The sequence below is a fragment of the Emys orbicularis genome, chromosome 2, assembly GCF_028017835.1.
Source record: "Emys orbicularis isolate rEmyOrb1 chromosome 2, rEmyOrb1.hap1, whole genome shotgun sequence".
Classification (NCBI taxonomy): domain Eukaryota; kingdom Metazoa; phylum Chordata; order Testudines; family Emydidae; genus Emys; species Emys orbicularis.
Genome location: NC_088684.1, coordinates 137,817,853 through 137,962,031, shown reverse-complemented (window position 1 = coordinate 137,962,031; position 144,179 = coordinate 137,817,853). Strand labels below are relative to the sequence as shown.

Genomic DNA, 144,179 nt, shown 5'->3' with positions numbered 1-144,179 from the left:
CAAAAAAATTGGAAACCTTTTTTTGCCAAAAAATGCAGAATGGGTGAAACTGAAACGTTTCATGACTTTGTGTCAGATTTGCCAAATAGTTTCAGCTAAAACAAAACAATTCCAAAGAATCAAAATGTTTGGTTTCAGCATTACTGAAATGAAATGTTTTGATTCAAAAGGGCTTTGTTTTGAAATTTACTTCAGTTTCATCTTTTAAAATGTCAGAGTTTAAAAAAAAAAAGTCAGAAATGAAAATGTTTCATTTGCCCCAAAACTAAATGTTTTCAACACTTTTAGTTATCAAAAAATGTTGGGTTTGCATCAACCCAGAACAATTTTTAATTTTTCAGCTTGTCCAGTGAACTGAAAAATCAAATATTTGCACAGCCCTAACATTGCTTACACTTCACATCACCCCTGTGAAGTAAGATTATCCCCAGTTGGGAGATGAGTAAATTGAAACTCAGAAGATTCTGATCCCTTGTTTTTTGTGATTTTTAATGGAATTACTCCTGATTTACATTGATCTGAGCTCAGAATAAGGCCAAACTGCCACCACTGCTCACATTGAATAGTAATATAGGCTCCAAATTCAGCAAAGCTTATAAGCATGTATGTATATGCATGACTTCAAGCACATGCATATATAGCTTTGCTGAATCAAGGCCAGATACTCTGGATAGTCCCACAGAAATCAGCGAAGCTCTACACTACTGCCAGATCAACATTCCGGTGATCAATGCACCGGGGGTCAATTTAGCGGGTCTAGTGAAGACCTGCTAAATCGACCACAGATCGCTCTTCGGTTGACGCTGGTGCTCTACCCGGAAACGAGAAGAGGTTCCCCTTGCACTTCTCGTTGAGGTGAAGTACCGGAGTCGACACTAGAGCGATCAGCGGTCGATTTATCGTGTCTATACTAGACACAATAAATTGACCCCCACTGGATCGATCGCTGCCCGTCGATCTGGCTGGTCATGTAGACAAGCCCTAAGAGACGTTACAAATGTGGGGGGAGATCCTCAGCTGGTGTGAATTGGCATGTTGAAGTCGATAGAGCTACACTGATTTGCCCTAGCTGAGGATCAGGCCCATACACTATGAAGAAGCAGCAGTCTGATAAAACAGTTACCGCTCAGCACTCCCACACCAGAGCACATAGTTTTGACATTCCAACTTGGTTCTTAAGTTGAAATGTTCTGTTCAAGTTTCTAGACAGCAAAGTGCCTGGCGTGCTTCCTGCTTCCTTGAAGCTTTCCTGGTGTTTTTCTTTTGCTTTTTCCTCCTGACATGTTTTTGGCAGAACACATGCACAAAAATGAAGAGTTGACCCTCTTTCTCTATAACCCAATTAAAAAATATATGTTGAGCAGCATCCCTTACCCCCATCAGCCGTCAATCACACAAGTAATCCCATTAACTCCACTCAGGCTACTCATGTGAGGAAAGGTTGCTACCTCCTCCTTCTCCTTTGGCAGCTTCGTGCTAAAACAGCATAAAGCACCTAAGCTCTAAAGAGGGTTCCCAGCCTCAGAACTGCAAAAAGAGCCGTCTGTGAGAGGGGAGAAGGGTGGGGCTTAGCGCACACTGCATCTTCCATTGGCTAGTGTGATGGCTTTTGTGAATCACAGTCTAAGGGGCCTGTCATAACTATAAAGGGAAGGGTAACAGCTCTCCTGTGTACCGTACTAAAATCCCTCCTGGTCAGAGACTCCAAAATCCTTTTACCTGTAAAGGGTTAAGAAGCTCGGGTAACCTGGCTGACACCTGACCCAAAGGACCAATAAGGGGACAAGATACTTTCAAATCTTGGGGGGGGGGGAGGCTTGTGTGTGTGCTCTTTGTTTGAAGGGGTTGTTCGCTCTTGGGACTGAGAGGGACCAGACATCAATCCAGGTTCTCCCCATCTTTCTAAACAAGTCTCTCTTATTTCAAAATTGTAAGTAAAAGCCAGGCAAGGCGTCCTAGATTTACTTTGTTTTCTCAACTTGTAAATGTACCTTTTACTAGAGTGTTTATCTTTGTTTGCTATACTTTGAACCTAAGACAGAGGGGGGTCCTTTGAGCTCTTTAAGTTTGATTACCCTGTAAAGCTATTTTCCATACTGATTTTACAGAGATGATTTTTACCTTTTTCTTTAATTAAAAGCCTTCTTTTTAAGAACCTGATTGATTTCTCCTTGTTTTAAGATCCAAGGGGGTTTGGATCTGTTTTCACCAGGAGTTGGTGAAAGGAAGGAGGGGGGAAGGGTCAATTTCTCCTTGTTTAAGATCCAAGGAGTTTGGATCTGTATTCACCAGGGAATTGGTGAGAGGTTTTTCTAAAAGCTTCCCAGGGTAGGGAATGGTGGCAGCGGACCAGAACTAAGCTGGTAGTTAAGCTTCGAAGTCCTCATGCAGGCTCCTACATTTGTACCCTAAAGTTCAAAGTGGGGATACAGCTTTGACATGGTGGCACAGCGGTGGGATTCGTTTTAAACCCAAAAGCCAGTAAGATTTCTTTTTTTCCTTCTAGCTGCTTGGAAAGCAGAGCTGAAGGTAGATAGATGCATATCTTATCTCTCCTTGCCTGAAGGCAGAGGTGTTAAGTTTTTTTTAACGAGGGCCTTTGTTAAGAGAAGGGTTCAAAGCGAGCAAACTTTGACTGGTAAAGGCAATTTACAAGCTGAATTGTTTTTTTTTCTTTTTACATCCTCGGGGGTAGCTTGTTAAAAAGTCTCTGTTAACTCAGCCACAGCCAGAGCTAAGTACATCCCAGTTTCAGTCAACTGCAGAGGGGTGTGACCCAGCACAAGAAAACAGAAAAATGACTACCAAAGAAGTAGCTAACAAAATAGAACTGGCCAAACTAGAAGCAGAAGAAAATGAAAGAAAACATCAGAGACTGCTTCAAATTAAAAAACTTGAAACGGAGGCCCATGAAAGAGAAGAAAAAGCCAAAGAGGAGGCCCACAAGAGAGAGATGGAGCTGGAAAAAGCCAAAGAGGAGGCCCATGAAAGAGAAGAAAAAGCCAAAGAGGAGGCCCATGAAAGAGAAGAAAAAGCCAAAGAGGAGGCCCACAAAAGAGAGATGGAGCTGAAAAAAGCCAAAGAGGAGGCAAGAGAAAAAGAAAGGAAGCATGAACTGGAAGCAGCAAGGGCTAAGCAGGATGCATCAGACCATCCTAGCAACTCCTCTCCAGGTACCACTTCCCATCCCAGAAAATTCCCCACCTACAAGGCAGGCGATGATACTAAGGCCTTCTTAGAAAATTTTGAAAAGGCCTGCCTTGGATACAGCATCACTGCAGACCAGTACATGGTAGAGCTGAGGCCGCAGCTCAGTGGACCCTTAGCAGAGGTGGCGGCTGAAATGCCTAAGGAACACATGAACAGTTATGAACTTTTTAAAAACAAGGCCAGACTCAGAATGGGGCTAACACCCGAGCATGCCCGTCGGCGGTTCAGAGCCCTAAGGTGGAAACCAGATGTGTCATTTACCCGGCATGCCTACCACATTGACAAAAATTGTGATGCCTGGGTATCAGGAGCAAATGTTAAATCTCTGGAAGATCTGCTTTCCCTAGTAAAAATGGAGCAGTTTTTAGAGGGTGTTCCTGAGGAAATAGAAAGGTACATCCTAAATAGGAAGCCCAAAACTGTAACCGAGGCGGGGGAGATTGGAGCCAAATGGGTGGAGGTGACAGAAAAGAAAAAAGCTAGTAGCAGTTGGAGCGAATATCAGAAGGGGCAAGCTGAAACAAAACCTTATCACCGGGGACAACCCAAGGCCCCACCCACATCCCAAGGGAAACCCCAGACGCCTTCTCACCCCGCCACACCAGTCTCCACCAACCAACATCGCCCCGGTAATACCTTAGCAGGGCGATGTTTTAAATGTAATGAACTGGGGCATATAAAGGCTCACTGCCCCAAGAACCCCAACCGATTACAGTTCATTACACCCCAATCACACCAAAGATCCCCAGACCCAGATGCCACTCTCATACCCTCGGAGTGAAGGGAAACCTTGAGAGTGAGCGGAAAGAAGGTTATCGCTTGGAGGGACACTGAGGCACAAGTGTCAACTATCCACCAATCCCTAGTGGACCCCAAACTCATCAACCCGGAGGCTACAGTGACAATTCAACCCTTTGTGTCACAGTCTGTAACCTTGCCTACAGCCAAGTTGCATGTCCAGTACAAGGGCTGGTCAGGAATGTGGACTTTTGCAGTCTATGACAATTATCCCATCCCCATGCTGCTGGGGGAAGACTTGGCCAACCATGTGAAGCTAGCCAAGAGGGTCGGAATAGTCACCCGCAGCCAGGCTAAACAAGCTTCCACCCCCATCCCTGTTCTTGAGCCGTCCACCAGGACCCCGTCTGTGTTACCAGAGACCCAAACAAAGGTGGTGGAACCGGATCCCCTGCCAACGACTGCAACAGCCGTAGTGGATCCAATCCCAGAGACCCAGCCAAAGCCAGTCCCAGAACCGGAACTGGCAACGCAACCAGCACCAGAACCATTGCCAGCACTGAGTCCAGCGCTTGCAAGCCCGTCTACAACTCCAATACCAGAGGGCACCAGCGAGTGTGAACTGGTGGAAGCAGCAGATAACCCTACCCAAGAGGCTCAGCCAGAGCCTGAAATACCACATAGTGCACCAGCGGACAGCGGTTCACAGTCAATGGAAACAGCCCCAGCACCTGCATCGCTTCCAGAGGGACCAAGCCCCAGTCCACAGTCCAAGGAGGAACTGATGTCTCCAGCATCAAGGGAACAGTTCCAGGCCGAGCAGGAAGCAGATGACAGCCTTCAAAAAGCTTGGGCGGCGGCACGGAGCACCCCACCGCCTCTCAGCTCTTCTAACCGATCCCGGTTTGTTGTAGAAAAAGGACTTTTATACAAGGAGACTCTTTCTGGTGGGCACCAGGAAGACTGGCATCCTCAAAGACAGTTGGTAGTTCCCACTAAGTATCGGGTAAAGCTCTTGAGCTTAGCCCATGATCATCCCAGTGGCCATTCTGGGGTGAACAGAACCAAAGACCGGTTGGGGAAGTCCTTCCACTGGGAGGGAATGGGCAAGGACGTTGCTAATTATGTCCGGTCTTGTGAGGTGTGCCAACGAGTGGGAAAGCCCCAAGACCAGGTTAAAGCCCCTCTCCAGCCAATACCCATAATTGAGGTCCCATTTCAGCGAGTAGCTGTGGATATTCTGGGTCCTTTCCCAAAGAAGACACCCAGAGGAAAGCAGTACGTACTGACTTTCATGGATTTTGCTACCCGATGGCCGGAAGCTGTACCCTTAAGCAACACCAGGGCTAACAGTGTGTGCCAGGCATTAGCAGACATTTTTGCCAGGGTAGGGTGGCCCTCCGACATACTTACAGATTCGGGAACTAATTTCCTGGCAGGGAACATGAAAAACCTGTGGGAAGCTCATGGGGTGAATCACTTGGTTGCCACCCCTCATCACCATCAAACCAATGGTCTGGTGGAGAGGTTTAATGGAACTTTGGGGGCCATGATACGTGAATTCGTAAATGAACACTCCAATGATTGGGACCTAGTGTTGCAGCAGTTGCTTTTTGCCTACAGGGCTGTACCACATCCCAGTTTAGGGTTTTCACCATTTGAACTTGTGTATGGCCGCGAGGTTAAGGGGCCATTACAGTTGGTGAAGCAACAATGGGAGGGGTTTACGCCTTCTCCAGGAACTAACATTCTAGACTTTGTAAGCAACCTACAAAACACCCTCCGACACTCTTTAGCCCTTGCTAAAGAAAACCTAAAGGATGCTCAGGAAGAGCAAAAGGCCTGGTATGATAAACATTCCAGAGAACGGTCCTTCAAAGTAGGAGACCAAGTCATGGTCTTAAAGGCGCTCCAGGCCCATAAAATGGAAGCGTCGTGGGAAGGACCATTCACGGTCCAGGAGCGCCTAGGAGCTGTTAACTATCTCATAGCCTCCCCCACCTCCAACATAAAGCCTAAGGTATACCATGTTAATTCTCTTAAGCCCTTTTATTCCAGAGAATTAAACGTTTGCCAGTTTACAGCCCAGGAAACAGATGACGCGGAGTGGCCTGCAGGTGTCTACTACGAAGGAAAAAGGAATGGTGGCGTGGAAGAGGTGAACCTCTCCACGACCCTGGGACGTCTGCAGCGACAGCAGATAAAGGAGCTGTGCACAAGCTTTGCACCGATTTTCTCAGCCACTCCAGGACGGACCGAACGGGCATACCACTCTATTGACACAGGTAATGCTCACCCAATTAGAACCCCACCCTACCGGGAGTCACCTCATGCCCAAGCTGCTATACAAAGGGAGATCCAGGACATGCTACAAATGGGTATAATCCGCCCCTCTAGCAGTGCATGGGCATCTCCAGTGGTTCTAGTTCCCAAACCAGATGGGGAAATACGCTTTTGCGTGGACTACCGTAAGCTAAATGCTGTAACTCGTCCTGACAACTATCCAATGCCACGCACAGATGAGCTATTGGAAAAATTGGGACATGCCCAATTCATCTCTACTTTAGACTTAACCAAAGGGTACTGGCAAGTACCACTAAATGAACCCGCTAAGGAAAGGTCAGCCTTCATCACCCAGGCCGGGGTGTATGAATTCAATGTACTTCCTTTCGGGTTGCGAAATGCACCCGCCACCTTCCAAAAACTTGTAGATGGTCTCCTAGCGGGATTGGAAGAATCTGCAGTTGCCTACCTCGATGATGTGGCCATTTTTTCTAATTCATTGACAGAACACCTGGAGCACCTGGAAAAAGTCTTCGAGCGCATCCGGCAGGCAGGACTAACTGTTAAGGCTAAAAAGTGTCAAATAGGCCAAAACAGAGTGACGTACCTGGGGCACCAGGTGGGTCAAGGAACTATAAATCCCCTACAGGCCAAAGTGGATGCTATCCAAAAGTGGCCGGTTCCAAAGTCAAAGAAACAGGTCCAATCCTTCTTAGGCTTGGCCGGATATTATAGGCGATTTGTACCACACTACAGCCAAATCGCCGCCCCGCTGACAGACCTAACCAGAAAGAAACAGCCAAATGCAGTTCAGTGGACTAATGAGTGTCAAAAGGCCTTTAACCAGCTTAAGGCAACACTCATGTCTGACCCTGTGCTAAGGGCCCCAGACTTTGACAAACCATTCCTAGTAACCACAGATGCGTCCGAGCGAGGCGTGGGAGCAGTTTTAATGCAGGAAGGACCGGATCAAGAATTCCATCCTGTCGTGTTTCTCAGCAAGAAACTGTCTGAGAGGGAAAGCCACTGGTCAATCAGCGAAAAGGAATGCTACGCCATTGTGTACGCGCTGGAAAAGCTACGCCCATATGTTTGGGGACGGCGTTTCCAACTACAAACAGACCATGCTGCGCTACAGTGGCTTCATACCGCCAAGGGAAATAACAAAAAACTTCTTCGGTGGAGTTTAGCTCTCCAAGATTTTGATTTTGAAATACAACACATTTCGGGAGCTTCTAACAAAGTGGCTGATGCACTCTCCCGGGAAAGTTTCCCAGAGTTAACTGGTTAACAATTGTTCTTGTAATGAAACATATTGTTAGTTTTTATATAATCAGTAGTATGTCTAAAGGTACATGTGTCTTGTTAACTCTTTTTTCTCCTAGAACTCCAGGAAGAAATCACAGCCAGTGTGGAACCAAACGTCCAACACTATCTGTGATTTGGGGGGCGTGTCATAACTATAAAGGGAAGGGTAACAGCTCTCCTGTGTACCGTACTAAAATCCCTCCTGGTCAGAGACTCCAAAATCCTTTTACCTGTAAAGGGTTAAGAAGCTCGGGTAACCTGGCTGACACCTGACCCAAAGGACCAATAAGGGGACAAGATACTTTCAAATCTTGGGGGGGGAAAGGCTTGTGTGTGTGCTCTTTGTTTGAAGGGGTTGTTCGCTCTTGGGACTGAGAGGGACCAGACATCAATCCAGGTTCTCCCCATCTTTCTAAACAAGTCTCTCTTATTTCAAAATTGTAAGTAAAAGCCAGGCAAGGCGTCCTAGATTTACTTTGTTTTCTCAACTTGTAAATGTACCTTTTACTAGAGTGTTTATCTTTGTTTGCTATACTTTGAACCTAAGACAGAGGGGGGTCCTTTGAGCTCTTTAAGTTTGATTACCCTGTAAAGCTATTTTCCATACTGATTTTACAGAGATAATTTTTACCTTTTTCTTTAATTAAAAGCCTTCTTTTTAAGAACCTGATTAATTTCTCCTTGTTTTAAGATCCAAGGGGGTTTGAATCTGCTTTCATCAGGAGTTGGTGAAAGGAAGGAGGGGGGAAGGGTCAATTTCTCCTTGTTTAAGATCCAAGGAGTTTGGATCTGTATTCACCAGGGAATTGGTGAGAGGTTTTTCTAAAAGCTTCTCAGGGTAGGGAATGGTGGCAGCGGACCAGAACTAAGCTGGTAGTTAAGCTTAGAAGTCCTCATGCAGGCCCCTACATTTGTACCCTAAAGTTCAAAGTGGGGATACAGCCTTAACAGGGCCTCTCTCCCCATTTATTGTGTAGGAGTTTACACACCTAACGCAGGCTTTGAGAATCACAGTGATTTTTCCAGGCACCTAAAAGAGAGGCAGTGTGACGCTGAGCGTCCCAACACTTAATGTCTTTTGAGCATACAACCCCTAAGTGACTTGCCCAAGGTCACACAGAAAGTCTGTGGCAGAGCCAGGAATTAAAGCCAGGTTTTCTGAGTCCCAGTGCAGTGCCTTAGCCACAAGACTTTTGCCAGAACACTGCACCTTCAGGAGTACAGCACCTATCATGCCTTGTGATCGGATTGGGTGCAAATTCAGAGAGAAATATGCCACCGACCGAACCATCAACACAACTTCTAGAGAAGCATCGAGGTGACCTTTGGAGGCCATTCACCCAAATGAAGGCCCAACCTCTGCTTAGCTGATGGGATCGATGCCCAAGGGGACACAACTGCAAATATATAACTGCCCTTAAAAGAAGTGGCACTAGCAGGTTTTTATGCCTCTAGCAAATAGTGTGCAATGCCAATGAACTCTGAACCAACACAGATCTTATTTTCATTTTAATCTTCCTGGAAATAATGATATAGAGAAGAGAAATGCAAATAGAGATATCAGCAAAATAATTTCTAAATAGAATGGATCTTTAATCACACTGGGCCAGATCCTTAGCTCATGCAAATCAGCATAAGTCATAGACTCATGGACTTTAAGGCCAGAAGGAACCATCATGATCATGATCAAGAAGGAATGGTCTCAAGTTGCAGTGGGGGAGGTTTAGGTTGGACATTAGGAAAAACTTTTTCACTAGGCGGGTGGTGAAGCATTGGAATGGGTTACCTAGCGAGGTGGTGGAATCACCTTCCTTAGAGGTTTTTAAGGTCAGACTTAACAAAGCCCTGGCTGGGATGATTTAGTTGGGGGTTAGTCCTGCTTTGAGCAGGGGGTTGGACTAGATGACCTCCTGAGGTCCCTTCCAACCCTGATATTCTATGATCAGCTAGTCTGACCTCCTGCACATCACAGGCCACAGAACCTCATCCACCCACCCACTTCTGCAGTAGGCCCATAACCTCTGCCTGAGTTACTCGAGTCCTCAAATTTTGATTTAAAGACTTCAAGTTACTGCGAATCCACCATTTACTCTAGTTCAACTCCATTTACTACAGTGGAGGCCTGCCCTTTTACACAAGTTAAGGAGGATCTGTCCTAATGTTTTGACAGTGAAGATGATGGTTTATTTGTTTTTAAATCTAACACACTCAATTTCCTTTTACATCATGTGGTTTTGTGTTTACATAAAACAACAGCTGGGACAGTTTTCTTCACCAATTATTTTTTCCCATTATAGTTGATGTATGGCAGCAGTACACAAGTGAATGCCAACCCTGAAGAATAGTTACATTTGATTAGCATTATCTGCCCTCCAAAGTGATGTCCTTATATTCCCATATTGGAGTCTCAGCAAACACATTTGTGATTAAATGTTTGATTATTTATCAGTGACCCAAGTAACAGTATCAATGTTTATTGGCCCTGTGCCTCTTAAACCAAATCTTCCACATGCTGCCAGCTCTCATGATTTATCCTTCAGAGAGCCTCAGTGATCTGAACTCCAGTTCAGGGATTCGAAAACCTTACTCCAGTTTCAGGAATGTTCTGAGTTTCCCTAGAGAATCGTAACGTTTTAAACGGATGGTACTATATCCGGAATTGGGGGGAGGTGGCGAGAAAAATATCTCCAGCAATTCTTATTTTAAACAGGAATTTTAATTTTTTTCCTGAACACACGAAAAGGGTAAGACGATCAAAATACATACCATTCTTTACTGGCAGGATTACCGATCCCAGGCATTGAAACATCATTAGCCAGGCCTCAAAAACTTGCTGGAGGATGTTGTGAAGGCCAAGACCATAACAGGATTCAAAAAAGAACTAGATAAGTTCATGGAGGATAGGTCCATCAATGGCTATTAGCCTGGATGGGCAGGGATGGTGTCCCTAGCCTCTGTTTGCCAGAAGCTGGGAATGAGCAACAGGGGATGGATCACTTGGTGATTACGTGTTCTGTTCATTCCCTCTGGGGTAACTGGCACTGCCGGAAGACAGGATACTGGGCTAGATGGACCTTTGGTCTGACCCAATAGGGCCATTCTTATGTTTCTTATGTAAAAATCATGAGTTTTTTTTTTTTTTTTTTAAATAAACTTTGGATATCTCCAGGTTTTTGAGCCATTAGGTAGCCTGTAGAGCAGAAGGCTGGTCTAGTAGTTTGGGAGGTTTGGAGATCTGGGTTCAAGTCTCTGGTCTGCCACAGACTTTCTATGTGACCTCGGGCATGTCACTTGGTCTCTCTGTGCCTTAGTTCCCCATCTATAAAATGGAATGCTAGTATTTCCCTACCTCATGGGTTTTGGAGGATAAATATAGCGAAGATTGCAAGGGACTCTGTTACTACAGTGACGGAGGCCTGATAAATACCTTAGATATAAATGGTTCAACATTTTCTCTGCAACCATGAGAGCTTAAAACTTATTTTCCACTTTTAAAATGAAAACTGAGATTCTCACAAGATAACATAACACCAGGAACTGGGGCTTTAATGCAAACACTAAATATGGTGAGATGTGTATTAAAAATCACAAGCGATTTCAATACTGTTTAATGGCCTCCCCAGGAGAGGTTAGAATGAAGGAATTTAAACAAGTGCGTTTGCAAATGACAATGGATCTGGTATTGACTTTGGACCTAAATTAGGATTATTCATCAGTCTAGCTCAGAACCAAATATACAGAGTGAGGCCAGAATGTGGTCAAGAGGATGTTAAATATTGGTATATAGACGGTATCACCCGTGCCACTCTTTAATCTACTAGAATAGGTGACGTGCACTCTTTAATCTACTAGAATAGGTGACGTGCACTCTTTAATCTACTAGAATAGGTGACCAAGTCACCGGCACAGCAATGACCCACCTGCCGGAACTCTCAGAGTCTTCTCTGTAGGTCTGAGACCTACCCAAAGGTCAGGGTGTAGGCTTGGTAGGTGGGGAGGGTGAATTATCTCCTTTCCAGTTGCATGGGGATTACCTGGAAAAAGAGGTGTCAGGCTGTATTTTCCCCCCCCGCATGGCGCCTCCCTAGATATAGCTAGAAGCTTGGGAGTGGGCCCCACCCAGGGGCACAAAAGGATTATTAGGGGCTAAATCTGCCCAGCCCCCCAATGGGACAAGGTGGGGATGATTACAGTGTTTCAAGGAGCAACCTGCTTTTTGTTTGCCTTCAAGCATGAGAGTCTCCAAATGAAAACACGGGAGCTAACATGGGATTTGCAGATGCCCACTTTTAGTCACACACTGAGAGATGCAGCAGTTAAGCTGAGCTGTAAGAAACAGGTCAGGGTTACACTGAGTTCTCCTGTTTGCATTGGTTTCTTACATTCTTGAGCTCCTGCTCTTTCACTGATCTAGATCCCTTCTGAAACCTGATCCCCTTTTTCCAGTAATCATTGTTTATAGTCATCTCATAGCATAATCACACCGTCTACCCAGAAGAAGGATTTCCTAAGCCCACTTTTTTTAATGACTAGCTCAGGAACTATTATATGATGGAGTCTAATCGGCTAAATTGTGTGTGGGTTGCAGTTATGTTCCAGACTTTGTGTGTTTCTGTTGTTGTGCCTTTCCACAACATGGATTTAAGAGCAGTTAATTGGAAACTGCAAGAAAATCAAGTTATTTGTGTTACTGCCAATAGCAGGAAATGCAACGAGGGAACAAAATAAAACCTCTGCTTACTAAACCTCCCTTTCCACCATTTATGTTAAGGAAAATCATTCTCTGGACAGTTGCACTAAATTAACTGCTCCCTTTTTGGAGATCCATCTGACTTGTTGGTTTCCATTTTGTCATCTCCACATCATGAATTTTTTTGATCAATGTATCTCACATCCCGCTAGGTTCTGCAGGAAAATTCAGTGAACAGCCAGACTGATAAGAAATTTATTACAAGGGTAACTGAGAAACAGTTCTAGCCAACACAGATTTTATAAATTACTCCAAGGCAGAGTAGCTCAGGGCTGCAACTTTAATAGTTACTTGTGAACGTATTATCTGTATAGGGTGATGTAAAGGTGCAGGACTCACCCCTGCGGCGCCTCCTGCTGGTCGTCTCAGGGAATTAGCTCTCCAGCCCTTGGAGCGCCCTCTGCAGGCTGGTGTCCCTCCCGGACCCGGTGCCCCTTTAGCCGGGAGCTGCCTCTTGGCAATACCCCCACCCGTCTCTATGGGTCTCCCCTTTCTGGGAAACCCCCAACCCTCTAATCCCCACCTTGCCTCAGTCTGGGCTACTGCCAGTCATCACCAAGCCCCTGCTCCCTGGGGCAGACTGCAGCGTAAAAACCACTCATCACAGGCAAGGGGGTTCAGACCTGCTGCCTTTCTCTGCCTCCCAGGACCTCTGTGGGCCTTGGACCAGGCTTTGCAGTTTGGGGAGTTGCCAGCCTGGAGGTCCCCTGCTCTTCTGGCTCTCCTCAGACCTGCTTCACTCCCAATACCCTTTCTGCAGGCAGCCAGGCCCTGCTCTCTCTCAGCCTGGAGAGAGACTTCTCTTGGGCAACTGGCCCACAGCCTTTTTATACAGGCCAGCTGTGGCCTGATTGGGGCGTGGCCCAGCTGTGGCCGCTTCCCCAATCGGCCCAGTTTAGCAGCTCTCAGCCACAACCTTCTCCCAGAGCTGATTTTAACCCTTTTTTCGCTGGAGTGGGGGAGCCGCCCCACTACAGGTGACCAGATAGCAAGTGTGAAAAATCAGGACAGGAGGTGTGGGGGTAATAGGAGCCTATATAAGAAAAAGACCCGAAAATTGGGACTGTCCCTATAAAATCGGAAAATCTGGTCACCCTAGATCTGTATGGCAAGACTATGAAAAGCCAAAACGTGCCAATGGAAAGCAAAAGGAACACGTAATTATTTGTGAACATTACGTGCCGAGCCATAAATTGCCTTCACCTTTGCCAAAAGAAAAGTGGCTTCCACGTGTTTATTATCAGGCTATTTTTAGAGGGTTTTATGCTTTCCACTATTTTGCTACAATCTACAGAGTATTTGGGAGTTCAGTTGTCTAATCCTTAATGCATGACACATACGCCAAAAGAGGCAGTTAAATTAAATTATAAGGCATGCTTTGATTGTTGTTTCATTTATCGCATGCCTGCACTGCCTACTGGCTTGACTGGGGAATGCTTGGCTACAAAGCTCATCACAAGCTGTATTTACATATGGATTTGGGAGTATTATAATGGGTTCCAGGGGACTCGTAACAATCACATTCCCAGTCCTGGTGCTCTTTTCTGATGCTGCAAAGGGATGATGGAAGGGGATGCAGGCATGTTATCAGGGACACACACTTTGTTATGCCTGACACTGCGTATAAAAACACAACTCAGGGTTACCTAGCTAGGTGCAGAGGCAGAGGAAGTGCACAAAAGCATGGAGAAGGAAGGAAAAAGTAACAGGATGAGGGCAGGAGGGTGAAAGAGAGACACAGACCAGACCAGTTCAAGCCCTGGTCAGAGGTGATCTGAACAAAAGTTGAGAAAGAAGAAGCAATTGAGCCTGAGTCTGCTCACACCAGCTTTACACCACTGTGTAGTTCTAGTGACTTCAGTAGAACGACTCGTGATTTGCATAGGCAAATTGTATCCACACACTTTACTGCCAGAATCAAAATCTGCTCCGGGTTAAAGGCAGCCGACTGGCTGAGGCTCTAAAATTGATGGGGAGGGGTGTCTATTTTCCAGTTGCCAGTACCAAGAATCAGTGGAGATAATCGTGACAGTGTCCACTCATTGAGGGGGACCTGCACCCTCTCTAAATGCAAACAGTGCTGTTCTGCTCTACTCTATTTATGAGACACCCCAAGACAATTAAAGGGTATTAGAAACTTTTACCAAGAACTGATCGCATTATCCAATTATAATCTCAGTGCTAACGAATGCCCATGAGTGACGTTTGTTTAGTTTACCACTAGAGGGTTGCTTCTACCACTGAAACCTTCTTCCATTCTTGATGCTCTGAAAGTCCTTCATCTTTGTTTTCTAATTACCTAAGCTTACAAGCCAGCTAGCTACATTCCGGGGCCAGATCCTCAGCTGCTCTAAATCAGCAGATCTCTATTGACTTTAAGCTATACCAATTTATACCAGTCTTTACACTATAATGCAGATGTTACTGAATGGTGATACTGTTTCAGCGTCACTCCCGGTGAGTTTGCTATCCACCCACACAACTGAGCAAATCAGCAGCCAAGATACGTGTGGCCTCCCACACTGCTCTCTCTAAACCTTTGTTCACTCCCATTATTTTTTTTCTTCATCTACAAAACACACAGGCACTTGAATAACTCACAAGATTCTCCCCTCATTGCCTCACTGTTATCCACGGGGGAAGCATCTTTGTTTCTACCTAGATAAAGGCGGGGAGGCAGGTTGCTAAGATAACGGAGCTTCCTTTCATTAGACATAACAATAAGAAGCCCATTCAAGCAAGCAGCATATGCAGCAGTGGGTATTGTATTTAGAGCAAGAAGAATATAAAAACCATCGCCTGCCATGATGATGCTATGACCATCCAGCTGAGCAAGGAGATAGCCAGAAAAGTAGTGCATCTCTGCTCAGAACACCTTCTACTCAGATTCCCAGGCCAGAAGGGACCACTGTGATCATCCAGTCTGACCTCCTGTATAACACAGGCCCTGACGCGTCCCCCAAATACTCCCTAGACTGAGCATAACTTTTCGAAAATATCCAATCTTGATTTTAAAATGGCCAGTGATGGAGAATCTGCCACAAGCCTTGGTAAATTGTTCCAGTGGTTAGTTCTTCTCACTGTTAAAAAAATTATACGTTCTTCCAAAGTTGAATTGGTCTAGCTTCAGCTTCCAGCCCTTGGATCGTGTTATATGTTTGTCTGCTAGACTGACGAGCCCATCATCAAATATTGTTCCCCACGTATGCATCTTGTTTCATGACACTTGTAAGAATATCCAGCCCAATACCCTTTTGTTCCACCACTTCAGCGCCCCGTGGGGCAATAAATTCCATGGAGTTATAGTTGCTCTATACTGATGAGACAAGATGGTCCAGTGAGTAGAGCACTAGACTTGGAGTCAGGAGATCTGGGGTTTATTTCTGACACTGACCTGCTGTAAGACCTTGGGCAAATTGTTTCACCTCTCTGTTTACCCTCCCACCCTGCATCCATCTTGTCTTTTTAGACTGTAAGGTGCTCAGGGCAGGGTGCTGTCTCATACTATGTGTTTGTACAGCACCTAGCATAATAGGGTTCTGATTTCAGTGGAAGGCCTGTAGGTGTTTGCGTAATACAAATAATAATAGCTGATGTAACTGAGAAATGTGTTAAAACTATTAAGAGGGTGGTTTCCTACACAGAGAAGACTGCACAGTACAAATCCCAGTTACCTGTCATGGGTTAATAAAAAGGTTGCATTTTCCTACCTTCTGTGACCTCAAAGGGTGAATCTCAAAATGTAGCTATGTCAGAGAAGGCTGAGGAAATGTCTGAGGCTACGTCTTCACTACAGGGGGGGGGTCGATTTAAGATACGCAAATTCAGCTACGCGAATAGCGTAGCTGAATTCGACGTATCGCAGCCGACTTACCCCGCTGTAAGGACGGTGGCAAAATCGACCTCCGCGGCTTCCCGTCGACGGCTCTTACTCCCACCTTGGCCACTGTCGGTAGACAGATACTGGGCTAGATGGACCTTTGGTCTGACCCAGTACGGCCTTTCTTATGTTCTTATGGAGTAAGAGTGTCGATTCGGGGATCGATTGTCGCGTCCCAACGGGACGCGATAAATCGATCCGAGAGGTCGATTTCTACCCGCCGATTCAGGCGGGTAGTGTAGACCTAGCCTGAGTGGGTCAAGCAGATACCAGTGATAAGGAGCAAGACGAGAGGAGGTTTTGGAGAGTGTCAAGGGACTTCTCAAGTAGAACTGGAATAGCATCAAAGAATACCAGCAAAGCAGCCAAGAGGAGCAAGGGAACGTAGGATACATAGTCACAGTCATAGAGATTCAGGTCAGAGGGAACCACCAGATTATCTGGTCTGACCTCCTGTATCTCACAGGCCACCAACACCACTCAGCACCTGCACACTAAACCCAACTAAAATTAGACTAAAGTCTATGACCAAGCTAAATGTTCATATGAAGATTTCTGACCCCAACAAGACTCTAATGAGGGGGGTCTATATCCTTTATAACATCCATTCCACCTCTGGCTCACTAAATATTCTGAGGCAGATCCTCAGCTGATGCAAACTGTGCAAAAAGCTATGACAGCTTACACCAGCCAAGACTCCGTCTATGCAGCAAGGGATCCCAGAATCCTTGTGAATTGGTCCAGCTCACTTCTGCAAAGGAACCCCTGCCATGCTAGCTTTTAAGGGCTGATCCAAAACCCATCAACATCATTATGACAGACCCTCAGCTGTTGTTAATGCACCTAGAATTGTATTATTTTAATTTATGTGAAGGTAAATTTAAATTGGGGCTACATCTTTATTTAAGGCAGCCACCCTGCTTTCTAAATCAGCTGTTTTATTTCAAACAACGAATGATGGTTATACTTTCCTTTCAAGCTTTGAAAATTAAGAGCTAATTATTCTTAACCTGAGGGATAACACTTAAACAAAAAATAAATAAATAAAAGCTAATAATGTCCTAAACTAAATGTAGCTGAGAGCCCGTCTCCGTAAATGGCAAGACTAGAATTAACGAAACACAAAGGCATTCATTCAAGCTGCAGGGTAAATTAACATAAGAAAATCAAAATCCATTTCACAGCCTAGCCAGATACAAAGGAATCAGGCTTATTCCATTGCCTCTGTATTAGTCTGGCTTGTAAGCAACTGTCTAATATATCGCAGTTGCTCCAGAGCAAATTAGTATATCCAGAATAATACTCTAGTGGAATTTCCATTGTCCATGGAACCTCTGACTTAAGGCTTCACTGAAGACCCACAGAAGAATTATTTTCCTTTTTCATGACAAGATCCAGTGACTGGAAGGAAATGTCATTAAAGTTCAAACTAAAAATAAGATGCATATTTTTAACTGTGAGGGTAATTTGCCATCAGAACAGATGACTGAGGGACATAGTACATTCTCCATCAGCAGGAGCCTTTAATTAAGACTGGACATCTTTCTAAGAGATATTCAACCACAGGTTGTTGGACTTGATGTGGAAATTGCTAGGTGAACTTATATGGGTTGTGTTGGCACAGAGGGTAAAATTTTGAAAAATGGCTAAGCTATTTCAGAGTGGAGCTGTGCTAATAATGGATTTTTCAGTTCACAGGCAATACTTGGGAGAGGGAAAAGGTCAACCTGAAACCAAGATGTTGAAACTGTTTGCATTTGGGGGAGGGGAGGGAATGGGGAAAAGTGTCATTCAATCCAAAATAAAAAGTGAGTATTTTTTAGTGTTTGAACATTTAAAAAAAAATATGAAGGAAATCTTTATATGGAAAAGTCATTTTGAACTGAAAAACTGAAATGTTTTTACTTTTTTGGAATTTTTTCCCTCAACACAAACAATTCACAAGTTCATCTCAGTTTTGCTGAAACATTGCAATGTTTCTGAATCTGCATTCTTTGCCCAGAAAGGGGTTTTCCTGAAAATGTTTGCCTTAGCTCTATTTAGGATCCTAAGTTCCATTGAAAATCATTGAAGGTTGATCGAAAGCCAATGAAACTTAGAAGTCACTAAGGTGCATTTGAAAATTTTATCCCTACATTGTCATAAAGATCCCTTCTAGCTTTAAAATCTATTAATCTCTTTTGCTCTTTCTAACTACACAAAGGCATAAATCTGTTTCCTGGTAGATATCCAGTTCTTAGGGTCTCTCTCCAGATGAGAGAGGCAGGTGCCTTTAATTCTTTTAACCAGTCCTGAAGAGCATACAATCGTGCTATGAACAAAATTATGGCAATAAGACGTTTGTCTGGTAATAGCACCAAAATCCACAGTATATGTATAAGTCTAGAAACATCTTCATAAAACATAAGCTGCCCAAAACCAGTGCCTCCTGGGGAAGTGATCCTTCTGCTTTGAAACTGACATTGCTGTCTTCATTGTTTCCATGAAAGTTTCCCAGGAAAACATCCTTGGTGCACACCATTTGACACCTTAATTCTGATGTCAAAGCAGCAAATGAGACACTTGTCTTTTTCTTGGCTTCAGAGAGGTCTGTCTCAACCTTGGGATGCCAGGCTCTGTGAAACAAGCTACTTCTGCATCCTTCCGTAGCAAGTGGCTGTCACTGGGAGACCTTTCCTGCGACAAAAAAACAGCATGTGAAGAATCTCCAGATCAGAGAAGACAGAGATGTATGCCTGTGACATCTGTAGTTTTCTCAAGGCTATTCTCAAAATAGGAGTTTCCACTCCCTTAACGTCAGCCAGAAACTGCACTTCCAAACTGGGAGACGTGCTAATATTATCTTTTCAGATGTTCTTGAGCTCTCCCCTGAGTTGTTTTGGTTTTTAGATAAACTATTTTTAGTGCTAGCGAGAGGTTCAACAGCCCAGAAACTGAAACCATCTAGCCACAGAACAGCCACTGAAGTAAGCATGCTTCAAATTTCTCCTGGAGAGAACCTAACTTAGAGAAGGAGGGATGGACTTGTGGTTACGACATTGGATTGGGACTCAGGAGACCAGGATTCAGTTCCTGGCTCTAACACAAACTTCTGCATGTGACCTTGGCTGAGTCACAACATCTCTGTGCATCAGCCCCTTGTCTGTAAAATGAGGATAAATGTTATGCAGGAGGGGGTTGGTGGCTGCCTGCAATTATGTCTTAGATCCATGGGCAATCACAGACCTCCCTGAAGATGATGAGTACTAGCTGCCTTTTGTTCAGGCTAAATGAAGGGAGCAATTTAACACCTCTTTTTTTTTTTTTTTTTAAATGATTGCTAAAATAACAGAAGCCACCACCCAAGGTGCTGGGCCAGATGGAAAGGCCTGAGCAAGAACTAACTCATAGAATGAGAGGGGAAATCTGGGGAATTATTACCAATGCAGAGGTTGGGGCATCCATTGGTGGAGCTGGGTGTCTCAAAACCAGAAAGCAAACCGACAATGAGAGTGTGAGAGTGGCCATGGTAAAAAGCCCAGAGAGATCATAGGGCACAGTAGGGGCTGGAAAGTAAGCTGGGATTTCTGAACAAGGAAACTGCCTGCTCCTTCTGTGTAATTCTTTGTAAATGAGCAGCATTACACTTAAGAAACACCTGACTCATATCCTCAATTTTTCCTCCTCCAGAAACAACCTGATCATGCCCCCAAATAATGGCTAACCACTGGGGCTGAGGGGCAACAATAGCACCACTTTGTCTCCCCCACTATTTGTCTGTCTCATCTCTTTAGACAGTAAGGTCTTCAGGGCAAGGACCGTCTCCCTGCGTGGATGTACAGAGCCTAACACAAGGGGATTGTGATCTTTGTTATTGCCTCTAGGTCAGTGAAACTCAGACCTCTGCGGTTCAGGAGCCAAATTAGCAGTTAACATTGCCCAAAAGAGCCACAGTAGTGGGAATTCATTGTTTCATTTACTATAGTACTATATATTAATATTTAAACAGTATGATGGGAAAATATTTAGTGTGTGTGTGTATTATATATATTACTCTCACAGCAAAATGACTGACCAAGTATTATTATTTGATCAACTGCAATAGATTAATAACATAGTAAAAGCCTCCTGACTGGTTAATAACTTAGACTGGTTAATCATTAAATCACATAGTGTTTTAATACCATGGGTCACAAAAAGCCGCAGGAGACACATTAAAAAGCCACTTGCAGTTGCCAGGCTCAGTCTAAGTATCACTGCTACCATAGCACAGGTAATAAATAGAAATAATAAAATTGCCCCCTTGGTGGTCTCACTGCTGAGATTCTCCGCGAGAGAGTCGTTGATGGCGGCAGCTTTAGAGGATATAAACATTTCTCTACTACAAACCAGAGAAAGGATTATCTTGTGTTTCATTTAGTAATTATTAGCGTTCATTGTGTTCATTACAGTATTGCCTAGGATCCATCCAGATCTGTGCTCCATTCTGCTAGGCACCTCAGGGTCTATCAGGGATCGATTTATCGCGTGTAGTGTAGAAGCGATAAATCGATCCCTGATCGCTCTCCCATCAACTGCTGAACTCCAGCTCAGCGAGAGGCGGAAGCAAAGTCGACGGGGGAGCCGCGGCCGTCGATCCCGCACCGCGAGAACGCGAAGTAAGTAATTCTAAGTCGATCTAAGATATGTCGACTTCAGCTACGCTATTCTCGTAGATGAAGTTGCGCATCTTAGTTAGATTGCCCCCCCCCCAGTGTAGACCAGGCGTCGCAGACACAGAATAGTAGACCGTCCTTACCCTTCTCAGTAGGCAGGGCACACGGAGGGTAGGGGAAAGAGGTCTGATGTGAAAGCAGAAAAACGTCTTTTTTTCTTTCTGATTAACAACCTGGGCTGAATTTGAACACGGGTAGCAGGGTGAGGTTACCCATTATCCAAGTCTCTCTGCCATCCCACCCTCATGCTTTATTTGGCTGAGAACATCAGCCACGATCATTCATCAGAAATCCTTACGCACCACATTACAACATTTTGCATAAAATGCTGAGGATTCCTTCTCCACAAGCCATATTTAAAGTCCCCATTATCGTGCTTTAGGTGATCACTTTCACTGTGGAAATCAGCTCTTTGCCTTTAGCCCCCTTCCTCCGGCTTCTAGGATTTTTAAGCCGTATTTGCAAGTTCCAATAGCAGTTCCAGGAATCTGGGTGTGAGGAAATACGTTTAAAATCACATCTAGTCTTTTTCATCTATATGTCAAGTCCAATATTTCCCGCCAGCAGTAATGCTGAAGGAAGCAGTTTCTCTTTTAAACACAGCAAGGCTAAGAAAGAGGGATAATCACATGAGTTTATCTTTCTTCACACATTATATTACCCAAAAGGGCAAGAAATTAGCCTAGAAATAGCGCCGTCGGTGGGAGGGAGAACTTGCAGCAAATACTAATCCTGTGCATTTCTAGAGCATCTTTCATGGGAGGATTTGAAAGGGCTTTATAAACATTAAGGGTGGGGGGTTAAAAACGGCTCAGCATTGACCTAAGACTGCTCCTACTGAAGTCAATATTTAAACTCCCACTGACTTTGATGGGAGCAGCATTAGGCCAACACTGAGTGCTTTTGAAAATAATACCTTAATTAACCCTTATAGCACCTTGGTGATGGTTTTAATTTTCAGAACTCAGTTTCCCCATCTGTACTATGGGCATAAGCGATTTCTCCAAGATCAAGCAGTAGTAGAATCCTGGTGTCCTCACACTTACACCCCGGTTCTCACCACTAAGGCCCTGCCTCTCAGTCCTCTAACTGCCAGCTTTCAGGAACAGAGACCCCACATGGGTGCCGGGGTCCACGTTAGCCCATCGCATTACCCAGGATTTTGGCCTATGGGGTCTAACAATCATACTGAAATCTATGGGACTACTCAAGTGCTTAAAGTTAGGCACCTGCTTATGTACTTCGCTAAAATAGGGCCTAAAAGAACATTTGTCTATTATAGGAAATGGTCTTTAAATGCAAGTACTAATGACCAGTGTTCATCTCATTAAAACAGAATGCAGATGTAACTTTACAAAGAATTCAAACAAGAGCCTTGGGACGTTGGAGTACATCCCGTTTCCATGGTTTATTCATAATATGGGTGTTTTATTTTTAACGAGTTTCTTTTTTACAGGACCATTTAAAATCCATATGACAGGTTACAGCTAAACCTAAGCTGTGTAAATGTCAGGGTTTTGCACAATTTATGTTTCGAAGTTTAAATAATACAGCACGGTGATTTCTTTTTTAAAAGGCCTTTAGGACCCTCTCCATAGTCCTTTGAAGTCAATGATGAGACTCCCATTGACTATTGACTTCAATAGCCTTCTGGATCAGGCCCTTATGGACAGGCTGGAGGGTGATAGAATTTTATCTAGCGCATGCCTTGGTACAGTCACGATCAACTGGAGAATTCTGCCCTCTAGTGGCGTGTTGCACTTATGAAATGTAAACCGTGTCATATGGGAAATGACTTCGTAGCTGGATTAGAGAAAAAAAATCCCAGACGTTGTCAGCAAGTTGGAAGAGGAAGAACCTCCAGTAATAGATAATGAAGGCTTGATTATTAACACAAGAACAGACTAACCCCACACGATCAGCAAGGGCAAAGTTATAATTGTTTTGTATTTCTTTCCTGTGATGATTCCAGCTTTTGATCAGTTCAGCCAGATCTCTTGATTTTGGTCAGGCTTTTTCAAAGCGGTGTAAATGAGCAAGCTATTGGTGTGATGTTCATAGGATCATACAGAGCTGTCCGATAACATGTAGTACCCCCATGCACATACTCTTGGTGCAGACTAATTGCCAGTGAAACACAAAACTAGCTCCCCAAAAGGCCACAGGTCCAGCGCTCTAATTGGGCATCTCTCATTGAAGCCCTGGGATCTGATCTCTGAGGCTTTGCTAGGGCTTCTCCTGGGTTAAAGAAGTGGGAGTTGCCATGTTGAAGGAATATTCATGAAAGAGGTCATGCAAGGCACTGCAGATGAACTCTGGTGGATGTGATCATTGTTGAAATTAACATGGGGATGTTAGAAGCAGAAAATGGGTTTGAACTGCAGACTTCCACCAAATGCTGTAGTATTCTGATTCATGGCATTGATCTAGTGCTTTTCACCAGTAGATCTTCAAGCCCTTTACAAAGGAGATCAGCATCATTAGCCCCATGTCACGCAAGGAGGAAACTGAGGCACAGAAAAGGCAAAGTGTCTTGCCCAAAGTTGCCTAGCAGGCCAGTGACAGAGCTGAAATAGACACTAGTTCTGCTGATTTCCAGTCCAGTGCTCTATCCAGTAGACACTGCCTCCCTCAACTTTTCCTCCACTCCACTTATCTGAATTCATACACACACCCCAAGTTTGGGGGTGTTGGGGTCTAAGGTTTTTATTCAGGTCCACCTTAGACTGGAAGTAACTATTGAGGCACAAAGCCAAGGTTACTTAAGCCCTTCTTACATTTTGTATGATGGCATACATGGTACCTGGGCCTTGTGCTATTCCCTGTTCACAGCGTGAATTTCACCCAAAGCGAAAGAAGTTCTTGTTACAATGGAGATCGGGTGAGCAGGAGTCTTAAACAAGGGGTGCTATTTTGAGGATCTGAAAAGTTAGATAGAAAAGTCTTTTACAAATGATTCTTTTCTTCCATGTAAAACACTGACTCTCTCTTGAGGTCAGCAGAGATGTCCCCACACACATACCAGCCTTGAATTTGGCCCTAGGTATCCTAATGCCATCGTCCTTTCAAGGCAGCTCTACATGCAGTTTGAGCACTGGTCTAACTAAATCAGTTTGCTCGAGTTAAGAAGGAAGGGACTTAAACTCAATTGAAATCTGCAGCAATTTTAACTAAAATGGTTTAGGTCCATTTAAATAAACCAGTTTAATTTGTGTATGGACAAGAGGTCAGACTTTCCAGCCCCTTAGCTTGGAATGAGTTGTGTGACTCTTATTCCCAAATCTCCAGTAACTGATATCATCTGATGGCTGGTTCAATGCATTAAGTTTAGGGACCTGATGATTGTGTTTCTAAATAAAAACAAATAGATGGGAGTTTTGCCTTCAATGGAAGCAGTGAGCAATGCTGAGCACTTTTGAAATACCATTTTCACTAAACAAATAAGGGGGGAGAAATGCATATGCCCCTGAAAGCATGTGCCCTGCATTAAACACATGAGGAGTTTCGCTGACGTCAGTGGGATCAATCAGACCTTATGTTGAAACCCTGCCGTGTGATCAGCCAGCATAGATCCCTGCACCCACTGCCCAAAAGACCTTTAATAACAGCAATATCTAGCTCTGATATAGAACTTTTCATACATAGATCTCAAGTCATTTTACAGGGGAGATCAGTGTCTGTAGCCCCATATTAAAGAAGGGGAAACTGAGGCACAGAGCAGGGCTGTAACTTGCCCAATATCCCCAGCAGGCCAGTGGCAGCATAGAATCAATAGCTGGACCAGGAAATGGGCAGTTAGAGGATTGAGATGGATGGGTCAAGGCCTTACTTGTTAGAGCTGGGGGTCTAAGGGCTTGTCTACACTGTCCCGTAATTCGGATTGCAGGGGTTTGAATAGCAGTGTGCATCAAAGGTCTCCACTACAACTCCCTTGTGTGGACACTAGGTGCAAACTACAAGGTTCCTAGTTCGCATTACTGTAGTCCTGTTTGAAGAGGGTTACATTAATGTGAACTAGGGACCTTTAGTTTATGCCCACAACATCCATATGGGGGAGCTACTGTGCAGCACTGTGGTATTCGCACCCCCTTAGTCCTAAGTGCAGGGCAAGATAGACATAGCCCAAGTGTGAGGAATTCTGGGTTCTATTTTCCAAGCTCCATTTTCCTATCTCCTCTTATTTGGGACAGGAAGATGCAAGGCAAGGTGTAATATAATGGGTGCCAAAAAATTATTCTCTCAGCTCCCACCGGTGGAACATAACATGGTTGTATGGGCACTTTAAATACTTTACAAGTCAGCCCACGCACACAAATGCATTTCAAATAAATGATCCAAAACCAGAATTGTAGTCGTAACACGGGACGAATGAAAACATATCTGCCGTAATAGCTACAAGCGGATACCTCCGTCGCAGAACAGTTTCCCCCTTGACTTCATGCCCAATCTGCCTTGCCAAGGCAGCTCTCTCACAGCATATGCATTTGTGGCCTTATTAATAGCTCCTCCCATTTACAGACCATTGTGAAAGTATGCAGAGCGTGAGGTGCTGTCCTATTTGTTCATGGTCACTTCCTCTTTCACACCTGCAGCGCTTGCATGGTTGTGGGACTAATGGTGGCTCCTTTCCCTGCGTGAATCATTAATGTTGTACAAAGAGGGTAAAGCTCTGGGTGTTAAACCGCAGGACAAATGGATTGTGGAGGTGGTAAGTGATGCTTTTGCTGCTAAAAGCACTGTAATTATTCATGGCTTTGTTGCTCTCAGCTCTAACTGCAAAACAAACAGTTTAGAATTATTTTGAGCTAATTTGTTCTTGTCTAAGCCCCCTCCCCTCTGAAATTTTTAATAAGAGCCGGGGAAAAAAGCCACAAGCCACATTCTATCATCAATCACAGTCACGTACCTCTGAATTTAACTCCATTAAAGCCGATGAACATTTATATCAGTGTAACTGAGATCAGAATGTGGTACGAATCCAGAGTAGCACCTTTAAAGTCAATGAAGCAAGACACGAGAAGTAATTCTCCTGCTCTACTACACACTGATTAAGCCTCAACTGGAGTGTCCAGTTCTGGGCGTCACATTTCAGGAAAGATGTGGACAAATTGGAGAAAGTCCAGAGAAGAGCAACAAAAATTATTAAAGGTCTAGAAAACATGACCTATGAGGGAAGAGTGAAAAAACTGAGTTTGTTTAGTCTGGAAGAGAGAAGACTGAGAGGGGGGACATGATAACTGTTGTCAAGTACATAAAAGGTTGTTACAAGGAGGAGGGAGAAAAATTGTTCTTAATCTCTGGGGATAGGACAAGAAGCAATGGGCTTAAATTGCAGCAAGGGAGGTTTAGGTTGGACATTAGGAAAAACTTCTTAACAGTCAGGGTGGTTAAGCACTGGAATAAATTGCCTAGGGAGGTTGTGGAATCTCCATCATTGGAAATTTTTAAGAGCAGGTTAGACAAACACCTGTCAGGGATGGTCTAGATGATACTTAGTCTTGCCATGAGTGTAGGGGACTGGACTAGATGACCTCTTGAGGTTCCTTCCAGTCCTATGTTTCTATGAAGGTTTACACCATCTTAAATAAGATTGGAATATAATCCTCTGTACTCGTTTTGAGGTTCTAGATGGCTCAGGGAGTAGATAGGATACAGAATCTTTCACATCTGAGTAGTAGGTTCACATCAGCCCAAGTTGCTATCATCTAATTATTGTTAGCGAATATCTTTAATGAACTAAGTGAAATGGATTAGTGGTTTTGGTCAGGTTGACAATGGGTAGGTGTTCACCAAAACTATTACCGCCACCACTGACCCTTTCTGGGACAATCTCAGCAGAGTGGCCAACGACTGAACAAGCCCTGGAAATTCAGCTCCCTTGTCACACGTTGAGGGGAGTGATCCCCATTGGCCGGGCAGTGGGGTCGAGAAGGGCAAGCTTGTCTTATTGCTGTGGAGGGAAGTCTTCCATTTCCAGTGTTTTCACCAGCACTGCATTCGTTTAGCAGAAAAAAAAAAAAAGTTATACAGAAGTTTGGGTCTGAGATCAAAGATACTGTAAAATTTTTACGAGCATTTCAGGGGAAAATGAGGTGGAGTTATGCCAAAAAGGAAATAATCTAGAGCCAAAATTGTACACTCCTGATAGATGAGGCTTAAGTATCTCTTGCAAGTTTCATCTAGCATGCATTGTATTTTACAGGTAGTAAATAGTAACAGATTAGTTATTATCATATACATCCCTGTCCCAAAGATTTTATATAAGCTCCTTCAAGAACTGTGCTCCTTTTTCTGGGGTGCTAACAGTCCAAGGCTCCCGTCCTATGAGGTGCATAATGTCTCCTGGCAGATGGAGAGAGTCCAACACACTCTCCACACTAATTTCAATGCAAGTAAGGGAGAGTCAGCCCATTTGCAGCATCTGTTGCTGCTTTACACTGTAATCCAGATTGAGCCAGTGTGCATCTTTGTCGCCCTCTAATGGCTGGGAAATGTCTTGCACATTTAACTCAAGTTGTACAGAATCTTGCTTTAAGATCCAGATGCCTAGGGTTCAAACACTGATGATGACCCAGACAGTCAACAGAATGACAATTGGACACTGGAGGAAGCAGGATGGGCAAGATTTCAGAAGCAACAACTCTGAACATACTGGATTATTAATAGCTAAAGAATAATAATGAATTGCACAACAATGATGGCTGGAAATAAAAAGCTTTTAAATAGAGGTAATTGACCCTGTGCTGAATCTGAGCAGATAATTCAATATTTACACAGGGTTTCAACAGCTAAAGTACACTGGCAGGCCTTAAAAGCTTTCAGAAGACGAGATCCAAGATGTCCCAGTGGGTCATGGAAAAGCTCCAAGTCCTATTTTTTTGCAATGGATTGCTCAAAGTAGGTGCTGACTCTAATTCTCTGGCCAAGCAAATGCCACCTGGCGCACAATGCCGGCTTCCCATCGGTGCGCTTCAGCGTCAGATCTGTTCTCAGGCCACTGATCTGTAACTTTGACCTTGTATTCAAGGGAGGCCTCAGTACAGGAGATCAAGGAGCCAGTGTTAGGCTGAGCATCTGGCCTTAAATGTTACAGCTGGTCACCCCAAATGAAAGCATTACGGAATTGTGTCAGAACCAATTCAAAAACGTTACAGCTAAAGGATGAACTTGTAGTTAAGGCACAGGATTGGGAATCAGGAGACCTAGGTTCATTACCTAGCTCGGCCATGGAATTTCCTGCATGACTTTTGGCAAGTTACTTCATCTCTCTGGGCCTCTGTTCCCCATCTATAAAATGGGGTGGGGGGAAGCATATGACAGCATCATGCTTCTTTTGTCTTGTTTATTTAGATTGTAAGCTCATCAGGGCAAGGACTGTCTCTCACTAGGTTTGTGTAATGCACAAAAGGCGCCATGATCTTGGCTGGGTGTTACTGAACAACAAATACGTAACAACAACAACCTAGGCTTATACAGAAGCCTAGTTGTGCTTATTTTGTCCTAAGTTGGCTGTCCCTTCCTTTATTCCAGAGTTGAAGCCAACACAGTTTCATAAAATCTGCACCAAAGTGATCTGTGACTAGAACTGGACATGAAAGGATTTTCCCATCCTGGAAAAATTGTTGAGTTATCAAAAAAAAATTCCATCCTAAATTGGGATGGGAAGTTAAAATCTCAAAAATTTTCACAAAGCAAAAATCCCCCTCCAAAACATTCAGTTTGGGTCAACAAACAGTTCATTTCAATAATTTTGCGGGGGGGGGGGGGGGGAGGAAAAGGAAGAAATGCTCTAATTTGCTTCAATTTCAAACCAAAAGTTTGTTTTGAAATTGCTGAACTAAAACAATCCCATATTTTTGGTTCAAAAAACTTTTTTCCTACTTGAGAAGTTTGTCCAAACGGACCCTTCTCCACAAAACGTTTGTTTCAACCAATCAGCAACTTTCAATGAAAAAACGTTGTCAAAAAATTCCCGCCCAGCTCTCTATTTGGCAGACCTCTGAAATCCACACTTAAGCTACTGTTGTTCTTGCAAACATATTCACTGCATTCAAATCTATTGAATGTTCTAAAATAAAGGCACAATGTTCTGAGAGAGGCAGACTGGTGTAGTGGGTAGGATACTGGATGGAGAGGCTGGAAACCTGGGCTTGCCATTGACCTGGTGTGTGACTTTTGCCAAGTCACCTTGCCTCTCTGCGTCTCAGTTTCCCATCCTTTGTCTGTTTAGATTAGAAGAGCAAAGACTCTCTCTTACTACGTGTTTATACAGGGCCTAGCACAATGGGGCCTGATCTGAGTTGAAACTTCTAGATGCTATGGTAATAGTAATTAAAACCCAAAACTTTCCAGTTACAAGCAGCAGCGTCTCCTCTCTACAGGAGGCAGAATATTTATTCAGTCCTCATCTTCTCCAAGCTGCCTATCGATCAGCTGTGTTTGTCCTAGGGTTTTCCGCGCCAAGTGCTTGAATTTTAACAGGAAGCAGCAGATGAGCATAAGGTACCATCTCCATAGCTACCGATGAAGACTTGACAGCAAGAGGTGATGAAGAGGCTCTTACCCAGATGCAGCAGTCATTAGCATTCACCATAACGGCCTAGCTTGAAAGGACAGGCCTACAAAAGAAGCGAAAAGAGATAAATCTCTCTTGCCATGGAGAACCAAATCCTTCTGGGTGATATTGGGTCAGATTTTTAATCTATTGATTAATAATTTGTCTATACAGCACCTTTCAAAATTAAAAAGGCAAGCTAGGATTCTGCAGTCTACCTATGATCACTATATATTTATTATATATAGGCTTCAGTGCCTGAGGCAATATGGTTTAGTACATAGGGCACTGAATTGGAAATCAGGATGTCATTTCTATTCCTGACTCTATTTGCTGTGTGACTTTGGGCAAGTCACTTTTTCTCTCTCTGCCTCTGTTTTCCCCTCCCTTTGTCTTCTCTACTTAGATTGTAAAGAAGAAATGCCGTGATTTCGGAAAAAAACCAAAAAAAAAACCAAAAAAAAACAAAACAAAAAACTTTTCACTGAAACTGAACGAAAATCAAAATTTCCTGAAATCAAAATTCCAAAATGTTTTGGGTTGATGGGAACATTTCATTGATAGAAATCAAAACATTTCTTTCCAATTTTGACCTTTTAACAATATTTACAGAGTTGTAATCTGCAGAACAATGAGTTCCATATAGACAAGTCATTTGCAAATGAAAAAGCAAAAGGTTCCGTTCTGAAAAAATGTCAATGTTCAGCCCAAGCTGGCCCAGATGGTGGTGGAGAATATGGGTGCCACTTTCACTCGGGCTGGAAACCCTACAACTTTGCAACAAGGATGCAGGCTAAACCACCCAAGTGCCTTCCCACAAATCCCTCCGTGTATCCAGAAGAGCAGACAAGTTCGCTCATAATTCACTGGGAAAGAATCATAGAGTGGCTCAGCTCACTGCAGTACAAAGAACCATGGGATATGCCCCCAAAGTCATAGCAACACACATGGGGAAGCATAGCACCAGTGAGGACACAATAACTCAGGTAGGGCTTTGCGGTGTGGCTACTCACACCCAGCCCAGGCCCACACACTGACAACCTCTGGACCTCCTTGCCAGAGGGTGTTGTGAAGGCCAATACTATAATGGGGTTCAAAAGGGAGCTTGATAGATTCATGGAAGATAGGTCCATCAATGGCTATTAGTCAAGATGGGAGGAATGGTGTCCCTAGCCTCTGTTTGCCAGAAGCTGGGATTGGGTGACAGGGCATGGATCACTTGATGATAACGTCTGTTCATTCCCTTTGGGGCACCTGCCATTGGCCACTGTCAGAGGACAGGATACTGAGCTTGATGGACCTTTGGTCTGACCCACTATGGCCATTCTTATGCTACCCTGGTTGCTCAGACCCAGTGCCGATCACCCAAGTTAACTCTGCAGTGTAGACATACTTTCACTGCCCTATCTACCCTCTCTAAAGGCTATTATGTTTTTTTAATATAAACCACCCAGTTCAGGGAGTTCATGATTTTAAATCTTGTGGTCCTTGCCCTTTTCTCCTCTTCAATAATATTTATAGCAGTGCAGGATATGAAAATGATATGGGGCAATCAACTCTCATGCTTCAAGGTCCATGCTGGTCTCCTGGAAGGGTCAGGAACATACTTCTCAACCTGCCAAAGCCCAAATGTATGGACAGTCCCCAAATGAGGAATGTTCCCTCCCAAACATTATTCACAAATGAAATGTTTTGAGATTTCTTCCTGCCATGTAAATGCCTCAGCCTGTTTTATCTGTAAATGCCTAAGGTACCTAATAATCAACAATGGAAGTGAAGGGACACCAACGGGCAGAGTCTCAAAAGAGCCAGCACATTAGGTGTTGACCTATTTGGAACAGCTGGATGTAATGTCACTGAATCCCATTCCTCACTAAGGATCCATCTATGTAGCACCAGGGAGGTGCGATTCCCAGTGCATGTTAACCTACATGCACTAGCTTTAGCAAAGTACCATCCAGCCCCACCCCTTGAGTACATACTCGGGCAGCTAGCCCAAGCCATTCTCTGTGCTGCTGCAGCCACGCTGCTATTTTAAGGCACTAGCTCGTGCAAAGCTAGCCCCAATATGTCTACCCGCACTGGGAACTGCACCTTCCAGCTGCTGTGTAGACATATTCGGAGTCATATTTGCTCAGTAATGGTCAGGAAGGAATGCTACGGGATTTAGAGGGTGAAAATCACCCCCCGAGGAGAGAGCCAGCAGAATGCCTTTTGCACTACTTAGATTTCTCTTCCTGTCTACAAGCTTCCGTACAGACATGCAAAGCTGGAGATAGGATGGGGAAAAGAAAGCAACCCAGCCCTTTGAGTAATTTATGAGGCATGTTTATAGCTGTGTTATTTATAGAGATCCAAGGGGAATTCATATTGTTCTTTAGCACCTGCCATTATATGGCATGTTAGTAGTGCCTGCCAAAAAAAAATAAAAATACAGCATCTTTGATTAATGCTTTCGAAAGCTAAGAGTGTCAGCAAGTCCTCCAAAAGACTGTCCCTGCTCTCCGACAATTTATGTCTTAAAGGCACATGGCCCTGATGAAAAGCTCTCATCACTGTAAATCTAATAGTGCCTCTAGGAAGAAAGGGGCAATTTTTCCACCTTTCCAAATAGCTTGTGCTTTTCTGGCATTCAGTTCTGCACCCACAACAATAAGGAATCAGTGAAGATTATTGCCGTGCCTTGGGGGGGAGTGGGGGTGCTTGGTCTGGCTTTGCAGCAAGGTGGAGAGTTTCCTTTCAGGCCTGTGTGTTCAACTTTTATTTTACAAGATTAATGAATTCAGGTGCAGTCAAAATGGTCTACTGCAAACAAACACCATCCGTCTTAGCACACTGGAAGGATAAAGGAAGTTATGTGTATAAGCACAAGCTAAATGCTATGCACTAACTCAGACCGTTCTGTGCTCATTGTAGCTATTTGGGGTAGTGTTGGTCTAGAACATCATAAGAACAGCCATACTTGTTTGCAGTTGTTGAACCTGCTGGAGAATATTCAGTGGGTTTTACTGACTCAGTGAGGCAAGCGACTCATCTAGGATCTGTCTGCAGGATCAGGGCTGAAGGGAATGCTATGGGTGGGTGATAGAGTGTCTATCCTACAAGAAGCCTGAACAGATCATAAAAAAGGGCCCATTAACTTTATAGGCAGCATCTGGAGGAGACCCCAGCCTGATATAGTCTCATGGCTGATAAAGCCCAGCTGTGGGAGGAGTGGGGCTAAATTTACAAAAGAGGGAAGTTGGTGAAGATGATAAGGCTGTAAGGAGAAGCTCTGTAGTTACTATCTAGAGAGGAGGACGTTGGCCCTGGGAATTTGCTTTGTAATACAGACTCTGATAAGAAGCTAAAGGGGGAGAAGTAGCTTTGGGGAGCAGAGGCTGCTCCAGAGGTGGGGAAAGCCCAGGGAAACAGTAGCAGAGTTTGAGCAGACTGTAGTTGCTGGGCATAGGGTCCCTGGGATAGAACCTAGAGTAGTGAGCAAACCCAGATTCCTCTACTGGCCACTGGGAAAGTGGCACAGACTTGGAGGTAGATCAGAAGACAGCCTGAGACTGCAGATAGACCATTTGTCCAGTGGGAATTTCCTACCCTAGCAAAGGAGGACTATAGTGAGCTAGCCAGAGAACTAGTCATGAAGCAGGAGCACCTTGAATGAGAGAGACACTATGGGGTGAGTAACTGGAGGAGGTGGCATCAGACAGGAGGAGAGCTATTCCCCAGATGTAGCCCCAAGGAGGCACCTAACTGTGAGTGTACCCCCATCACAGGGGGAAATCAATGCTCGTGCTTCTAGGCTTGCACTTCTTGTCTGAAGGGGTTAGGAAAGGATGTTTTCACTATGTACAGCTTTGCATCATGTAGGCATCATGGAATGTTTTCTACTTTTCTCTCTGAACCTGCAGGTAATCTATGGGCTCACCTGGTTTTCAACTATCCCCCTAGAAGACTTTCACAGGCAAAAAGCTTATGAGATACTGCTGGGAGGTATTTATTGTAATGTAATCCTTAAAAAGCAAAGCCATGCAACTGTTCAGGCCAATTGCTAGGCACCTCTATTGCTCAGTGTTGCCTGTTCTGCTGATTGTGTTTCAATTATAGTGATCACTTAGGAAAAAGCCAATTAGCGCTGTGTAGTCTGGCAAGGTTCTGCCTCATGACCAGACCCAGAAGTTAGTTCTTATGCAGACCCCAAGATGCATATGAGAGAGTCACACTTCAGAAAGGCGTTCTATCCTTATAATATCTATTAGCACAGTTAGTCAAATGACAAACCCTCCAACCCAGCAAAGTAGGAAGAGATAATATAGAATGGTCAAGAGGTCTGGCATCAGCAGTTGTATACTTGCACCATCCTTGGTTGAATGGCCCAAAGTATTAGTCCTCACCCTCACCTTTATCACCACCCATGGTTGTCATCCTGGTGTCTCCCAAGGCACACAGGCTGGGATGCAGCTTTTATAGTGTTGTGCTGACTCCCACTATGCCTAATGCATATTCAGTAGGCGTTTCAGCCCTTTTTGCATCTCTGTATTTCCTCACCCTACTAATGGCAGAGTGCTCTTTTCTCATAGGTTACTAGGCCTTTTCTCTCATGCTTATTAGCATATATGTTCATTGGTTACCATAGTATTCTTGTGGTCAAACATCTGCTGATGTTCCTAATTTAAAATGGCTAAAGCTGGTATAGACTGGCATCTTGTGGTTACCTGTCAGCTGTTTAGCAACACTTGCTTATGACATCACTTTCTTGTGATCTAGAGTCGCTTATGGGTTAGTTACATCACGTTTTTATGCCTTGGACTTAGTTTGGCTACGCTGTTGTCTTTACAGGCTTGAGCCCTATAGGCTTTTGCTTTGCTGCCTTAGTCCACACCCATATCTTACCTACCTATAGGCTATTATCAGGCCTCTGCTTTGCTATGGAATCCAAAATAAAATGCAGCACTGGCCTTCATATAGTTGAGTCTATTCTGTATAGGTTCTTGTACTGCACTCCTCACCCTCGCTGCTCTACGCTTGTTAGAGAAGGCCAGGAAAAGCCATGCACCTGGCACTTGAAGTGGGAGATGGGTGAGGCTTGTGATGGTCCTTCATGGGAGTTAGAGCCATAGTCTGGGACTGGCCCACAAGATGATTCTGTGTACAGTGTAGTTGGGAGATCAAAGCTAGCTCAAGTAACTATCACAGTGAAGCCACAGCAGCTGCACACTGAGTGCTTGTGTAGTACCAGGGATCCTGAGCAGGTAGGGATAGCTCAGTGGTTTGAGCATTGGCCTGTTAAACCCAGGGTTGTGAGCTCAGCCCTTGAGGGGGCCATTTAGGGATCTGGGGCAAAAATCTGCCTGGGGATTGGTCCTGCTTTGAGCAGGGGGTTGGACTAGATGACGTCCTGAGGTCCCTTCCAGTCCTGATATTCTATGATATGGTAGAAATAAGTGCCACTGGGCCAGAGGAGCAAAGCTGTCATCCCAGAGCTTTAGCTGATTTTCTTTCTTTTTTTAAACTCTGGGCCCACGCTGCTGAATGCCTTGTTGCCAAACTTGTAAGAATAGGTGCTCCCACTACAGAAAAGTCCGCTGTGAATTAATAGGGATGAAACGGACAGGGTTCTCTAAGAATCACTCTGAACAATAGACTCTAATAGAACTATAGCCCTGCTGTAGAATTCTGTAGATCAGTTTGAGGTCAATTGTCTATTACATTCAACAGGATTTTTCAATAAGAATCACATGATATTTCAGCTGCATTTAAACCAGAACCAAAAATATAAGGATCTGATCCAGGAATAAAGTAGAGGCAGAGGGATTCAGTGCTGAAAAGCCCTCTCTTCAACCACCTGCTTTGGAAAGAGGTTCAGATGTCCATCTCTATGTGCATATATACATGCCAAATCCCACTAAATTGCTCTTGTAAGTCGTTTCACTGAAGTCAGTGGGAGTATGGGGCGGAAGATAGGGAGGCATCCAGGTTAAACAATGTATTTATGGTGCCCTCTTGTGAGGAAACTTCATACTTCAGTTTTGCTTGGCAAAGGCAGGTTTTAAGGTACCATAAGTCCCTGCCCCAATGAGCTATTTGATTTTTTTGTAAAGTGCCTAGCAGAGTACTGGCACTAAGCACTGCCACAATAAACACAGTAATATAAAATATTAGCATGTAGTGTATTATGGGAGGGTCAGGTTGCCTAAGAACATACAGTAGAATCTAAGTATGGTCAAATAAAGCTTCTGTTTGTTTTTGCTGAAGATGGAACAAAAGTGGAATTTATGCCAATCTTCATAGCTGTACTTTGGGTGGCTTCATCTCCTGGCAGGAAGAAAAGCAATTGACATAGTCCCTTTGGAAAGCAGTACATACCCTTGTGACTTTGTGCAGTCTATATGGTTTTATAAAAACATAAGTGAATATAACGTAACTGGAATATGCTTCATGCAAAAGGTCGCTTGTAAGGTATCATTACAAAGCTTATAATCTACTGAGTGTGATCATCCTATTTGTATAAATGTACCACTCTTGTATCTAAAACTAGAAATATAAAATAACTCTGAGGGCCTATTGTAACTATGCAAAGTGTGGGCCATTAATGGTGATTTGGAATCTTGAGGACTCCCATTAACCAGGACCATTGTCTGTAGATGGCTGTGTTTTACCTGAGTGTCTTCCTGTATATGTGTGTGCTGGCAAGTGGGTAATGAAGTCTTGCAGTGACATGTGATCATGTCACCTGAACTGGAATCCATCTTTAACCTGGTGCTTTTCCAGTGAGGGGGGGTGGAAACCCAGAGGGACAAAGGGTTCCCGCCTTATGCAAAATCTATATAAAGGGGTGGAACAGAACAAAGGAGAGGGAGAGGAGCCATCCTGAAGAATCCCCTAGCTACCACCTGAGCTGGAACAAGAGCTGTACCAGGGGAAAGAATTGTGCCCCAGTCTGAGGAAAAAACTTACTGAAGCATCTCTAAGGGTGAGATTATCTGTATTTAGTTTGATTAGACATAGATTTGCACATTTTATTTTTTTGCTTGATGACTTACTTTGTTCTGTTACTACTTGGAACCACTTAAATCCTACTTTCTGTATTTAATAATCTTTTTACTTATTAATTAACTCAGTATGTATTAATACCTGGGGGCGCCAACAACTGTGCATATCTCTCTATCAGTGTTATAGAGGGCAAACAATTTGAGTTTACTCTGTATAAGCTTTATACAGGGTAAAATGGATTTATTTGGGTTTAGACCCCATTGGGAGTTGGGCATCTGAGTGCTATAGACAAGCACACTTCTGTGAGCTGTTTTCAGGTAAACCTGCAGCTGTGGGGCAAGTAATTCAGACCCTGGGTCTGTGTTGGAGCAGATGGGTGTGTCTGGCTCAGCAAGACAGGGTGCTGGAGTCCTGAGCTGGCAGGGAAAACAGGAATAGACATAGTCTTGGTACATTAGGTGGCAGCTCCCAAGAGGGTTTCTGTGATTCAACCCGTCACAACCCTCATCTGGCAATGGTGTCTAATTAACCATACAAATTCAATTTGATCGAATCTATCCTTGCACTTCTATCATTTGACATATTAACTGTGCTATGCAAACAAACAATTACATGTAAATGCCCATTGACTTCAGTGGCTGTCAAACTCAACATGATGCCCATCACAATGGTTTTGTTTAAACTGTACCTTAAACAATCTTCCCATCTTATAAGGATCAGGAAATGTGAGCAATTTAAAGCTCTCATTTAACATTTTAAAAAATTTATATTGCAGTAGCAACCAAGGGCCTCAATCAGGATCAAGGCCCCTCTGCACAAATATGTATGAAATGTGCTACATAATCCAACAATGTGCAAAAATAAACTTCTTTTTATGCACATACATGCACCACACCCTAATTACAGATTAATTACTGCAGGCCAATCAAGGTCTGACCCTGATCCATAGAAGTCCATGGCAAAATTCCCAGTGAGTTCATTGATTCAGGATCAGACCTTACTAAAGGACTTGCTTAGCAGTGATTTGTTGAAGAGAATAGCAGCATTTTGAATTTTGGGATTCACTTGAACCAGATTCCCAGCAGGACTGGTGTGAATGCATCTGTATCAAAACCAGAGTAAATATTCCCATGACCCTCTGGGCCTCAGAACCACTGAGAATCTCTCAGCCCTCATAGCAACACTGAAATCTGAGTACTGAGATCTGCCAGGCCTGCCAAACGGCTGCTTCTGTCTGGGTGCCAGGAGAGACCACTGATAGCATCCAACACCTCCCTCTTTCCTCCTGGGCAGTGGAGACTAGGCAGAGAGAAATCCTTCCCTTTCTGAGCTTTGATTTTTAATCTGCCCCACCCAACGATCCAGGAACTTGCTGGCAGCTCCCTTTGATATATCAACTCAGACACCGATCCCCTAGGACACTTGCTGTGTCCTTCCCACCAATCTCCTAATCTACCCAGGGCTGCCGAAAAGACCCTCATATATTAAACCAGTGTCTCATTACTCCAGGCTAGCATCACTATAATTCAAAGAAATGAACAGTATGGGGTTTGCAAGCAGGAGTTCCAACCTTCATCAAAGTGCATCATGTGATGAAGCTCATAAATATTCAATGCAATTTTGGTTGCAGATCTATTTCTGTCATCACACAGTGTGGTGTTCATCTCTCTCCACAGCAGGTACAGAGTGGAATAAACCCAGAATTCTCCTCTCCTAGCTCAGAAGTTGAACCTACTTGATTCAAACAATGCTAAACTTAACTCCAAATAAAATATCAGGCTCCTTAATCCAGCCAAGAAAGGCATAACACAAACCAATGGCTAGACACTAAAGCCAGGCAAATTCAAATGAGAACTTAATTTTTAAGTGAGGGTGACTTCCTTTGGTTCCTTGTTCTAGTGGTTTGTGGTGGACTCTCAATGTCTCCAGATCAAGACTGCAGGAGTAGTTCAGTGGCTTCCAAACTTTTTCACCTACCATATGTGACGAGGTTCACTCACCACTACGGTGCTGCCTATCCCGGGGATTAGTATAACCACTGTGCCCTTCTGTTGGTGTCTCGCCACCGTCGCTTCTGCTCTAGAGCCCACCTCACTCCCAGGACCAGAGTCCTTTTCATGACACAGCCCTCCGGCCATGTCACACTCTGTTCTCCCCCCTTCTGGGGGAACTGCAGTCCGCTGTCCAGCCACTTGGCTGTGGTGACTGCAGCCAATTGTCTGGCCACTTATTCAGTGGTGAGGTGGGGGGAGTGGGCGGGCACCCACCTGCTACTCCAGGTCTTGGTAGATGGCCACCATCTGCTGCATCCCCTCCAACTCCTTAGATTATTTCCCTGGGCCACTTCCCCATGGCTCCCAGAACCCTCTTTGCCCTTACCTGTGGGCCTCGGCCTACGAATCCCTGTAGCCAACCAGGGGGCATCTTTAGCTCCTCCCCGGTCGCTGCTAGCAGCACTGCTCTGTCCAGGGTGCTAGTTCCCTTCTGCTTGGCCAGGAGCTTGATCTTCCCTCATTGAGTTTGTTAGCTACTGAACTTACTCTGCCCTGCAGCTCTTGTTATATGGGCCTACCCAGCCCTGATTGGCTGCTCCTCACAGCCCCTTTCCTATTGGCTGCTTTTTGCACAGCTCTAACAGGCCAATGCGGGGCAGGTGCCCCATCACACCATCTTAAATAATTAAGGGAATGGACGAAACATCAAGCTCACATCCAACGGGTGGTACACTTACTACAGCTTGGAAGCGCTTATCTAGTTCAACCACAAGTTACGGAGCTCAATACAGGAATACATAGATGAACTTCTCTGGCCTGTGTTCTACTACAGGTCAAATTAGATGATCTAATGGTCTTTTCTGACTTAAAATGAATCTATATCAGCTTTAACTATTCATGGGCATCATCTTGATCTTCTAGATGAAATTGTGGCTCCTTGTGGTCACTGCAGATCCCACAGCACTTTTCAGTATTAGCCCAGGGTGGGAAGAGACACAGGACCAGGGGTGCTAGAACATTTTTTTTTTTTTTTTTAGTGGGGGTGCTGAACCATTAAACCAAATTGTAAGCCCTCTATATAATGGAAACCACTTCAAGCCAGGGGGTGCAGTAGCACCCCTAGTTCCAGCACCTATGCACAGGACACTAGTTTAATGAAAGCTGGCTGAAAATGGTATGTATTTCTGGCTTTAAAAATAACACTTTAGCTTTCTCAAATTTTCAGAAAAAAAATTGTTAAAGTAAAATTCTGAATTTTTCAAGGTTTGACTTTTCAGTTTTTGGGGAGGGAAACCTGAACTCCAAGTCGCTGTTTATTATTTTAACACCCCCTCCCTCCAGTTTTAGAGAGTCTTTTGTTGAAGAAAAATTAAACAATTTTGTTTCTAGGAAAAAAGGCCATTTATTGTCAAACGTTTAGAATGAAAAAATTCAACAGGCTCTAAATTTAACTTTGCCAAAGATTGTGAACCCAGCATTACCTCACCCTGTTTTAACTAAATTGAAGACAATTTGAGGCCATGTCTTTTGGATTTTCACTCATGTTTTAGCACATATAACACTTAACTAAAACAATTGTGATACTGCACAAGGTTTGTTCCTAGCTGTGTTTAACTGGCTGCTCCTAGGGTTAAACATGACTAAAATCAAACTCCTGTATCCTGCTCACACTAAAATTAAACCTAGTCTACATTAAGTTTTGCCAGAACAGTTATAGCAGCCCACTCTTCTAGCACAGATGCACTTATCCTGGCAAGCATGTCTTTGGCGGGTATATCTTATACCAGTTCCCTATGTGAAATAAGCCATCAGGCTTTCACAGCATAGAAATGCTGCCAAAAGGAAAATTGCATCCCAAACAGACATTGTCATTCCAGCAAAAATCTCTAGTGTAGACCTGCCCTTACAATCCTGTTTAACACATGTTAAAGCATGACTCGGAAGTGAACATATCCTGATTTGCACTGGGAATGGTTTTTCATTTGTTTTAGGAATTATTCGCAAAATTCCTCTCTGCTCAGACACATCATATTAAGAAAACCATGAAACGTTTCAGAGAATTAAATAGCCTAGGAAAATGCGGTCTCTCCAGATCCATTTCACTTTTTTAGTCTAGGATTTCATCAGCCTCTCCATGATGTAAATGAAACCTTTGTAAACACACATCTCTTCTGTAACTAGTCTGATAGATAATGCTTATAGCACAGTCTTTATTTTATTATAGGAGCACACTGTTGGGGCTTAAATTCTAATAAAACACAAGGATATTAAGCTTTCAACGCTGATCTACAATGATAGAATACTGTGCATTTATTAATGTATTCATATGTAATCTATGTCACCGTAAGAAGCCATGTGCATGTTTCTGCATTTATTATGTACTAAATCAAAGGGATTCTAGTGTTACATATGCCACACTAACCTAGGTAATTTCTATTTTACATGTCTTGCTGCCATCTACTGGTATTAGTTGTGCCTACAAAATTCTTGAGCTGAGGAATACATCGGAATAGAAATCAGCTTAAAATATTAAATCGGTGTAGCTACATTAAACAATAAAGTGAGAGCCTGGAAATTAAAGTTGGAAAAATCAGGAAATTCATAGTTAAGGGCCACTAACTAGCACCAGGCTGTCGTCATGGCACCAACAAGTAATCCTATGGTGTACGTACACATACCAATTGCAACGTTGGTGAGAGAGGTCTGACTTGTAATGTTGCTCAGCTAGGCACTGATTCAGCAGAACGCCGAAAGTGCATTGCTGAAGTGTCATGAAAGTCGATAGAATTCAGGCATGTGCTTAAATGCTCTGCTGAACCAGGGCCATAGTTCATTGAGGTACCTGGCTGGATTGGAAAAGCGAGGTTAGATAGAAAGAATGAATGTAAGTAATAAGTGTCAATCCTGCACTGTATGGGCAGGAGATGAGGCCAGAGCCCAGATCCTCAAAGGTATTTAGGTGCCTAACTAGAGGAGGATCTGGGCCCAGCTGTCTATTGCTGGGTAGGGGAGGGTGTCGGTGAACCATGAGTGACATAGAAGGCTGATATATCTGCATCTATTCTATTTACGGTAGCTGAGGCTTTACAGTCCCGTTAGAAATGTGAGTAGTCTGGCAGGACTGGTTAAGGAGCCTGTGGTGAGTGCTTCACCTGGGCAGGATGGGTAAATGTCAGAGTAGGCTTCCCTCATCCACAGTAAATGACATTCACCAAACAAGCACAGATTTCTCTTCCCTGGGAGGCAAGCCAAGCAACCAAAACAATGCTCAGCCTTCCCAGGCTGCAAACAAAGCTCTCAACAGCCTGCAAGCTTGACCATCCAATCTTCCGAGTTGTTGAGACTAGCATGTCTCTGGCCAGCTGTATCTTTCCTCTTCCTTCTCTAGGTTAGCAGTGCTGTAGCTGAAATGAGCCCCGGCTGGATGTGTTTTGGCCCTACATGTCTGATTCTGACCCAACCAATGGGAAATCTTTGGAGAACCAGATGGGTAATCTACACACATAGAGATAGTAAGCTATGGGCTAGAACAGGGGTGGGCAAACTTTTTGACCGGAGGACCGCATCTGGGTATGGAAATTAAATGGCGGGCCATGAATGCTCACGGTTCCCGGCTAATGGGACCTGTGGGGGCGGTGCTTGGGGTGGGGCAGCATGCGGAGCCCTCCTCCCCCCCACCCCCAGCTGCCCCACCGTAGGAGCCGGAGGGGGAACATGCCGCTGCTTCTAGGAGCCTCGTGGAGCCATGGCACATGTGGAGCAGGGCAAGCCCCAGACCCTGCTCCCCGCCGGAAGTTCGAGGGCCAGATTAAAACGTCTGATGGGCCGGATGCAGCCCCCAGGCCATAATTTGTCCGCCCCTGGGCTAGAACTTCAGCAGCTAGACAGCCTGGCTCCATTGACTCCAGTAAAAGTATTACCGATGTATACACTCTGGAACTGACCCAATGGATCAGTCTAATCGATCCACTGGTTTCCTCTACTATACTCAAACATTTCCCTGCCTTAGATTCACCGACAGTTGACTTGATTAATCCACATGATCTGAGAGCTATAGCACACAGCAGTGCTTATAGCATTACTATTGTTCTAGTGGGTTTTTAAGCACTGTATTGATCTCTCATGGACTTTCTCTTCCTCTTTCAGAATTTTGAGCCCCTTTTTTGATCAAATAGTAACTTTCTTGAGCTAGCAATTGAATTTTTCAGTCAATGCTGGTGAGATGAACCAAAATAAAGGCTGGCAGTCATGTTGTTTCAGTACAAATGATCTAGCTCATGATGTTTTCATCAAATCAACTGTCCCACATGACTATAGAGTTTCTTTAAATCAACACACTGAGACATTAAGTCTCTCACTGTTAAGCTAAACAGATGGAGAACTCAAAAAAAAAAAAAAAAAAAAAAAAAAAAAAGCCTATCAAACAAAAGATTGAGCAGTGACTTGATTAGTGCACAAGTAACTTCACAGGGAGAAAATACCAGGTTAAAAAGAGCTCTTTAACCTAGCAGAAAAAGGCATAACAAGAACCAGTGGCTGGAAGTTGAAGCCAGACATTCATATTAGAAATAAGGCACAATATTTTTAAGTGAGGATGATTATTAATCTACAGGAAGTGGCAGATGCTTCTTCTTTCTGACGTCAAGCCCAGTCCAGATGTCTCTAGAAGATGTGCTTTAGTCACCACGGGTGCTGGGGATGCTGCCGCACCCCCTGGCTTGAAGTGGTTTCCATCATATACAGGGTTAACAGTTAGGTTCAATGGCTCTCAGCACCTGTTAATCACACATGTTGTTGTGCTCAGTACAGGGGTAATGATGATATTTAATGGCCTGTATTATACAGATCAGGCTAGATCTAAATGGTCCCTTCTCCCCTTAAAGCTTCTGTCCCTCAGCTATTAATAGAATTTATTGAGCATGTCAGATCTTAGTAAACTCTCCAAATCCTATCCCAGCCTACACTGGGCTCATTGAAAATCCTGGGATGGATTCCCTGGGGCTAGCTTATTCTGTGGTTTAGGAGACTGGAGATGAGAATCCCAAAACGACCACTCATTAGGTGGAAGCCCCATCTATGTGTTTTAACTAAAGATTAATGCTGTGGGCTGGCTTCATATTTCAGCTCCATGTTAGTGTAGATACACTTCAAAAGTTGAGCCTATCTAAACCCAGCTTCATATAAATCAATCCCAGAAAAAATGGAAGGGTGTTTCCATAGGTTCTGCTGTCTAGTCTAAGGAGGTAATGACCAAATTGCTGCGTTTCGCTGAGACAGGAGAACGTAAGCAAATTAGTCGAGGTGAAGGTCTTTGCTAGAGGGCTTTTCCTGCCCACCTGCCTTTTTCAATTCCTAACAGAATATTGTCAAGCCTTGCTTTGCTCGTAGCAGTCCCTCTGTGCTTGAGAACCATGGGACTGAGACTCATAGCAAGATTGGGGCAAAGTCTGGCTCTGCTGACAATCCGTGGAAGTTTTGCCATTGACAACAATGAGGACAGCATTTCATGCTTGTGCTCAATTCCTACGCTACCACTTCTATTATCCCGATGCAACAAAAATGATTAGGGGGCTGGAGCACATGACTTATGAGGAGAGGCTGAGGGAACTGGGATTGTTTAGTCTGCAAAAGAGAAGAATGAGGGGGGATTTGATAGCTGCTTTCAACTACCTGAAAGGGGGTTCCAAAGAGGATGGATCTAGACTGTTCTCAGTGGTACCAGATGACAGAACAAGGAGTAATGGTCTCAAGTTGCAGTGGAGGAGGTTTAGGTTGGATATTAGGAAAAACTATTTCACTGGGAGGGTGGTGAAGCACTGGAATGGGTTACCTAGGGAGGTGGTGGAATCTCCTTCCTTAGAGGTTTTTAAGGTCAGGCTTGGCAAAGCCCTGGCTGGGATGATTTAGTTGGGAATTGGTCCTGCTTTGAGCAGGGGGTGGGACTAGATGACCTCCTGAGGTCCCTGCCAACCCTGATATTCTATGATTCTATATTACTGCTGTAATAAAGGGTAGCTGCACTGTCAGGGATGCTACCTTTTAGCTGAGACATTAAACCAGGGTCCCTTCTTGCCCATGTGGAAGTTAGAGCCCATGGCGTATTCTGAAAGAGATGGAGAGAACGTAGACAACCTAAAGATGAACAGACACATCATGCTTCCCAGAGCTGTGTGGAGAAAGGTAATTGTTTCATGGAGGATTTTGAAAAGGGATTTCATTCCCATTTGGAACGAAAACTAGAAACTTTGAAAATTCTCTGCAAAAAGGAAAGTGCTGGGGGCTGTGACTCAGGGCATTCTGACTGCCCTGGAGCTCCATACTTTGGAAGCTTCCCAGGCTTATAGTTCCCCATCCACTGCCAGGGAGCTGGAAGCCTGAAATCCCAGGCTGCTGAGGAACTGGGCTGCTGAGCTGACACAGAACCAGAGAGATTTCACAACTTGCCTGGCATGCAAGGTTCCGTTGGAAACCTGCCTGAGTTCTACTGCAACTCTGAAATTGCAGCATCTCTGCAAAACAGTTCAACTTTGACAAATCAGCAAATTCCATTCAAAATGGCTCATCAGCATTTTCCCGACCAATTCTAACTCAGTTCTTTGTGTGGGTGCTTCTCTCTGTGTCTGTATCCCACATACGGCCCAAGTGGGCGCACATTGGAGGCTTGAGAGCTGTGCCAACAGCTTTAATCTCTTTGGTTCCCCTTTGATTGCTTTAGATCATTGGTCACTGCTTAACTATGTAAACCAAGGGGGGTGTTTTCAGACAAACTATTGTGGGAATTCACACTTCTCTGCTGTGCTAGATGCTGTGTTCATCAGACACCTGGTATGAAAAAAGCAACAGAGGGTCCTGTGGCACCTTTAAGACTAACAGAAGTATTGGAGCATAAGCTTTCGTGGGTGAATGCCCACTTCATCAGATGTCTGATGAAGTGGGCATTCACCCACGAAAGCTTATGCTCCAATACTTCTGTTAGTCTTAAAGGTGCCACAGGACCCTCTGTTGCTTTTTACAGATTCAGACTAACACGGCTACCCCTCTGGTACTGGTATGAAAAGTCTCTTAAATATGGTGTGAATTTGCTTGTGAAAGAGGCTGGCTCAAGCACTGTGGAGACAAGGCCACTTGTTATACAGAGGCATTATAGTAGAACGGCGCAGGGAGCAGTGGTGCAAACTGTCCTTTACTCACATGCCTCTTAGGAGAGAGTGGTAGATTCAGTCTCCATGGACCACTCAATCCTTGGCTTCACCACTGAGATGACAGAAATGAGTGCCAGCAGGATGGGCTTGTTTTGGCAGTTCTTGTTGGCTAGGACTCCATCCCTCAGGCTCCCTTCAGCTGTGATAAGCATGTCCTTAGGCATGTGTAGCATGGGGCAGAGCCTCAGCTGCTGTAAATCAGTCTTGATGTCAAACAGAGCTATGCCGATCTATACTAGCTGAGGGCCGCCCCCCCCCCGCCCCCAACCCCATGTACACTTTCACAACACTGATCACCTCAAGACACAGATACACCTAGTGGAACCACAACATTTTGTCTTTATTAGGCGTTCCCATGGTAATATAACACAGTTTGTAAGGAATAAAACACAAGACTTTGGGGTGGGGTTTGCCGTTGAGACAATGGTCAAATATCAATACTTTTGTCTACACACATGATCATCTTTAGCACTTACAGCTCCTCCTCTCATAGTTCACAATCACAAATCCAAGGGTTAAAATCCAGCTAGTATTAAATCCTACATTGTTTATTATTTTTAGAGCTTCAAGTCACTGCGGTTAATTGTCAGTCTCATTTTTTCTTTAAGCATTTACATATGACATTCATTAAACAGACAAAAAGCAAATGAGCTCCCACAGAAAAACATGCTTACATAGCCTGCAAAAATCTTTATATTTTTTCTTTTGTAATGAATGAACAAAACTATCTGAAAAGTCGGTCTGTGAAGGAAAAAAAACAAGGAAGACTCAAGTGAATACTGAAGAGCTGCAAATGTTTCGTAGAATGGAAACAACTGTTTCTTTTTTCTCCCCAACTTGTTCCAATTTATTTCAAAGCACAGGTGGAAAAAATACCTGTAATATATATTAGGTTTTTCTGATTACTTTAACAAAAAAGTGCAATCTCTTTTACGAAAAACAAAAGACCCAAGAGTTAAACCAAAATCAAACATGGCTGGACAAATAAAGACTGTCTTTTTTTTTTTTTTTTTTTTTTTTTTTTAAGGCTGATATTTTTGAAGGAGACTGAAAGAGTTAGGTGTTGAGATCCAATGGGACTTGGGTACCTAAACTGCTTTAAGATCACTGGAAAATCCCAGCTTTGATACTTTACAAAAGCGGATTTGGTTTTTAGTTTTTAAAAGCCTGCATATATCTATTTTCCTTAAGAACCTGTAAACACCATTTTAAAAGAGTTAAAACATGGAAAAATAAAGTGAATGCACATGCGAAAATACAAACCGAAGAAGCAGGTGACACCACTGAATACCAGGGGACAAAAAGACAAGGTAGGTGAGGTAATATCTTTTAATGGACCAAGATATTACCTCATCCACCTTGTCTCCCACATATCCTGGGACCACCCTGGCTCTACCAGAGCTGCAGGGGACAAAAAGGCAGTGAAGATAAATGTTGTGACAATGGGTGAAAGATTACCCTCTGTGCAAAGAACCAGCCCAAGGCCCCATGCCCTCAAAATACAGCTTGAGTAGGACTTAAATGATGCATGTGAACCAACTGCCATCTGGATCTGAAACCAGGATCATCCATCGCTTGAGCTAAAGGATCGGCACCCAATTCCTCAAAGGCATCTAACGCTCACTGATTTCCATGGGAGTTAGGCACCTAAATACCTTTGAGGATCTGGGCCTTAGCTCACAGGCACTAAGCAATCTCTATATGGGATTTAGCTAGTATATAAGGAGAAAGAACTACCATTGACCCTAAGTTAGGGTGGGTTAAATATAGGCCTTTTCCTGGGTGTTTCTGGTAGGATGAAATTTGCCCTTGTGCAATGATCTATTGTATAACGATGTCCCAAATCACTGGCAAAATCCTCAGCTGGTGTAAATCAGCATAGCTACCACAAAGTTGCCATTTACACTAGCTGTAGCTCTGGCCCAATAATTGGAATTGCCATTGGTAAGCCCTTTCTTGTATGCTTTCACGAGGGGTCTTTACACAATACTAACAAAGTTTATTTCTATCTTAAATGACTGCTCTTGTGAGTTCTACTCTTTTTCTGATCATCAAAGGAGGGGTGGCTATTGAATTTAACATACAGCCAAATGAACCTAGTTTATTGACTAAAATCTCCGCTTATGGAGTTTCACCTCCCCAAATGAAAAGCCTGTTGAGGAAAGGTTTTCATGGGACTTTGTTCCAGATCCGCAGCTGGTGTCAATTAAGTGTGAACTTCAGTGGCGCTAGGCTGATTGACACCTGATGAGGACCTAAGACATTTTGAGGGAGATCACAGCTTCACTTTGAGGCCTAGAAGTGTCCATGAACTAACACAAGTTTCAAGTGCTTGCTGAAATGATGCTATGAACTCCTACAACCAAATGATTGTGGTGATGGTCAGAAGCTAGGACACGAATGACGCTGGGGAAGGGAAGCGAGAATGGGGGAGGGATGTCCACTCTGAGATGAGACTCTGCAAACAGAATGGTACAAAACATTTTAAAAAGTACTCAATTTTTAAAATTTCCTCAAGGATCTAATTTGCAGAAAAATCCAGAAGGAAAAACACCACAAAACCTCAACCCAACTGGGTAAGATGCATCTTGTCAATTTCTAGCACAGGGTTCCTATTTGTAATAAGATACCCGGTGAGATCACAGAATGGTTGATAGGGGAGAATGTTGATACAAGTTTAGACTTGTGTTCCTCTGCCCTCCATTTAGTTGTCCTGTTGCAGGTCAGGACCCTAAGGAATATCCAGTTTAAAAAACCCTTGAATTACTGCTGGGTTGGATGTCTCGAAAAGCAATTTTAAATTTTATTTTTTTTAAAAGGCAGCTCCCGGGAAATTCACTTTATCCTTCCTTTGTCAAAAGAGAGATGTTTAATGGGAACAGAGGCCACATCTCAAACACCCTCTTTAAACTGAATTTTTGCCTGTCCAGTGTATCAAACCGGGTTTGTTTCTTTAAATGTGGTGGGATCAGGGGGAAGGGGAATTGAGTGGGATCGGTGACGATGAGGAGGATGGATTGGGGGGACTGAAAATGGCATCATAGCACACTGGTTGCCCGCAGTAACTGTCACAGGCTCTAAAAGAATCAAAAGGGTCTCCAGGTACCCTGCCCCCTCCCCTGGTCCGCTAGGCGGCCTCAGAGAGGTTAGTTCCTTAACCCAAGCTGGTGATGTTGGCACGTCCACCGGGCGGCGCCACTATGCGCTGAGTAGTGCGGCGGGGGATATTGTCGTCGATCTGTGCACCTGGAAGGAGAGGGAGAAGAGGCCATGTCAGTGCAGTGCTTGAGTTGACTATCTTTCAACGCAGTAACTTAGATCTGTGCCATTGCCTGCTGTCTATGGGCTGCATTCAGCCCATGGGTCTAAAAGAATGCAGCTCCACTGGAATTGATAATAGCATCTTAGGCCAGGTTGAATTAGGCCCTATGGCCCAGTTCCTCAAAAAGGCATTTAGGCACCTAATTCCCATGGAAATCAATTGATTTCCTGCCTTGGGGAATCACAAAACAGGCAGCTGTTCTGCAAGGTGGGGAATCATTATGCCCTGCTGAATTGCTCTAATCCAAACCCACAGGGACCAGCACTGGAACTGGAAAGTGTAGCGAGTCCTAGTTTTCTCTGCTGAGGCTGCCCTATTAATTAGGATGGTAGGTCCTGAGATGTGGATTAGATTGAGACCTCTAGGTAGGTTGGTGGCCACCAGCTATCCATGCTAATGGCTTTGTGGGGGAGTGAGCAGAACTGCCAACCTAGAAGAGAGGTTCTCTATCCCCGTGCCACAAGGAGGGAGCACTATCTGGCCCACAGTGAACAAGAGCTTTAACCTCTGCTCACTTGTTCTCACTGCATCAGGTGCTCAATGGAAGGGCTCTAAATTGGCTGCTTGGGACGTAAAGCGGCGGAGACTGCTTAGCAGGAAGTTACGGCTCTGTGCCCATAGAATGGGGCTGGATATAGGACTGACCCCTGGGTTGCAGAACAGCAACACTAAAAACAGACAAGACTATGCTACTGTTTCAGTGGAAGCTCTGAGCAGCAGCAGCTGCCCTGGAGCTGCCTGCAGATTCAGGGAAGGGGCACTGCATCGGTTCACACTGTTATGATGGTTCTTTGTGATCACAAAGGGCTAGGTTAGACTGTGCAGAAGCAGAGGGCACTGAGAAAGCTTTCAAGTGGTAGGCTGGTGAGTGGAGAAATTTGTTAGTCTCCCCCCCCCCCCCATGCTAACTTGGTTTAATTGCCGATTAGAAGAATCATCTTGGGAGGAAAATCCCTCTCCTGGCTTCCCCTGTTTTAGCTTCTGCTAAGGCATGCTGCTGGCTTACTAGCCCTTTATCAAACACTTGGGCCACCCATTCCTCCCAGCTAAGTTAACTTAGTGGAAGACCTTGTCATATTTGTTGTGGAAGGAGGAATCTCATTAAATCGTCATTCTGATCCTCAACCTATTGCTTCAGCACAAAATGAGATAGATGTGTAACACTTTCCTATGCTGAGAACCTCAAGCCACAAGTGAGTTTCACTAGGACCATGTGAAAGTATGGAAATAACTTTTTAAATGCTTGCTTTCAAGTCCGCTAAAAGCACTACAAGTCTCTCTGAGACACATCTCTCTAAATAAAACGAGTGCATTCCTCAATTGCAGGCAGCCCAAACTGCTTTTGGTCAGGTGATTGCTTTGCTTCAGGGAGTAGAACCAAAGTAGCTGCACATTGTTCCACCAGCCAACATGAACTTCCTAGCTGTCTGGTTTCCATAACTACATCTCCAAGTTCAAACCCATCCTATTCTCTCATCGAGTTGCTCCAGTGTCCACCTTACAATTCTGGCCTTCTAGGTAGGTACTCTTATTTGACTCTCTCTGGACTAGTCACTGACCTGGACCAAAAAAAATTAAAACTTTCTTTATTTCCCCTCATTTTTGTCAACATTTTGGATTTTCATTGGAAAAAAATATATTTTTGTTGACAAATCCAAAAAAGTTGAATAAGTTTTGGCTTTAATCAAAAATCTTCCATGCAGAAAAAGTGAACTTCCTGAGCAGCTCTCAGTTTAGCAGTAAGGTAGCCTTACCCCCCTTCTCTGGCTCTGTCTCCCAGACACTGAGTCACTGTCTCTTCATACTTCACCATTAAACCCTCTCTTCCCAATTCAGGACAGACAGTCTCTCTGCAGTATCCTGTGATGCTACACAAAACTGCCTATGCCCTACAGAACGGCCTCGCTCTGCACTATATGGGCCAGATCCCACATATCTGATGTACACCAGCATGGCTCCATAGAATCTGGCCCTGAATGTCAATCGCAGGCTCTCTGTCTTTGGGCCACTCAATCCTGATCCATAAAGGAAGCTTGTGTGATTGTCTCCCATTCTGGCCAAGCTATTCATGGCTGAAAAACCTCAGCCATAGACATTGCAAGATAAAAAGTGAAATATACGAAGTGCCAGATCCATAACTGGCAAAACTCTACAATGGCGCTACTTAATTTGTATCCCAGCTTGGGGCCCTGCCCTTTGAAGTGGTTGGAGATATCGATTCCTTTGCTTTGGCACTGAAATAAATCAGAATTCTAGGAGGTCTTCTATCCAGATTTTTTTCTTCTGCTGTGAAATGAATCTCACTGCTGTAAACCCTCCCAGTCCCTGCCTTCTCTTGTTATTGCAACCGAACCCACGGCCCCACAAGAAAACAACCAAGATTTCAACGTAATAATTTAGCCATACATAAGTATGTACCAGACAAGCTAAATCCAGACTGGTGCAGGTTCCTGACAGGTGGGGCCTGCTGTTTGGCTGGAGACGTCTTAGCCGAGGATGCTGGTGTGACAGTCTTCGGTGTCACTGATACTTCGCAGACGGGCCCATCGTACAGGCCCCGGGGGACGCCCCGCAGCTCAGCCAGCTGGAGGAAACACAAGCAATGAGCCTCCAAACAGCAAAGCTAAAGGCAGCATTAGGAAGAGACCTGAACCGGGACCAGATGTCACCAAGTCAAAGATGTTTGATTCCAGGTTCAGTTTTTGCCCTAGAATGTAAAAGCCACGCCTCTGCATGGTGCTGATGCTGATTGAGAACTATGGCTGTTCAACTGCACAAGTGAAAGGGAGACCAGCCTTTTTCCCTCCAGCTGCAATAACTTCTTTTGCATTGAATGTAATTTCACTAATTGAGAGAAGGTCAACCAGACCTGGAAGGGAAATCAGTATTTCTGGTGACCAAGGTATCCCAAAACCATGGTCTCCAGTAGTATAAATCCATTGGCTTCAAAGCACTGCAAATTATTTCCCATCAACATTTCAAAACACATTCACTCTATTCATAAGGAGTATCGCTTGCAATGAATACTTTGACAAAGTATAATCCCAAGCAAACAACTGATTCTATACAGGAGAGGGCAGTGTTGCAGATACGTCAGTACAGCGTGTAATATTTCCCTTCTTAAAGATTTTGACAAATTAACCTATACATACAATTACGCTACAGGTCCATTTTGAAACACTCTAGGGACCAGATCCTCAGCTGTTGTAAGTCTATATAGCTATGCTGATTTCAATATAGCTATGCTGACTTCTACTGGCTGAGGATCTCTCTAATTACTTCTGTTTTGGCTTTATACCTTTTTAAAACAAATGTTCAAATTTTAGCCTCGGACTAAGTTCAGTATTTTTCAAAAGTAGAAATGTTCTCACTATATTTGTTTCAATTCATAATAGAATGTTGGGCTGGAAGGGACCTTGAGAGGTCATCATGTCCAGCCCCTTGCACTGAGGCAGGACCAAGAAAACCTAGACCATCCCTGACAGGTGTTTTGTCCAGCCTGTTCTTAAAAACCTCTAATGACGGGGATTCCACAGCCTCCTTTGTAAGCCTATTCTACAGCTTAACTATCTTTGAGAGAGATTTTCCTAATATCTAACCTAAATCTCCTTTACTGCAGATGAAGCCCATTACTACTTGTCCTACCTTCAGTGGACATGGAGAACAACTGATCACTGCCTTTTATCATTTTTGTTGCTCTCAATTTGTCCATCTTTCCTAAAATGTGGCACCCAGAACTGGACATGATACTCCAACTGAGCTCTCATTACTTCTGAGTAGAGTGGGACAATTACCAACCATGTCTTACATACAACACTTCTGTTAATACACCCCAAAATTTTAGCCTTCCTCCCCCCCAACCATCACATTGACTCATTCAATTTGTGATCCACCTTAACACCCATTCCCCTTCAGCAGTACTACTGCCTAGCAGTTATTCTTCATTTTGTAGTTGTGCGTTTGATTTTTCCTTCCTAAGTGTAAACTTACTAAATTTAAATCTTTCAAAACTTTTGAATTTAAACCAATAATGCTGCAAACCCAATCGCAAGAAAAATCAAACTATCTGCCTGAAACAAGTGTGATTTTCATTGTTTGAAGATTGATTAAATGGAAAGGGAACAAAGTAAACAGCATAATTAGTTTTATTTTAAAAGTGTAAATTTATCTGGATGATCAACTTAAACACTATTTTTTCTTCCTATTGTGACAGGATGCAGAGTCATTTTGTTGACTCACCCTGACCACCAGACCTAATGGTTCTTACTATGGTTACTAATGGTTCCAAAGAAGTGGGTTGTAGCCCACGAAAGCTTATGCTCAAATAAATTTGTTAGTTTCTAAGGTGCCACAAGTACTCCTGTTCTTTTTACTAGTTCTTATTACTCCTGTCCATCCCTCTAAGACAGGGAATTTAGGAGCAGAGACAAAGATTCTGCAGGGATAGCCTAGCTCAGGCTGAGGTTACTTAGGTACTTTAGAAAATAAAAGCCAACCCAGGGAAGAAAGTAAATTTGGACAATACCAACTGTTTTCTCTACGGAAGAAGTGGGGTGGGGATGTCACCTGTCCACCAGCCCCGTAACATAGACCCTTCATGAGCTAACTAGCATTCATTGATATACTCACCCTGCTCCTTGCCTTGATGCGCTTGTAAACAAAGTCAGGGAATGGCTTCCTGGGGATGTATCGTCCAGAACCCTCAGTTGCATGGAGGTTCCCATCCTCCAACACAATCTTTCCCTGGCTGATAACCACCAATGGAGACCCACGGCATTCCATGCCTTCAAAGATATTGTACTCCAGAGTCTAGGACAAAAAGAAGACATCAGCATCGAGTGTTCATCCCAATGCAAGAAGCCACGTCTTAGGCTATCGTCTAGTAAGAATCCCCCCCCCACCTTTTTTTTTTTTTTTTTTTAAGTAACAACCCATGCTGATTCCCAAATGTTAGAGTTCAGGTGAGAGAGAGGTGATAATGTCGATGCACTCACCCCATTATATGTGGTGACATAAAAGCAATAGTAATTAATGTTATGAAGCTAAATCCTAACGTCTTTATTCAGTTTTTACTCAGGCAAAACTCGCACTGAGGCACAAATTGTCCTGATGAACAAATGCCAACAAGTTCAAACTTGGATGCACTATAGTTTAACCTCTTAGGCTTGGATCCTCAAGGGGCCTAGTCCATGGCTGACAAAGGGATTTAGGAGCTTGATCCAAAGCCCTTGGAAGTCATTCACTATTAGGCCTGATTTTCAGAGGTGCTGAGTACCAGCCCTTCCTACTGACTCCACATTGTGGAACAGAAGGATGGGCACATGGTTACAGCCCTTGACAGGGACTCTGAAGGATTGGGGTCCATTCTCCGCTCTGCCACAGACTCCTGTCACCTGGACAAGTCACTTTAATCCCTCTTTTTGCTTCATTCCCCATCTGTAAAATGGGAATGCTAAGTAGTGTTGCTTGTAAAAATTCAATTTAAAAATGTTCTTGTTTTATTTTGACCCACTCTTAAGAAGTTTTTTTTCTCCCCTCCCACCCTTTTGTTGTCATGTTGGTTTAGACTGTAAGCTCTTTGGGGCAGACACTTTCTCTTACTATGTGTTTTGAGCAGTGCCTAGCACAATGCAGCCCTGATCTTATCTGGGGCCCTGAGGTACCACCCTGATATAGATTAAGTCCTACATTTTAAAATCTTCATTCAGACACTTTTTTTTTTTTAACCAGATCGTGCCTGATTTAGCCCAGGATAGACCTTCCTACACTATCTATAGAAATTCCTGGTATCTTTCCAGGTTTTTTAAACTTAATTGGATATCATTAAATAGTATATAAGGCCCTGAGGGATTATCCTAATAAACAATATTTAGTAAATCAGTCCCTCTGAAATACTCCTCATATATCAAACCTGAACAAGCTTTTATTCTAAGTACATGTGAATAAAAGACAAAGACCATGTGAGAGAAGCAAATAAGAGCCTGCTTTATGCTCAGAGTATTGTATGCATTATTATTAATCATATTTGTATTCTATTATTCCAATCGGTCCTGTAACAGGGTATACCAAACCTCTGAGGCCCTCCGCCGCACCCCACCTCAAAAAAGGACAGTGGAGATGGTCCTCCAAGCTGCCTAGAGTGGCTGGCTGGGACACAGCCAATCAGGGCCCAGCAGCCTAGTATAAGAAGAGCTGCAGGGCCAGAGGGAGTTCAGTTCCTTGCTGGAGCTGTAGGAGTGTGGATGGTGTGTGGCTGGCTGATAGAGCTACAGAACCCTGGACAGGGCAGCACTGCCAGAAGCAAGGGAGAGCAAGAAGAAGCCCTGAGCTGGTTGCTGGAACTCCATTAGGACAAGGCCCTGAAGTAAGGGTGAAAATGTGGCCCAGGGAATTAGAGAAGCCGTGTGACGTAGTTAAAGGGACACAGCAAACGGCTGTGATCTACAGGGTCCCTGGGCTGGGACCTGGAGTAGTAAGTGGGCCTGGGTCCGTTAGCCACTGGGGGGAAGTGGCCTGGACACTGAGGCACCCCAAAGGGGGAACGGAATTTTAGTGGCCCAGCTGGAGAGCTGTAGCCAGGAAGCCCCAAGAGGGTGAAGACATTGTCCCCAGGGCGGGAGCCATGGGGCAGAGCAGGGACAATCAGTGTGTGCAGGTGTGTGCACTTGGCCAAGGGGGCGCTCACGAGAGGGGAGTGCATCCCATTACTGGTCCCAACTGAGAGAAAAAGCCCTATTGTTTTAGCTGAAATGCGTATCTTTGAAGCACATCTTCTGTATAAGGTGAACAGGCTGTGAGAATTTGCTCCCCAGGAGGAGGACATTGATGTTGCTCTTTCCTATTGTACTGTTTTGTCTTTAGACAATAAAATGGCTAAGTTCAGTTATTTGGTGTTTTGAACGCTTAAGAATGAACCATGTGCAGTCAAACAATTGGAAACACCTTTGAGTCACTAATACATAGAGTAGAAGCAAACATACACTGCTCAGTGATGGTTTTAAAAAAAATCTAATCCTAATTAGATTAAAGCTAAATTGAGGTTTACAAAATGGTGTTTGTGTCAACATTTTGGTTGAGTCAGGGACTAGGCCAATCTTATTTTACTCTAATAGGATTGCACATTCTCAATTAATGGGATTTGAAATATTTGATCGGGGAGGAGACGACAAACAGGCGTTCTAGAAGAACCACTGGTATATGCTCCACCCCTTACCTGTACTGGCATGAAAGGCTCTACTAATACGTTATTTGGGAACAGGTATTCTTGTGATCATCGGAGGGGAGAGGGGAGAGATAGCAACTTGCTCCAAGTCACTTTTGCGGCGTTAATGATGGAGTCTGCTCCTTAAGTGTGTTTGAGTGCAGTGCTACAATTAGAATGGAGGTAAAAGCAAATGGGATCCAGTCTGAAAAACGTTACAATTGCCCAGAAGAGAGCTAGGATAAAAGCTCAGGACTTAGGTTAGTTCCAAGCACAACAGTTTCCCTCTCTAGCTTTAATGTTTCCTTGCCACAGAGTGGCACAGCTGTGAAATCCTGGAAAATGCGTGTTGCTCTAACATTTAAAAACAACAGAACAAACTAGTGCCCCATAATCACTAGCTCTGGTTCTGCAGCCGTAATAGCTTCTCTTGAGTTTCAAATCAGCTTTGGTTTTATCTTTTAATAAAATGTTGTTCCTTTAAAATAAAGGATGCTAATAATTCTGCACTTGTATCACTTTTGCCTCCATCGCCAAGTGCATAAAAGGTGCTACGGATGCAAAATAACTAACAGATGCTATGTAGGGCAAGTCCCTGACCTGGAAAGCTTAGTCTTATGTTAAGATGCAACTGGGAGGGGCAAGATAAACAGAAGAGCATTACAATCATGTACAATACACAGCAGTCACCGTTCACCAGGGCCTAAAGTCTATACAGCAAGTAGTACAATGGGAATGGGCTGGGGCTTCCAGTTGCTACTGTAACCCAAATAAGGGATGACAACCATCTAAAGAGTCTCCCTACAACCTCATCCTCTTTCCCCCACCCATCCATCTTTTTATAACCAAGTGTGGAAGCCTTTAAGGCAAGGGTCACCTCTTTACTTCATGTTTATACAGCACCTACCATGATGGGGGATTTGATCCTCCAACTGCAGCCTCTAAGTGGTATTGTAATATAGAAAATATTAATGCCTCCTGGGAGACTTTTGGGTCTATAAACATGCTATTTAGAAATGAATGTCTATTTTAGGTACTGCTTGTACCTATCTGGACAGTGACAGGATCTCTGTCTGGATGGGTAGATACCTGCATGAAAATTAGATATTTGTTGCCTACAAGTTAGTGGTTTGTGCTGTTTGTCTTCAGTTGAAGTCTCTCCTTTCTTGGGGTTTTAAAAGGTAGCTTTTGAGAGGTATTGGACTAGCAGCCTGAGACAATGCGATCCAGATTATCAAAGGGATTTAGGCACCTAACTCCCATGGATTTCAATGGGAGTTAGACACCTAATTACCTCTAAGGAGGTGGGCCTGAGGTCCTCCAGCTGCAGGGCTGATAGGGCAGTCCCACAAACATGCTTTAAGCTGATATTGAGAGGCCATCTTTGGGAAGAGGGTCACTCACTGAGTGCTTGACAGCCAACAAAGCCAGAAATTCACAAACGCACCCTAGTAAGTAAGGTGCATTGGTCCTGTTGAAAATCAAGGGGACTTGTGCTCCTAAATCAGTTGAGTTTTCTGAAACTCTCCAGTGTGGGCCTAATTCTCCTCTGCTCTATACTGGCTGTATACTACCCTAACTCTGATGGCGCTGGCTAATTGGATTGAGTTAATCCTGATTATACTGGTGTAAATCCTAGTAAATCAGGTCCTGTGTGTTTTGTGATATGGACCCATGCCTTTTGGAAACCCACCATACTTGTATCACATAGACAAAAAGAAGCCATCAGATGGCAAGAATTTTCACATGCTACCAACCGAAGCAGGACTTGATCCAGCCCCTTATAACCATCTCTTGATCCACTCAGTCCTTGTAAGCTTTGTTTTATATAAGATCTTTCATGCACCATAATGAAGTTAATAGCCCACTTACCAAGTTAGATAGCGTTAAGGAACACAAAGGCCAGCCAAACTTATTTTTAAAAAGCCTTTGTTAATGTACCCAGGGGATCCAATCTGTGTAGGAAAATTTTGCTGCTTCAGCAGTGGAGTGAATAAAGCCATTCATGCAAAAAGCACAAGGAGGTTTTTCCAAGGAAACATTCCCGAAGTTTTTAGCCAGCAGCTACACCAGTTGTAAACAGACCCACACAGTGGTTGTTCTCTCTCTCCTGCCCTACTGCAGGGTCAGGGGGAACTTCAGCGGGCCCTGCCTGCTGATAGTGGTCCGCACTGTCTCACTTTGAATATGAGACCTACTTAGTCAACTGCTGGAGCACATGCTTAAGGATGCATAGGACTCTCGGCTGCTGTAAATTAATATAGTGTCAGTAGAGCTCTGCTGATTTATTCCAGCTGACAATCTGGCCCATAGACTTTCCGGCCAGAAGGAACTACTCTCATTCATCTAGTCTAACCATTTGAATCACACAAGACACAGAAATCCTGCAGCCAGCGGAAAAGCTCCTGGTTAAACTAGGCTGCGTTTTTAACTGAGAGGAGTTCAGTCTGCAAAATCTGAATCTGTTATTCAAACTCTCCAAAGTTCAAGAGTCCGCTTGGATCCAGACGTCCGATTCCGCCCACTATAATGACTAGGGGTCATTGGCAAAACTTAAGTCTCAAAAGTCAGCTCATAACTGTGCTCATCTTAGGTTTAAATTGAACACTTCCTCCCTCCCCACCCAAAAAAAGACATTGCATCATTTATTAGCTGAAAAATGATCCCCAGAATGCAGACGGTCCTAAGTGTGAAACCAGTGTTCCTAGTCCTATGTTCGTGGGCCAGTAAACACTTATTTGCTCCTTCACACTCAGGGTGCTGCTGTGGCAGTGTGCACATGGGGTGCATGGTCTCAGTAGGATTCTACAGGAGAGTAAATTGTAACGGTGGATGTAAGTGTGAAGGATGGGGCTTTATGGCAGATTTTTCATCTCCCCCTGGAGTGCCAAGGAGGGATCATGCATCAGAATCAGGTGTGCATCAAACACACTCAATTACCTTTCATCAGAGGGAGCTGTAAGGCACATTATGGAGAACGCCAGACTAGAATTAGCACTATGCATAGTGCTCGGCTACAGCGGCCTGGTCTAGACTTAAAAAAAATTAGCTCAACCTGGCTACGTTGCCTAGGGAGGTGAGAATTTTCACACCTGGAGCACTGTAGTTAGGTCAACCTAACCCCTTGTGTAGATGCGACTATGTCAGTGGAAGAATTCTTCCATCGACCTAACCGTGGGAAGCCTCTGTACTACAGCAGGCCGGCTGTAGCTCGGTGCAGAAGGGAGGGTAGGCAGGGCTCAGCTGCAAAAGGTACTCACTATGTTATGAGTCTTGGCAGAGATTGTTTTGATACTGTCAGGATCCCAGATGACAAGGTCAGCGTCCGAGCCCACAGCGATGCGGCCCTTCCGTGGGTACAGGTTGAAGATCTTAGCAGCGTTGGTGCTGGTCACAGCTACGAACTGGTTCTCATCCATTTTACCAGTCACCTGGTGAAGGAGCAAAGAAATCACTGCATTAGCAAAGCACAAACCTGCACTAACAGCAACTAGCTAATAGCACCTCCTGCTGAAAGGAGATTCCTAAGGGCCTTGTGCTAGACAGAGATTTGTTACCACTGGATGGAGGAGGGGGCTGGCTTTGTACAGACAACATTACTTATTAATTGTAACAACCAAGCTCTGTTACTATCTTTCCTTCAAAGATGTAAAAATGCCTCGTTCTTATTAGCAGTAGATCTCAAAACACTTGGGGGAAAAAAAAAAAAAAAAAAAAGGAGGTCACTGCTATTATCCCCATTTTACAGATGGGGAAACTAAGGCACGCAGAGGGCAAGTGGCCTGCCCAAGGTTACCCAATGAATCAGTTGCAGAGCACCTGTGTTTCCCAAGTCTGAATCCAGTGCACTATTCACTAGGCCACACTACATCCCTATAGCAGTGCAAATCTTAATCAAGCAGCACACAATGTGCCTGTGGGATCAGTTTATTAGACAGTTTACAGATGAGGAATCGGAGGCAACACAGAGAGAATACAGGTGGAAAGAATTACATTTCCTCCATGAGGGCTGGAGAATTTTGAGCCAGATTTTAGTCTCTGATTCAGCCCCCTGAGAAGGGATACTTAGGACCCTACATTCAACTCCTGTGCAGCCCTGGTATAGTGGCATTGTTGGGGCAGGGCCAGAGGAGACATGCAAGGGACCAGAGGAAGAGTCACCAGCGTGCTCTACACTGGCACTTCTAGGCTACAAAGCAGCCTATAAGCAGCTATTAAGGGTGCTCAGAGCAAGGGCTGCTATAACTCACTCCACGCCCCAATAGCAGCCCAGAAGTGGGAAGGTGCAACGGTGGGCGATCCACCTCTAGACAGAGGCAGACAACGTTCACTAGATTCTGTTTTAAAAATCACTTTCACTTTTTTTTGTTAGTGCCCTTTTTAGATGCTAAACAGGGACATCAAAAAAAAAAGGGGGTGAGGGGTGGGAGGGGCCCAACAAAATGTAACCCAACCATGTAACTGACCACCTCAACTAGAGAACGGATGGGAATCAGACCCCTGAGTGACATACCACAGCCTTATCCCAGATGATGGACATTCTTTCTTCAGTCCCATTGGTTCCTTCAGGGATCAAGGTAAAGTTGTCCTTTCCAACAGCTTTCTGGGCAGTGTTGAAGGTGCAGTGGGCACTGCCAGTTACCTGCAGGTCTCCGCTGAAACCCAAACGGGGGGACAATTACTTTATCTTCGCAGCAAATTAACAACTCATGTCCTCAGAGAGCCCAGGACCTTCTGCATCACCGCACAGCACTCTCCCCCTTGAGCTAAAGCTGGAACTCTGTTAGCAGGCAGCACCAGGAAGTTATCTTTGGTGACCACCCACTAGCAGAGAATGCGTAACGTGCTTAGGCAGCATGTTCTATGAACACGCAGCCTTGTCTACTCACCAAGCCAGCAGGGAGTTGAGAAAATCAGGAGTGGTTGGGTCAGGGCTCAGTGGTGGGGAGGTGACAAAGGCTGCAGCCTTGACCCAGTTCTTACTCCAGTAATGAGACCCATCGGTCCCCAGGCTTGCTGTGATGGGCTCACCATAGACCACGGTGCCTATGGGGCAGAAAGACACCAACAGGACAGCTGTAAGCATCACAATGTCAGCAGAGCAACATGCATCTCCAACCTCTCTGTGGGGGCCCTGCCATCCTTCTAATTAAGGGAGAACAGGGAGATAACTTGCTCCTAGGGACATTATGCCATAATTACAGCAGGATTTCTTACATCTTCCTCTGACGCAGCTGATAGTGGCCCCGGACAGAGGCAGGATACTGGACTAGCATCGCAACTGTCCCATTCTATCCTGCTGTTAGAACCCAACCCTATCTATTTGTTACAACAAATTAGATGAGGCCAAGTGCTATAAATGCCCCAGAATTAAGGCTGGTGAAATCTGAACCAACACAAACTGTATGGTTTGGCCAAAAATTTTATCTGAAACAAAATTCTGCCTCTGTTACCCCACGCTACCCCCACCCCTTGTTTGCAGTATCTCCAGTATCCTGGAGTGTATTCAAATGTTAACATTTCATTGGTATGGACAAATGGCCGCCCCCTGCTAGTGGAAAAAAATGATGTAAAAAACGAGGTCAGTGCTGCGTATGAAATGCAGATTTGCTGATGAGACGACAACCATACAATTCCCATTTCCACGGCATCTCATGCTTGAGGGACCAGCTTAGATCAGCGTCATTAGACAAGATTGCCTGGTTAAGAGCTCCCTCAGAAGTACTCATGCTACCACTGCCTGCCATTATCTTATCTATGACCTAAGTTTTCACAATCCACTGGTGATTTTGCGTGCCCAGCTTGAGAAACCTTAATAATGATACCACCACCTACTTCTTATATAGAGCTTTTCATCAGGAGCTCTCAAGAGTCAGTATCATTATCCATTTTACAGATGGGGAAACTGAGGCACAGAGCAGTGAAGTGACTTGCCCAAGGTCACCCAGCAGCCCAGTGACAGCAGAGATGGAAACAGAGCCCATGTCTCCTGAGTCTCAGTCCCCTGCTCTATCACTAGGCCTTAGGGTGACCAGACAGCAAGTGTGAAAAATCAGGGCAGGGGATAATAGGAGACCCAAAAATCGGGACTGTCCCTATAAAATTGGGACATCTGGTCACCCTAGGCCTTATGCCCTCACAGAGGCCTGATTTTTAGAGTGTGGGTACTCAGCATTTTCTGAAACTCGGGGCCATTTATGGCAACTCGAGTCAGGCACCCAAAACCGCTAGTTACTTTTGAAAACATATGCCTTTCAGTATTTGTGAGTTAACAGTGAAGGTCTTGTTCTTGATGAGCATTTAGAGCAGCAAATGTTGCCAGTTTATTAGATGCCTCATAACGGGACCATAGAGATAAGAGCTGGGAGAAAAAACAGAGTGTCTGAAGGCCCAGTACAGGATAAATCAGAAGGGATCTGATAAAAAATGTAGCAGAATGAAGATTTTGTTATATTTACAGTAACGCTGTCATAAACTGAGACTGGGGCCCATAGTGCTAGGTGCTGTACATACACACAGAGAGAATCTCTGCCCGGAAGAGCTTAGAGTCTAAATAGAAAGGACAAAGGGTAGGAGAAAGGAAGTATTATCCTCATTTTACAGAGGGGGAACTGAGGCACAAAGAAGAAAGATGTTTTCCCCAATGTCTGTGGCACAGCAAGGAAATGCAACCAGATCTCTTGAGTCACAGTCCAGTGCTTTAACCACAAGACCTCTTTAGAGAAGTATTTTTAACCACAGGCAGGAACAGCCCATGTTTCAGGGCATGATTCTTTACATGGGTGGGATCCACTATCATTGTCTGCAGACAGAGCACATACTGGAGGCTGCAACTTCAGAATCCCTGACAGCTGCTAGTGGCACTGAACTACTAACCAAATGAACCTCTCTGAGCTCTATCTAATGCACCCCTCACTGTGGCATCCAAGCACAGATCCTTATTGTGATACTACTCACATGCAAAGAAGGCATCTGGGGCTCTGTGGGTTTTCAGACACCAAGAATAGGCAAAAAGCAGGGCAAAGACCATTGAATCTGGCCACTTTCCTGTGACAGAATGCTGAAGGTGCATCCTAGAGAACAGGCCTTCAGTGTGGATCATAATGGCTTGGCCTCCTACCCTGTCACTGGGACTGTTTAAGAGACAATTCTCCAGCAGACGAGGAGCCTGCCAGGGAGTACTCGCAGCAAATAGGTTCAGGGGTCATGAAACCGGAACAAGGCAAAGGGCACGCTGGATATGAAAGGGAAGCCTGTTTATACCCAATAGCTTGCGAGAACAATTTCTCCAATGTATCTTTCATCTTGCAGGGCTGCCAAGGACAGTGTCTGCAGGGAATATTCACCATGCAATTGCCACCATGTGCATCTGGCTTTACATAAAGTTCTTTTTTCCCCCCCCCCATTAAGAAATCAATTACCTTTTGTTCATTCGTCTGGACGTTCTTCAGTGACTCACTCTCTACCCTCTCAGGGTTGTGGGTGCCAGCTGTGTGGCCCTCTCTCTGTTGTGTAACTCTGCTTTGCATGCCATGTTTTTAAGCTTGTGTAACTTGTACAAAAAGTCACCTACTAGGGGCAAATGCCATTTTGCCCTGGAATTGTACATAAGCTACCACCAAAGAGAGAGGATGGCCCAGTAGTCAGTGATCTCTCCCACAAGATGAGACAGACCACTTCAATTCCCTGCACTACCACAAACTTTCTGTGTGACCTTGGCTCAGTTCCCCTCTGTAAAATGGGGATAATAATTTTTCCCTACCTCCTAGGGGTACTATTAAAAGATTGTGAAGCACTCTGAGATCTACTGAGAGATAACGAACAGGAGCAGCAACCAGGGGAGTTTTGTGAGGAGCGATGACGAGATCCTTGGCGTGAGTTTGAATGTTAGCTTATTTGTTGCGTGCTTGCTTGCCGTGTGCCTGCTTGACTGAAGATTGTAGTGTTGTCTGTTGGTGGAGCTGGGTGCTAGGCAAGACTCAGAGCTTCCTAACAAGGCAATAGCCAGCCATCCATTAATCTCTAATGCCTTTAGGATCCCTTGACAAGAGGCCATGGCTAACTCAGGGAAAACAGGGGCTTAAAAAGTCAGCTCTTAAACAACCAGATGAGCTAGTGAACAGGTGAGTTTTATGGGGGAGTTTAAAGAAGGAGTGGGAGAGCCAGATACACCTAAAAAACACACTCTAAACGTAGGCCAATAAACAACACAACCCCCAAAAATAAACAAAAAACCCTGCAAGAGTCAAAATAATGCAGGCAGAAGTCTCGCAGCAGAGTGGGGACTATCCGGTTTATTGCAATGAATGCAGCACATACGATTACCTGCCTTGTGGACAGGTGGCATATGTCTGCATTCAGTGCAAGCAACTCAAGGCCCTCAAAGACTGCGTACGGGCTCTTGAGAGTGGCTGAACTGGAGGAACTAATGGAGAGAGAGAAGTACATAGATGAGACCTCCATGGACACATCAAAGAGGTTCCACCCCCAGTCTGACAGCCTCTGTGCTGTTGAGAAGGATGAAAGTCTCGAAGGAGAACATAAAGCTGGAGCAGAGGGAAATGATCCCATAGTTGGGACCCTCCTTCCAAATGATGTCATGGTATCCTCTCTCACTGAGGATACCCCTCCAGGGGAAGGGACCTCAGTTATTAGGAAGAGCAAGGTAATAGTAATGGGGGATTCGATCATTAGAAAGAAAGATAGTTGGATTTGTTACAACCGGGAGAAATGCAAGAACTGCCTGTCAGATGCAAAGGTTGTGGATCTCATGAGACATCTAGACAGACTTATGTGCAGGGAAGGAGCACTGTAGCTACACAGAGACATGGGGAAAGATAGAGAGATCCTGAAGGCCAATTTAGGCTCCCAGGTAAGAGATTAAAATCCAGGACCCCCATGGTAGCATTCTCTGAAATGTTTCCAGTTCCATGTGCAGGGCCAGTTGGACAGGCAGAACTGCAGGGTATCAATGTGTGGATGAGATGATGGTGTTTGGAGGAGGGATTTAGGTTTATGAGGAACTGGGGAACTTTTTGTGAAAGGAGGAGCCTATACAGGAAGGATGGGCTCCAACTAAACCAAAATGGAACCAGATTGCTGGCATGTAAAATTAAAAAGGTCACAGAGAAGTTTTTAAACTAAGGGCTGGAGGAAAGTCGACAGGTGCAGAGGAGCACACGGTTCGGACAGACATCACTTAGGCAAGGATTTATTAAAGGGGATGCTCTATATCCTAGTAAACAGGAGAGGATAGAAGCTGATAAAGTACAGGTAGGAACTGTGGAGAAACAGTCAAATGAAAGAGTCCCATTTAATATTGACAAATTTTTAAGTGTTTGTATTCCAGTGCTTGAAGTCTAAATATTAAGATGGGTGAACTTGAGTGCCTGGTATTAAATGAGGATATTGATATAACAGGCATCACAGAAACTTGGTGGAATGATGATAATCAATAGGGCCCAGTAATAACAGGGTACAACATATACAGAAATGACAAAGTAGGTCGTGCTGGTGGGGGAGTGGCACTACATGTGAAAGAAAGCATAGAGTCAAATACAGTAAAAATCTTAAATGAATCAAACTGTATCACAGGATCTCCATGACTAGAAATTGCATGCTTGAATAAGCGACAAAGGGTCCTGTGGCACGTTATAGACTAACAGAAGTATTGGAACATAAGCTTTTGTGGGTGAATACCCACTTCGTCAGAAGCATGTGGTGGAAATTTCCAGAGGGAGGTATAAATATGCAGGCAAGAATCAGTCTAGAGATAACGAGGTTAGTTCAATCAGGGAGGATGAGGCCCTCTTCTAGCAGTTGAGGTGTGAACACCAAGGGAGGAGAAACTGCTTTTGTAGTTGGCTAGTTCTGTTAGTCTATAAGGTGCCACCGGACCCTTTGTCGCTTTTTTACAGATCCAGACTAACACAGCTACCCCTCTGATGCTTGAATAATACTTGATTGGCACAGTATAGCAGTAGGAATATATTACTGAGCTCCTGACCAAGGATGGTGACAGTGACTATGAAATGCTCAAGGAGATTAGAGAGTCTACAGAAACAGAAAACCCAATATTAATGGGGAATTTCAACTCTGCCCAGATTGACTGGGTGCATTGCCAGAAGTTGCGACTGGATGACAGAGGGAGGAACACTCGATAAATTGCCCTGTTCTGGTCATTCGCTCTGAAGCATCCGGCACTGGCTACTGCCAGAAGACAGGATACTGGTCTAGATGGACCACTGTTCTGGACGGTATGGGAGACTAGTAACAGCCTCCAGCGCCTTTAATTTGTAGGTTGTTGGTTCAATTCCAGGCCAGTTCCACAGCAACTGAAAGACTGTTTAACAGCCTGAGTGCAATGAATAGGCAGTTTCTATAGTCTATCAACCAGATTTAAAAACAAGTCTTAATCAGTTAGGCTAACCCATCAGCTAGAAAAATGTCATTGCTATCACGTTAGGCACATATCGGGTGGTCCTCACCAGAGTGGATGTAGATGCTAGAAATGGTGCAGTTTTTCTCTGTCACGTAATGTTTAAATGTTGTCGCGAATTCTATCTGAAAGAATTGTAAAAATCACAAAAAAGGACCATAACTCGAAGAAACAGTCTAATTTTGACCGAAATTGGTAGAAAGCTTCTAAATACAACTGATAATGCAAAATATTTGTCATTATTTGTAGAGTGGACGGATTTGAGAAAAAGTCCAAAGACTCCTGCACCAGCAACTGCTGTTAACATGGTGTACGCCACAATTAAATATTTTCAAAATACGTGTCACTCTCTGGGCCAAGACTGGACCTGTGACGCATATGATGAAGGAATCTACTGCAAAGCACAGTTGATCAAATGGAGGAATCACAATGAATTTGACAATGATCACCTTGAGATGGAAGGCATGTATCATGCAAAGAATTTCATAGGTCATACAGGCAGTGTAATGCAGGAAAGTGAGTTTCAAGACACCCATGTGGAAGTCAGCATCCATGATGCTTCAGTCATCAGCCATGCTTTAAGAGGAGAAGCATATAACCACGGTGTTAGAATCCACAAACTTATGAGTGAGGCAATGAGTTGCTTGAAATGGATGGAACTTAGTGATTCCATGAACAACGATGTTCTCCCAAAAGATGCAAAGAGATGCATCTTAGAGAAAGCTTGAACATGAACTAAAGCATTTGAAGATGTGGAGAAGGCACATATAGGAACCAGAGTGGAAGCACAGAATGATCTTTCAGACCTCATGAACCATCATTCCACCAACTCATGGACACTTATGTTACCCAAGGAAAAAACTGTTTAGATATATTTCTGTTCTGGAAAAACTATATAGCAGATTTCTCCTTTTTACTGATAGATTTCATAGCAGCAAAAATAAAAAATAACAAGTCCATGGAGCTTGAGACATTTGCAGAGATGATTCCACTTAATATCCAGTGTAGTCATATGAACTGGGCTAGATGGGATTGTGTAAAATGTAGCAGAAGCCAGACTTCTGGCAGAGGAGATGTATCATGCCCTGGTTAATAGTCAAGAAGCAGTATACTGGACTGCCAGAGCCTTCAGAGGTGTATGGTATGATATGGCCATAGAGCAGTCTCTCAACAAGGACCGTGGGAAGCATCAGCATCTTTGCACAAAGGATAAGGCTCTGACCAGGGAATACCTGACTGCACATTTTAAGGCAGCTGTAACAACTATGGCCAAACAAATGGGTGGAATACAACCTTCAGCAACAGAGCTCCACAAAGAAGCTGCCCCAAAGTGCCTGGCTGCAAATGAAACTGCTGGCCAAGATATTATAAAAGCCGTGACTGAAAGAATGACAAATCCGTGTTGCACTGAACCTGGAAGAAGCCCAGACAATAGAAAGCCGCTTGTGAACATTGCAACATTTTCTGTGGCCCACACCTGAAACTGCACGAAGTTTGTGTGTGATAAGAGAGAATGGCACACAAGGAATGAAGCAGCTTGTAACCAATAGGCTGCAAAGGGGTGAGGCAGGCCTCTTTGATTCCATGAAAAGGCATCATCTCAAATTGTTTGGTAAACTCAACAAAACAGATGAACAAAAGAAGACGCAGACAGCACAATCAATAACTATTGATAGTCAGCAAGCTGACAAGTATTGCCCAGTTCAGAGATGTTGATATCCAGGGTTTGATGAAGTATGTCCTGGCACCTGTCCCACTTTCCCTCTTCAACTTGGATGGATCTCTAAGAAAGACCCAAAAGAGCAACACATTGTCTTGGCTGGAGAAAAATCTGTCAATGGTTGAGCTAGCCAACGTTAGCTATTATTGACCTCCTGATCCTTCTGCAGATGGTGGGCACTGATACTGCCAAGTGCAAAACTTTTGGCGAGCTGCTTGATCAGCTGCTAAACATTATCCCTAGACTAACATGTCAATTCACTGCTGCTGTTGATGACAACTATGCAGATGAAGACTCAATCAAATCTGGTGAGCAAGCCTATGGGAGGAATGTCCAAATGCAAGAAGTTTGAAACCCCACTGTGTTAACACCATTACCAAACCAATGCTTGAAGAGCTCATCACATTCAAAGAACAAATCTAACATTGCAAACTTCCTCCTCAGTGACTGGATCGTGAAGTGTGAACACAGTTTGTTGCCTGATGCTGAAGCATACCTTGCTGGTGGGTTTCACGACCTCTCACGAGCAGTGAAAGTAGTGCCAGGCCACCATTCTGCAATACCAGAACTTGAGGCAGATCACGAGGAAGCAGATTCGCGCATGGTTTTTGCACGTTGCTGATGCAAAGCAAACACTTGGAGTAAACAGGGTGCTAATGCAGAGCTTGGACTCAGAGGTTGCATCTACGTGCCCAAGACATTGCTCTGTTCTTGGGGTAGATGAATTCTATTTCAAAACTGGAGTTGGCCCAAAGAAGAGATTCGTTCCCATGCACAGCGTAGCTAGGGAATGGGGAACAGACGTGTCTCTTGTGTCACCATTCATGCTGTCAATGGATTTGACTGTACTTCAGCTTTCAGTGACATGGGAAAAAGAGATGGCTGAAGCTAGCAGCTGAGCCCCCGGAGAAGCGGGTGACGAAGGAATTTAGAGCTCCTCTCTCCCTCCCCCCCCCAACCAACCAACCAACCCACCCACCCACCCACCCTGAACAGCAGGAATGTGTGGGAAGGAACGCTCCAGAATTTTTTTTTTTTTTTTTTTTAATAATAATGGAGATATCCTATCTCCTAGAACTGGAAGGGACCTTGAAAGGTTATTGAGTCCAGCTCCCTGCCTTCACTAGCAGGACCAAGTACTGATTTTGCCCCAGATCCCTAAGTGGCCCCCTCAAGGACTGAACTCACAACCCTGGGTTTAGCAGGCCAATGCTCAAACCACTGAGCTATCCCTCCCCACCTCACACCCTCATTTGGACATCCCAACCCTCAGTCTCGGGGCTCTGTGTCTATGGCAGGCATTGAGACTGCTTGTTCCCAGTCCCCCTCTTGGTCTTGGGTGCGAGGCTGCGGCCTGCGCTGATGGGGTATATTCTGCATCCCCCCACCCTGTGCTTGTGGCATTCCCCTTCTCAGCTCTCTTACTGTTAGTGATGTGTCTGTGGTACGAACCAAGCACATCCACCCTCAACAATCCCTCTCCTCTGGCCTCCGGGCTAATACGTCAGTGGCATGCCCATTCTCAGCTCCCTTTCGGCCATAGTGCTCTTCGCAACGTCTCTCCCACTGGATCTCCCGCTGCATTGCGGACTGTTACGCTCTCTCTGGCATTCCCCCACCACCACACCGGGAGTCATGGCCCACTTCACAAGGGCTCATGCCGCCACGGCAGCTTTCCTTGCTGACGTCCCATGGCAGGACATTGGCCGGGTGGCCACTTGGTCCTCCATCCATACCTTTACAACCCATTGTGCCCTCGCCCCTGCGGCGGATGCGGCTCTTGGCCATGCCGTCCTTCAGACTGTGACTTCTGGAGAGCCCTCGTGCCCACCTCCACACTGTGTACTGCTCGGCACTCTCCCACCTCTGAAATCCACATAGGGACCAGCACTCAAAGAAGAGGAGAAGGTTACTTACTGTAACTGGAGGTTTCTTTGAGATGTGTGGTCCCTATCTGGATCCCAATCCTCCATCCCCTCTGGTCCGGGCTCTGCTCCTGCCTGGTAAGAGGGAACTGGAATGGCATCGACCCTCATGGCCTCTTAAAGCCTCGGACGCACCACGCGGTGGGCGCACGACGTACGTGTGGGTCAACGAACACCACTATGAACAGTTGCGGCTCTGAGGCACGGCGAGAATGCTCAAATACATTTGTTAGTCTCTAAGGTGCAACTCCTGTTCTTTTTGCGGATACAGACTAACACAGCTGCTACTCTGAAACCCCACATTTGGAATCCACATAGGGATCATCACTCGAAGAACCTCGGACCATTACTTTGAATTCATGGCATGGACCGAGCTGACCTAACCAGAGAGTTAATGAAGAACCAACGAGCAGCTGAATCAAGTAGTCCTTGCTCAGTAGCACTAGCAAGGGCAGTAACTGAAGACCAACCCAACTGCAGCTTTTTCAAAGTCAACAGTGGTATCTTTTCTATATTGTGGTAAGAAGCTAGTATCTAGATAACACACGCTACGAGTTGTTTGCCAAGAAGAACAAAACAAGTGAGAAACCCTTCAGGCTGCACAATTATGTGCAAATCATCAGCTATACATATGGACTCGTGCAACAGTTCAGTATCTTCAAGTGTCCCCTGTCAAAACCAGATGGGTGACAGACAGCACGGGACATCTTGTTCCTCAAATGATGGTCCTCCACCTGCGCCAAAAGTCATCCTCGCCTTTGGGCAGCATTGCTGAAGAGATGGAAATGCCGCAGGGAAGATTTGATGTGATCCTATGCAGGCAACTGTGACAGTGATGAATATAGGAACACATCAGACACAGGTTGTGAGGGGCAATAGAAAGATTTCAACTATCTGACTATTTTTTTAAGTAAATTATAGCTCAAAGTGGTGTGGGATTAAACATTTAGTAACTCATAGTTAGTTATATGTAGGGATTACATCAGAGTACGTTATTCACACAGTATATTCATGCAAAACATTCTACAGATCTTCTGCTAAGAATCATTACTGTAATATAAATAGTTTACATTTATTGTCATTGTATTCAGTGATACTAAGAAGATAATTACAGTTATACCATGTGTGCATTAGACATACAGTTTTGATGTTGTCTGCTCGGCCTGAGGCATGTTTTATAATTAGGAGGTAGGGGTCTTATTACCTGCATCATTTGATAAAAGCAGCAGACAGATATCAGTCAATTCTACAAATAATGACAAATATTTTGTGACAGAGAAAAACTGACCCACTTCCAGCACCTACATCCGCCCTGGTAATCACCACCAGATATGTACCGAACATGGTAGCAATGAAATTTTTCTACCTGATGGGTTACTCCTTAATGCCCAAAATGGGTCTGGGCTGGTAGACTGCTAGCCCACATCCCAAAAACTACCACCTCTATTGGCTGTCTTTACAATTGTGACCAAGGGTCGAGGGATGTTTTTTGTGGTTAGTGCACATGACTAGGACTCGAAAGAGCCAACTTCAGTTCCTGACTCTGCCACAACCTCCTTGGCCAAGTCTTTTAATCTCTCTATCACTCAGTTCCTGGCCTATAAAGTGGGAATAACACTTCCCTATCTCCCAGGGGCGTTCGGAGGATAAATTCAGTCATTGGTTGAGTGCTCAGACATAGTCTCATCATTGTGTGAATTTATTCTCTCATTTCTAGGTGATCTCTCTCGGTCCCAAATGAGGCCTGATGCTGCTTGTGCTGTCCCAGTTCTGTGGCTAAAAGAGAACCCCCTCAATCCTTCTGACCAGCTCTGAATTAATTTAACCGGAATCATGGGGTCTAAGCACTCACGAATTCTCTCCCCCCGCACTGGAGTTTGCTGCAGTAGGAACTAATTCTTCCAGCACCTTGCCCCCACATGGAAACTGATGTCATTTGTGTATTCGTTTGGTTTTTATTTAGATTGCATCAAATTAAATCCAATCCTTGAGTGCAAAGGGGAAAAAAAATCCTCCCACTTCAACGCCCACCCTGGATGATTTAAATGGAAATTAACAAGGCTTTAGTAGCAGAATAAAGGGATGAAACCGGAGATCTCTCCGCTGTTTAACTGTAATTCCACTGAGGCTGGAAAGCAGTGATGTCATTTGCTTGCCCTGCTTAAGCTAATGCCCTTCTTAAGAGCAGCACCGCTCACTTTTTCCTCCCCCATTTGCCCGAGAAGCAGAAGATAATGAGCCAATGCCAGCGTTGAATTTGGACCAACGCAGCAATGTGGAGTATAGACATCAGGAAGGTGAGAATACTTCTCTCTGTTGTAGCTGCCCGTGGAATATTGTGTTTATTTCTGGGTGTAGAAGGGAGCCGTACAAAAGAAAGACGGGGGAGTTGGAAGGAGTGAGTTACAAGGAAAGAGCTTTGTGTAATATGACTAAATGATTAAAGGCAGGGCACCTGATAACTGTCTAATGGAGGAAATTACTGAGGGTAATGGGATAAATATTCAGAGAGAGAACATTTGGGCTGAAGATCAGGAAAAACTTCCAGACAGCCTATCAGGCTTCCCACAGGAAGTGATACAGAGCCAGTTGTTTGGGACATTTAAACCCCAACCTGGACAATACTAGAAAAAGGTCCTTCAGCGAACAATCCCGGCTTGGCAGGGAGACAGGCTGGATGATCTCATAGGACTTTTCCATCTATGAATAACTTACCCTTTTTCCTGGCCTGAGCAATAACATCTGCGGCACTTTTGCTCATCACCTTGGTGATGTACAGAGGGCAGTTGGTCTGGTTGGCGATGGTTATTGCCCGGTTCACTGCTTCGGCCTCCACCTACAAAATAAAGCCAGCTGTACATAAGAACAAGCTCGGCTTAGCGTGGCCAGCTCTTCCGACTCACTCAGTTACAACTTTGTTTTCTTAAGAGCAGAGGGTGCGGGGGACTCAAAGGAGTGGGTTTGGTGGCTTTAAGCCATTTAGATTCCAGGTGCTGTCGGGATTGGATTGGTCCTTGCCATAAACTGGGGCAGCCTCGAGAGCTGCTCCAATTTAGAGCTTCCATGCACACAGGCTACTCTGCAGCATCTCAAATCCCCATCGCTGGTCCAGTCCTGCCCCCAGCTTCCTCCTACCCTGCCCCCGCCGCTGGGGGTTTTCCTCAGTTCCTCCCCAGGTTGGATCCAGGGTTTACAGCTTTCACGGCACTCTGATCCCTTTACCTGATTTACAGAAGCTGGAACCGCAATGACAATTTCACCCACAGGATTTTTCCGTACAAGGACAGATCACATGCCTAATATTATCGTTATTGGTTGAGTGCGCTCAGTGTGCTCAGCACTGCACTGAGATGGTCCCTGCCTTGAGCACTTTACTATCTAACATCACGTCCTTCTATCCTTCCTCGGGAAATACCTGAGGCATTGGAGAAAAGCATGTTTCCCCATAAATGATCCACCAGTCATTAAGTGCTGTACATGGGAGAAAATTCCTTCCTGATCCTTGCAGGCAATACACCCTGACGCATGAGAATCAATTGCCCTTATTATGCATTACTACACATTTTAGTCAGTTTCTTTATTCAATCATAGGCATACCAGTGAAATTCACCCTTGTGCAGAGGGCCAACACAATGCCAATGCATCAGTTAAGCCCTAAAATTTCATCCAATAGGAAAAAGGACACCCAACAAAATAAACAGCAACCCATCCCCTTAATGCCCACACCGGGGAAAGGGACTGGCCTTGAACACTGCAGGCTCTGGTAAGCCGGTGGGAGAAGTCAATTCTAGAGCTGACAGCCCTGCCACCAGATGGTTACATCTTGCAGGAATTAGGCCTGTTAGATGTTGAGCCCCTTCAATTCAATGGAAACTTCAGCTCCACCACCTCTTTCAGGATCAGGTCCTTCGCTAAAGCTTTGTTGTTATTGGGCTTGCAAGGGAGCAGAACATGGCCAAGGCACCATTAACTGCATTGAAGCAGCTGACCTCAAGTGAAAAGGTGGCTCTCTATGACTTGGGCTGATTCTCATTTTAGGCAGCAGCATCACATGCAATGTATCCTAATTACGCTGAAGGAAGAACGAGCGTCTGTGCATCTACTTCAAACTGCAGGAGGGAGATGTAACAAACAAGCCAAATAAGGGAACGGCCCCGTCCATTACATCAGAGTCTGATTCCTGCTTAGGATGCACTTCGAAAGACTGAGCTAATCCTCCATGATGCTGGGCATCCTCTTTTCCGTTTGAAGTCAACGGGACTTGAAGGTGCTCAGCAGTTTGAGCCCAAGTGTCATGCAGTTTTCCTCCAATGCCACCATCTGTTATTGTTTTCCTTATGCAATCAGGAAAATATGTCAAGGAATACAAGGGTGGATGGGAAATTTGGGTGCAGATGTTTGCGCACAGCATCCAGGAAACAGTCCCCATCCCCAGAGCCAACAATAGGGAGAAAAAGGAGAGGATTTGTGTTCCAGTCCGGCCGGGCATTGTTCCTCTCAACCCACAACAGCATTTGAAACTGAAAGATTTATGGCTGGCACTAAAATGCCTTTGGATGCTGCTTGACTGAACAAAGTTGAAGGGAAGTAAATAAAAAAGGGGGGAGCTGTGAAAATGATCTCACCCACTGGGCTTTCAGCAGCACCACATCTGGCACCCTTAGCAAAGCCCTGAGACTTTGGAGGAACAATCAGAATCTCCTTGTACAGAAAGGACTGCCCTCACAGAGCCAAGATTCCATGGTGCAGTGTCCAGCCCAGAGATACTGAAAGCTCAGAGGAGTACAATACAGCGGGAACAGAATTTAGGACCAAATCCTGTGTTGTTACTTATGCAACAATTTTCAAAAGGACCCTAAGGGATTTAGGTATCCACCTCCCACTGAATGTCAGTGTGACGTGGGCATCTAATCCCAGCGCAATCAATGGGAGAGGAAGAATGGTCCAATGATTAGGACACCAGCGTAAGTCCCAACTCCACCACAAACTTCCTGTGTGACCTTGGTCAAGTCACTTGGTCTCTCTGTGCCTTAGTTTCCCATGTGTAAACAGGAGCCTTAGCACTTCCCTACCTCACAAGAATATAAATACCTAAGATAGATAGAACTTTGTCCCTATGTACAAATTCCCACTGACTTCTAAAGAAGTTTTGCCCAAACAAGGACCAAGTAAACAATGAACAACAACTTGAGGGTTTGGAGCACAGAGAACTCAGCTAGAGTGAAAATCCAATGCAGAGTCAGATCCAGAAACCTTTATTCAGACAAATCTCCTGAGTTAATGGGAATTTGCTGAGGTTTAAAATATGCAAGAACCCCAGGATTTGGCCTAAGTAAAATCAGAATAAGGGCTTCAAAATCAGGGCCAGAAGGAAAGTTCTGAATAGTTTCACTTTGGAAGCTGCAGATAGCAACTCCACTTATAGCTCAGCTTTCAGTGAAAATGAGGATGTTCCAGGAGGGAAGACGTTCCAGTGTATAGAGGATTCCTTGGGGACTACTGTGACATTTTGAGGAAGCACAATCCAGTGGCTGAACCAGAGAGTGATGAGTCATGTAATCTGGGTCCTCCATCATCTACAGCCCCCGCTGTGTGACCTTGGGCAAGGATCTCAGGCCAATAAGTGTCCCCTAATCTGGGCCTCCCAGTTTGAGGCACCACAGGCCTGATTTTCAGAGTTGCTGAGCATCCACGACTCCCATTGACTTGAAATGCCCTGGCCTCGTTAGCAGAAGCACTGCAAGCCCATGACGACTTCTCAAGTTGGCTACCTAACCGGTGAGCCACCTGACGTTAGTGAGCGTTTTTGAAATTTGGAGCCTTTCTGCTTCCCAGTTACCAAGGGTACGTCTACACTACCCGCCGGATCGGCGGGTAGTGATCGATCTATCGGGGATCGATTTATCCCGTCTAGCGTAGACGCGATAAAATCAATCCCCGATCGCTCTGCCGTCGACTCCGGAACTCCACCGCGGCGAGAGGTGGAAGCGGAGTCGACGGGGGAGTGGCAGCAGTCGACTCGCTGCCGTCCTCACGGCCAGGTAAATCGACCTAAGATACGCCGACTTTGGCTACGCTATTCACATAGCTGAAGTTGCGTATCTTAGGTTGACCCTCCCTCCCCTCCCCTCCAGTGTAGACCTAGCCCAAGGCTGCAAGATGGGGCTAATGATACTTATAAGGGTCTTCAGCTTGAGGTCTCCGGACATATTTCTGTCGTGTCAGATCTTTGTCATAAGCGCTATATTAATTCAAATAAAATATAATGGTCATCATCATTATCTAGTATTTATTGCACGGACAGAACAAGCAAACACGAACTTCCAGGCGCAATATCCTCTCTTCCCTTCCTCCCATCTGTCTGTGAAGCCAATATTTCCTAGGGCACACGATGTGAACCATATTCATGGCCACATTAATCGAGGCATGAGGCAGTATATGACATGACCCAGAATAGGGGGAATTAAGTGAAAATGTGTAACGTCCTCACCTCTTCAGGTCTACTCAGTACATGCCCTTCAGGGCCTGTGATTCCCAGGTCCAGGATCCTTTGCTGCTCCTAAGGCAGGAAAAAACAAGAAGATGGCTCAAAACAATGTCATTTCTAATTCCAGGAGCTGGAGAGATTTGGAAGAGATGTAAAATTGAGATCCCTGTCATCTGTGCTCTCTAGATATCCCACGGTACTTTCACAAAGGCAGGAGTAGTAGAACCAGTGTTCAGACTAACTCCCAGAGTCTGGGTAATTACCAGAGCTCTGCAAACCATTGCCATTTCATTCGCAGTGTTGTCATGCCAACCTTTCCTCTGATTTCACTTCACAGCCCTGCAAGTTGCAGGTTTGAAAGAACAAAAGAAACTTCCCCCAAAACTATCAGGCTACGTGCTGAAAACCTATGCAACTCCAAGTTGCGTGATCTAGGCATGACACGTAAAATAAGTGTGACCTCAGCCTCAGGACCCATTTATTTATTTATTAATTATATTTCTATTGCAATAGTCCCTAGAGGCCAACCAAGTCCAAGTCCTGTTGTGCTAGGTGCTGTACAAAACGTATAGTAAATGTTTCTTCACTTCCTGTCCTAAAGTGCTATGTAATATTAATATACATAGTGGCCGCCTTCCACCCCAGAGATGGCTGCATTTCAGCGATGGGTGAAGAGATTTATGTATCGTTCGCAACTGTTATGGAATAAAACCTGCTATATAAACCTGAGGCATTGTTGTTCTCTTACTGTGAGCTACAGGGGCTGTAATCTTGAAGTACAGCTCTGCTTTCTATATGGAAATGTCTATGCTACTTGATGCAGCGCCTTGACATGTCTTAGTGATTTCCTGCTGTGGGTTTTAAGAGAGGGATTTGGAGTTTGAACACCTGACAGCATAATGCCGCTAAAATTCCACAGAGCAAACAGATAAGATACCTCAGCAATGATGTCACCGTTCTCAGCATGAACTTGAGCTATGGCACCTATATCACGGATTACGCTCAGGACCTCGTATATCTAGGAGAAAGACAGGACACCATTTGATATATACCTTTTGGTCTTACAAATACTCCAGTAGCTTAAATGTCCTTTAGCTTAAACTGTTATGTAAAACCGAAACAAAAGGAAAGCGACCGAGACAGACAAGCTCTCTTTAGCTTGCCATAAAAGATAAGGCAGTAGACTGGGACTCAGGGTTGGGTTCAGTTCCTGCCCCGACCATTGATTTGCTGAGGAGCCCTGGGCAAGTCACTTCACCTCTCTGTGCCTCAGTTTCCCCATCTGTAAAATGGGGATAACAATAACGGCCTCCTTTCTAAAGCACTTTGAGACTCACAGATGAGCAGCATGATATAAGAGGTAGTATTATTAATTATTATTATTATTATTATAATGGAGCATAAAACAGGAATCGATGTTCTATGCCTGTATCAATGACTCAGGTTGTGCCGTCAGCCGGGATTGAACCGGAGGTCTCTGGATCTAAAAGCAAGAGCTTCTCCTGATGGAGGTAAAAGAGCAGCGCTGAAAGTCTCTCTCCATTGAAGTCAATGGCAAAATGCGCATTGATTTCAGCGAGGCCACGATTTTACCCCAGGCCCTTTAATTTGAAGGCAGGACCAGACTCATAAACCTCTCTATGTGGTCTAGCCATTAGAGGGAGACACACTGGTAGGTTCTCCAGGGCATCATCAGTAGAAGTTCTAAGGGCCCAAATTTTCAAAAGTGGCATCTTTAATGCCTCACGTCATGGGTGCCCAACTTGCAAAGCACTGGCCCTGATTCTCAAAGCTGATCAGCGCCCACAACTCCCACTGCATTGATGGGAGTTGCTGGAGCTCTGCCCCTCTGACAATGAGGTGCATAGGGTCTCACGCTGAGCATCCAAAGATGGGGCTCACAAAAATCCGTGACCACTTTTGAAAATTTTGACCATGTTCTTAGATAAAAGAGACCAATTTTTCTGTCACCTCTTACTCAATTCAAAGCAAACTTCCGACACTGAGGAAAATCTCCATCACATCACGTTTGGAAGTAAAACCTTCTGCAGTTTGTACATCCCAACAATGAAACATAGCCAATGACTGACGAGTGCAGATAAAATTGCCACAGGGAATTTTTTCTTAAGGTCCCAGTGATTCCAATAGTAAAACCAAGAAGTGCTTTCCCAGTTAAAATCAGGCACTAGGTCCCAGAATAGCGTGTGTAACGCATGCTAACCAGTGTGTCTCCCTCTAATGGCTAGACCACATAGAGAGGTTTATGAGTCTGGTCCTGCCTCCAAATTAAAGGGCCTGGGGTAAAATCGTGGCCTCGCTGAAATCAATGCGCATTTTGCCATTGACTTCAATGGAGAGAGACTTTCAGCGCTGCTCTTTTACCTCCATCAGGAGAAGCTCTTGCTTTTAGATCCAGAGGCCTCCGGTTCAATCCCGGCTGACGGCACAACCTGAGTCATTGATACAGGCAAAGAACATCGATTCATAGAGTTTAAGGCCAGAAAGGACTATTAGACCATCCGGTCTGACCTCCTGTGTAACACAGACCATTAAATGTCATCCAGTTATTCCTCTATTGAGCCCAAAATCTTGTGTGTGGCTAAAGCATCACTTGTGAATGTAAAGCCCTCCTACCTGAGAATCTGTTAGCTGGAAGTGATCTTTGAAGGCCATGTAAACCAGGAAGGAATTCACACCTAGCAGAGACAAAACAAAGAAAACTCCCAGGATGTACAAGTAATAGGCATAGATAACGTCCACCTTGAAGTTACAAGTGAGCCAGCCACAAGTTACATAAACAAAGTGATCCATACAGAAGTTAAATTAATAGATGGGCTGTCTGGCCATAACAGCTCAAGAGCCTGCTTCTCCTGCCACTCATGTTGGTGTAAATCAGGAGGAACTTCAGTGAAGCTAATGGGAATACACTGGTGTGAGTGAGAAGAGACTCAAGTACAAGGTTCTTAGCGCTAAAACTGACTATACGGTTTGGAAACTGCAGAATAAGACAGTCCTGGCCCTGTAAAATTCCACCTGTCTTGAGTAAGGAGGACTCTCCCCTTCCTGCTGGAGTGGACCAGATGCACCATTGAAACAAGTATAGACATTGGCTGGCTTTAAGAAACTTTTAACCTCTTCCCATCAAAATGAACTGATTTTGCATCTGTTCAATGGAACGGTCTGCTACGGACGGCCCAATCTTTCTTGGCTCTGAGGGCCAGATCCTCGGCTGGAGTAAATCAAGGTACTGCCAATCAAATCAATGGAGCTATGCTAATTTACACCACCTGAGGATCTGACCTTTTGTGCCTCCTGGGAAGTGCGCAGCATCCTCAGCTCCCGTCAAAATGGAACATCAGGTTAAGGTGCTCAGCACCTGGCCGTACCAGCCCCTTAGACTGTGCGCTATGCATGACAATGGACCTACCCCCATGGAGTCAATGTGAGTTTCTCACTGACCGCCTCTATCTCCCCTGGATGACTTACAGCTCTCTTGCTGACACTGGCCAACGGGGAGAGAGACGTCCTACAAAAAAGTGTCGCTATCACTCCTTTAGGGAGATGCCCATCTCCAGAGAAGGTCCAGATCCTCTGTTGCTGCAGCTCACCAAATCTCCATCGAAGACAATGCAGCTATGCCAGTTTAGACCATCTGAGGATCTGGTATGCCTTGTTCTGAATGACATGGGCAGCACTCCACAGCAGCCATGGGCAATACCACCCCAGCTGTCACATCTTACCCCCTACACACAGTCAGTGCAGTCTCCCTGCCCAAACGCCACTCCAGAGGGAAGGATTCAGAACGGCAACACTGGATTCCATTCCCACCCTATACACTAACCTTGCTTCTCCAGCCCCCCTACAACACTGCCTCCTGATGTACCAAGCCCCAACAAAAAAAAAAAAAACAGACCCCATTCTGAACTCTGATCTGGCCGTTAATTTGACCAAAACAAATAAAAAAATAATAAATTTGAATCAGTAAAAACATATCGATTTAAATGATCCCGAAACTTACCGTGGTCTTTCACCAGGGCTTCCATCTCCTCCTGAACCCCTTTATGCCACTCCGTGATATCCACATGCAGAGAGTAATCGCAGCAAGACTTGCTATCCGCCCATTCTCGCCACTGGTCAAATGCCGTGATCAAGCTGGTCCCTGGTTCCGGAACTACGTGATCAACTGGAAAAGACATAAAACATTTGCACCCGTGTGTCCAAAGGCCTTTAGCAGCCAGCCAAGACAGATAGCACTTTCCACTGACTCTCTGAAACAGGATGTTTTTCCCCCTCTCTAAAGAAAAATTGGAGTTTGAAAAGATCTGTGTGTTTCCAAAAGCCCAGGGTTCGAGAACCCACTCTGCCATTCGATTACAAGCAAAAACTAAAGGAGGAAATCATGCAGTTACTAGAGTGTTTCACTGCAAGTATATATGAATGGAGCAGATGAAACTCCTAGTTCAAAGCCAATGCAAATTCAAACCATTGCAGTTATATGTACAGTTACTCCCGTTTCCTATTAGGGTTACAAACAATGACAGACAATACCGCCCCGCCCCCATGAGCATCAGTGAGTAGCTTTCCAGTCAAACTGAGGGACATCTTTGTCTACTCTGTGCCCTATGAGACGCTGGATAAGATACCCCAAAGGGTTTGGGATGTATTTTTGTATTATTATAACACCTCGGAGGCTCCAGTTACAGACCAGGACCCCACTGTGTTCAGCACTGTACAAACACAGACCAAAAGGACTGTCCCTACCCTAAAGAGTTTCCAGTCTAAATACAAAGATGAGATATTAAAAGATCCACTTTCTGCACCTATTCTCTGATTTGCTGCTACCATAATCCCACAGTTAACACCAAAAGAGGGAGCAGCAAAGCTTCCAGCGAGCAAGTTCAGCTCTTCTTTAAATCCACCAAAATAACTAAGGCTACAATTGTCTTTAAAACCTGCTGATAGACCCCCAATTTGCATACTGCAGTCAATGCAGAGACCACAGCAATCTGTATATATTCACACATCCCTTCAATGAACTTCTTTTAAGGTGCCATTTGTAGATCCAGGGTGATAGTTACCCATGTGCAGAGGGGCCCAGCCAAGATCTATGCACCACTTATGTCCACCTTCAGCCCAAGGTTCAAGTGGGGCTTAAGTGGTGCACAGTAGACCTTGTGATTGCTCTTGGCACAAGGGTGAGCTTCACCTCAAATACGTATGCACAAGGGAGGCCGCCTAAGTGTAATCTGAAAAGGAGCCCCTAGTCTACTGTATTGATTTTTTTTAGCACCACCTGTATAACCTAGCTGTTAAAAACAACAGTCAATGCAAAAATTTCAGATTAAAGCCCTGTCTGAGCTGCCGATATTCTGATATTAGCCCACCAATAATGACTCCAACACAACCCCCCTACATCCCAGTTCATCATCTCCTCAACGCCCAAGGTGGGTTCTGCAGCATGGCCAGGGAAGTTGGCAAATCTGGGTTCCGGTGGATGAAGAAGGGGCGAGTTCTAAACACCTTCAAGGAGAAGGTGCTGCCAACCACCTCTTCTGAGAGTACTCCATTTCTAGGGCCTCCACTGATTGCAACTGGAGCAGCATCACGTGAAGGAGGGAAGCAAGTCTGGAGCCATTAGGAACTTGACAGATTAGAACTAACACCAACGTCGTAGGTACAGGCAGCATGGTCCAGTGAACTAGGAGATCTGCATTCTATTCCTGGCTCGGCCACCCGGCAAATCACTTCCCCTCCCTGTGCCTCAGTTTCTCTGTCTGTAAAATTGGGATAATGATATTACCTTCCTTTGTAAAGAGCTCTGAGATCAACAGGTGAAAAACCCTAAAACCCTGAAGCATGATGTTTAATATCCCCTCCAAAAATTGTTTAAAATGTAAGTACTAAGAGGAGCTCTCTCTCGAGTCAGCAAGCCCTGAGGACCGTGCAGTCAGAGGGCTCCACATCCTGGAGAAAAAACACAAGCATGGAACAAGGCCACAAAACCAGAGTCTGAAAGACTGGGCAGCTGCTCAAGGGGGAAGAAAAAGACATATAATCTCATGGCTTCAGAGGTCACAAATTGAACTTGTGTTGGGGCTAGGGGAGGGAGGAGAGCTTGGCTCATTGTACATTGGCCAACGGGGGGGGGGGGGGGGGAAATACATGAAACCTGCTTAGTTATCAGCAGAGAAACCAGAGCCGTTTATTTTTAATTATATTGTTAAATATCTGGGTTGCAATCAGCCCAGCATTTGGCTCTAAATCGTGACGGAACCGCTGAAATGAGAGACGGAGTCCTCAGGCCCTGTTAGCCTTTGCCATATCACAAACCATCCCTTTGCTCTTACTCAGAGCCAGACAAACCATCCAAGATTTACATGAGCAGCTTGGTAGAAACAGCGTCGCTTCCCTGAATGCCTCATTAGCCGCAGCCAGCCGTCTGAAGAAGTAACAATGTCCCCAAACTGCCTGAGATGAGCGAGTGTTCCAGGAAGTAAAGAAGATTACGTAAAGCAACCATCTTTGTTGCATGAATTAAAAGCTTTGGCCATCGCTTCCATTTTTGTGACGGTGGCTACGTGACTGTCAGCAATTAACGATTACAATATTTGTGCCCTTCAGATGAAGTTGTGCCTGCAGCTAAATGTAGCAAGTCATTCTGCAAGGTGGGAGGGTGTGACGCAGAACGGTTTGCCTCCGCATCGCAAGTTCAACTCCAGCTTAGATCCGTAGCCACGACAACTTCAATGGCAGCCTTTTGTGAAATTAGTTGGTGGGTCTCAACCCGTCGTGAAAACCAGCTGCTTCCACTCTGAATAGCTTACGCCATATCTGAAAGCCTCGTGAACATTTAAGAATGTAACCTCCAATGCCCTGGTGAGATTGCGTCCCCATATTGCACATTGGGAAATGAGACACAAAGAAGTTAATTGACCCAGGTCACAGAGGAAGTCCGGGAAAGGGACAGAAATTGCACCATAATCTCCCGAGTCCCAGTCCAGTGCCCTTCCCACAAAACTGCCCTTCCTTGGGCCACTTATTTATGTGTCTGAATATGGATTTGGGCATTTTACTTTTAGGCACCCAAGTCTTAAAATGTTGGTCGGAGTCTTCCTGAACCTCAGTGTGCACAATAATAAAAGGGCACAGTTACCACCTAACACGCCATGATGCTGAGAAGCTTAAATTGTTGAATGCTTGGATGAAAAGGGCTACAGAAGTGCAAATTAGAGCACAAAGGGATCATTAGGAAATCTTGCCTCCTGGCCTGAAAGGGTTAAACACCACACAGCTGTAAGATCCCAGCGCAAAGGATCGACTCTGGTGTCTCGATCAGAACTTTGTCGCTCTCTTATTTCATGTGCTGTCCAAGTATGAGTAATGGGGGAGGGAGATGGAGAATCTCCATCTGATCTCTGACAAAGTCAAAGCACAGCTGGTTATAATAAGGCTATAAAAATGGAGATGGTGGCACATCTGTGAGAGAAAGTCAGCACTAGGGATTAGGAACATCTAGCGTGGAAGCAGCGTTGCTGACGCATCTTGTACAGCTTTCTTTGATGGTTTAAGACCATGCAAGCCGAATCTTGCTCCGTTTATGCACTCAGATCGAAAAGCTGCTGTCAGTTGATCATCATCATCGAGAGAATACAACCCCTTTTACAAGAGTATCTCAGGCTTCTTTGCAAACCACATATTGCTAATTACCACAATGCCTAAGGACCAACTGAGAATGCAGTCCCACTTCTCTAGGCCCTGCACAAACACAGAGTGGTAGATGGACTCGGCCCCAAAGAGCTTACAATCTAAATAGACAAGACAGACACAGGGTGGGGGAAAGAGGTATAACACAGAGTAAACAGTGTGATAGTAACATGGGTATGGTAGCAGTCAGAGACTATGGTAATGGGTACATTATAAACACTGGATAGATTTAGATTAGACAGCAACGCCAGACAAGACATATTTGCAACCAAGCGCAGCGTTACAACTGGTCATTACGGCCAGGCATCAGCAACAAAAGGGCAGAGACAAGACAGATCCGTTGGCTGTTTATTAGGATGGTGCCCTTTCCTCTATTTAAGGTCTCAATTAAAAACTATGCCCTCTGCCACAGTGGAGAATTGCTAGCACCGAACAAAGACCAGATTTACTGCAGGCTACCGCATGATGGTCTGATTGTTGTAGAGATGCAGCAGGAAATAAAAAGGCCCCAAACTCGGAGTGGAAAACAAATCTAGAACCCCCTCTGAACGAATTTCCAGTAGGGGACGGGAGTGGAGACTCAAATCTACCCTTACAGTTTTGGTTCAAAATCAGACCTACGCGTAGCCTACACACAGGTTTGTACTGATGTAACTATTTTGGTTAGCGGTGTGACTTTTCTATCAAATTACACCTCTACCTCGATATAACACTATCCTCGGGAGCCAAAAAATCTTACCGCGTTATAGGTGAAACCGCGTTATATTGAACTTGCTTTGATCCACCGGAGTGCGCAGCCCCGCCCCCCCAGAGCATTGCTTTACCGCGTTATATCCGAATTCATGTTATATTGGGTCGCGTTATATCAAGGTAGCGGTGTAGTTGAAATCAATACAGTCATACTGGCCACACCGTTATACTGGTATAAAGGTGCCTTATATTGGCATCCCTGCAGGTATAACTATAATAGTACAAGGCAGCTTGAATGTGTCCACACTGGTGGGGAAGGAGAGAGACCCAGCATGTTTTGTGCTTTTGGGAAGATGGCCAATTGAAAACCAGACCAGTGAGGTCATGGCCCAGTCCCCCAGCCTCTAGGGGCTCCCTCAACTGTTCTTTACAATGAAAATGTAAGAGCCAAAGCTCCAGCTGGTATCAATGAGCCTATGTCCATCTAAAGGGTAGGTCTATACTTACCTCCGGGTTCGGCGGCAAGCAATCGATCTTCTGGGATCGATTTATCGCGTCTTGTCTAGACGCGATAAATCGATCCTGGATCGATCCCGGAAGTGCTCGCCGTCGACGCCGGTACTCCTGCTCCGCAAGAGGAGTATGCGGAGTCGACGGGGGAGCCTGCCTGCCGCGTGTGGACCCGCGGTAAGTTCGAACTAAGGTACTTCGACTTCAGCTACGTTATTCACGTGAATAACGTAGCTGAAGTTGCGTATCTTAGTTCGAAGTGGGGGGTTAGTGTGGACCAGCCCATAGTCTTTTAGATATCAGGGTCAGACACCAGAATCAAACAGGAAAGAACTAGGCACTGTCCCTGGATTAGTGAGTTGCAATTGTCCCTTGCCAGATGACCCCCCACTCTCATTAGCACTAGTAGGAGTTGTGCACATGCATCCAAACAGGAAGATTTACTTCCAGGCCTCAGACAGAACTTGCTAGCACAGAGGGAAACAAAAGCTTTTTCTTTAAGGTTGCCATGCTTCACATATCTACAGAGAAGTTTATGAAAATCTATCTGCCTCTTCCTCCCTTTTTCCCACACTCCTAGCTTCCCGCATTGACCTTTGGGTATTATCTGCTAGCAAACCACGGATGCAAGGGCTCCTGACCCACTAGAACATGTAGAAAACCCAGTCTCGCAGATCACCCTGGAAGCTTCACATGTGAAATGCAGCGTCCCGTTCTGACCCTACTGAACAATTTGTCTCTTGGGAACCCCGCTGCTTGTACTGTTGTTAGTTTCTTTCCTTTGTTTTGGAAGCATGAGATGTTCAATTCCTGAAGCAGTGTGTGGCTTAGCTACTTCAGGATGGATTCAAAAGAAACTCTCTCAGCAGATGCTGTTATCACCCCCTTACTTTGCATTTGTTTATTGCTTTGATTTTCTCCCTTCCCTGACCCAGATGTTTTCATCCTGGTCTCCATTATTACTACACAAACAATGCCAAATTCTAATCTTTAAAGGGGAAGCTGTCGACTGTGTTTAAGCTCAAAGTTGAAAAAAGTGGCTGATGACACAGCCCTAAAGCTCTAAAGTTGAAATTCTCCCCTGTGAAATACATAACTGCCTGCAAAACAGGACCTGAGTGATGCATAGACTTTGTGCTGGCTCTCTGAACTGGAGTCAATTTCATCCCTAATCCTGAAGGTCGAGATCCTCAAAGGTATTGACGGCACTTAACTCCTATTGAAATCAATGGGAGTTGGGTGCCTCAAAAATTTCAGGATCTGGGATGAAGTTCCTACTCGTTTGTAAGTCAGGTCTTATTCAGGCCCATTTTCAGTGAGGTAAATGGAAACCCAAGGTAAGGACCTCAAAAAGTGGTCCACTATGAACAGAAATCATTTAAATTTTAACCTTCTCCAAAGCAGAATTGGGAACCCCAAATGTAATAGTGTTGGGTTACTGTGTGGGAAGCAAACGGTGAAACTGACCAAAATCAAAAATGAAACTGACCAGTCTCTTCTTACCATTGCTGAAAAGAGCAACACCACCACAATTCTACACTTAAGTGCTTAAATATATACATATGTGCCCAGATATCTGTTTAAAGCTCCTAGGGCTGAATGCTCAAAAGAAGATAGGAGGCTAAATAGAAGCTAGGAGCCTAACTCCTTTTGAGCATTCAACCCCTCAGGCTGATTTAGCACCCTAATTTAGGAGTCTGAGAAAATTGCTCCTTTGAGATGGAGAGAGTGACTTTTGTGAGGCACAGCTGGGGAAACTGCAGCAGAAAGGTGAAGAGTGAAGAGAGTCCCCTCTGAAGTTAATGGCAAAACTGCCATTGACTTCTAAGGGGCCAGGATTTCACCCAAAGTGTCTTGCCAAGGTCACAAAGAAGGAAATTTGCCCTAGCGCAGAGGGCTAGCACGGGCCTATGTGCACCACTTCAGACCTCAAAATAAGGCTTAAATAGGACTTAAGTGGTGCGTCGGCCTTGTAACGACCCCATCCACAGGGGTGAAATTTCACCCACAATAAGTGGCAAATTTGGGACCAGACCACTGATCCCCAGACTCTAGGCTGGTGCATTACCAGCCATCAACTCGTCCTTTTTATCCATGTCTACAGCATTGAGAATAAGCATCTAGTTAAAAAGATTGAATTGCTTAAAAAAAAAAAATGCTTTTCCCTCTCTTCTTATGGCAAAACGAAGACATCAAACAAAGCACCAGCTGCTGTAACCCAGTGTTGCTCCGCTGACGTCAAAGGGCAATGCTTTTTTACACCAGCTGAGGAGCTGGCTCAGAGATGATGGGGTTTTTGTTTATAGCATCAGAGAAGTAGCCATGTTAGTCTGTATCCACAAAAACAACGAGGAGTCCGGTGGCACCTTAAAGACTAACAGATTTATATGGGCATAAGCTTTCGTGGGTAAAAAAACCACTTAGTCTTTACGGTGCCACCGGACTCCGCGTTGTTTTTGTTTATAGCAAATCTTTATATTTTCCCCCTATGATCTTGGGGTGTTCAAAAGCCTCTGAATCTGAAGCATATTTTTCCCCTGGGCAAACAAGCTAGAAACCCAATTCCCATGGAAAATCAATGGGATTTAGGCACCTACCTGCTCTGAAAATCCCAACCATAACCCTTAAGACATTCTCTTTAATTGCCCAGGTCTTCTCGGTCATTCTATGCGGCTTACAAGGTGCATCTGTTCTTACTCCCAACACATTCTGACCGCCACCCCCCTCACCCGCGTATCCACTGCCGCCTTTCTGTCTCTGTCACGCTCCCTTCGCTCCCTCCTGGTACAAATTAATCAGCTCAAGATTAAAACCAGACAATAAGCCAAAGTGAGACAACAACACTAACCACTGTTAGCTTATCTGTGTGGCTTTAATGTGCCAGAGCTGGCATCTAGCCATGATGAAATGTTGCATGTCCTCCAAGCACCAATGGTGGAACGCTGTGGGGGGAGAGATGACAGACATTAATGTATCTGACAGAGCAGAGACATAACAGAGCTCTGTGCTACATAAAGTGGGAAAGCAGAAAATAAGAGAAGCTGATCTGAAGGGACATTTCAAACACAACCATTTACAGTGGGGGGAAAAAAAGAAAACATAACCACACATGAGCATGAAAATCCAAGTAGGACAACTGAGTTATGATGGCAAACGTGCCCCTTTGCTAAATATTGCCATGTACTTAATAAGGCATCGATCAGTTAAAGTTCCTTTTAACAAAACTTGCAATTGACCAAGTTGCATTGTTTTCCCCCAGCCCTATCAAAATTTTCAAAGACAAAGTGATCAAAGGGTTAAATAACATGCTAAAATAGTAAGGATACGTCAGTCTGTTTTTAAAGCATTCAGCTCATAATGTGTTACATTCTGGTTCCACGTCCTGGCTCTAACACAGAGTCCCTAGATCTTGGGCAAGTTATTTAGGGATAGATTTTCTCAAGTGCTCAGGCTCATAGATCTCTCATATAGGCACCAAAGTAAACGGCCTGATTTAGATCATGTGTGCCAGCCAACTCATAGAAATTCTGGTCTTTAGGAGACACTTCTGAAGATCTGAGCCCCATTGTCTGCTAGGTGTCCATCCATGGCTCTCAAAGTGATTAATGAATCATCCTGCACTGCACCCTGGCATTCTCTCCAGTTCACAGCTAGGCATGGGGGGGAGAAAGAGGCAGAAGTGATCACCAAGGCTTTGCCTATACTAGCACTTTTGTCGGCAAAACTTTTGTCAATCAGGGGTGTGAAAAAACACCCCTCTGCCCAACATAAGCTTCACCAACAAAAGCACTGCTGTGGACAGTGCTCTGTTAGCGGGAGAGCATCTCCCACCGACATAGCTACTGCCGCTCGTTGGGGGTGGATTATGATGGCAGGAGAGCTCTCTCCCACAGGCATAGAGCGGCTACACGGGAGTCCTTCTAGTGGCACAGCTGTGCCGCTGTAAGGTCTGTAGTGTGGACATGACCTAGGGTAAAATTTGCAAGAGCACTAAGCAACCTAGAAGCCCAAACCGCCCTGACTTTCAATGGGACATGGGGCTCACCGAAAATTAGGTTTTAATTTTTAGAAGAGCTGAGAAAGCCCAACCCCCACTCCTTAAATCAACAGGATCTGCAGGTGCTCTGCAACCCTGAAAAAAAAAAAAATCAGGCCCTTAAGCATCTCAAGTTGGACACCTCCCCGCCCCCACTGAAAAGAAAACGGGAGGCATCCAAAATTAGCGGCCACTTCTGAAAACGGCCTTACACACTTTGCACCTTAGTTTCCCCAGCTGAAAAATGAGGCCAACAACACTTCGCCCTCTCACAGGGCCTTTGGGAGGGTTAGTCAATATTTATAAAGCCCTTTGAAGAGGGAGGGGCAAATTCATTCCTGAAACAGCCTGAATCTATTTGGCCTGGAAAGCGCCAGCTAATGCAATCTTCTTCTGCATGGCAGTGGGAAGTGTTGGCTTTCTTTTAAAAAAAGAAGTTTTATTCAAGTAACTGGTGCACTCTGAATGGAAAGGCTAGTTCTGCACAAAGACATGGATGTTAATCTGATCACATCTCCGGCTGTGTTTTCAAGATGCCACAGGCATGACTGTGCACCATTCCACCCTGTATGAAATGGAACAACTCATCTGTGCCATCATGGAAGGTCTGCAGAGAATCATCCAGCCCTCTGACTACTACCCCATGCTGTTCTTCCATGTGGGCACTAATGATACTGTAGGGTATGACCCCGAGCAGATCAGAAGTGACTACAGGGCTCTGGGTGTGAGGGTGAAGGAGCTGGAGGTGCATCTGGTGTTCTCGTTGATCCTTCCGATCAAGGGTAAGGACCCAGGCAGAGACAGCCACATTCTGAAGGTGGATGCATGGCTGTGCTCACCAGGAGGGCCTCAACCACAGGATGCTGTTCCGAGAAGAAGGATTGCTGAGCAGAGATGGGGTCCACCTATCAAGGAAGGAGAAAGTATCTTTGGATAGAGACTGGCTAACCTAGTGAGGTGGGCTTTAAACTAGGTTCTACAGGGACAGGAGACAAAAGCCCACAGGTAAGTCCAAACCATGGAGACCTGTGAGAAGGGTCAGAATTGGGGGGGGGGGGGGGAGAACATGGGCAATCGTAACAGGGACAAAGGAGAGACAAGAGGGAATACAGAGGGGAAATCTAATGAACACCTTAGATGTTTGTATACTAATGCAAGAAGTGTGGGGAATAAAACAGGAAGAGCTAGAGATACTAGTGAATAATCCCAATTTTGACATAATTGGCATCACAGAGACTTGGGATAATTCACATGACTGGAATATTGGTATAGAAAGGTACAGCTTGTTCAGGAAGGACTGACATGGAAAAAAGGGAAGAGTTGCTTTGTATATCAACGATGTATTCATCTGAGGCTGAGCTAGAGGTGGAAGGCAGACCTGTTAAAAGTCTCTGGGCAAAGGTAAAAAACAAGGGTGATGTCATGGTAGAGGTCTAGTGTCGAGTCAGACTACCTAACCTGAAAGAATAGGTGGATGAAGCACAGGACTTGGTGGTGATGGGGGACTTCAACTATCCAAATACCTATTAGGAAAACCACACAACAGGGCATAGATTATCCAACACGTTCTTGGAATGTGCTGAAGACAACTTTTTATTGCAGAAGGTGAAGAAAAAGATTAGGGGAGAGGTTGTTCGGATTCTCACAAATACGGAGGAACTGGTTGAAAATTTGAAGGTGGAAGGCAGCGTGGGTGAAAGCGATCATGAAATGATGAGTTCCTGATTCTAAGGAATGGTAGAAGGGAAAACGGTAGAAGGATTTCAAGAAGACAGACTTCAGCACACTCAGGAGAATTGGTAGGTAAGGTCCCAGGGAAAGCAAGTCTAAAGGGAAAAAGAGTTCAGGAGAGATGGCAGTTTTTAAAAGAGACTTTAGTGAGGGCACAAGGGCAAACCATCCCAATGTGTAGGAAAGGCAGTTTGGTAAGAGACCACCTAGCTTAACCAGGAGATCTTCAATGACCTGACACTCAAAAAAGAGGCATCCAAAAAGTGGAAACCAGGTCAAATTACGAAGGATGACTATTAAAAAAAAACACAACACAAGCATGTAGGGACAAAATTAGAAGGGCCAAGGCCCAAAATGAGATTAAACTAGCTATGGACATAAAGGGTAACAAGAAAACTTTTTACAAATACATTAGAAGCAAGAGGAAGACCAAGGACAGGGTAGGCCCATTACTCAATGAGGAGGGAAAGACAATGACAAAAAATGCAGCAATGGCCAAAGCGTTACATGCCTTTTTTTGTTTTGGTTTTCACCAAAAAGGTTAGCAGTGATCAGAGGACTAAGTCTATGTCTACACTACCGCCTATGTCGGCAAGACACATATTGCTCAAGGATGTGAATATTCTACCCCCCTGAGAGACATATGTTACGCCAGTGTAAGAGATAGCGTGCACAGCGTTATGTTGGCGGGAGAGCATCTTCCACCACACGCGCTGTAAGAGTAGCCATACCCTAACACAGTGAATACCAGTTTAGGTGGGGTAGGATGTGAGGCTAAAATAGAGAAATATCAAGCTATGAATTACGTAGACAAGTTACATGGCAGGCCCTGATGAAATACATCCTAGAATACTTAAGGAACAGGTTGCTATAAAAAGGAAGGTGGTAAATTGTTCTCCTTAGCCACTGAGGACAGGTTAAGAAGTAATGGGCTTACATTGCAGCAAGGGGGATTTTGGTTAGACATTAGGAAAAACTTCCTAACTATAAAGGTTGTTAAGCAAATTACCAAGAGAGGTTGTGGAATCTCCGTCACTGGAGGCTTTTAAGAACAAGTTAGACAAACACTTGTCAAGGATGGTCTAGATAATACTTAGTCCTGCCTCAGTGCAGGGGACTGAACTAGATGCCTATCAAGGTCCCATCCAGGCCCCATCCCATAGCAGTCCTACATTGCTATGATTCTTCTACACAACAGCATAGATTCATATAATGGTGCTAGGCTATTTCTAGACATCACCTACATCCAATTCATAAACTTAGCTCCAGGGATTTGTCTCTCTAAGGCCTTGTCTACACTTACCAGGGATTGACACGCAGCGATCAATGCATCGGCGGTCGATTTAGTAGTTGACCGCAGATTGCTCTCCCGTTGACTCCTGTACTCCACCTGAACTAGAAGAGCAAGGGAAGTCGACGGGAGAGTGTTTCCAGTCGACATCGCATAGCATGGACCCCGCGGTAAGTAGATCTAAATACATCGACTTCAGCTACGTTATTCACGTAGCTGAAGTTGCGTAACTTAGATCGATCTCCCCCCATAGTGTAGACAAGGCCTTTGGTACTTATATGGCCACCTTTACCATAGTATCAGAGTACCTCACAATCTTTAATATATTTATCTTCACACCACCTCTGGGAGGCAGGTCAATGCTATTATCCCCATTGTACAGATTGGGAATTGAGGCACAGAGAGGCTAAGGGGCAGATTTAAAAAAAATATTTAGTCATCTAACTCCCATAGTCATCTAAATAGCCTTAAAAATCTAGCCCTAAGTGATTTACCTAAGGTCCGTGGTGGAGCAGAGGTATCTGGGTCTCCCATGTCCTATGCTAGCTCCCCTAACCACTGGACTATCTTTCCTTTCAAGACCTAGTCTTGGCTGATCACAGAAGTCACACACTGCACAAGTGTAAATGACAACACAATGAGCAAAGCAGTGAGGAATCTAGGCCCCAGGGGGCGACACGTTTTAGGATCCAAGCTATGTTCGATGTCTGTAAAGCACTTTGAAGTTCCCAGAGGAAAAGTAGCATAACATCCAGAGTGTTTTTAATTGTGCTGCCATCAATTAGCTCACGAGAAGCCCGATGGCCTCTCCAAGTCTTAGAGTGACAGATATTCGGCTTCTTTCAACCACAGCCCTTTAATCAGCAGCACATTTTTTTGTGATGGGTGGGGAATAATGGTTTTATCGTTTCCTGCTATTGTGGCGCACACGTTTTTATTTTTTAGCACCCTGCTTCATTTTTCAGAGACCTTGCTTTGCCTAACCACCTTTTCCTGACATTTCTATTCATAGCGTTCAGTTCGAATTTCCACCCACAAGTGCTTTTCAACAGGACTAAGCATCTGTCTCATCTAGAACACATGTGAAATTTCCCCCAGTGTTGAGCTAATGAACAATACTGACAGAAGCGGGAGGAGGGACAGAAACTGCTCAATACTAAGGTATAAAATCCAGTTAGGATCTTCAGTTAGGGACCATGTCAAAAGTTCTGCACATAATAAAAACACGACTCTGAGTTTCTAACTCCCATGTTAAAGACCTTCCTCCTAACAAGCCAGATCAAAGCTCTAACTAACTAATATGTGCATATTGCTTAAGTGGAGTTTATAATGTGCAAATCCTTAACAGGAATGAACTAAATTATTACCAGGCATCCCGCCCCAAACCAGATTTTAAACAGTGGCTTGGTCATTATAACATCCACATTTAAGACTGAATAATGCTGCTTAATCTTCCCAGCAGCAGTTCCCGCTGCATCTGATGAAATTTGGTTATTTTACTGGGTTGTACATCTTGCTGCAAGCCACTTCATTGAAAAGCATAATTAAAAGATCTATTGCGCCTACAGGCACGATTCTCATGAAACAGAGCAGTGCAAGAACAAGGTGCAACTCCCAAAAAGTTAACAGAATCACCCCAGCGTAAGTTAGAGCAAAACTGGGCCCCCACCACCCAGTTTCTAAAGCGACTGGTGGTTTAAGGGGTCTCAAATTTTTGGATGCTCAGCTTGACTCACCTTACAGGAGCCAGATTTTTGGAAAGTGCTGGGCATCCACACCCCTTTAAGGTATCTGACGTTGAGCACTCAAAACATGAAGTCCCCAAAATAACTAGTCCCTTTTGAAAACTTAAGCCAACATCTTTTTTCATACCATGAAAATACTTTGCACTTTTAAGACCAAATTCTAACCTAAGATTCTTTCATGGGCACCGAGTACCTTTCACCCAGACACTTCAAACTCTGTACTAATACATCTTCACAGCACCTTTATGAGGTAAGCGAGTACCACTATCCTCATTCCCCAGATCAAGAAACTGAGGCATGAATAGGTTCTGGGCCTCGTCCAAAAATCACACAAATTAGCACAACAGCCTGGAAAACCTCTCATATTAGCCACTGGAACATGATTTCCTCACAGCGCCATTTAGCTCCACAAATACTGTGAACAGGGAGAGATTCAGTGACGTTTGGCATAAAGAAGTGACAGAATGGAATTTAGCACAAAGTCTCCTCCCCGAAGAATGGGCAACTCGGCACGGGGAGGTGTGCTAGGGATGAAGCAATAGGATGTCCTCCAAATAAACCCACAAAACAACCACGGGGGCACAAACATGATGTTTGCTGCCATCACATTGTACACTCTGTGGTATACCCCTTTCCCTCCTCCTATGTCTGCCTTGTCTATTTAGACTGTAAGCTGTTTGGGGCAGAGACTGCTACTCTGTATTTGTGCAGTGCCTGGCACAATGGGGGCCCATTCTTAGTGAATTCTTAGGCATGACTATAATAAGCATGATTAATAATACACTTCAGAGACTTATAAACCACAGGCCTGACCCTCAGCTGATATAAATCAGCTTAGTTCCAGTGACTTTAGTGGAACGACATCGATTTACACCAGCTAGAGATCTGGCCCAATATTTCTTACGATGCTTCCCAAAAGTTTTCAATGCTCTGTTACAGTTGCAGCCTAGAACGGAGATGGCTTTTTAAGTTTATCTAGATCTTATATATTTTACTCATTTACACTGAATTCCACAGTGGAGAAACAGACCCACACAAAACTGTCTCAACATACCGTACCTCAAACCGCTTCCCACTAATTGACATACCCCCATGGAGGTCCTGCCGAAGGTCTAACATAAAACAACAGGGATTTTTTTTTCTTGCACCTTTCTATTTCCAAATCCTTTTTTAAAAACGTTAACTGCTTTATCCTAGAGTCTCATGAGAGTTTATTAAAAGCCCTACACACAGTGGCATTCGCTGTGCTAATACAATTGTGATACAATTGTTTGTTTGTACGTCTCTGATAGCTAGTCCCAAGGAAAGAAAAATAAATGATGTCACTTTGTTTCGTGTCTGCCTAGAGCCAAAATTAGACTTTTTTTTTTAAATCAGGAACTGGACCAGATTCAGAAGAATAAAACGTGTCTGAAGGCTGAGAATGTACCATAATGGTCTGTTATCCCCTAGCCGACAACATAGAGGGCAGTGGATATTTCATTTGTCTTTTCAGTTGTCTGATTAGATCCAAAATACAAGAATAATAATGTAATGCCTTTTGGACCCAAATTGAAAGAGTAATAGGAGGTCATATGTCCAAACAATGAATTACCCTTTTCAGCTGTGGAAATTATTAAACGTTCAGATCACAGGCCAAATAAATCCCTGGTTTCTTTAGAGTAGGAATGTACAGTGCCTCCGAGTAGGTTTTAGATCTCAGGGAGTGATCATGCTAAAAAGAGCAGGGGAGGCAAGTTCAGATGGGACCTGCAAGGGCTTCAACTATTTCTTATTTTTAGGCATATTCCACAGTTGAAGCTCATGAAAAAACTCGTAACACTTCAAAGGATAATTCAATATATAAAATGGTCTGCAAACCTAGAGGGGACAAGTGGGAGAAAAAGCAAGAGATTTACTGTTTGTGACCTTGGATTTAAAGTCAAGGTAAAATACACTTAACAATATCCAGAGGGCAAACGTTTGTTTAGAAAGAATCAGCTGGTATAAAAGTCAGTGTAGCTCCACTGAAGTCCACAGAGCTTTGCCAGCTTTTTCCCCAGCTGAGAATCTGACCCTAATTTTGCTTTCCATCAGTGCAGTTGTTCTGGATTTAAGGCAGTGTTACCAAAAACAATCTCCTTGGATTCTGATCTCTATTTCATTCTCTGGTGTTGCCTCCTGGAGCATTTGAGCCAAAGCGGGAACGACAAGCAAGACAAGATTTTTTACAACGAGAGTTTTAAATGGTTCTGACAGGGTTTTAGTTCTGCAGGAATAAGAAGATCAAAATTATTTCTAAAAAAAACCCAAAGTCTCAGGGAGATCTGAGGCACATATGGCATCGCATTTTATTGGCAATGTAGGAGATGCTACAAAGAGATTTTCTTATCAGAACATTCCTTTGTCTCTGTACAATCTCCACAGAAATCTCCCCTCACCGCACAAAGACCAGAAAATTCCTCTGTCTGTGATTTTGGTTAAGCAATATCACACTTTAAGAAGGGGGTCTGGAAATGTGTCAATATCAATCTCTGCTTCTGTTAACAGATTCAGGGCCCTGGTTCAGCTCTCAATTAAACTAGACTTTAGTGCAGTTAACACCCCATTTACACCAGGGAAAACCAGAAAATGGACCCAAATTTTCACATGTGCATGAACGTTGGAATTTTTGTAGGATTCCAGCTGTGGGTGCAATAAGTATACGCGGTATAAACAAAGCACAATTTTCAACCAGGGGGCCGTAGGACAACGTTCAACCCAACACTTTAGCATAGCGAATACCCATTTTCTGCACCAGTCAGCGTTTCCATCGCCTTCTGACTTATAAAGCCCTAAATGGCCTGGGAGCTGGTTGCTGAGGACATCCCCTCTCACTCCATGCAACACTGCCACCATAGTGATCTTTGGAGGCACTTTAATTGGGGGTGCCCTCAGTTTAAACAGAAAGGGGTTGCTGGCAAGACACTTTCTGTGACATGCCGTTGACTTGGGAACTCACATCTCCCTTTTCTGAAATAGCCTGAATCTCTTGGCCTTTTGAGCACACTCGTGTGTTTTCTCAGACTCCTGGGGAATTTGAGGAGAGAAACTTCCATGATTTTGGGATGGGAAGAGGATTTGGTCCTGCAATTAATTTGATCTGATTGATTTAGGGATAGAGTTAAATATGGATGTGGCTCTTTCAATTGATGTACAAGCCCCTAGACCTGCTGGGTAGAGCGTAAGCTCTTTGAGGCAGGGAATATGCCTTCTTCACCCATCTTCTCCCACTTTACTTTTTGCTTGGGTATCTCAGACTATAAGGCGACGTCTCAGTTGTGGCTCAGTAGCCCTGTCTGATGAATAGCAGTTCTGAGCACTCTACAAAAAGCTTTATTTTATGCAACTTTGATTCTGGATGAGTTGCACCAGTTCTGTGTAGCCTCCCCCAGCATCTCTTTAGTGTTGCAGACCTTCATGCTGATGCCCATCTACTACGATCCTGGACATCTCTCACACATTAAAGATGATCAGGCCGAGTCAGTACCTGGATGGAGCTACTGGATCCCCGTTTCTGCAGAGAATGGTGCTAGCCAGTGTCATGTGGTTGATGGTACCATCTTTTTATATGTGGCATAAACCAGAGATTCCAAGTACTTTTAGGAACTAAGGATGCCATGAAACTTTTCACAGCAGTAGCAGGCATTAGTTCTGGATCCTGGCCAAATTCCAGGTTGGGTAAGTACAGATAGCCCCTCTAAAGTTTCCCCCCAACCTAAGCTGCACCGTAGTGATATGGTGTACTGATAAAAACATTGCTGTTTCATGTTAATGCTGGATGAAGTGATCCTTTTGCATTCCAGAATGTGCAGAACCTAGGGCCCCATTTGGAGAAAAGATACTAGATAATGGGCTTAAATTCTCCTCACTTACACTGGTGTAAATCATGAGTAATTTACCTGAAGTAAATGGAGCCATGGGGGGGGGGAGGAGAATCAGACCCTTTGTGCTACATACAGCTAAGGAATTAGGTTTTTAGAATAATATTACATGACTCGATTCCTCTCTGTGAAATGCTATTGAAACTCTCCCCACTTCCTTTACACAAAGTGGTAGCGTGTAACAACAGAGGATCATCCTCAAGGAACTCTGACTGACTTACCCTCACGTCGCCACTACAGCGTGCCAGAGAATTTCATTCATTTGTAAAAAAAATCGCGGTGTGCCCAGGATTCCAAATATATACACCGCACATACACGACAGTGCAAGCTGCAGGGCCAGATGGGTGATCTGCATAGAGCACAATGCAGGATAGAGGCCTTCCACTGTAAGTTTTTAGGGGAAGGGACCTTATCTGATATATATGCGTACAGTGCCTAGCATACTGTGGCCTGGTAAGTATTTCCGCCGTGCAAACAGTCAGACCCCACCAATGCAGCTTGCTGACTTCAATGTTTCCTTGTTCTTCCTCTTCTGTCTGTACCCAAGTGCTGTCTCCCTTCATTTGTACAGCACCTAGCACAAGGTCCCAATCCATGACTCGGGTTCCTCGGTGCTACCACAATAAAAACAACTGATGTATAGTAGCTGCGGATCTGGCCCAAAGTCGGCAGAATGGAAAAAGTATCCTGCTCTAGCTTTCTACCTATGCTCCATATTGTTCATAAGGAGAGGGCAGCAGCAAAAGTACTTGAGAGCAGCTCTCTTTGAATAACACAGCATGATCCACCCCCCTCCCCCCCCACACACACACCACGCAGTGAGAAAGCAGCTTTAGTGAACACTAGGGATTAAGTGCTATTGCATAAACACACAACATCGGTTACTTCTCTAGAGCAGTTGCCAAATCCCTCTTTTCGGATGCATGGAAAAATCTAGGTTAGCTATCCACTTGCGTTTGCAGGGAGGCCGCTGCACTGTCAGTAATGTTGCCATTTCAATTGTTCCTAGCTAAAAGCAAAGGTCCAACTACAGCACACATGACACAGATTTCGGTCATTCCTTCCTATTCTTCCCTATACAATCAGACAGAGCCGCACTGAGTCCTGAACAGAGCTGGGCCAGTCAGAAACTGAATCGAGGTCACATTCACCTGCTCTTTAAAATTTGGTTACAAACCTAAAATTGGCCAAAGGAGTCGCAAAACCTTCAGAAGATTGAGGGGGGGGGGGGGGCAAGATTCCAGGCTAACTGGAAGTGGCAGTGGGAAGGAGGAGAGGAAATTCGGGGAAGGTAGTTGCTGATTTATAAGCAAATCACACTAAACTCGGTGGTTTCACAGGATTTTGATCCGAAACCAGACGCTGTGTTGTTTTCACAGGAGTTCAGCTGAGCATTCCAGAAAGGAAGGATGCTCCAATGGTTAGGGTGCTAATATAGGACTCAGGAAACCTGGGTTCAATTCCCTGCTCTGCTGCAGACTACCTTTGTAACAGAAGACAAGTCACTTAGCCTCTCTGGGCCTCAGTTTCTCATCTATCAAATGGGGGAGACTAGTACTGCCCTGCCTCACAGGACAGGGTGAGGATAAATAGATTAAAGATTAAGAGGAGCTTAGATACTACATTAACGGGGGGCCAGATAAGTATCTACATAATTGTGGGGTTCAGCTCCAACCCAAAATTCAAGGCAAAACATGGGGTATAAAGCCAGGCAAAGTGAAAGCATAAGGAAACGTTGCACTAACCCCAAAAGGCACCTGTCGTCAAGTTCTATTTATCTAGAACTGCCTTCAATGCCGGTAACCACTAAGACAGACTCTCTGATCCCCTCCTCTCCGTAAGAGCAATGTTTGAAATGGACAGAGTCCTCGCATGGCAATATCGGACGTGCTGCCACCGTCCCTTTCATATGAGCAGCCTCCGAACTCCTCCTTGCAGTGGGCTGAAGGATGGAACCACAACAAAGACTGCACATGGCCCGATGCAAGAGAAATACACACAACGTATGTCGAGAAATAAACAGCTGTTCCCTTCTGTGCTAACTGGCAAGAGCCTCTAAGGGCTCGGTGGATTAGTACTTTCATTTCCAGCGGGGCCCCTCATGGAATCCCACCATTAGAATGATACATACAATTCCACAGGCTGGAAACTAAGTAGCCTGAGAAATATTTGGATGCACAAACGGCCTCAGCAAGTACTCTGTTGTCTTTGCACGAGCTGTGTTGCTTAAAAGCAGCCAGAGACTCCTAATAGACGTGGCAGGGTTTAAAAGCTTGAGGCTAGGTCTACACTACGGGGGGGGGGGTCGACCTAAGATACGCAACTTCAGCTACGTGAATAGCGTAGCTGAAGTTGCATATTTTAGGTCGACTTACCTGGCTGTGAGGACGGCGGCGAGTCGACCGCGGCTGCGCCGCCGTCGACTCCGCTTCCGCCTCTTGCCACGGTGGATTTCCGGAGTCGACGGCAGAGCCATCGGGGATCGATTTTATCGCGGCTTCACTAGATGCGATAAGTCGATCCCCAATAGATCGATTGCTACCCGCCGATCCGGCGGGTAGTGAAGACATGACCTGAGACAAAGAGCTTACAATGGGGAGTGCCCAGGTCTGGATACAGACAGGCTTTGGTAGTGAATAGCTGAAGGCTGCCATGATTAAAAGTAACACACACGTCAGCAGAACCCGGAAGTTAAAAGTCACAGCAACAGGCAAGGTTGAGTGTGAATCCATGTGGAACCCAAATGGAAAGAAAATGAAGTCACCCTGCTCCAGTCAATCTGGGATCTTCATTGTTCTACACTTCAAGGGACACTATCCAGATAAGTCTCAAAATTTAGCTTCTGTACAGATTTTTTTTACCCTCAGAATAAACATTTTTAGGCAATTTATAGAGGAAGATTTAAAAGTTTCCTTTCAGCACTGGAACCTCAAACACGACAACGCAGTGCCGGTGCACAGCTGCCAGAAAGTGAACTGACTGGAAAGTGCAGGCCAGTGTGTATTAGCTACACTGGTTCCCCCTGGACACTCAGCCAGTTCCTCTCTGGTTTCTGAGCATCTACCAGGCAGCAGCAATGCAGAGAAAACAAAGAATGTTGGTGAAACACTGCAATCCAGTGGACAGTGCACTGGACTGGGACTCAGGAGAGCTGGGTTCTATTCCCAGCTCTGCCACTGACCTGCTGTGTGCCCCTGACCAAATCACTTCATCTCACTATGCCTGTTTCTCCACCCACCCTTTGTCTCTCTTACCTATTTAGATTGTTAGTTCTTCAGGGCAGGGAAGGACTCTTAGCATGCGCATGCACAACACCTAGCATGGTGGGGCCCAATCTTGGTCGGCCTCTCTAGACTCTATCATAACATTATTAACACCACCCTTGCTTAGGCAAAGACTCCCAATGCGTTGCTTGAGTAAGGTTGCAGGATCAGGCCCAAAGGGTGAAAGTGACCAATCTAGTTTCGCTGCCCAAATTAAGTGACGCGCAAAGATTTAAAAAAAAAAAAAAAAAAAAAACCAATTAGAAACTTTTCAATATATAAATATTGGGTGTTTATTAATTATCTATGGTAATAATAATTTCGTTCATAGTCTAAGGTGTTATTAGAAGCACAGGCCAATATATATATATATATGGCTTATTAATACAGTGCCTTGCATATTGTGGAATCATGCAAATTTGTGCAAAAACACTGCCGTCATTTAACAGGGAGCGGCATTTACTATATATTTGAACAGTGCCTAGCACAATGGGGACACAACTTCTGTGTGCTACTGCAATAGCAGTAGTATTTAATATTAAATAAGGACCGTTGAGTGATCGCATTTTGCACCCTGGTGGAAGGAAGTACACGCAGTGCAAAGTAGGGAAGAATGACACCCATTACTTTTAACCTGACAGTGCTCCTTTGAAGCTCTGATGCCACTGTGCATCAGCTCTTGTAAAAGCAGATGCTTCTGCCCCCACTTCAAACTTTTCATCTTCATTGACCATTCTACCCCTGGAAGGAAATAGCTCAGAAGTGATTTAAGATATTAAAATGGTCACGTTTAGTGACCGTTGCACTATCAAGATTAAACCTGAGAGCTGATCCTGCAACCCTCACTCACACAACCCAACCCTCTTTTGAGCAGTTCTTCCCAACTTTGTTTGCTTAGCTGCTGGCTCTCCCTGCTCCCATCCTGCGTTTGTCCCTAATCCCCATTGCTTCTCAGATGTTCACCCTGTTAGGCTATTAGAGCCTGATTCTGAACTCATCTGGTGTAACTATATTCACAACAACTGAATTACTCCTGGTTGACACCAGTAAAAGCTAAGGGAGCATTCAGATTTAAAAATTACATAAGAACGGCCCTACTGGGTCAGACTAAAGGTCCATTTATCCCAGTATCCTGTCTACCGACAGTGGCCAATGCCAGGTGCCCGAGAGGGAGTGAACCCAACAGGCAATGATCAAGTGATCTCTCTCCTGCCATCCATCTCCACCCTCTGACAAACAGAGGCTAGGGACACCCTTCCTTACCCATCCTGGCTAATAGCCATTTACGGACTTAACCTCCATGAATTTATCCAGTTCTCTTTTAAAAATTCCCTTGCCACTGGTTAGATATTTAGGGATTTTCAAAAACAGCCTAAAGGATTTATTGCAATTCAATGGGAGTTGAGTACCTGACTCTTGAAAGTCACTTCTTCGAGGTACACCGGCCCTTTAATTGGAAAGCAGGCTACAAGCCATCTGAAGTGTCCATTCATTTTATAAACCTCCTAAAATACAAGAGCTCATATCCCTAGTGTATTTTCTCCATATTATTAGAATAACTGGTAGTCAAGTTCAAAAGGCAGCTGGCTTCCAAGTCGCCAAGCCAGAAAGAGCTATAATTCCTACTCACTGTAATTCTTCCCTGTGATTATAACAGTGGTTGACTGAGTCAATGCATGGAATGTCAGCAAATGATTTCACTCAAGGACAGCAAAGATACAGCAAGAAGTAGAGTCCTCTTAAAAAAAAAAAAAAAAAAAAAAACGGCCTCAGCTGAAATATGTGTGGGGGCTGGACTGGATAGCTTCAGTTCTCGTCAGGATATGAAACAGGCCAGGTTTATCAGACAAGCAATAAATAGATGTAATTAATCATAATACATCAGAAAAAAATAAGTGTGCCGATAAATAGGGTGAAATCGTACCCCTATTTGAAATCAATGTCAAATCCCCCACTGATTTCAATGGAGCCAGGATTTCACCAATAAAAATCAATAGGAGTTTGGAAAGGAATCCTTTGAGCCGATATAGAATCTTCTCAAGACGACCCTTGTTCTCAGTGTGTAGTACCTTATTCCATAAGTAATCCCATGACTGTTGTCGTAAGGTCCCACTCAATCTCCGAGGGTACAATCTGGCCCAAAGTACTTTGCAAACAATGGGCTGAATTCTGATTTTAGTACATTCAGAGTAACTTCAATCAAGTCAATGGAGTTACTTCCAGGTACCCACCCTGGGAGCTAAGATCAGAGCCTGACCTGTTAATTGCATACGCTTCCATTTTACAGATGGATGAACCAAGGCCCACAGAATCCTCAGGTGGTATAATCTGTCACAGGGAAGTCATCAGGGCTATGACACGTTACAGCAGCTGATGATCTGGCCCATACACAATAAGTGACTTGCCCAAGATCCACAATGAATCAGTAGCTGAAATGGGAATACAACCCTGGAGTCCTGACTCCTTCCTGTAAATACTAAACCAGTGGTTCACAACCAGGGGTCCGGGGCCCACTGGGGGGCCGCAAGCAGGTTTCAGGGGGGCCACCAAGCAGGGCCAGCAGGGTAGGAAGTCAAAGCCCCCACGCATAGGGCTGAAGCCAAAGCCTGAGCAATGTAGCTTCATGGGAACCCCTCTGGCACGAGGCCCTGGGCAAATGCCCTGCTTGCTACCCCCTAACGCCGGCCCTGGCTTTTATATGCAGAAAACCAGTTATTGTGGCACAGGTGGGCTGTGGAGTTTTTATAGGCTGTTGCGGGGCGGGGGAGAGGTCTCAGAAAGAAATAAAAAGGCTGAGAACCCCTGTACTAGGCTATGCTGGAACCATTCATCCAAACTCACGAACAGATTAAGAACATCTAAATGCTATTTGGTAGCATTTGAAAAGAACAGTAGTCCAAACCGCAACATGGGTAAACACACCCTATAATATGTCTGATAGTCCAGTGTAGGAAACAAAGGCAATAACATATTCCACAAAACAACAGGGATGCAGCCAGAAAAAAAGACTGTGCAGAGAGCATCTTTTCACGCCACCGACCTGCTCCAGGAGTGCGTGCAAATCATACCACATATGCTTTTCCATCTATTCACCCTGGAGAGTGAACACAGCTAGGGGAGAGCAAGCAGTATTCTATTCTGCCTTACAACACCAGCAGGGGACTCGTCGCGAATCTTTGCTGCTGAAGATGTCAGAGGCAAAAGGACCATAGCCGGACTGTCAGAGCCCACATGATACATCTGCAGGACCAAAAGCTAGAAAAAGACATCTTTGACTTTCACACTGAGCAAACTGGATCAGGGCTCGGGGAGAAGGAAGAATTATGGAACCCTACAGTGGTCTTTGTACAGTCTGCCTTCAGCACACTGTATGGTAGAAAGGAAAGGGCCAATTCAGAGATCATTGCTATTAACCATTCTTCTTCCTTTCTACTGACTTGTGGAGGAGCTGAGATGTAGAGAACTGGAGCCAGATCCCCAGCTGGTGTAAATCAATGGAGCTAAACCAATTTATTCCACAGGAGGATCTGATTCTTAGTGCTGAGACACTATAGTAAAGAGTGCATTTAGAAAGGAGAACAGAAATCTATGAGAAGACAGTACAACCTAGAAACAATGCATTACATTTTTGAATTTGTCTATGCTTCCCTTGTATATGCTTCATGTGAAAGCAAAAGGGACATCATCAAAATAAATTTGAGAGGAGAGGAAACTTCAGTTCAGTGAAACCAAACCAAACACACAGGGTGAAATCCTGGCCCCACTGACATCAAAAGACAGAACTATCATTGACATCACTGGAGCCAGGATTTCATCCGCAGATTTTACAAAACGCAAAACCAGCAGAAATTTTTCCAAGCTTTTTTTTTGTTTGTTTTAATTCCACTGGAACACACAAACACACACACTCCTGCAGTGTTTGAAACAGATACACTTCAGCCTTGGGGCACCCTAAGTGCATGAGAACTTGAAAGTGAACTTGACATGTGAAACTGACCAGTCTGTTTTTTTCGGCCAAAGCTGTTGGATATGTATAAAAGGAAACAAACAGCGTAAGTGGCCAACAGTGAATTAGACTTCTGCAATTATTTCATTTTTAATCATCTTGGATGTTGTCTATAGCATAAGTAAGGATATTTAGGTGATCTTTAATCTAGTTTGGGTCCCTTGAAGAAGGAATTTCCAAAGGAAGGAAAAGCAGTTAGACACCCAACTCACTGAAATTTAGCGGGTGGCTAATTTTCTTAGGTTTCTTAAAAAAAATTCCCAGGCACAATGCTTAAAATAAACAGATAAAATTCTTGCATGGTATTTCAGACTGAAATGTGTTTGCAATATTATATATCTGGTTTATTAAACATAATCCAATTTAAAAGGAAATCTTGAAACGAACAACGGCTCCCACCTGCTTTGGAAAAAAAAAATCAAAGGCCACCCACAGGGAAGATGTTCATGAGGGCAGCAATTCCATGCTTCCTTGTGGAGAAAACTTTATGCGAATGTATAATTTTGCAGAGACGAGAACAGCTGAAGCAAACCAGCATCTACAAAGCTTTGAAGTGTGGTAAGATTATTCATCCTTTTTTCCACTGTTCAGCTCCAGTTGCTTAAGTCTGCCAATTAGAAATGTCTCCCTAGCCTTAAGCTGTATGAAAATATTAGTGCAGGGACAGGGACAGAAATGATGCAACATCAGCCATTCTTTCAAATGTGGCCATTGATTTTGGGTGCGCAACTCAAGACACTTTAGGAGGAAGGACGGCATAGTGGAAAGGACACTGGCTTGGGCTCAATACATAGCTCAGCTACAGACTTCCCAACCATGGGCATGTCACTTAATCTACACTGTGCATTAGCTTCCCATCTGTAAAATGGAGATAATTCTTCCCTACCTCACAGGGTGTTATCAGCATAATATAATGAGCATATGAGCATCAGTGATTGTGAGGCACTCAGATACTACACTGATGAGGGCTATATAAATACATGGCTGTAATATAATATGGGCTTATGTTTCAAAAATATCACTCCCCTTCACTTCTACACAACTGTCGGTTTGGGGCTTTTCTGAAATATCAGATCCTAGGTATCTCAAGTTGGGCCCACAAAATCAGTAGCCATTTTGGAGGGGGAAATATTTTTAAATAACTACGCAAGCTAGAAGTGCTATTTAACATTTGTGTTATTACATGAACAGTCCATTTAACAATCTAAATGCAAAATGTTATTTTTTACCTACCTTAGTTTAGCGAGAAAGAATGATATAAAACAAGCAATAATGTGGACAAGGTAAATCAAGTGCTCTCATAATACAAGTGAATTTAAAGTCAACAAATATGAACCTTAAAAGGAAACACCATTTCATACAATATATAATTACCCTGTGGAACTCATTGCCATACGATATTATTGAGGCCAACAGCTTAACAGGATTCAGAAAAGAATTAGGCATTTATATGTACAAAAACATCCTCAGCTGCTTTAGATAGGATAAAAATGTATACGAGATATAAGCCTTTATACTTCACAGCTTAAGTCACCACACTTAGGTATAGGAAGAAGTTTTCCCATGGGCAAGTTATTGCAAAACTCCCAGTGACAGCATTTCTTGCACCTTCTTTGAAGCATCTGGTTCTGACTATGGTAAGAGACCAAATACTAGACATGATAAAGCAGGGGTCTTGCTTCTGGAGACAGGGAAGCGTGATTGCGGCTTTTGCTCGGTTTAACTAACTAGTTGCTTAGGATCTAATGGAGCACCTATCCCTGGATCTATATTCAAGGAAAGGTGAACAACCACCCATCCCTCTTCAGTAGGGGGCATTCCTGGCCTAGAGATGGATCAGCAGGTAACCGCAATAGAGCCAGTCTCACATTTTATTAGAAGACCCATGAGAAGGATTTAGAAACAACTGGCGTTCCCCTACCCCAATCACTTGCCCTCTGCCCATCCCCTCCACCATAGGAAGCAGGTGGAGAACCCCGGAGTCCTGCTTCCCAGAGACTGCAGCTAGCCACAGTGGAGTCAATGAGTGTGTTGTCTCAGTAACAATCAGGCATGTTTCTTTGATCTTTACAGCTACTTCTATATCAAAGTCAATTTAAAGCGTATTAAACAAAAGGAGAGAGGGGTCAGAAAAGGAGGTAATGAGGTGAACCACAGAGGCTGAAGATGGGACAGGCCTACCAGGTCACACCAAGTACACCCAGCCTTTCACACTGAACCACTCCCCGCCCCTTGAGCTGCATAACAGGAGAAGCCACCACAATAGATATGCATGTATAGGGGTATGTGAAAAAAAGAAGCTGAAAGATCAGGCTCATGTCTGAACCCCACTTTGTGCCAGACCGGTTTGAGGATCTATTTATATACAATTGCATATTTTGTCGAAGATGCTGGCTTCTTGCCCCATTCAAGGCTTGAATGGGGAAGGTTATGAATGGAGCCGTAGGCTGCATTTCTCCAAATCCATATTCCACAATGCTCTCATTGTCGAAGAGGAAAATTTGGGTGAAAAGCTTTGTCTGATGACAATAACATTACTTTGCCATGCTGACATGTTCCCTTCATTTTTCCTCCAAATGAGGAGCATTACCTATACTATATATGTTACTATTGGGGTTAGTGCAGAGCTCTGGGAATCAGGACACCTGGGTTCCATTCTCAGCTCTGGCCCCAACTCACTGTATGACTAGTGCCCAATTATTATTCATCCCAATTAATCATCTGGGGAGAGGATTAATTAATAACATGAAAAATAGCAGGTTAAAAAAGTCACCCTTTAAAAGGCAAATTTCCTTACCTGTGTCTCCAAGACCTCATCAGGTAAACAAAATCAAAGAGAGTTCTGTAAATGTAATGTTCTCCATGTAGCTCAGTTTGTGCAAGGAAAATAAGACTAATAATATTAGTACTTAGCCCTGATCCAGTGTGTTTCAACTCATGGATCTCAAAGCACTTTATGAAAGGGTGATATTTTCCCAACAGGAGAAATGGAGGCACAGATGGGTGAAGTGGCTGGTCAATGTTAGGGGAAGAGCTAGGAACAGAACCCAAAGCCTCGTGATTCCCAGGCCAATGCTATACCCACTGGGACCACCACTGCCTGCTAGTACAATCCACCTAGTCAGTGTTTCTAGTGAATGATTACACAGCTGTTAAGCCATGACCACTGCTTCTCCTGCTGACCGGTATCATCTCATTGTTAACTTATGCTCCCCTTTCTGTCTATGATCAGTATCCATCTGTTGTTTCTTGCCTTATACTTGGACTGTAAGTTACTCAGGGCAGGGGATCTCTTTGGGTTCTGTGTTTGTACAGCGCCTAGCACCATTGGGCCCTGTTCAGTAACTGGGGCACACAGGTATTATCACGATGCAAATTAATTATAATAATGGTCAGTTTCACTTTCTGGTTCTCAAATTAACTCAGCGCTGCTCTGTTTGGGTTGCAAACATGGCAGGGGCAGGTTTAAATCCAGACAAGAAAGCTGTTTTCTCTGAGACTGGGTGAAGATGAGGGATGGAGGGGAAGGATGGTTTTGTGGCTAAAATGCACAGTCAGGACCACTGGGTTGTATTCCCAGTTCTGCTACTAACTTGCTGCATGCCCTCAGGCAGCAGCAGGGATGCTCTGAACCAACACCTCCCACTGGCTGATTTCCCACTGGGAATTTTTTAAAGAACACTCATGATAGGGGAAAAGGAGTGGGTTTATAGGTTCTATATGAAAATAAGTGCTTGGGCAGCTTTTGTAGGACTCAAGAGACCCTGATTCAATTCCTGGCTCTGTCACAGACCTCCTATGTGGCCTTGGGCAAGACACTTAGTCTTGCAGCTCCTCAGACCACCATTAGAACAATGGGGATAATACCACTTCCCTACCATAATATCAGAGCATTTCACAATCTTTAATGTAATGGGGGCCCACACAGGTACCTAAGATAATCATTTTTCAGCCAGTAGTGGAGCCTCTACCTGCATGCACTCACGGTCACAGGAAGTGTTGATCTCATTCATAAGTTTTGCTGCAGAATTCTCTTTCCCTTTCTAAAAAAAATTTTGTTCCGAGAAGCCAGAATTCTGGCAACATGAAACACGTACGCTAGCACAGGGGTTCTCAACCTTTTTCTTGCTGAGGCCCACCCCAACATGCTATAAAAACTCCACAGCCCACCTGTACCACAACAACTGGTTTTCTGCATATAAAAGCCAAGGCTGGCGTTAGGGGGTGGCAAGCAGGGTAATTGCCTGGGACGCTGCCAAAGCTACGTTGCTCAGGCTTCGGCTTCAGCCCCAGATGGCAGGGCTCTGGGCCCCAGGATTCAGCCCCATGCAATGGGACTTAGACTCTCTGGGGCCCAGGGAAGAAAGCCAAACACTGGCCCTGCTTAGCGGACCCCTTGAAACCTGCTTGCAGCCCCGGACCGCTGCTCTAGCGTATGCCACAGCAGTAGCCAGCAGAGGCAGTATAGAAGAGCTTGCAAAGCCAACAATGCTCACATAGGACAACAGACTGCAGGATGTCCGATGGCAATTCACAAACTAATCAGTTGAACTGAACTATATTTTACTTTTTTCTCAACTAGAACAACATACATATGAATGATTCGTATATAGGGGCAGATCCTCGGCTGATGCAAATGGCCACAGGTACCAAGAACTACAGCCATTTAGACCAGCTGAGGATCTGGCCTAGAGATTTTAGTCAGTTTCACTTCCTGATTCCCACACACTAATATGATGGTGTAATTCCAAGAACTAGAAAGAAGGTTTAATTATTTGGAGGGAGAGGGGGTGTATTTCAACTGAATTTTTAAAATCAGGAACAAAACCTAGGGCCAAAAATTTTGAAACTTGGATGCTTAAAGCTAGGCACCTACCTCCACATTTAGGCACCTAAAAAAGAGGTCTGATTTTGAGAGCTGCACAGTACATGTAAATTGCATTGACTCATTGTGCCTCATCAGTATGATCAGCCTCTACCTCCCGTGAGGACTAAAATATTTACCCCAAGAGGTCCATGTGAAGTGCCCCCATAGTATACTTATACAGCACAGCACCTCACGCCCAAGAATGACAAAACACTTTACAAACAATACACCAATTAAGCCTCACAACACCCTTGTGAAGATGTTGTCGTTATAGCAACTACAAAGACAGGGAGACTGAAGCCCAGAAAGGATAAGGTCTGACCCTGCAGCCAGTGACATCAATGGCAAAATCCCCACTGAAAATTCCTCAAGGTCCCACAGCCAGCCTGGGTGTGATCCTATCCTCATGGAAGTCAATGACCCATTGACTTGAAGGCTACATGATCCAAGTAGGAATAGAACCCTGGAGTCCTGTATTCCACTTCCCAGCCCTGAGAGGGAGTTTACCCAAGGGGCAGAGGAGGGAATAGAACCCAGGAGTCCCAACTCCCTGTCCCCTACTCTAGCCAATAAATGACACATACACTGGGAGGCGAATACGCTGATATTTTTCATAAATTATGTTCCCTGCTTATAGATATGGTTTGTTCGAAAGAGCAAAGGGAACCCCCCTTCCTAACTTCCCAGGGAATACATATCTCTCTATCTTACTGAGCATCGTGGTGCCTCCAGCCAGGGCAGCCTTGGTTCCATGGAAGAAGTCATCCGCAGAGATCATTCCCTGGCCTGGCATCTGGAAGCGGGTATGGACATCAATTCCCCCAGGGATCACCATCCGGCCATGGGCTTCAATGGTTTTCACTCCCCCTGGCACAATCAGATTCTCTCCAATTTGCCTGGGTAAACAGGTGTCAATCAGTGAGTAAGTTACAAATGTTAGACCACATGAATATAATGAGAAACGTGTCTCAAGTGAGCGCCATGGTCTGCATACAATACCCTTTAACAGGTGTCACTGATACAACACAACACAACACAGATACAAGACAACACAACAGAGCAATAGCAATACGCAGGTACACTGCTGTGAAGCTGGCATTCAGTGTATCACATTTTCTTTATTTTCTGCCTAGTCAAAATCCCACTGGAGTCAGTAGGAGTCTTGAAATTGACTTCAAAGGGAGTTGAAGTGGGCCCCTTAACTACCAGTGCAATGATTCATTCTGGGATGGAACAGTGATTTTTAGATTTTCATGTTTTGGAAGGGACTGCAAGAATTTCTGCATGTATCCTATCTACTTTATTTCACACTAAAACATATGTACAGCAACCACAAAAATAAACCTGCACATATGTTAGTTACCAAGTTCCTGATGAGACCCCAAAGCCCCTCAGTCTGGCTTTTGCAAGGATTTATTTTTAAACACCGAACTGTGGATGGCACATCACAATTAATTAGGTGACTTTCACTTGCTCCTCCAACTTCTAGCCCTGATTAAGAAAGCAGATGTGCTGATTATATAGCCAGAACAAGCAAAATTCCTGGTTTGTCACCTTTGGCCAGTCCATTTTTCCCTAGGAGTTTTATTCCAAGGAAATGTGTAATACATTTAATGTGCCAGAATTACATGCGTAAGGACTATAAACATAAAAGGTGAGCCTGAAAGGGGCCTGATCCAATGCCCCTTGAAGTCAATGAAAGTCTTTAACAGGAAGATTTGAGATTTGGTTTGGGCTTCAAGTCAGTTTGCTAGGCTCTGGATTGAGAATTTCCTTTAAACACATGACCAGCATAAATTAAGCATGTGAGTAGTCCCACTGAACTCAAATCATTCAAGTACTTAAGTACCTCGTTAGAACAGAGCTTTAATGGCTATGTTAATTAGAATGTATAGTACTTTTTTATTATTATTTAAACACCTTGGTTTTAGAATCCCTCCAATCAAGCACCCCTATGCATTACATATTCATTTATTTCTGCACTCTAATATAGCTCTCAAGACTGAGTTATTCTTGCAGTTCTGCAGTGCATTTACATTACATTTGCTAGTTTCAATCACATCATTGTATCAGGCTGCACTCACTTTATCAACCCATCTTCCATGTAAATGTCTGCATAGAAAGACTGGTCATCATTAACTATTTTACCACCCTTGATCAAAAGACGATCGCTCTGAAACAAAAAAACATGGAACAATACATAATTAGTCTGTAAGTAAACTGACAGTTTGCAGCATCAGTTCAGAGATAAAAGAGGAGAGGGAAACAAGCTTTGCATTATTCAAAGGGCATGTCAAAAAACAAGTCAATTACAGTACTTTCAACTGAAAAGATAAAATATCATTTCATTTGCAAGTCCTTTCATCGCTCTAATGATCCAAGAGCAAACTATATTCTCTATGTAAAAGAAGTTTGGTTTTGAGGCTTGTTTGTTTTAACTACACCAGCAACCAATTAAAACAAAATCATTGACCCCCCACCACCACCACCACAAAAGCACTAAACACCATTTCCCAAAAAGCAGAGAGTGGTTTTTAACCACATCTCTTATTTTTAACCTTGTTGTAGGCGTAACTTCCTAAATCCACCCATCCTAAAGTCACTACTTGGCTAATTGAGTCACACTTGCAGTCAGAGAAATTGACCAAAAGTCTGTTGCCATGGGATACACAACACAAACAAACCCATTTAGTCCTAGTCTAGCAAGATTTTAGTTCAGTGGATCTTTTACTGTGTTTCTACACAGCTACTGCATAATCTAATGAAAATAAACACACATTAGCAAATTAACTTAAAGATAAGGATTTAAGAAGCCATATTATTAAACCTCTCTCAAATTAGATTGCTGTTTGGTAGAAACAGAAAGGTAATTCCAATGAGGCAGCTTTCAAGCCATTCCTTCTAGATATTCGCTTAGGTTACACATCTCCTTTGCAGCTATGGTAAGTGAAAAACAAATGCATCATTTTGTAGTACTTGTGCACAATATCAAAACACATACTCTAAAGATCTTTAGGTGAGAAGGAAAGTGGGACATTAGCATTATATTCATGCTCTTTCCTCAAAACACTAAGTGCATATATATTTAATACTTAATTCAAAGTGCACATGTATCATGCAGCACTAAATTTAAACCTTACAAGTTCTCCTTTACCTCTCAGAAATGTATTTGCACATATTCTGAAAAGAACCTGCTTATACTTTCCCCGTTTCCTTTATACAGAGTCAATGACATTTCATAACCCCAGGCCTAACATACTATTGTCCATAGAGGAAATCCAAGGCTGATTTAAAAGAGGGGAAAGTGCATGACTTTAACATGTGGATGCACAGACCATAAAATTAGAATACATGCTTTTAGCTGCATTATTTATTACTCTTATAGTGGCAGTCAGGGGCCATAGTCAGAATTGGGGCTGCACTGTGCTAGGAACAATGCAGGCATATAGAAAATGGCAGTACCTGCCCCATAGAGACTACAATCTAATTTAAGATAGGGGACCAGATTCTCAGGTGTTATAAATTGGCATTGCTCTTTGGAAGTCAATGGAGCTCCAATAATTGCACCAGTTGAGAATCTGGCCCAAGGCATTTAAGATTCACATTTACAGCTAGTTTTATATCATTGTACAAAAATCATAAAAGTTTTTTTTCCATTTCCAGTCCTTTTTTCTTATTTAAGGCAAAAGTTAATGGAGAGCTTTGGCTTTTGGTAAGGATGCCAAAATAAGCTGTGCCAATAACGCTTAACGAAGCAACATGGGGCTTGAAAAACTTGCTTGTTTTAAATGCCAGGTTCTTGCACACGACAACAAGTTGTCCCACACCTTCATCATTCCTAGAATCACCTCACTAATTCCCTCCAATTCAGCCTTCTTGTGCCCTTCAAGGCCTGATCCTATTGAAATCAGTAGGAGTTTTGCCACAGATGACAATGAGAGCAGAAGAAAGTCCTAAATCCACTGTCACTTGGGAAACATACAAATAATGACAAAACTGAGCCTTGGACATTGTAATGCTGTTCTATAACCTACTGCTAGTAAACACCTTTCTCTGAAGCTGATCCAAAGCCCACTGAAATCAACGGGAGTCTTTCCATTAACTTCAATGGGCTTTGGATGAAACCACATATGCAGTCCAAATAACTGCAATGTTCATTCATGAAAAAAAAATACACCAGTTCACTTAAAACCCACAGCACCATCCATCAGTAATGTTCAACTTTCTCTAAATCTAGACTAGCCTTTTTAAAACCTTAACACACTGGACTCTCAGTGAGAGGCGACTAATTTTTTCTACCAGTTAAAGATTCAGTCTTATCACATTCTAATCAGTGAAATACACTGGCCTGCGTAAATGCTATTTAACATAGCTACCCAATTCAACAGCTCACATCCAAATGTCATACTTAATATCATCCATCCACTACTGCTGATCTTTCACTTTTCCACCTCTAAGGCTCAGGAACAAGATTTACGATGGGTGTGTCCTTAGGTCTAAGAGAGGAAAGCTTTTACACTGATACAAATAGTGCAAACTTGTATGTCAAAAAATAAACATGTAGCATTTTTAACTGCCTCACTTATGCTGCAGAAAGTTAGTATCCCTGAATCTGTGATACCTGCACTGTGATCAGTTCCCATAATAATGGGAAAACGTAGGGTTTTATGTAACTGCTCCTTTTCTTTTCCCTTCAGATTTCATTTAGCCGTGGACTGAATTGTGTGTTGCGAGAATATTCCCGGTGAAGAGAAATAAATCCTATTTCATTTCTAAACCTAATCTTAAAGAGGGTGGGGAGTTTCTCATATACCAGTACAAAAAACACAACCACCACCACCAGCTCTTTCTAAGCATTGTTTTCGCTGCACTGGGAAGAAGGATGGAAGATGAAAAGAACAAGCCCCATCTGCTCATCTCATCGGAGCAGCGCCATTACCTCCTGGAGGAACAGCACAAACACTGTCCCCAGCTCCTCACAATCACAGCCCTCTTTGTATAAGCAGAGGGGGGAAAGCTGCTTCAATCATACCAGGGGGGGGGGGACCTCAGAGTCCAGCCAAATCTCCCCTCTCCTCCCACAAAACCAGCAAGTAGTGGAGAAGCTCTGCCCTGCTGATATTTCTATTCCTGAGCCATATTTTAAACCCAGATTGTAAAATCTGGTTTATGTTTAATTTAAAATCTCCTCCATACCCTCTTCCCTACCCAATCCTACCTTCTTCCACCCCACCCCGCTGTCATTTTGCATCTACCATTAACTTCCTCACCCACCCCCATCCGCCCTTTTTATTACAAGCAGAATGAATTGCCATAAAATATCAGATACATTTTCAACTCCGCTATTTTTCCCCAGTCAGTGCTTATGAAGACAGCCCCATCTAGATCATACACCCACGAGCCAGCTTTTCTTAGTCTATTCTTCCCACCCATGCATATATAAATCTGCCATCCATTTGCTAGGATCCATGCTAGGGTAGCAGCATCCCTGAGCTGATAAAACACAAGACCAGATCCGGTTCGACTTTTATTAACTCATGCAACTTCCAGGCAACCATTGTTCGCCCCACATCCTCTTCTTTTTTTGATATAAGGCTTCGATCGATGCTGCGGTAAAGGAAGCTTTCTGCACGAGAGCGTGATCTTATCATCTTTCTGCAAAACCCCTGCAATCACCTCCCAAGCACACAAAGGGCTTAATCCCCACCACCCCTCCCCCTCCTTCCCCATGTAGCTAAACTCACCGTGATCCGTGGAATATTTTTCTTCCCCTGATAAGACATGTCTCCTGGCAAACAACCCCCAAAATAAAAATTGGGCTGGGTTTGTTTTTTCTTATTGCAAACGTTTTATTGAAATAAAAAAAAATAATATCAATTGCAATCAAAAGGAAGTGGATGGGGAGGGTTGGGTCTGCAGGGGAGGAAAAGTGCAATCGGTGGAGCTTGCCCGGCTCTTTGCAAATCGCAGGAACGGGGACAAATCGGAGCCCCTGCGTGTCTCCCTTTCTTTGCTCCGCTCCAAGCCCAGCCCCAGATTTAGACCAAAGGAGAGAGCGGAAAAAAAGAAAAAAAAAAAAAAAAAACCCGTTGCAATAAAAGCCTGAGCACAAGGAGACAGCGGGAGCGCATGCGCCCTCAGCCACTCCCTTTTACTCTGTCGAGCGGGGGGGAGCCACCCGGCTCTGGCCTGGATTGGCTGGCAGCCTCCTGGATATGCAAACGAGCCCCGGTCGCTGTGCAATGGGAGGGGAGAAGAGAGGTAACATGCAAAGTGGCGCAATGAAGGAGCCGCCCTTCCCGGGGCGGGCGCGAGCTGGGAGCTCGCGCCGCGGCGGTGCACAGCGCCCTGCAAGCGGGGAGACAGGCAGGGATGCTGCCTAGGCTCCAGAGGCGGCAAAGCCAATGGGGAGCGGGGGTGGGGGGGCTTCGTTGCATCCCCCCTCCCTGGATGCTGCTGAGCCATCCTGGTCCTAACAGGGCTTTGCGCCTGGGCTCCCCAAGATCCAGCCCCCTTTGCCTGTGCAATGCCCAGATAGCAGCTGTCAGAAATGGGGCAAAGCAAAGCCCCTTGCACGGGGCCAGAGCTCCGCAGCAGCCCGCGCCCTTTTCCACCAGCCACAGCGGAGTGGGATGATGGTGGTGGTGGGTTTCTCCCCTCCCCCCCCCCCCCTTCTGCTGGCGTGGCTGAAGATGCTGCTGCGAAAGCTTGCACGCTGGGCCGTTGCTGGATGAGATCAGGCAGCAGGTTTGCAAGGGAATTGGGGGAGGGGGTTGCATTTTTTTTTAAAAAGGAAAAGGAAAGATAATGCATCACCCTGGGCTAAAGAAAGCCTTGCCCATCAGAATAGGGAGCTGGCTTCTAACTGAGGGCTGGCCTGATGTTCAGGGATGCTGAGCACCTGCAGGTCCCAGTGGGAGCCACCGGATGCTTGGTGACTTTGAAATTCAGATCATTATTTTGAAAGGAATATGCATGTGGATGCTACTATTTTGTTCCACACACACACAGCCCTCCCCAGTGCCGAGCCAGTAAATCAAATAGGAAAATTCTTCCTGGAGAGTGGGTGCAGCAGGAAATACGGCACACTCTGTCTTTGTCCATCTCGCCCATTCCACCTTCCTTTGCGCTAAGGAGAAGGTGCTGCTTGAGACTTAATAATAGCAACAGGGCTGGGGAGAGGGGGCTAAAGGAGGGACAACTGTACCTGGGGCCTGAGCTCTGGGCTCCTCCAGAAAAATCTGTAACTGGGGTGAAATGGGAGGGGGTGGGGCTCCAGCAAACTTTAAGTACCATGGCTCCAAAATTCTTGACAGGCCTGAATAGCAACCCAAGGAAATACAGGGTTCAGACTTGACCAGGCCTTTCCCTTTTCCACCGGAAACACCTACATCGTCTGATGCCCTTTTCCACTCTTCCCCAAAAATACCCAAGTAGCTAAGGGGCATCCACATTCTGCATCTCTGGCTCCCTGGAAATCTTCAAGAAGCAGGGGTTATGCTAAGGGCCATTGGTCCATCCAGATCACATTCATTATTACAGCATTGCCAACCCCAAGTGTTCAAATACTGTGAATCAAGCCTCAAAATTCGTGAGATTGGCTTAACAATCATGAGCTTTTATAAAACAATAACTCCACTTAGGTTCTATTTCTTTGCTTCTGGTTTCTGAGCCTTAAGACCATTCTCGGGTCATGTTTTCAATGTTTTCTCTTTGCCTGGGAGCTAGAAACTTACTTTAACAAAAAATGAAAGCTGAGATTCTCGCATAACCATCAGACTCCGGGAGTTGGCATGCGAAGGAAAACAATAACTAGAGCAAGTGCTGGTGACACTGTTGTTATGCACAGCATGCTCAGCACTGTACAAGACACGAAGGAAACATACGATCCCTGTCCACAGCATCTTACTATATCAAGCCATTGGAATCACCATTCCATATCATATCAGTGGTCTATCTAACCATCCTAGCCACCATGGATGTGGAGGCTCTCTACACAAACATCCCACACACAGATGGAATACAAGCTGTCAGGAACAGTATCCCTAATGATGCCACAGCACAACTGGTTGCTGAGCTTTGTGATTTTATCCTCACGCACAATTATTTCAAATTTGGTGACAATATATACCTCCAGACCAGTGGCACCTCTATGGGCACCCGCATGGCCCCACAATATGCCAACATTTTTATGGCTGACCTGGAACAACACTTCCTCAGCTCTCGTCCACTCATGCCCAGTCTCTACCTATGCTACATTGACGACATCTTCAGCATTTGGACCCATGGGAAGGAGACTCTGGAAGAATTCCACCATGATTTCAACAGCTCCCACCCCACCATCAACCTCAGCCTGGACCAATCTACACAGGAGGTCCACTTCCTAGACACCACGGTACAAATAAGCGACGGTCACGTTAACACCACCCTATACCGAAAACCCACCGACCGCTATGCCTACCTTCATGCCTCCAGCTTCCATCCCGGACACACCACACGATCCATCGTCTACAGCCAAGCGCTGAGGTATAACCGCATTTGCTCCAACCCCTCAGACAGAGACCAACACCTACAAGATCTTCACCAAGCATTCTCAAAACTATGATACCCGCACGAGGAAATAAGGAAACAAATCAACAGAGCCAGACGTGTACCCAGAAGCCTCCTGCTGCAAGACAAGCCCAAGAAAGAAACCAACAGAACTCCACTGGCCATCACCTACAGTCCTTAGTTAAAATCTCTCCAACGCATCATCAGTGATCTACAACCCATCCTGGACAACAATCCCTCACTTTCACAGACCTTGGGAGGCAGGCCAGTCCTCGCTCACAGACAACCCACCAACCTTAAGGATGTTCTCACCAGCAACCACACACTGCACCATAGTAACTCTAACTCAGGAACCAATCCATGCAACAAACCTCGATGCCAACTCTGCCCACATATTTACACCAGCGACACCATCACAGGACCTAACCAGATCAGCCACATCATCACCGGTTCATTCACCTGCACGTCCACCAATGTAATATACGCCATCATATGCCAGCAATGCCAGCAATGCCCCTCTGCTATGTACATCGTCCAAACTGGACAATCCCTACGTAAAAGGATAAATGGACACAAGTCAGATATTAGGAATGGCAATATACAAAAACCTGTAGGAGAACACTTCAACCTCCCTGGACACACAATAGCAGATTTAAAAGCAGCCATCCTGCAGCAAAAAAACTTCAGGACCAAAGAGAAACTGTTGAACTTCAGTTCATTTGCAAATTTGACACCATCAGCTCAGGATTAAACAAAGACTGTGAATGGCTAGCCAACTACAAAAGCAGTTTCTCCTCCCTTGGTGTTCACACCTCAACTGCTAGAAGAGGGCCTCATCCTGATTGAACTAACGTTGTTATCTCTAGGCTGATTCTTGCCTGCATATTTATACCTGCCCCTGGAAATTTCCACCACATGCGTCTGACGAAGTGGGTATTCACCCACGAAAGCTCATGCTCCAATACGTCTGTTAGTCTATAAGGTGCCACAGGACTTTTTGTCGCTATATAACCCAGTATCCCATCAGTGCCAGGGACAGCTGCTTGAGAGGACAAGGCAAGAAACCTTTTTCATGGACAGAAGACACAAATCCATCTCTGTTTACAGGTCTGTATGGGCCAGGTAATGACTAACAAAGGATATTATTTAAACTCCTCAGTGACAAGTGAATTGAACCTGTTAAATTCAGTACAAACTATAAAAGCCCTATGGGTCTGAACCTGCAAGTCTTGTTACTCACAGGAGTAACCCGTTTGGGGCAGGGGCGTCATTGCAGAAAAATTCCAGGGGGAGAGAACAAAGTTGTGCTAGCGTATAAAACATTGTATATGATTATATTATATCCTGCAAAGTCTGGGGAGAGGGCACAAAAAGTAGAAGACATAATGGAGCATATAGATCTATGAAAAGTCCAGGGCGAAAACTCAAGGTTGGGTGGTGGGGAGCAACAGCCCCATTGAAAATGACACCTCTGATTTGGGGGCTAAGTCCATGAGTAGGGGGGTTGCAAGAGTCAGGCCCTTTGGATCACAAGATCCTTCCAGATAAAACATACAAAGCACGAACACAAGAGATTAAAAACTGCTTTCGTGTATCACTGCAGTGCATCTTTTTAAAGGGAACACCTGCTCAAAGAGATGAACACCAGGACCTCTCTTGTACATTAGGCTCTAAGGTTGCAGGGGAAAGTAGAGTGGAGAGAGAAAGAGACACCTTTTCCTGAATATACCAGGGACATAGAAAGCCTTAAACTGGTTAATGCTCCAATCCGCTAATACCTGATCAGTAACAAATGATAAAGCTGCTCGTTGTCACAGTAACAACATGATTAACTTGTTACTGTGCTGTGTAATATTTTGTTAACAATTTGAATAGAAAACACTAAATGCATTAACTTGCCCCTCCCTGGTCTGCTGCACTGGGGGAAGTTTTGACATCTCAGCACATTTTTACTGGAGACCTGGAAGTAAAATGCTGGCATCAGCAAACCATGAAGCCAGGAAGCTGTAAAGAAGCAGAAGCATGTTATTAGCTGCAAAGTCACATACACAGTATACCATACTAAGTACATATTAGTAGCCTTGTTTTATTATTTATTAAATGCCAAAGCACTCAGCCAGGTACAGGACACAATGTGTATAAACCTCAGATCGGACCACTCCCATAATTCAAGAGGTTTTGGATTTGAGGTTATGGTTTCAAGACCTACATAAATTTTTATTAGTATAGCAATGCCTGGAGGCTCCATCTGAGGTGAGGACCCTATTGTGCTAGGCACTGTGCAAAGTAAGACAGTCTCTATCCCCAAAGAGTTTATAAAGGCAAAAGAGACAAAAGGAGGGAGAGGAAACAGAAGCACAGAGGTGAGGTGACATGCCAGCATCATACAGTAGGTCAGTGGCACAGCCAAAATACAAACTCAGTTTAGTGCCCTACCTACTAGACCACACTCTCTCTCTCTAATAAAGATACCCATAATGCTAGTTTTCATTGGCACCTCTATTGCCGATATCATGGAGATGCTCAGAGATTCTTTCCCATCACCATATTATAAGAACCTTCCTAGCACAGAACAACACAGATGAAGAAATTAGATAGCTGGATAATAGGCTGATCCCGAACACAAGATCTGAACAACGCAAGACATCCAGATTCTCATCCTCTCCCAGATCACAACCCCATCTCTAACCCTTATGTGCAAAGTTGAGAGGGCAGACCCTCAGCTGGTGTAGCCCCATTACACCAGCTGAGGGTCTGGCCCAAGATTTTTCCTTCTGGAAGTTAAAAGACCTCAGAAGATAAATGATTTTAAAAAACAATTATTAAACTTCCTTGAAATAGTAACTTAGAAAAGAAAATGTAGCTTATGAGCTGACAGCCCATGCCTTTCTTCACATTGACCATCTTAAAAACGATGTGTCCTTGTTCTCAATGGATCATGGTAATTAGAAACCAGTATTCTCTGAAAGATGTTTTGTATTGGAGTCTATTTTGTTTGTTTACAGGCCTTAGTTTTGCCTAAATCCACACGCTTTAAATTAAGACCAATAAATCCCAATGAAAAGTTAACTGTGGTCGTGAATTACTAGGTTAAAATGAATGGACTGGATTAATTTGTGACGTCCTAGTGGCTTGTAGCATAGCCCTGTTGTGATACAACAATGCTATTACCAAAAAATAAATCCTGCCCACGCACTGTGGAAAGGGAAGGAATGCATCCAGCTCTGGAAGACTTAGACAGCTGAGGAATTCAGTCTATTGATTCCTTTTGTACTCCAGAGGTGGGGCTCTGCCTGCAGCAGGCTGGGAAACTTAAAATTAGAAGACACCGTAATGAACAAGCTCTTTGCCAGATCCTTCTTGCCAAATGCTAAGCAGAGGGGAATTGCCAGTCAGCCCAAACCCTAAATGCCACCTTCCCGACAGCAGACAAAGGAGTGGGGATGCTTAAGGTCATTGATATCACCCAAAGTCCTGGAAATTGCTGAGTGAGGGATAATGGAAGAATGTTAGTATCCCAGACCTATCTCTGCCAGTGTGGCCCTATGCATCCCTCATCGAGGGTGGAATTACCCAATGCACAGAGCCTAGGCACCAATTAAATCCCAAATTAAAGAGTAAATGTTCTGCCTCCGCACCCAGGCTCGTGATAGGAGGAAGGATTCTTCCCCAAGATTGGAGAGTAGCTGCACTGCTGTTCCATGGGGGCTATTCCTGTCCAATAGCTGAAATAGCCTCTGCAGGGCCTTATGCAAGCCCTCTTCTCCCCCTCAAGCCCTCCCCCGCCCTCCCAGTGTGGTGGGGGATGGGAGAATAAACACAGAAGCAGATAGTTGTGCCTCGCCTGTTCCCAGGCCTGCCCCCACCCACCCCATGCCACGCAAGGAGTCACGCCCTGCAGGGGGTGCATGGCCCTTGACAGCCCCTACTAATCCTGCCCACCCTTTGCTCAGCACGGTCACAGTGGTTTGTTGGCCACTGGACCTGCCATGCTGCAGTCAGGTTTTGCCTCTATGAGGCTTAAAATGGTGCATAAGGGCTTGTGCAGGTCCTTTGCACGAGAGTGCATTTCATGTTAAAGGAACACTGTCCAGTAGATAGGCCAAACCCTACACGGAGTTGGAGGTGCCCACAATTCTTCACGACTCCTTCCGGTCCATGGCATGGGTTCATAGTCTTCAAGTTCCAGGCCTTTTCTCTTCAAACTTCCCTTGACAGTTTCCATCCTACCCTCAGTCTTCCATGTCCTATCTTGCTGTCCTCTTCCTCCCCTGCTTTCTTTGCTGGTCGTTCTTCTCCCATTGCTATCACATGTCTCACCCACCTCCAACACGCGCTCTCCAGGCTATCAATGAGAGTGACAAGTTCATCTTCTTCCTACTTTCTTCCATGTGTACTTTGTCTACCCTCTGCTTGCCTGCCATTGCCCTCCTCAGTTTATTATTTCTACTACCTGTGTCTTCTTTTCTTCCATCTCTGTAAGACTCCCTCTTTCCAAACAATAGAGCAGGCAGAGCCTACGCTTCTTCCTTTCAGTTATTTACTTAATTGCTCCTGCCAATACTTAAAGTACTCCTGCCACCTTTTTCACTGCCACCCATGCACACTGGGTTCTTCCTTTCCATGCCCCAAATCTCTCTCGGAGGCACTACGTGTTCTTCCCAAGTGCACAAAATCTTCTGATTCTGCTTCTCTCCTCAAACCTCGCTCACCAGCTCTTCTTCCGTATCCCCTACTTGCATAACGTCAGTCTTCTTTGTGTTTACCTTCAGACCACGGTCTTCAAACGCACATGCCCACTCTGATACCATCTCAGGTCCTATCGATAGAATTTAATAGAGAATGAGAATCTCTTTCACTTCCAGATCCTCCGCTGGTGTAAATCAGCATAGTTCAATTGACTTCAATGGAGCTACACCTATTTATACCAGCTGAGGATATGGCTCAATAGGTTTTTTTGGACTATCCTATCAAATGTAGTAGAGAATTACATTCCCACTATAAATTACAGGATAGTTCAAGTGAAAAGGATCTCTTTATTTAAATCTCTAGGATTTTTGAGTAATTGCAATAGGACCCTGCTGAGTTTCTACAACAGGGGTCGGCAACTTCTGGCACACGGCTCGCCAGAGTAAGCACCCTGGCGGGCCGGACCAGTTTGTTTACCTGCCGCCTCCACAGGTTCGGCTGATCGCAGCTCCCACTGGCCACGGTTTGCTGCTCCGGGCCAATGGGGGCGGCGGGAAGCCGCGGCCAGCACATCCCTCGGCCCGCGCCGCTTTCCGCAGCCCCCATTGGCCCGGAGCGGCGAACCGCGGCCAGTGGGAGCCGCGATCGGCCGAACCTACAGAGGCGGCAGGTAAACAAACTGGTCCGGCCCGCCAGGGTGCTTACCCTGGCGAGCCACGTGCCAGAGGTTGCCGTCCCCTGTTCTACAACATGTTGGTTTTATCCCTATTAAATTCTTTACAGTTTTTCCCATAAGGTCATCTTGTGATGGCATGAGAACAGCAACATATATTTTGAAGTGGAATGAAAGGAGGTATTGGGGTGGATTTAAACCTTCCCTGGTAGTTCTGGAAACTCCACAACAGCATCAGTCTTAGTATGTGAGAAGCAAGTTAGAAACAGATTGGTTTCACTCAACAAGCTTTATATTTTTTTCCTAGGAAAACAGACATGTGAGATGACAGATAAATGCTAATAAGCCGCCCCCATTAGCGGCTCCTACTGTCACCTAAGTCAATGGGAGTCTTTTTATTGTCTTCAGGAGAAGCAAGGTTGGGCCAATAGACTTTTCACTCATTCATAACTAGGGCCCTGATCAGCACATGTAGATTGCTGCACCAGCGCAGCATTGACTGGCATGCCACGTGAGTACAACATTCCACCCACATGCTATCAAGTGCTAGAAGCATTAGAGGTAAGTTGGTAAATATCTGTAGGGGTACGTTTGTCCCTCCCAAAAGGTGATGAAAGAAATGTCTACCGTTAATAGCTATCAATTACATAGGGGACCTTCTGTAACTAGTGAGGGAGGGGTTATTTTCTTTTGACTGCTAATAAATGTTACAGCATAACTTAAATGCACACGGGGGTCAAAGAAGCTATGATGATGAGGTACAATCTTATGACTGTTTTCAGCTTCTACAGTCAGACATTCTGAATAAATAGTATCTGAGGTTTTGAGTGGAGGGTTTATTTTCCATTTGTGCAAACAAGTGGATAAAAGCAAATCGAAGTGTTTGTCTCTGGATTAATTTTTTGTTGTTGCCCTTAATATCATGAGAAACATAGACGGTTCTGACAGACCCTTATGTAAGGGCTGTTGTCGCCAAGGTTTGAACCTACCACCTCCAGAGTTAAAGCCTGAACCTCCCGAGACTGAGCTGAAGCACTAAGGCTGGGAGTCAAATTTTCTATGGCTTTCAATGGGAACCGGGAATCTAGCTCCATTAAACCCCTTGGAAAGTCACAGCCCTCTGGCTGGAAGATTTCACAGACATATATGCTCTTTGGATCAGGCATAGAGGGGCATACATAACACACCCAGAATGGTTTCTATGCCCATATTCCTAGGACAGATGAAATTTATCCCAAGCATTTCAGGCCCACTGCTGTTCTAATCACATAAGACAAGCTCCCCCACTTTTGTAACTGTTGTTATTATTACTACTACTACTTACTAATACTTTGTATGAACTAGTAGGCGAGGGGTAGAAAATAAGACAGAAAATATCATAATGCTACTAACTAAATCCATGGTGCACCCACCCCTTGAATGCTGTGCCCAGTTATGATAGCCTCATCTCACAAAAAATATATAGTGGAACTGGAAAAAGGTTCAGAGAAGGGCAACAAAGATGTTCAAGGGTATGGAATAGCTTCCATATGAGGAGAGATTGAAAAGATTAGGGCTGTTCAGCTTAGAAAACAGATGATTTAGGGGGGATAGGATAGAGGTCTATAAACTCATGAAGGGTGTAGAAAAAGTGAATAGAGAAGTATTATTTACCCTTTCGCACAATACAAAAACCATGGATCACTCAAAGAAATTAATAGGCAGAAGGATTAATACAAATGAGGAAATACTTTTTTCACACAATGCACAATTAACCTGAGGAACTCATTTTAATGGATTGTTGTGATGGCCAAAAGTATAACTAGGTTAAAAAAAAGAACTGGGTAAGTTCATGGAGGATAGGTCCATCAATGGCTACTAGCCAAGATGGCCAGGGATGGAACCCCATGCTTGGGGCAACCTTAAACCTCTGACTGCCAGAAGCTGGGAGGAGAAATTTGCCAAAATTGCCCTGTTCTGTACACTCTTCCTGGAGCTCTGGTACTGGCCACTGTTGGAGGCATGATACTGGGCTAGATGGACCATTGGTCTGGTCCAGCATGGCAGTTTTTATGTTCTTACGTATTGCAGAAGCACCTCAGCGTCCCAGTCAGAGATCACGGCCCCGTTGTGCTAGGCACTGTACAAACATCATAAAAAGATTATCTCTGCCCCAAAGAGCTCACAATCTAAGTACTGTAAGGTTGTCATTTTGGTCATCACTACAACTGAACATAGGCCTTCCAGAGCTAAAGCATGTACCCCTACAGCTTGACCTAAAGAACTAGCTGGGAGTTGTAGCAGACTCATGTCATCTGTGAATATGAACAGTGGATTCAACTACTCTGCTATATTGGGGAAAATTCTGACTGCGTGACTGAGAAGAAAAAATCTGGGTAGATCTCTCCACCAAAAAATCATTTGGTATCAATGCCATGGAGTTTATCTTTTCTCTCAGATCTTCTGAAGAATGGGAATCTCCTTTGTGTTTGACTCTTAGAACAAAGATGGTTGATTCTTGCTATATTAGGCCCAGATCCTCAAAGGTATTTAGGAGTTGGGCCTTGGATCCTTTCGCAGTTTTGCTCCCAAATGAAGCCTCCCTTTAGGAGTTCAAATGAGGGAACCATTTATGTAGAACAGGGATATTAACGTTATTCTAGCTGGGATGCAGAGTTTGCTGCCAAAATAACGTCTCACCTCTCCAACAACCCTACTGGATACGGAATCAAATTGAACATGCCGCAGATATGACAAAGGATATGAGGAATTAGACAGAGCCTTGTCTGTAACAGATTTGGGCCAGACCTGGAAGACTGCCTTGTAGCTGATCAAACAAGTTAATCGTTTAAAACTATGTTCATATTATTTGTATTGCAGTAGCACAAAAAGCACTCGATCACTTCCCCATTTGTGCCCCATCAGCACTGTAAATACACAGGAAGACAAGGACTGTTCCCCTAAGTGTTTCTTCAGCTGGTGTAAAGCTCCACAATAGATCAATGCCAATTTACACCTGCTGGCCCAAACAGTGGAGCCTCTTTAGTCCAAATGGTATTTGTTGGCACCATATCAAAGACCCTGGTTCTTTTCTGCATCAAAAGGAATGATGAGTGAATTGGTAAATTTGTGATAAGCACTTATAGAAGACTTTATGCTCTCAGAATGTGTGGCATCCCCCTAGCATGTGGATTGGTGTCTTAAAGAGGGATCCGGGAAGCTTTCAGGATTTTGTTTGGTTTTTCAGTAGCCAAACAAATGATTATGATCCATTGGGAGAATATGCAAGTCATTTCTCTGTGTAATTATTTTGCAAGTAGTGATTATCGAAAAAAAGGCTAGAGAAATTACAGGAATTGTAACAAATTAAACTTGGAACAGCATTTCCAGCTGTTTGGAACAACCTCTATTGTGCTTTGCACAATGGCTCCATTAGCATTCCAAAGTCTAGGATTGTTTGTGCTCTGTACAATGTCCCGTTAGTCATTATTTGTTGCCGGGATGGGCAAGCATGATCATGAGGGCTTGAGGATTTTGCAACAACCCCAGTTATTTGGCAGGTTTGCAGGACTATTTCTGGAACCTCCTTTTCCTTGCATGTTAAATCCACTTTAGTCCCTCCGTGTTGATACAGTTTTAAAATAGAATTGCTTTCCTAGTCTGTGTTTATTAACTATTGTTATTCATTTGTATTACAATAGCGCCTCAGGGCCCCATTCTGCTCCGTTCTGTACAAACACACAGTATGAGCCAGGCCGTGCCCCAAAGAGCTTACAGTCTAAACAGATCAGAGAGAAAAAGGGAGTATTATTTATTCCCATTTTACAGATGGGGAATTCAAGCACAGAAAGATTAAGACAGTTGCTTCAGGTCACCCAGGAAGTCTGAAGCAAAGCCACAAAGGGAGGAATAAACAACCCGCATCTTTATTTGGATTAGATTGAACAGAGAGATCATCTGTCCCAATCTAGTGCATTTACCATCCTTCCTACCTATGCTATGTACTGGATTGACAGGTGCTGTGTGTAAATTATTTAGATTAATGCCCTGATTTTCAGAAGAGCCAAGTACCACAAAATCCCACTGTAGTCAATGGGACCTGCAGGTGCAAAGCAACTCTGAAAGCCAGGCCATTTATTTATGTATTTATTTCCCACCCCATTTCTGCTCCTTTACCCTGATCATCATCCCTTGATCCTTTCTCTCCCAGTCACTCCTAATCAAAATGCAAGCCCGATCGTATTTGAGTGACACTAACTAGCTCTGTGATCTTGAGCAAGTCACTTCTGGACTCTGTGGCTCAGTTTTCCCACCTGTATAATGGGGATAACAAACTGTTAAGCACTTTGAGATCAACAGATAAAAAGCTCTATGTATCAACTCTCCCCAAATCAGGGGCAAAGCAGGGCAAAGTTTTTTAGCCAAAACGTTTAGGTGGAAAGTGCAGATTCAGCAACACCAAAACATTTTGTGAATTTGGGTCAGTTTTGATAAATTGTGTAAAAAAAACCCAAACCCCAATTTTGATTTGTTTGGTTTGAAACAACTTTTTGTTTTGAAATTTCCTTCAATTTTATATTTTTAAAAAGTCAAAAACCTTTAACATGGTCGAAATTGAAATAAAACATTTTGTTTTGGGTCAAACAAAACATTTAGTCTGACAAGAAAGGTTTGGGGTTTTTTTTAATTTTCAATTTACTGGAAATTCTGAACAATTTTGTTTTTGGCTCAATGTGAAACTATTTCCCCCCCCCCCCCCCCCTTCATTATTTTGGAATTGCTACATCAGCCGAAAAATATGTTATTTGCACACTCCAATCAGGGGCCCACCAAAGCTGCTGAATTCACAGGTCCCAAAAGCTGGCTGTGCCAAAACAAATTGATGGTCTAATAATCCTTGCAGCTAGGACAGAAGTTTTGGATAACTAGACATCTGGAGCATCCAACTTTCCTTCGGTCAGCACTCAACAAGCCCGCTGACTTCAATGGAAATAAAAGGACTGCAAAGGTAGATCCTGAGTCTCTGCCTAATGGCAGATTCTTTCATACAGTGCAAAGGGAAGAAGCCACAAAGGGAGAAATAAATAACCTTCATCTTTATTTGGATTAGAAGCTGACCTCCATTAGTAGGAGCACTTTCACCATAATAGTGCTTTGCTTCATAAAGTCCTGTTACAAAGGGCAAACACTGATCGCCTAAAACCTAACAACCTCCCCCCACTTCTGAGATAGGGAAGTATTATTATTCCCCTTTATAAAGGAGGAAACTGAGGCACAAAGCGGTCACATGGCCAAGCCAAAGAGGGGCAGCATGGTCCAGTGAAAGGGGCTCTGGAATGAGAGTCAGGAGATCTCAGTTTTATTCCACCAGTGACTCTGGGCAAGTCACCACACCTCTCTATTTCCCCTTGCACTCTTTGTCTGTAAGACTGTAAGCTCTTTGGGGCAGGGAGTGTCTCTTACAACGTGTTTAGACAGTGCCTACCACAACGGGGCCCAGTCTTGGCTGGGAACTCTAGGCACTACCATAATAATTATTATTACAGGAGGAGTTTAGAATTTGCCTTACAGGAAGACCAGAGTTGCAATGAAACCAGATTCAAACCGTTTTTAATTTTAATTAACCTTTCCAATGTGTTAGCATAACCAAGAGTTTTGGTAACAATAAATGGAGCTGCCTGGTATTTTCAGATCTCTCTCTAAGCAGAAAAATCAAGTGAGCAGCACACACAAGACCATATATATTTTTAATTGCAATTACATTGTATTGTAATTGTCTGCTGCAGCATACGCCAGTTATTCCATACAGACTAATGAATGACTGATAGAAAAACTACATTCTATCTGAGAGTGGCAGTGTGAGGTGTTGTGGGAGGCAGTGTGTTATAGTGGATAGAGCACCATACTAGCAGTCAAAGTACCTGACGTCAAAATCGGGACATCTGGTCACCCTACCTAACACAATGGGACCTGATAGGACCTCTTGATGCTACTATAATACAAATAATAACTATATAACCACTTTTCTATATGGAATCATCACACATTATCATGATATTAGCAGCCTCAAAACTTCAAATTGACCTTTTTGGGGGACAGATCTTTTATTCAAATGCCTGTTCTTTAAAGGACTGGAGCCAGTGGTGGAGAAATTCAAAATCCAACTGTGAACTTAAATCAGAAGCCCTGATTTTTGATGGACTCAAACAACTATACATAGGATTGGGTTTTAAATGACCATTAATAGTAACAATACTTTGCACTTTATAGCACCTTCCATCTGAGGACCTCAAAGCACTTGACATAGCAAGTTTAATAATTAAACACCTTAGATTTTAAAATATTCTCAACATTTATTTTTTTTTAAATCTCATTTACTTTTCATGGTTTTTGTTTGCTTCTACTCCTTGCACTTCACTCCACTTAGGCGGCAAGATTAAATTCATGATTTCACTCTTTGGGCTTCACCTGGCCGTCTTTACTCCAGCAAATCACTGGGACTTTTTACCTGAATTGGGGTGTTGTTATTACAACGATACTTTGTAGAGGCCCCTACTGAGATCGGGGCCTCGTTGTGCTAGGTGCTGTACTAGCACATGCTGTGACAGACCCAGACCAGTGGGGTACAGGAGTCTGGTAGAGGGCAAATATACTGGTCACTGGATGAGTAGTTTTCTGTTCCCTGAGTGACCAGAGCAGGGGCTGCACTAGAGTAATCAGGAACCTGCTAGAACCAGTTAAGGCAGGCAGGCTAATTAGGACACCTGGAGCCAATTAAGAAGAAGCTGCTAGAATCAATTAAGGCAGGCTAATCAGGGCACCTGGGTTTTAAAAAGGAGCTCACTTCAGTTTGTGGTGCGAGTGTGAGGAGCTGGGAGCAAGAGGCGCAAGGAGCTGAGAGGGTTTGCTGCTGGAGGACTGAGGAGCACAAGTGTTATCAGACACCAGGAGGAAGGTCCTGTGGTGAGAATAAGGAAGGTGTTTGGAGGAGGCCATGGGGAAGTAGCCCAGGGAGTTATAGCTGTCATGCAGCTGTTACAGGAGGCACTATAGACAGCTGCAGTCCACAGGGCCCTGGGCTGGAACCTGGAGTAGAGGGCGGGCCCGGGTTCCCCCCAAACCTCCCAATTGACCTGGACTGTGGGTTCTTCCAGAGGGGAAGGTCTCTGGGCTGTTCCCCAACCCACATGGTGAATCTCTGAGGCAAGAAAATCCGCCAATAAGCGCAGGACCCACCAAGGTAGAGGAGGAACTTTGTCACACTGGTATTAGCAGTGGGATCTTGGGGTGCACAGCGCGGCGGAAGAAGGAGGGTGATTAAAAAACAACAACAACAACAACAAACAAACAAAAAAGGAGAGGGTTTATTTTTTTTCACCACAATGGATGACGTAGTGCGGGCACTGATACAAGCTACGGCGGCCCAGCAGGAGGCTACCCGTGTCCAGGCAGCCGCCCAACAGGAGGCAGTGTGGCTGCAGCAAGAGACTAATTGCCTGCTGATGGACCAGACTGCTCAAGACCGAGCTATGTTGTGGGAACTGGTAAACCAGGTAAAGTCCCTTACAGAGCTGAATCGCAGCCATGATGGGACCCGGCTCATATGGGCCAGCCATTGGCTACAGAAAATGACACAGGAGGATGATGTAGAGGCATACCTTCTGGCCTTTGAGAGGACAGCCCTACGGGAGGCCTGGCCTCGAGATCAGTGGTCTGGCATTCTTGCCCCATTCCTGTGTGGGGAGGCCCAGAAGGCCTACCATGATCTGCCTGAAGAGGCTGCGGCAGACTACCCCCAGCTGAAAGCAGAGATCCTGGCCAGATCTGGGGTAACGACAGCAGTGCGGGCCCAGCAGTATCACGGTTGGAGGTACCAGGAAGACAAAATCCCGCGGTCCCAATTATATGACCTCATCCATCTTGCACGAAAGTGGTTGCAAACAGAGTCCCGGAGTCCGGAAGAGATACTAGCGGTTCTGGTCATCGACCAATACATGAGGGGACTACCACCAGACCTTCGTGCCTGGGTAAGCCAGAACGAACCCTCCACCTATGACGAGGTTGTCGCCCTGGTAGAGAGGCGAAGGACAGCGAGGGAGCTGACCCGACCAGTTAAGGAAGAGGCACCCCGGGTTAAACTAGCTGCACCAAGCCCTAAAGTTCGGGTGACTGGGCCACCAGGAGGGCCCAGGTGGAAAAAGAGAGAGGCTGAAGGCCCATCAGAGGCCACAAAGAGTCGGAGCACTGAGGGAGAAGAGGATTGTGATGTTAGACTGCCCAAACCAAGAGACCGGGGAACGCCTAGGGCTCCATACAGATGTTATGCCTACGGGGAGTGGGGACACATAGCTGCACAGTGTCCCAATGCTGAGGAGCCTATGCAGTGTAACCTGGGGAACTGGGCAGATCCATGCTCCCTAATCCACCTTGTGGGGGTCTCACTAACCCCACTTATGTATACCAGACCAGTGAAACTAAATGGGGTAGGGACCACAGCACTGGTTGATTCGGGGAGTGCTATCACGCTTATCTCAGGGAAGCTCATGAAGTGTAGTCAGCTGCTGCAGGCTAAACGTACGGGGATAACATGTGTCCATGGGACAGTTCGTTACTACCACACCATCCCAGTAAAAATCGAGATCCAAGGGAACACTACTGAGGTAGCAGCAGGTGTAGTCCCTAAACTCCCATACCCGGTGCTCATAGGGAGGGACTTCCCAGGGTTTGGAAACTTACTCCCAGTAGGGGGATTGGAGAAAGATGGGGACCCTAAAATTGATGAGGCATCCACAGCAGACTGTCAACCCCCAATCTTCTCTGAAATATCCCCAGATTTGTTCTCCACTCCCAGACAGGGTAGAAAGACAAAAAGGGAAAGAAGGGCAGCTAAGGCCTTGGGAACCCGAATACTGACCCAAAGCCAGAGGGTCACTCTTGTAGATAGGCGGACCCGCACAGCTGAAAAGGAGGCCACGCAGGAGGGAGAAGCACCTGAATCTGACCCCCACCCTAATGCTTCTGAACCAGTAGAGGCAACAGAGACTGGGCCCCTAGATCTTGGGCAGATTAGCCCCGGGAGAGGAAATTTTGGACGGGACCAGGCAGAAGACCCAAGGTATGACAACATTAGGAAGGAGGTGACTGAAATAGATGGGGTCCCCGTGGAAGGAAAAACCCAGGGACCAGGACCCTACTTCATAATACCGGGTTGCACCAGTACAGGGGCAGAAGGTACAGCAGATCCTAGTACCTCAAAAACACCAGAACGCTGTATTAAGTCTTGCTCATAGTCATCTTTTTGGGAGGCATTTGGGGGTAGAGAAGACCCTGGCACGAGTCCTACGACGGTTCTTCTGGTACATGAAGAAGTGCGGAGGTACTGTGCCTCCTGCCCAGAGTGTCAGCTGCACAGTCCCCGTCCCCACTTGAGGGCACCTTTAGTATCCCTTCCCATCATAGAGGTCCCCTTCGAGCGAATAGCCATGGACCTAGTGGGACCCCTGGAGAAGACGGCTCGGGGCCACCAATATATACTTGTTGTTTTGGACTATGCTACTCGCTACCCAGAAGCCGTCCCCCTGCGGAACACGGCCTCTAAAACTATAGCCAAAGAGCTGGTGGGGATCTTTGCCCGAATGGGGCTACCAAAGGAGATATTAACCGACCAAGGAACCCCATTTATGTCGAAGCTAATGAAGGACCTCTGTACGCTGCTCCATATCCATACCCTGAGAACTTCGGTCTACTATCCGCAGACTGGTGGGTTGGTAGAAAGGTTTAACCGAACCCTCAAGGCTATGATAAGGAAGGTGGTAAGTCGGGACGGGAAGGATTGGGACACCCTACTACCCTACCTTATGTTCGCTATCCGGGAAGTACCACAGGCCTCAACTGGGTTTTCCCCCTTCGAGTTATTATACGGTCGTCACCCCCGTGGCATACTAGATATCGCCAAAGAGATCTGGGAAGAGGAACCCAATGAGGGGAGAAATATAATAGAGCATGTAATGCAGATGCAAGACTGGATAGCCCGGGTTACCCCTATTGTACGGGAACATTTGGAGAAGGCACAGGAGACCCAGCAAACCCATTACAATCGCCAGGCAAAAGTGCGACAGTTCCAACCAGGGGATCGGGTTATGGTGTTGGTACCCACGGCAGAAAGCAAGCTTCTGGCCCAATGGCAGGGGCCCTATGAGGTGGTTGAACCCATGGGGGAAGTAACCTACAAGGTGCGGCAGCCAGGACGCAGAAAACAAGAACAAATTTATCACGTTAACCTTCTGAAACCCTGGCATGCACAAGAGGCATGCACAACGGTCCAAAAAGACCTAACCCAGGAAAACAAGCCTTCCAAACAGATGAGAGTGTCTCCCGATTTAACACGTGACCAGAAGAATGAGGTGTCTGAGATGATCTTCCGGAACCAAGATGTGTTCAACCGAGCACAACAACCGAGACATATCACCACATCGTCACGAACCCTGGGGCCAGAGTAACAATGAGGCCCTATCGGGTGCCAGCGGCAAAAAGGGAGGAAATAAAAGCAGAAGTAAAAAAAATGCTGGAGTTGGGGATCATCGAAGAATCCCACAGTCAGTGGTCCAGCTCAATCGTGCTGGTGCCCAAACCTGATGACACCACAAGATTTTGCAACGACTTCCGGCAACTAAACGAAGTATCCCAGTTCGACGCGTACCCCATACCTTGCATAGATGAGCTAGTGGATCGTCTGGGTAATGCCCGGTACTTGACTACCCTAGACTTGACAAAGGGGTACTGGCAGATTCCCCTTGCAGAAGACGCAAAGGAAAAGACTGCATTCTCTACACCAGAGGGTCTTTTTCAATATACTGTCCTCCCTTTTGGACTACATGGGGCCCCAGCTACCTTCCAGCGCCTCATGGACAAGCTATTACGCCCGCATGACAGTTATGCTGCTGCCTACTTGGACGATGTGGTCATTCATACCCCAGACTGGGAAACCCACCTGGAGAAGGTGGAGGCAGTCCTCGATACCTTCAGGCGAGCTGGCCTTACAGCAAACCCTGCCAAGTGTGCTGTAGGGTTTACAGAGGCCAAATATCTTGGCTACATTGTGGGAAAAGGTCTGGTAAAACCCCAAGTGAACAAGTTAGAGGCCATCCAAAATTGGCCCCGACCAAGTCGCAAGAAACAAGTCCTGGCGTTCCTAGGTGTGGTGGGGTATTACCGACGATTTATCCCCCACTTTGCCACAAGGGCAAGCCCCCTGACAGACCTAGTGAAAGCCCGTGGACCTGATCTGGTGAGATGGTCTGACGCAGCAGAGGAAGCATTCACAGACCTACGGACTGCCCTCTGCAATAACCCCGTACTGATAGCCCCTGATTTCACCAAGGAGTTTATCCTGCAGACGGATGCATCAGAAGTAGGGTTGGGGGCCGTTCTATCACAGATGGTCGGGGAGGAGGAACACCCAATTCTATACCTCAGTCGGAAACTCCTTCCAAGGGAACAAAAATATGCAGTGGTGGAGAGAGAATGCCTTGCTGTAAAATGGGCCATGGAAACATTGCGCTACTACCTGCTCGGGCGCAGATTTGTCCTCGTGACCAACCATGCCCCTCTTCAATGGATGCAGTGGAACAAGGAGAAGAACACAAGGGTGACCAGATGGTTTTTATCCCTCCAACCTTTCCAGTTCCGTGTGCAACACAGAGCAGGGAGCCGTCATGGCAACGCCGATGGCTTGTCACGTGTGCACTGTCTGGCGTCCCAAGCTGCCCAACCCTTTGGCGTTGAGCAGGGGGGAGGGATATGTGACAGACCCAGACCAGTGGGGTACAGGAGTCTGGTAGAGGGCAAATATACTGGTCACTGGATGAGTAGTTTTCTGTTCCCTGAGTGACCAGAGCAGGGGCTGCACTAGAGTAATCAGGAACCTGCTAGAACCAGTTAAGGCAGGCAGGCTAATTAGGACACCTGGAGCCAATTAAGAAGAAGCTGCTAGAATCAATTAAGGCAGGCTAATCAGGGCACCTGGGTTTTAAAAAGGAGCTCACTTCAGTTTGTGGTGCGAGTGTGAGGAGCTGGGAGCAAGAGGCGCAAGGAGCTGTGAGTGAGAGGGTGTGTTGCTGGAGGACTGAGGCGCACAAGCGTTATCAGACACCAGGAGGAAGGTCCTGTGGTGAGAATAAGGAAGGTGTTTGGAGGAGGCCATGGGGAAGTAGCCCAGGGAGTTGTAGCTGTCATGTAGCTGTAACAGGAGGCACTATAGACAGCTGCAGTCCACAGGGCCCTGGGCTGGAACCCGGAGTAGAGGGCGGGCCCGGGTTCCCCCCAAACCTCCCAATTGACCTGGACTGTGGGTTCTTCCAGAGGGGAAGGTCTCTGGGCTGTTCCCCAACCCACATGGTGAATCGCTGAGGCAAGAAAATCCGCCAATAAGCGCAGAACCCACCAAGATAGAGGAGGAACTTTGTCACAATGCTCAGACATATTGGGTACGTCTACACCGTGGCAGGGGTGTGAATGGCAGCTTGTATAGACCTACCTGCGCTAGCTGTACTCCCACTAAAAATTAAAATGAGGACACCATGACCCGGGCTTCACAAGCCTGCCTGATTTTCCTGGGTACATACTTGTTCGTACAGCTGGTGTTGGAGTCTTGTGCCACAGCATCCTCCCTGCTATTTTTAGCGAGCTAGCGCAAACACAACAACATGAACTACTAATCCCACTGCTGGCTGCAATGTAGCCGTACCCATAGCATGAGTCATTCTCTGCCCAAAAGTTAACAAACTAAGTAGACAAAGAATGGAAGGGGAAACAGAAAAGTGAAGTAACTTCCCCAAGGCCATACAGCAAGTTAGTGGCAGAGCTTGGCACAGAACCCAGATCTCCCATGGTCTGCCCTGTTGATTAGGCTACGCTGCCCCTAAAGACCTAACTGTGAAATGTTTTGTAAAGTAGGATGGAAACTCTTCCTGATGTCTCTAGTGGTCATTTTAAGCCCGGAAGCATGGAGCACCCTGTCAATAAGATACTACTGTGATAGATGCCTGTGGAATACGATAGGCAGACAGAGAGAGATTTGATTACTCTTAGTCTGCAGAACTACACATGCCATTTAATGCAGAACAATTAAATTCCCTTTTTATCCCCTGGATAGTTAAGAGTACAGAAAAATGCCAAATGCGCTGGTCCTAGTTGACTCACTAATAATGTAGGCTGAGCATAAGGCAGGATCATTCTACACACCAGAAGAAAAGATGACTGTGCTTTAATGTATTTTGGATCAGATCCTTGGCTAATGTCACTGGGCAGAGCTCAACTAACTCCAATAGAACCATCGCCCATTTATACCACCTGATGATAGGGCCCTTTGATTCCTGGACCAGAGCTCACACCATCAAAAATATATGGGTTCTTAAGAATATTGGTTGTGGCCATAATAATTCTCAAGTCTCCAAGCTAAAGATAGCTGAGTGTTAGGACATCTTGGCTTTTGTTAGATAATCTACATTTTTCATAACTTCAGGGACTGTGAATGAATTTATTATTGTTTGATATGTTGCACATTATCATTATCTATACAGAAATGTAGATAGGCTGTTCTTGGCTAGGTTATACACGATTATAAGTGTGTTAATAAAACTATGTTGTCCAACTGAGGTGTGAAAGTAAATGGCCAAATTCAGACCCCAGATAATCAAACGCAAATCCACTGAAGCCAGTGGGCTTTTAGCCTTTTAACACAGGTCTGAATTTAGTCTAGTATCTTGAAGTACTTTCTTTCCCCTTTCTTATATAAATAGATTGAGCCTGATCCTCAGCTAATGTAAATAGATGAACCTCCATTTACTTCAATGGAGCTACGCCAGTTTATATCAGTTGAGGGCCTAACACTTCAATTCAATACAATACACAGATGCAGTCACCTGGGAAACCATAAAAGCTACAGCATTCCTGCTAATGAGTACCAATCTCTCTTAAGTCATTTACCGCAGAAGACTTCACGCCACCATTAGGAAAAAGAACACCATATTGGTGCCAGCATTATGCACAGCTAATGGGACACAATTCAAAAATTCTGGTGGATCATGTAATTATTTTGTGCCTTCTTAATTAAAGGTATAATGAAAATGTGACTATCAAACTGATAAAATGCAACAAAACTTTTTTAAAAATACAGTTAATATTCTGCTACAATTCCTGATTATTCCTCCAAATAATCCCATATTGACTGTTTTCAATTAATATTTGAAATAGATACATTTTTCCACGCCAGACAAAAATTGCACCTTATTATTATTATTTACAACACATTCCCAGTCTTCTATTATTAGTATTGCAAAGCATCATGAGTTACGGTTTGTATGAAAGATGCCACACAAAATTAAGTCTTGAATTGCAAAAACTTTCTTGAACCCTAAACTTGCAAACACGTATGCAGATGAGTAATTGTATTCCTGAGACTAATCTCACTTAGTTAAATGGGACTACTTCATTGAATAAAGTCATTCACAGGCATCAATGTTGGCAAAATCAAGCCTTGGGTTTTTGCAGTAGCAGATGGGTATAGGCTATGATTTTCAGAGGTGCTGAGTACCCAACGCTCGCATTAGATTTATGGGTGCTGAAGGTCAAGCCCATATGGACACTCTCACCCAAGTTTTTTGCCTTGAATGTACCATCCACGCCATTGGTGAATCAGCATCTGGGTACCAGCTATTCAAATTAATTCTTAAGAGACTGGAATTGTTTCGTAAGCACCTTTGGGGTGTGGACGTGGGGGAATACTTGGAAGAACTCTTTCCTACTTTACTATTATAAGTTTGTCAAATTCCGGGTCCACTCTTCATTCACCTTGACGCTTCAAAGCTAGTGTTTGTCAAAGGAAAGCACAGAGAGTGACAATATTTCTTGATTTAAATCTAAATAAAGCTTGTTTGAGTTGATTTCCTTTAATTTACCTGAGAAAGAAATTATACATGATCAGCCAGAGCTATAGCTTTCAATATTTTGTTGTTAAGGGACAAAGAGGTGCTTAATTATACATGGTTTGACACATTAGCAGGGACCTGGGACTAAGGGCCAGGACCAGGATTTTCAAAGAAGTCTAAAGGAGATAAAATAATTTAAATGGGATTTGAGTCGCTCTTTGACAATCCAAGCCCAGATTCCTACAGTTCTATACAAGATTTACTCAGGCAAAATGCCCATTTCAGTCAACTGGCCAATTGCTAAAATTCTTTCTCAGCCAAAATTCCCACTAAGAGCATTGTCTGAGTAAAAAAGCTGGGTCAGGTCTTCAGAATTGAGCCTCAGCCGAGTTTTACCTTCAGTAAAGTGGCAGGGATTTGGCCATCAGGGTTGCTGCCCAATGCTCTTTTGCTTACAATTGCATTTTATCTTGTTGTGAGCTGCATTAATCAGATGGGTGGGGCACTGTGCTAGAGTAGTGTTTGGAAATGCCTAAGAAACAAAAAGTCAGCTTCCATCAGCAGATGGAAAGGAAAGGGGGAGGGGGGGGAGCAGTCCTCTCTCTAATTCTACCAATCTTCCCCCCCGCTCCTGCAGAAGAATACAGGGACATAGTCTGGCGGTAAGAGGCTAGTACCAACTGCTACCTTAGTGAGCACATGCAGCAAGTTGAATGCAATGAGGAGGCATGATGCGAAATGGAAGCCTGATCGGAGATCACCTTTCCCCCCCCCCCCCCAGCTTAACTCGTGTGTAAGTTGCAGATCTCCCTCTCAGACACACCCAGAGCCATCTGCACCCACCTTGTCATTGAGGTTCTGCAGCGCCTCTTTGCCAGCAGCCGCCCTGATCTCCACCTTTCTCCCGAATTCAACAGATGGCTCCCCTCCCTTCCTGCCCTGCCTGGAAGAGAGGGACTGGGAATCCGAGCCCAAGTGGGCCACATCCCTCTGCTGGGCCACGATCCTGCTGGCTCCCCGTCCCACCGAGAGCGAATCGAAATCGATGGTCTTGTTCTCCAAGGAGCCTTCCACCGGGCAGAACATGCCACAGAATTTCTGCCGGGGCTTGGGGCTGCCTGAGCCCAGGTTCTTGAAGAAGGCTGGGACCTCCTCTTCTTCATTCTGCCTCCTCTCGCCCATGGCTCCGGGGGTCTCCCTGCTAAAGAAAAACAACAACAAATAGGATCAAAATCCCCCCCAGAGAGAAAGAGAGAGAGAGAGCAACAGGGGTGTGCCTTGCAAGGTTTGTATGTTCTGCCCTCATAGAGGAGAGACTGGCTGGCTAGCTGGGTCCATGGAGAGGGAAATGCAATGCAAAGTTGAAGGCAGGCAGCAGCTCCTGCTGCAATCAGGAGAGGAGATTTCAAGTTCCCAGCCTCTCCAGATGATGAGGGAGGGGGTGAAAAGAAAAATCCCTCACTCTGCAGCAGAGATTGGGGCCTAATCCGGAAGTGATGTGGGGTGGCGAATTAACAAATGGAGCCGAGCTGGGTTGGAGCAACAAGCCTCCCCCCCACCCCACCCCCGAACGTGCTGCTGCTACAAGTTGCTCCGAGCAGCGCCCCTCCCCTGCTTGGGGGGGGGGGCGTGTTAGCTGCAAGGGATCTGCCCCCCCTCCTCCTCAGCCCCCTTCCCCCAGCCCCTTGCAAATGAAGCGTGGCGTTAGCCTATTGTTCCTCACTTTCTCCAAAGGCAGCAGCTGGAGGGTGAGCACCGCAGGGGAAGGGAAGGGCGAAATGCTGAATCATATATGGGGGGGGGTGTCAGCGGTGACCCGGCTCGTGCAGTGTCCCCTGGAGAGGGGGGGTGAAGGGAGAAAGGCGGAGAGGAGGCCAGGTGGCACTGGAGACAGCCAAGATGGGGGAGAGAAAGAGAGAAGGAAATTTGCCCATTGATCAGGACTTACCTCCGGAATTAGTGACCTTGCAAGACAGGGAAACACCCAGCAGTGCCAGCCTTCCCCCCCCCCCCACCCCCGATCTCACTTCTAAGGGGGGGTCAGTGGGGAGGCACTAAATGGCTGTTGAGATTTAATTATGGTTAAAGGCTAGAGAGAGCGCGCGATAAACCCTCCCCTCCCAGCTCCTGCCCATGCGAGCAGAGCCCTGGGGTGGGAGCGTGGAGTGGGGTGGGAGACACCCAAGCCCAGCTGATCAACTGCTCGCTCCGATAAAAGGGAGGCGCCCAGCCCCGCTCATCTTGGGGGTTTGCCCAGCTCGGCTTCCCAGGCGCTGTCCCTTCAGCACCAGCCTGCCCTCTGCATGACTCAGAAGAGATGCGGCTGCTATTGTTATGGGGAGGGGGGGGATCAGCCACATGCAGGTAGTATGGGAGCTTGCAAGATGATCATGTCCGTATTGCAACGCTCTCATCCCTCCACCCTTTTATTATTTAAGGTTGTTGCATTCGCTGCTGGGTTACAGTCCACACCCCCCTTGTAACATACTGAAGTCCTTGGCTCCCATGCCTAGCTCCCAAGAGAAGGTGAACAGATTTTTTTTTTTTAACAAAATTCTTATTCTATCATTTTTCATATCTAAATGAACCGTTCAACGGTCTGGAGAGAGAAAAAATGTTGCCCTGATAATTCCTCAATGATTGATTGCAGCCAAATACACTGTGAGTGTGTGTATGTGGTGGGGAAGAGGGGAGGATAGATATTTCTATCACAAAGGTAAGTGGTGCAACACACAATAGGTTTAATGTAGCTGTAACCATCTGGTACATGTTATTAATAATGCTGATCTGTATTATTAAGGCTAAATCCATATTCAATATTGTTCTGAACCAAATTCAGTTGCTAAGCTATTAATTGCTATGCATTATTTATTAATATGCATCTATGTATATACACCCATGAAATGTTAATTTAGAGGCAACCGTGCCCCAAAGGGTAGCAAGCATCTTAGCAAGAAACACATATTTTAAAAAAAATCAATATATTGTCACTAATAAGGCAAAGTGCCCAAGTAAAGCCAAGGTCAGACACAAGAGAAGGCATAAAATAAATACACAACTCAGTTATAAAAGACTCAACTAAAAAGGAAAGATGTAAACCTGGAGTGTTGCCCTGAAGGATGATGGAGATGTGCTCTGGTGACTAATGAGGGGGAGAACATTCCAGAGACACGGGTCGTCAAGGGAATAAACCCCACTCCTCCTTTTCCTCCCAAGATTGTATCTGGGGATGGTCCTGGGCTGTAGCCAGGCCAATCTCAGGTGCCTTTATGGGACTCAGGCCAACATATGGTCTATCAGGTAAACTAAATCCTGTATTATTTAAGGTTTATAAATATTAATAGCCAAACCACTGCTGAACAGGCAGTCGATACAAGCCACAGAGAGCACTGACAGGGTCTTTGGCATGTGAAAGCTGCGGAGCAGTTGTACTTACACAATCTGCAGTTGCTGCCATTTATGTGATGGTTTTCAGGGATACCCCTAAATAAAGCTCATTCATCGCTTAACGCATCCCTGGAAGTTAGTTACCACAGTTATGACCACCAAAGAAAAATCTACATAGAATGAAATTCCATAACCCAGCCTACGGGATCATGAAGGCACGGAGGGCTGTGAAGAGACCTGGGTCTTGAAGAAAAGTTCACAGCTTCCCAGTGTTTCAGAGCTGATCAAGGCTACTCCTACAACCTAGGGTTCCACACTGTTCTCATGCTCAGAAATGGCCCCATTCTGCCTCACTGCGGCAAACGCCAACAATACATAGAGCAATCACAGATCAAGCAATGTCCCACAGCCATTTCCCCTTTTCCACAAGTAATGCCATTGTCTTTCTGCATCGGTATGTCACTTCTGGGCACATTCAGTGTGGACTTTAATTGCAGTGCTGTGTTTAGGTACCTTGGTGATTTATGAGAATTATGAGAGAAAGATGCTTACCAAAATGTGGGTAGGATGTACTGCCCTATTCCATATCTAACTAATTTTTGGTTTCACATGCATACTGAACCACTGAGGCAATAACATTTACTCCTGCAGGATTCCATGCACTCCAAAGAAATTACAGAACCCCTCTGAAGCAACCCAATTCTGGCTCCATCAGTCTATGCTGTCAGGCCTTATCTCATCTCTTGATCAAAAGGTTCCATAGGTAACTAACAATAACAATGTGGAGACCTGTCTCAGATTCATCATGCACTCTTCCATCATGGTCTGAAATCAGACTTGAAGATTACAAAAATCTAGCTACGCTTGAGTGGCCCAGCCATCACCTCTGTAACCTCTTTCCCCCGCCATCCCATAAACAAAGGTTGATCTGACCTCAACCTTTCCTGAGCAGCAGTCTCCATACGTCAGCTAGTCGGGCATAATCAATGCCTCCTTTATCAAGCACGGGGTATCAGAGCCCATCCTACAGAATAACTCCCCATGATTGGCTTTGGGGAGCTATGGGTTCGATCTTCAAAGGATCCTAAGGGTGCAGGCACATCACTTCCTTTGAAAATCCAAGTCTATATGGTTATGTTCTTCAGTTTGGTTATTTCTGGGACCTTTGGTTTACAATTTTGTCACTTTATGATCTTTTTAGTTATACTGGGAAATGGTGTGTAAATTTTTTTAGGTTTTGTTATGACCTGTGAAATCAACCAAGAGTCAGGCCTTTAAAAATGATAAATTATAGTCACTTTGTTGTCTTATTCTTTTTTGTACATTTGTATTGTAATTCTTTGGTAAACCTATGTAACTCCACAGCTTTATTGCTACTCAGTTAATTTCTTCCTTTATAAAAAGTGCACTCATAAACCTACGTCTCTTTCACATTCATTCACTACAGATCAGAGAGCTATGAACATAAACATCAGCAGATCAAATGCAGCTTGCCCGTTTGTTTTAATGTTTACAAAACAGAAAACATGGAAAGT

At 44.7% G+C, this 144,179-nt stretch overlaps 1 protein-coding gene across 2 annotated transcripts; it reads right to left on the bottom strand.

Moving 5' to 3' along the window:
* Positions 1-48,754: 48,754 nt before the first annotated feature.
* On the bottom strand, positions 48,755-140,439 carry DPYSL2 (dihydropyrimidinase like 2). Of its 2 annotated transcripts, none has more exons than XM_065399791.1 (14): positions 140,101-140,439; positions 112,524-112,612; positions 111,151-111,335; positions 80,712-80,876; positions 79,328-79,389; positions 77,631-77,711; positions 76,697-76,765; positions 72,922-73,042; positions 61,013-61,169; positions 60,637-60,778; positions 59,384-59,554; positions 53,552-53,731; positions 51,341-51,506; positions 48,755-48,846 (listed from the first exon to the last, which is right to left on the bottom strand). In XM_065399791.1, exons 1-14 carry the CDS (start codon positions 140,437-140,439, stop codon positions 48,755-48,757), a joined length of 2,019 nt encoding a protein of 672 aa, XP_065255863.1. The 2 variants fall into 2 exon arrangements, with proteins under 2 accessions (XP_065255863.1, XP_065255864.1); XM_065399792.1 differs by lacking the exon at positions 140,101-140,439 and adding an exon at positions 116,184-116,492.
* Between the last annotated feature and the right edge of the window lie 3,740 nt (positions 140,440-144,179).

Excerpts from the sequence above, each read along its gene's own strand:
- DPYSL2 (XM_065399791.1), bottom strand. The coding sequence starts at position 140,439 with ATGGGCGAGAGGAGGCAGAATGAAGAAGAGGAGGTCCCAGCCTTCTTC. Across the intron at positions 112,613-140,100 it reads TGCAGAACCTCAATGACAAG|AGCGATCGTCTTTTGATCAA; the intron begins GTGGGTGCAGAT and ends TTTTTGTTTCAG. Across the intron at positions 73,043-76,696 it reads TACTGAGTAGACCTGAAGAG|GTGGAGGCCGAAGCAGTGAA; the intron begins GTGAGGACGTTA and ends TTTATTTTGTAG.